This window comes from Lates calcarifer, linkage group LG3 (assembly GCF_001640805.2).
Source record: "Lates calcarifer isolate ASB-BC8 linkage group LG3, TLL_Latcal_v3, whole genome shotgun sequence".
Taxonomy (NCBI): Eukaryota; Metazoa; Chordata; class Actinopteri; family Centropomidae; genus Lates; species Lates calcarifer.
In genome coordinates, this window is record NC_066835.1 from 7,811,626 (window position 1) to 7,955,804 (window position 144,179).

Below are 144,179 nucleotides of genomic sequence, written 5' to 3' on the forward strand. Positions count from 1 at the left end.
AGTTTTGCATGCATCTGGTCATAAACCAAAGTAATGAATGACTTAAAGATTTTACCTGATGATGGCACTATGGGTTTAGTTAAGCAATCACCAAAGCTACTGCAACTCATCCTGAAGGTTCAGTGAATGTCTGTACAAAATGCCATGGAAATTCATCCAATAGTGATGCGCTGACCGACTGACCAATCAAGAAACCGCAGTTTCCCACACACATATTTTTTTGTGGTGGCCTACCACAATCAGCACTGACTCCCACGTGCCACGAACACCTCTGCACAAATTTGTCCAAAAACGATGCATTCAAGTTCACTCTGATAAATTAGTCAATCTATGTTCTTAACACACTGCTGTAAATCTCAGAGACCCAGCTTTCGAATATTAGCAAGCATGTAAGGAGTCTCTAGTCAGGATAGCTATAAGTTAACATTTGAATACAGCTGTGTTGTCAAAGTTAGCACGATGCACACAGCTGCTAGTTAATATCGACTGCTTGTTGTTGTCTCGTACTGCTGAATGTTTGTTGCCTCAATCCAGACGTATATTGTAAAAAATATTTTCAAAGACTCAGTAGGGCTCGTCCTGAGGAGGCGTACACAGCCCAGACCAGAGGTATTAGCAAACTGAGTATCTACAAACTGAGGAATATACACAAGGGAAAGTCTGATCAGTCTGAGTAGCTATCCAATTAATTTGTTGAGAATATTTCCATGCTTCAACCAGTGCTGCTGTGGCAGCTGAAGCAGTAATAGAGGGTCAGGGAGGGATAGCTGTAGCTAATGAAAAGAGAGATGTAGAGGATGAGGACTGCAGCCAGCAACATGCTGCAGTGTGAGAGCCAGCTAGGGCAGAGGCAGCAGGTGAGACTGACAGCAAACTCAGACAGATGTAGAAGCAGGGCAGGTCAGAAAAGCAGATTTCTCAAGGGGCCTCATTTCTATTCTTCTGAGCCTTGCAGACAGGACATCAGCAAGTAGCAAGCACAGAGACACTGGATTTGATCCAGGGTGGCTGAATGTTCCGCAGTTTAAGATTTGGCTGTACCACACACAGCATGGTAAATTTAATATCTGCATAATTTGTGCTATCATAAATAAATAATCAGAAAAAAATGTTTTTATGGCTCTTTTTTTGCCACTCTCCTTTTTATTCCTTCTTTTTCTCATCATTGTGATTCTTTTTTGATCATTATGTCATGACCTGTGTATACAATTTTAAGATAAAAAAAATAATAATAATAACCAGATACATGTGTGGCATTAGGCAACCACCACTGAGTTCAAGTGTCTTTACTGGCTCATTAAAAATGAACTGGCCCGCCACACAAGCTTCTGAGCCTGGCTAAACTTCTATGGCGTTACTTCTTCAGATAATTAGAAGGTAAGGCCAGGCCACCTATCCATCATTAAAGTAAAGGTAACAGGAATTCGATACAATAGTGGTTATCTTCAGGAATTCGATACAATACTTCTGTCTACTCATAACTAATCACTGTGTCTTTAATTTCAACATTCGCAGGAAGTGAAGGACACGCGTTGGTTCTCTCTCAGCACAAGGTCATCGATACCTTAAAGAGGAACCTGAGCACAGTCCTTGGACCTTTGGCAGACAAGGTAGAGGTGAGAAGATATCCAGGTGTAAAGGGACTCCACATTCTGGGCTACCTACAGATTTGTGGTTTAACTCCAGGGCTGACTTTTTGCGCCACCTTACATGCCTGTCAAGTTTCCACATATCAAGTTTAGGTATGCCAAATGTGCACGTGTATTTATAAAAACCTGTTTGATACACTGAACACTCTGAGGAGCGTCAAAGGGGCTGGACCGACTCGACTCCCTGGATTATTCCTGTCTCGCTTCCATCCAGACCTCAGTGATCCCCAAAGACTTGAAGCCTTCAACATATAGCATGAGGAGGAGAGGTATACCAGAGGGGCGATGTCCAAGAAGTGCCACGGGAGGAGCAGTGGGTTAGATTCCAGCAAGAGGTGGATGCCAGAACTAATCAATTTTCCACTCTTCTTCAAAAAAATTTTTATTTGTATAATTATTATTATTATTATTTGTAGTCCTGAACAGACTCTATGACCTGGCCCAGAGTGACTGCATTAAAGGTCTGTTCACTATAGGTCATTCACACTTACATAACTGGCCTGGAAACAACTGGACAGGGGATTCCATGATCTGGACATCTGTGGAGCCTTCAACATCTTGGGACCAATCAGCTGCTCTACATGATGATACAATCAACATCTCTCATCTGCAGAAGCTAATCATAGCTACAATCAACTATGGTCCACAACACAGACACAGCAATGCCACAGTAAATGATGGTTTTGATCACATTAGGTAGGCTCTGATCACAATAACTGTTAAAAAACTGACCTTCACATGCCTGTGCTCTTGCTTTTCAAAAGAATGAATTCAATCTTCACTCACTGTCAAGCTCTCATATTTAGCCTTGAACACAAAGCACTTGAATCCTGACACAACAGCATTTTCATTTCCACATAGCAGCAGTATGATACTACTAATCCCATGATGAATCCATCATGTTGTCATTTGTCATTCTATTGATAATAACAACATTTTAGTGAGCCTGACCTCCATTTTTTTCCCCATTTCCTTTGACTTCCAGTGAAGAAAACCCCTCTCATCTCAGACTATTCATGTTGGGTGTTTAGGTGAGCAATTCATCTCAACCTTTCCAGAGGAGCAAACATGACACCATCTCTTTTGCTCTTTGAGTATATTGTACACAGTAGTCTTAGTGAATGACACAGCTCTGCTGACCTCCTACCCTCTCCAGCAGAGACAGAAAAAGATTGAGCAGAAAATATTCGACCTCTGGCTAGAAACTCCCTGCAGAGCTCGATACGACTTTTTGCTGACTGTTCAGAGTGTGGATCCAGCAGTTTCTTCCTCCTCTAGTCAGGCTGAGGGAAAGCACGAGACCAGTTGAGTAAAAATAAAGGATTATAGACAAAGCAAGCTAGGCTTCACGAATTGAGAACTGTCAATTCAGTCACTAAAGGTTTTATTTCGTCTTATCAGAGGGAATAGAGGCTCTGGCTCTGTGCACCTTTTGGGAAAATCTCTTTTCAACGGACTACCATTCAACCGTCTCTTGGCGATTTATAGTTTTTTTGGTAAAAAAAAAAAAAAAAAAAAAAAAAAAAGCTGCTGGATGAGAATATCATACCTTCACAAAGCATTTCTACCAATTAAGTGTTCAAACCATTTAGCTTTTTTAAAGCAGCATTTTACAGCGTGTACTGTGTCCAAGGCATGCCCCAGCTGGGTTATTTCAGGTGCATAAACAGACAATTGCTTGTGAAGGAAGCAATCAAATCCTTTTCACAGAATGATTACATAAATCAAGAATACAATAGACTGGTGCCATTACATGTGATGGGACATGGAACAGCAAATAGGTCAGTGAGGTGGTATTCAACCATTGGAAAAGCAAGGATTAAATGAGCCAGAAAAAAGGGGAAATGAATCAATTTTTCTGCTGTTCCATTCATTTCCTTGTCTGTGTTTGTGTGTGCAGTACATGTGTCGACTGTGTGGTGTGTCATATAAATTGTCTTAATTGCACTACACCAAAGTGTTATAATGATCTGTAATGGGTCAATCAAAGTGCTGACTCTACCATAGATGATGAAAGATATAATGTAACTATGCACATATTTCAAAAAGATCAAAGACACACCCAAGTGATGTTGACTGAGCCATTAGCTGCCCCTATTAACTCGTTGTAATTTGTACACATATCACATTCTCACTGTGCCTTACACACTGAAACACTACATTTCAGAGTACTTGCTCAACTGTGTAGATGCAAATACCCGCACAGATAGTTGCAGGCTGATTCTTCCTGTCTGACAGTGTCTGTATTTGAGATGTCTCTGCTTGTGTGAAATCCTCCACACACTGCAGGAATAGGAGCATTTGTAGCTGTGCAGATGCATTTTCATTTTAAGAAAAACAAAATACTTTGGCGGAGAGATGGTGGGTAGAAAGAAGGAGCTAAAGAGAGAGAAACCAAGATAGAAAATAGCATACTTTTAAAGGGTTTTCATAGTGAATACATAAATTATCAACCAAATACATATAATTATGAATAATTAACAAATTACGTGCCATTTGTAAAACCTGCCATATACCATTTGTACACTGGTTACAGTTACAGCAGAGGATATAGATAGTGGTGATGAGCTTGCTATACAGTGTAGTAGTGCAATATGAGAAAATGAAAGAATTAATAATTTATCACACCACGCTGATGGTTACATATAGTAACCCGAGATCCTATTTCAACCTTATTGATCAAAAGGTATTAGCTTTCTAACCAAGCTCTATTGGTTTCCAGTAAGCTGATGTGGCAGCTCTCCTCTGGAGTCTACATTTCATCTGCTGAGCTCATTGTGCAGGTTCATCGGTCAGGAAGGTGTCTATGAATATTGGTCGAGAGTCCTCCTCAGCAGTGTTCCATCCAATCAAGACTCTGACAGGCTCCAACAGCAGAACATGTCTCTATTGGATCGTGGGGCAGCTCGAATAATCCACTATTTATGACATCTTGAGTCAAGTCCAAGTCTTGAGGATGATTTGTGCTTGAAATTGAGCAGCAATCCCCACTAAACTACAACAGGAGCCTCAAACAGGACAGAAGGTAATTACAACCTCCATACAATGTTACACACATAACACCACATCCACAACAGCTGCCTATCAAGACTGCAAGTGCTGGATTTTCAGTATGGTGAGGTCCAGCTCAGTTGCTTGAAGTACTTTTTTTTTAAGATCTGAAGTGATTGGTCTGTTAATTGACTGGGCAGCTCACTCAGCTTGATAAATTATCCATTGTTGCAGTCGTCGTTTTGAGGAAAAATGACAAGCATTCCCTATTCTCTAATTCACAGTTTCTGCATTTCTTTGTCTTATGTGATAGTTCACTGAAAATGTACGAGTCTTTAACTGCTTGTGAGACAAAACAAGCAATTTTCTGTCATTTTAAAGACCAATCAATTAATCATTTAATTGAGAAAATAATTGGCAGATAATGAAAATAATTGCTGATTAACTCACAAACAACAGAATTCAGGTAGAAGACTCTCTACTAGAGCATCACAATGCTTTGGATGCCGTGTCTTGGTATTTGAATGATGAGCAAGGCATCAAAGAGTATCTTAACAGTGAACAGTTTTATTTTCATTTCATTTTAAAAACTGATTTTTCTGAGGGGCAAAAGAAAGAATAAATAAAAGAAGGAATATGGTAGACATCATCGTCAAAGCCTCACAGAGCAGTTTGAGTAATGTGAAAATTAAACCACAGCCCACAGTAATACCAGGAGCTTTGACAGACGTAAAAGGGTATTTGGTACATCACATAACAGATAATAGTTCTGTATACTTTGCCTTGAAAATGGCTGAGAAGGCCAACGAGAGAAAGCAAACAAAACCACTAATAATGTTGTGATTTTAAACTACAGTGTATACAGTAACATTTACAGAAAAGCTGATCACTGCTTTTAAGTGCTTTATATGCCCAGTACTGGAGTAGCTACTGGTTCCAAAGAAAGGTTAAGGATGGTATGTCCTGAATACATGCAAATGAGTGTGTCTTTTATGCTCTGATACCAGTTGGTAATTACAGTCCACAAGGTGATTAGCATACTTCTTTTCAACACCTGGGTAGCAAATGAAATATCAGATGTGTGCTCACATACATATATACAGCCACAAACCTACTGGTGCATACACAAATAAACCACTGAGCACAGGATCTGAGATATTCACCACCATCTGCTGCACTACCCATGCGTCAAATTGACTATATTGATGACACTTAACAGCTACAACAGCCGTGCAAAATATGTAATTTCTCCAGTGAACATTTGCACATACATACTTTTCAGCACATTGACATGAATGCCACTGGTTGCTAAGAATCACAGTCACAAGATGTTATCAGAGAAAGTGACAGTTCCATCAACACTTGTCACACGTGGGCTCAGACTGCCATCATCTCCTTAAAGAATATAGTAGATTTCAAATGTTCCTTCTGAAATATTCACCTGGAAAAAATTTTTCTTGCAAGTTTGATAACAGGGTGAAAAATACATTTGCTGACCATTGGAATTGTTGCTAGATATTGATTCAGCTGTGTATACCAATTCATTCTACCATCATTACCCTATGTCCTCACCATGGCACACTTTGACACTGGCAAATGAAATGACTGGACTTTTCTTACTAAGTATAAATCATCACCTTAGTTTTTTTTCCATTCCAAAGTTCATACATTGTCACCCCCACAAAGAACAATGCAACATGTTTGACAAGGTGATAATTAGACTGATTTGGGGCAAGGAGAGGTCAGGTTAGGTTATGTTCAATCAGATTGTCTCTTGTAATTTGGGGGGGAAAAAACATGTCAACATGTTGTCATAATCCTGTGAAAAACTGGGAACTGTCCTTATTCTTAACAACTACAGAAGTTGTTAAGAGAAAATTGAAATACACCCATCCCAGCAATGACATGACAAGAATGCAATGTAAATGTGTCCTTAATTGGACAGCAAGAGTCGCAGTGACAAATCCTCTGTCTCTTTTCTTTTCCCTGCAGTATGTGGATGACAGCGCCAAAGAAACTGACAGTTCACAATATTTGAAGTCGCTGACCAAAATACATAATTATTTTTTCAATGATACACCAACATTTCAGAGGAGAAAACCATTTTTACCCTACTGACCAAAATCAGACGGGAACAGTTAACAGAGCTACTGCTAGATTATTCATGATTTCACGCTTGCTTTGCCCTTTATCAGTGGATAGTGCAACAGCCAGATATCCACCTTCCTGAGGCAAAAAAATTGTATGGAAGGTTTTGTAAATGACACCTGTGCCGTACGGGCTGAGAAAATGTCAAAACAATTATGGAAATTAAGAATAAGCAGCAAACAGTATTGGGCTGAATGTCAGATAATGAACCCGTGGGTAAGATTCAGCGGTTTTCTTTGCAGTCACATCCGTTACGTAAAAAGATGTGGGTCCTAAAATAAACAACAGGTACATGGTTTTAGAAACACAATGACACTTTTAGTAAATGACTGATTTTCATAGAGAGGGTTGTGGGATACAGTCAAAAAGCTAGTAAGTGAACTCAAAGAATACTATATATTATTATATATTTTAACAAATCATCTTTTGTGTGTTCAGATCAGATCAGATCGATAGTGGGAAATAATTGAAATCTTGTTAATATTTCCATTTCATTGCAACAATACCAGGAATTCTGAATTCAAGATTTCAGGATATAGATTGATTAATTTTTATCATTAATTTTGTGAATAGCTGCAGCTATTGCACAATGATCCTTTGAGGATTTTGATTTGCTAAATCAATGCATACAGTGTATTTGCAATTTAGCCAGAATTACAGTTAGCTTATGCAAAAAACTCTCACCTCTCAACAGCATTATGACATTACATCAGTAAAACAACAATATAAACGGTTTCAAAAATTAACTACACTAGATTACAGGTTTATTGACTTAACTAATTTCCTACATGAAGATCAGCAGCAGGCAGTCTGCCCAGTTGATAAAATGGTGATATGATTGAAAGCTCCGCGGTAGGCTACTAAATGTGTGAGACTGTTTTGTAAACTAATATTGTCATATACAAGAATTAACTGTCTATCACAAGGTCAGAGATACAGAGGTTAAATAAATGTTTTGATTAAATATTGAAGGCATCCGTTTTAACATACAAATATTGCTGTCTGCTGCTTAGACTGTTGTCTGCCACATAGATTATTCAGTCTATAATTGTAGAAGACCGGTGAGAACTACCAGCCAAATACAGGAGCGATGAAGTCCACAATTTTGATGAAATCCATTTCCAAGAACATTTTCACATTGAAAATGCAGTGAAGTCAATTTTACTGCTTAGACTCAGACTTGCACTGAGAAAAGCCTGTACTTTGTTTTCCCAAAGTGCTGATTACTTTCATGGATTTTTGGCAAAGTATTCATGAACATGTTCTCATTTTTTGCTACTCTTTTGCCTGCTCTTTAAATTTTTGACCAAACTATGTCATCTCTTCCAGGATTTATGTAAACTGTCAGACCAGCACAATGTGTAAATACTCTGACTATGTACTGCCAAAGTTGAAATTAATCTTGTTCAAATCAGTCCAGGAATCCATAAGTTTAGCAGTAACTAATCTCAATTTAAAATGCATTGCAGAAAATCACATTTTTTAAACAGGATTAACTTTTCCAGATGAACATCCAACCCTGGTTTAATTCCCGATTTAACGTGCAGGGAAAAAAGAAAAATGCTAACTGTTTTTTTAAAAGCTGATATAATCTTACATTTTACAATTATGTTGGGAGCAGAAAATGGAATAAAACTATGAATATACAAAACCCAGGTGGGTTTATTATGATACTACTTCCACTAAAATAAAATATTTATACACACTCACACATGCACAATTACACGCAAACAACATTTTCATGCAGGCTGCAAGTGCGTAGCTTACGGTTTTTGACAGGTACTCTATGATGCAGAGATGAGTAGCAGAATCACTAATGACATCTGTGAAGGTGTGTTGATATTCATGTTTGCCTGATCTCAGAGATGCTGCTTGCTGCTGATTGCATGATGAAAGTGTGATACTGCCTTAGTGGTGAAAACCCCCAACAACAAATAAATAAATAAAACACATCAGCAAAAAGCAGGAATGATGTACTTGTTTTTTGATCATTGCTGTAATGTATTCACTCACATTCACATGCTCAAGTGCCATGTCTCTCCTGCTCTGCTTTCTGAGAAGTGCTTGCTTTTATTATCATATTAGTCTACATTATGATGAAAGAGTATGTGAGCCTTCCTCGCTACAGACCACCTGCTGCAATCTCATCGTAATACAGGAAATGCATGCTGCCTCACACCCTGATAAAACTCACAAACACAAACACACACACACACACACAGATACACAGACACAGGCATCTGCCCAAGCACCTGTAGAGGTTTTTAAGCTTTGCCAGCTGCCCAGGCAGCCTAAACTCACAGTGCCAGTGACCTGTCATAATCTGCAATGCCGCCTCACAGAGACACTTTTAAAGCTGGTCGAATGTATGTGTGTGGGTATACAGGACCAGTTTCATAAGAATGGCTACATACTTGTGCTTTGGAAAATCCTGTTCATTATGCAGCACCTCCTTTGAGGTACAAAGCAAGTAATTACTTTTCCTTTAAAAACCAGGGATTGAATCTTGCTTCCCCTATAGAAGCTAAGAGTAAACACTTAATCTAAGAGGCTTTGGTGAGAGAGAAAAAATAAAGAGTTATTCCCATAACTCTTCTTTGAAAGGGAGTCTATCCTTTTACTTGTGCACTTGTATCCCCCTCCTTTTGCTCTGTTATCACAAAAAGACACACAGACAGAGGGGGATCCTGTTCCGTATTCTCTGTCTTCTACTGACACTTTTCCCCCCAACCCCACACCTCACTATCTGCACCTCTTTATTATTCCTTGTTCTGTCCTCCTCTTATTTCAGTCCAGAAACTTTTCTCATCTGTCTGAGCCCCTCCTGTTATTCTTCCTTCCGTTTCTCTGTCACCTCTCTGCCTCTCTGTTTGGTCCCCAGTCCAAGCAATGTTTCACTTTCTATTTAGATCTTGAGCATCTCCTTTCTCCTTCTCTCATTTCCACTTTCCCCTTGGAGAAACCAGAGAGTCAGCAGTTCTATTACATAATACAAATTAGAAATTCCACTAGTTTGTTAAGAGAAAATAAATATTTACCACAGGTTCATCGGAGCTGACAGATATCTGATGGAAGACCTTATATTTGCCTCAAAGTCGAACTTCACATTCAATCCTTTTCTGATTTTTAATCAAGCCCAAGGCATAAAATTCAGAGAAATTCTATTGTGATCTCTTATCAGCTTTAGATGAGAAAAAATGCAATGATTCTGAAAAGCACAAATAATGATCAAAAGCTGGAGCTACAATATGCCTCAAAGTCATTTATAAATGAACTTCACATTCAATCCTTTTCTGATTTTTAATCAAGCCCAAGGCATAAAATTCAGAGAAATTCTATTGTGATCTCTTATCAGCTTTAGAGAACTGAGAAAAAATGCAATGATTCTGAAAAGCACAAATAATGATCAAAAGCTGGAGCTACAATATGAGATTGAGGAGAAAAAAAGATTAAGAAAAAATATATTAGAAGAAGCTCAGGCACCTACATTTCCATAACTGGGGCAACTCCTGAGGAAGATTCTGCCGTATGATAAAAAGCTCCAGAACAACTGGGTGGTCCTTGTTATGAGGTTTTATTTGTCAGTTCACAAGCAAGTCATGAAATCAGCCGTGTGCTTACTGTTACAAAAATAAATTAAAAATAAGTGGTGTATTTTGTGACTATATTTTAAACAAGAAACTTGTCATTGGTAGCCTAGGTTTAAGGACAAATAAATACATTTACAAATGTAATTGTAGAAAATAAATTGTGAAAAACCCAAGGGGTGTGTAAAGGATGTACTTAACTCTGACTGAGATTCTGAAACTGATTCCCCCATGAAAACATTTGTTATTGTACAATTATAGAGCTGTGGTTAGCTTCAGAGACTCAACTAATAATACCCAAATTCTGGTGTTCCTTATTTGACAGCTCCTGGGTTAATTAAGCTGAAAAACCTGTTATAGCACAATAAAAATAAAAAAAAATGACTGAAAGATTCCAAATACGACCTGTTTTCTGTCTGTGTAATTTAGTCTAAACTACCACTGTATCTTAACCTTCCAAGGCCATCCAGGGATATCTTGCCACTGCTACCTGAAAAGGATGTGACACCATCAGTTTTAAGTGCACTGCCAATTTAAGTTGACAACGAGATCACTGCCCTACAAGAGACAGCACAACTCTTTGTCTATGTGAACAGCCAAAAGACAGTTCTCTCCCTATCTTTCAAATACCAAAAAGAGATACTTGTTTGTGTCTTTCTCAGGGTATCAGCCAAGAGTTTAACTTTCGAATGGCCAATGGTCATCAGTTTTAATTAATAGGCTGATAAAACCACTACCTGCCATCCTTTCTCTCACTAAAACTCCCTCTCTTATTTTCTTTATGCTTTTCCCTCTCTCTCTCTCTCTCCCCCCACATCTCAGCAAGCTCACACAACCATGACAGCCCAAACTCTCTCTGCCAATGGCTCCATTTCAAACACACTCACCTACCTCCCTTTGAATAGCATCGTTCACATTTTCCCTATGATTAGTATATGCACTTCTCCTCCACCACCGTGCCTTTCCTCATCATCAATCCATCATTTTCTTACACCACCCCCCCTTCCGGCCCCCCTGCTCCCCATCTGTCCTCTTGACCCCTCCATCCACCACTGCGTCACCGTGCCGTCTAGTAGAGGCATGGTTCCAGCAGAGTGGGCCTCATGATTGGAGCAGGGAGCTAGCCAAGAGCACTGGCCCAGGACCAGAGCAGCAATCCTGGGCGGCCCGTGCTCAGATTAGCCCCTCCTCAGAGTGGCACTGGAGCTCCCCTGTTCCCTGGGCTCCAGCTGGAGGAGAGGAGATTAGAGCGAGAGGGAGGAGCAGATTGAGACACTGGAGATTCCAAGAGCCGTTTTTAGACTGCCTGTGAAATTGGATAACAGATTACTCTCAAATGTGCTCCTAACACTTTATATTAAGTAGAACTAATAACATTAATCTAATAAATTGCCAAATACTTCAGTGGTGCTTTGAAGGGAGTGCAGGAAACTGGGTGTGTTCTTCTTCTTGTCACTACAACACAAGTACAGTCATGGTTGAGAGTAGCTGTAGCAGCTTAGGTTGTTGTGGATGTGGCCGTTTCTGTTCCTCTTTTTGTTTTTGTTGGGATAAGTAATAAAACAGTCAGCATACAACATAAAGTAAATCAAAGCAGCAAAGTAGACACAGTAAAAGCAGCAATAATCTCACATTATGACATATTTAGCAGAAAACACCTATTCATAGAGATTTTCAACTAATGTGAGTCCACTGTCACCTGAGACTTTAATCTCTATTTAGTACAGTATTAACAGCTTGAAGCCAAAAACACCTACTGCACTCAAACATATCAAGTTCAGGCTGTTGTGCTGCTGGTGATAGGTTGCATAAAAGGCAGAAGCTGCTAACATGAGATATCAAGCTTTCCTGGCCCTCAGTTTATTTTTTATTTCATTTCATTTATATATTATTTTTTTCTGTCACAGTTCTACAGTGAGACATAAGTTGCATCAGGCCAAGAAAAGTAAGACTGACATCCATCAGCTCAGGCAACCACTCACACCATCAATCTTATGTCAGGCCAAAACACATAGCTTGCACCACACGTCTCGCATCCCACGGGAGCAGCATCACCTCATCCACAGTCATCTTCCACTTCCACATAAAACTAATAGAAAGTGTCAGAAGGAACGCCTCCTCGTTTTCTGTGAGTAATAATCACATATTGAAGTGATCCTGTCATGCTATAAAATTGGATTCTGCTTGGGTGTATGTGTGGATGGAGCATCCCGTGATTGTTTACAGAAAAAAAAAAGAGTCACAGATTCCAAGAGGTTCAGGGGCCAAATCAATACAGATTCTTTGGTGGGGTGAATCAATAGGGAGAAGCAAAGGTTAACCTGCCTCAGACTCAGTGATGGCTCTCTGCAAGTGTCTAGTACCCCTTAACCTTTAGTATGGCATCATTCACTACAGCTCCACAGTGGTGTGCCCTGGTTTAACCAATCGCAAAAGCCTCTCCCCCGAGGTGAGACTAACCGAGCTAGCTTTTACCATCTGCACCACTGCAGTTACACCATCATCTACCCTCTGACACACACTTACACTTTCTTATTTATAAATTTGGCACCATCTCTCACAAATGTTTTATCATCACTGCATTGCCAGGGCTGTGTGGCTCTACTGTTGACTGCTGGTAATATTGGGGATGTAGGAATTTAATTGCTGCAGTAGCTCACCCGTGATTAGAGCATCAGATAGATGGCTAAAATGCGAAATCTTAATGTCCAAATCTACTTGATGGATCTCATAATGTGGGAGATTATTTTACGCCATCCATCACAAGATGTGCTTATGACAAAAAAAAAAAAACTTTCTTTCATTACAAACACACAAGGAGGAGGAAGGAAGAGAGAGATGAGAGAGACTGCAATGGAAGAAACAAGTCCTGAATCATGCTCTTAAGTTGACTTAAGTGCCACACTTCTAATAACTAGCAAGATCCTTGTCATTGTGTAGGTTCTTATAGAGAAACCACTTGGGGATTGGTATAGTGTGTAGTTTCAACCAAGCTATCTGATGAAACCACACAATTCTCCTTGATTTGTTGTCGTGTCCACCCTTGGTGGTGGTGGTTGAGTTACTACAGGTCTTGACTTGTATGTGAATGTGTTGATAATAGGTTGTTATAATCATCATTATTACACTATTCACTGTCACAATGTACCATGATCAGCCACAACATTAAAACCACCAACAGATGTTGATCATCTCATTACAATGTCCTGTTACAATGTCCTGCTGGGAAACCTTGGCTCCTAACATTCATCTGGATTTTACTTAACACGTACCACCCACCTAAACATTGTTGAAGACCACCACCCCCCACCCCCATGGCAACAGTACTCCCCGATGACAGGGGCCTCTCTGAGCAACTGCTCAGAAATAGCTTAAAGAATACAACAAACTTGTGAAGAACACTGTGCATCTGGGGAAACACAAATTTTACTGAATGATAGCTAAGATGATTAGTGACCTATGTATCTTCAAAATCACTATCAGGGATACAAGCACAGAACCACAGAACACAACTGACGGTTTTATGCAAACTGGAAAACTGGTGAGAGATTATGTGGTTTCTGCACCAGTAACTCCTTTTGGTCAGTTAGGGTGGTTAGATTCTCAGGTGACACTTAAAACCCTAATTAAATCTTAACATTAATGTTGTCACATCATACAGCAGATTTATTTTTCAACAGTGATTTGCATTGGTTTTGGAAAGCACAGACAAATGAAAAGCACCATCTGTCGCTCTAGCGGACATGGTCAATTTATTTTATTGTTAGATTTGACTTGATGGACAGTCTAGCCTCAAGGTGTATTTGGCTGTTCCCTATCAACTTAAAATGTTATAAAATTCCAATTCTTTCTCTAGAAAGTTGCTTTCAAAAGACACAAAGTGTATGTCAACAAACTGGATTATGGATTATGGGATGCTTTTGGCCATAAGGATACATCCTTTGTGTAAAATTCAAGTAAATCAAATCTGACATCCCAGCATTACATTTCCAACAAAATAAATTTTGCTAATGCATAATAGGGAATGGACATATGAAACATTTAAATGCAAGTCTTAGTAAAAAAGACTGGATAAAACAAAATGTTTTGAATGATGAACAGAGTGACACTGATCTGAGGTCCTGTCTGAGAGTTCGGGAAAGCTTTGAAGTTCAGTTTCAAAGGATCAGAGGACTGCTGCACTCATGGCCAAACCTAAAGTACTACTACAAAATCTGATACTGGGTGACAGCACAAAATGATCAATTTATGACCTGTTGTTATACACTGTTACATTTTTTTTTTATTTCATGTTTTCTTTATCCAGCCATCATTGATTTGATTCCTGCTGGGCTTTACTTTCAAATTGCCTCACTTAAATACCAAAGTTTACATTTAGGCAGAAGTCTTGTATAATTCATGACATGCAGAGACTCCTGTGATAACACATTTCTACTCACTGCTGAAACTAAATAAGGATGCTGACAGCAATACCGGAAATTCTGTCAGCAGCGCTGCACACTGGTGGTGGAAAAAACCGACCATAGTCTATGCTCAAGGAATGCAGCTGTTCCTGTGCATCAAAGTTAGTTCAGTTACAGCACTTTCCATCTTCTTCCAGTGTGAATGTCACAAGGTCTGCAGAGCACACTCGCAGGAACACAGAGGTCCCCCAGTCATAGCAGCTCCACATCCTGATCAGATGTTTGTCCTCAATATTGTCAAATATGAAGACAAACAGTGCATTTAGCCGTTTAATAATAATAATCTTTCACTCCTTTTGAAACCTTTTGAATACATCTGAATGTCACCCTTTACCTTCTTTGAAAGCATGAGCACAAATCTCTCAAGTGACTACAAACATAACATTTTTGCTTGGATTCACGCTAGGTTTATTTATTAAAACTCAAGAACCTTCCATATGTCTTCTCTTCACTGCTGAGTTTGCCAAAGAACTCAATAATATAACAGAGGCTAAACCTGGAACTGTGATGTCTTAATCACAGGCTGCTGGAAAAGCACATTTGCCTCAATATTTCTTTACTGATCTAAGGAGAAAAGAAGGAACAAAAAAATGGATTGGTCCATTGTTTTTAAGGTACAGGTTACAGTGCTAGCTGTCAAGGTTAGAAAGAAGAAAAAAAAGGCATTTAAAGGGGCAGGGCTGCACGGGAATAATTCTTTGGCTCATGGCTTAGGTTTTACTGATGCAATTGATGATTCTGAAAAGGTTTCAGCAGTAAAGTTTACATGGTTAGCAGCCTTTAAAAAGAGCTGTGACGCACTACACAATCCCTTTCCTTGACTTTTAAACAGCCATTTATTTAAAAGGTAATATGTACGTCTGTTTCTGTGTGTGGGAGAGAGAGAGAGACAGACAGATGTTGAGAATATGTGCAGAAAAGCAAAAGGAGCTCCAGCCATGCAATCACAGAAAATGACACCTGACATTTCGAACACACTTTGTTCCATATAGCAATCCTTACTGTAAATTACTAAACCAATCACCCGTGACCACTTCTTTCTCCTCCCTTCCTCTCTGCAGGAAACACGTGCAAGCAAAGGGACAAACCGTCTCAGCATGACCTATCTGTAAAATTGGTTACATATTTCAAGGGCAAATGCCACATGTGACCTTGGGATGCACTCCATGCATGAGAGGTGAAATGAAATCAATGGGTTGCTGGCTAATGGAGCCAGTAAGAAGATTCCAGAGAAGTGTCGTTAATATAGCTGGCCTTTCCCTTGACACCTTTTATCTTCAGTGGCACCATTCTCAGTTCATTTCTACCATCTACAATTCTTAACCAAGCCTTCTATAGATTAAATTAAACTATTAATTTCAATTTCAATTATCTCAGCCCATAGCCATTTGTTTTTGCCTGTTTTACAAATTATTGGATTTTAATGCCAGGATCAGACTGTATAAACACAATATTTACCCTCATCTGAGATATCTGGATCAAAAATGAGCATTGGGCATCCAGGTCACAATTATTATGCCAAATTAATCATAAATACAGGTGTGACATCACTCTCTGTACACTGTGCGTATGGTGCTCACCCACACACTCACCCTATTTCTACCACAAAAATGGCAGTGACTCTGAAAATTACATCATAGCAACCAAGCTATCTCAGTGTTCACAAAAAGGTTATTTTCAGTCACAAAGATGATTTACTTCCGTGAGCCAATAGAGTCTCAAACTGTACAGATTTTATTAGTTACAATATACTAGGGATGAGGTTAGATTAGGAGGTCACAGGAGCCGATACAATGACAGTCAATGACAAAATTCTGAAAGCATTTACTGTTTTTCTACAGTATCACAGATGTTGCAGTTACTGGTGATGTGATTCTTCCACAACTTACGAGAGCAGCATAATAACCCTGTGAGTGTTCTAGTCTGACGTGAAACAGAAAGGTAAGGAGATGAAGACAGACAAATAATAACAACAACATATAGAATGGCAGCGGCAAGTGCAGATGGAGTAACAGACCACAGCTTGTGCAAACAGAAGCACTGAGAGTCACTGCACTTGAGGCAGATCATCAGGAACAAGTTATAGACAGCCAGTAAGCAAATGATATTTAACATGCTATTTATGAATCTAATCCTCTTCTAATCACTTTAAGAACACTGACAATTGGTCATTTTAATTGTGATGACACTAATATAAAAGTATGGTAATAAACATTCAAACCTAAACTATGGACGGTCTCTTGAAGGGCTGTAGGGCTTTTGTAAGCCGATCCGCCATGGCCGAATCAAAGACATTAAAACTCCGCAAGTTGAAAAGATAATTGGCCATATCAATCCACCTTAATTCATTCAAAGCAGATATCTATGGAGAGCTGCTGTACAACATAAGAGGTAAAAGGTCTCATCTGAACCCATATGCTATGGCTGAGTTCCATACTTTCCTCTACATGACTGTGTTGATGGTGATATCAAAGTTAGAGTCACGCTTTGCCCTGTCCTTGATCTCTCTTTGCCAAGCGGATTGAGTCATCCCTTGTGACACGTAAGAGACTATAAAATGTTGGGACATCTGTGTCAATAATTAATCAATGTGTCCATGTAGTGCAAGAGTGATAAGATGTTGTAACCACTTTCATCTTTCATGTTTGCTCTGCATCTCCCTCTCATACAGCTTTTCTTTAAATCACAGAGGTTTGATTTTGTTAGAAGAATTAGCTGAAAGCAAACGGGAGTCTTGCCTCGCTATGGCTGAAAACAACCAGTATCTGACAGTAAGACTCAATATTTAACGGCTCGACAGTCATCTGAGGGATGCGTCGTGTCAAACTGAAGTGGGAGACAGAGTGGGAGAGCAACAGAAAAAGAAATGAGAAAAAACTAAGCCCAGAGAAGTTGACACTTGCCTGCTGGGATTTTAAAACCTGAGCTGCTAATGAATCGAGTCAAAACACACCCAAGATGGGTTAGCGAACATGAACCTGCATGTTTGAGGCACAAGGTGAAAACTGTACAACCATATGTGAGCATGCAAAAGTCAACATCAACCACTGTCTTCACATGACTAAATTGCGGCGCAGCTCATGTATGTAAGCGAGGTGAAGCTGCGGATGAAGCCAGCCGTGAAATTGATCTGAACACAGGGGCCTTAAGAGCTCTTACAGACGCAGCAGCTGCTCCTGCATGCACGTACGCACACAAACACATTCAGAGGGACAAGAGGATGCCTTTGAAGATGAAAAGAGGACCTGAGGATATTAGTAAAGCAATGAGAGCTGACCTTCCACGGTCAGGAAAGCAATATCCAACTGACACTGAGCAGAATGCACCGCAGCCTCAGTAATAACTAGGCTGCTTCAGCTGTGCTTACATGTACATTCCCATTTATTCAAGCATCTGTTGTATGACTGATTTGGCTGAACTTTACTGCTGTGTGCAAGCTGCTGATGGCTGACAGACATATTTAGGAGCTAATGCAAATGCGATAAATCCAATGACAGAGTCCATATATGCACATATTCTTCATATAATTTAAATTAAAATGTGAGATATGATTTCACTGTAGAGATATCATTTGCAAGATGTCGCATTAAATTGAAGGAAAGCATTTACACTTTTCTGTCAATCAATTTCTTTTTGTTTCCTGCTGCAACCCATCACTCTAAATATCTTTACTTGTGCTTGGAGACCTGCTGCATTTAGCGAATCAATATTTTCTATTGATTGGAATCACTCACAAAACATATCAGCCGTCAAAGTCAATTAATGTTGAGTATGTAGTCCACAGGAATGAAAATGATTTATATGCACATCCTTGCACAAAGCACTTACAGCTCATGTGAATGCATTTAGATTAGTCTAAAATATGAGAATTTCTATGCATATACTGTGTGTGTGTGTGTGTGTAGTCATGCAGTAGATTTTCATGTGTGTATATTTCTGTTTTCTTTCCCTCAGTTGATCAGCATTCTTCCCCCCTTCTAGTCCGTAGCAGCCTTCGACCAAGCCCTCCCCGCCCAGAATAACACGGCAAATTTGCAAGAATACATTATTAATTTCCCGTCAGAAATGGCAGCCGCCTCCTATGACAAGTGCTCCTCGTATTCCTTTTTTTTTTTCTTTTTCATTTTCATTTTTCATTTCCTGTAGTGCACCTGAGACACAAATACTCGCTCACTGCTCCCCCTCTGTGCTCCCGACCCTCTTTCCTTCCACCTATGTGGCCACGCTGACATGTCAACCACACACACACACACACGCCGCACCACACACACACGCGCGCACACGCACGCGCGCACACACACACACACAGAGGTTATATATGCACTGTCACACACAGAGACATGAACTCAATATCATAGCTTGTCATGCTGAAAGGCTGCAAACATGTATAGGAACACTAACACAAATACACCCTAAGCTACTACAATGACAATGCCATCAGCCTCAGGATCATTCTGCAACTGAGACATACTGGTCATCTTCCCTGCAGATCGCAGAGAAGGAAAAAATCTCTCTGTGCTCTCTCTCCTCTCTTCAATCCTGAGCCCCCGTCGCCTTTAGCTTTTTATCTGAGAGGCAGTTTTCAGGGCCTGAATCCCTGCTCCATCCAGGTGCACTCAGGGCTTTGTGTTATTTTGGTGATAGAGAGGTAGAAGTGACAAAGGTCTCCAAACACACCCAGTGCCACAGAAACTCAGTGTACTACAGCCCATTTAGAAAATATTGAATACTTCAGATATATTTCACTCAAGCACCTTTTTCTGTTCAGTTTTTTTTACTATATTGTTATAACTACCAAAATGTCACACGGACTGGACTGTGAAGTTCTCTTTTTTCCTCTGTTATATAACCACTTCACACTGGACAAGTGGCCCAAGAAATATGTGGGTCAACTGTCAGCATGAAATGGTCAACCCAAGTTGTCGAACAAGCTCAGTCAAGCTCAGGACTGATTGACAGGTCAAACTCTGCTTCACTTACTGAAAGAGTTCAGTGTCTCACATCACGATTGAGAGACCATCCCTTTTTGGGATTGTTCAGAGAAAGCTGGGTTTTTTTTTTTTTTTTTTTTTTTTTTTTGCAGCACTGACAACAGAAGCCAAAGAACATAAAAGTCCCTCCAGGGTCACAAAACAGCATGTGTCTTCCTGTTCATGCCGCTGAATAAAGGACTAAAACAACTGAGGTTTTTCTGATGTCATTCAGTGGCTTGAGAGTTTTTGGGTGTTTGGTTTGTTACCTTACCTACTATGCACATAGACGATTGCCTATAAATTAGCTCTATGTGTTGCATGTGTGCTTGTCATTTACAAAACACTTCATGTATTTGTGTTATCCTTGCTGGCAAAGTTGAAGAAAGGCAAAAAGCTAAATAAATGGGTTTGCCTGACACAATGAGTATATCTACACCCACTGAAGCACTTAACACCTGAACACCTGCTTATTCATGCAGTTATCCAGTCAGCCAAGGCAGCAGTGCAGTACTTAACTGGTCAGAAGCTTCAGTTAATGTACACATAAAAAAAAACATCCAGTGAGTACCAGTTCCATGTGCCTTTTATATCTTGTATGTGTATGTAAAGCACTTTCAATTACCTTCTTGTTGAAATGTGCTTCACAAATAATCTTGACCTGCTGATTTTGGGCAAAGGGAGGAATTACTCAGTATTAATATACTGTTCCTAATAAAGTGCTCACTTATTTCTTGACAATAATTAGTGGCAAATTACTTATCACAATTTGTTTATGACTCTTAGCGCACCATTTCACCAGCCATTACACTTCCTTTACTTTCTTGTGTGTCACTGGACTGAAATTCACAACATGACTAAAGCAGGAATTAGATGTATCCAGCTTGTTGCTCATTAGCATTGTGACTGTGTGATGAATGATTAATTGAGGGCGTCCACTGGCTTTGCATACAGCTGCAAAAACTTTTAAAAATAATTCAGTGAAAGTTGTTTGCCTGAATATTGAATATTAATTGCCATAACCCGCTGTCTCCCTTCAACCCACAGTCTCCCTTCAATCAAATTAGTCCTGACTAATCAAGCTGTTAAAAATATTTTTTTCTCCACAGAAGGATCTTTTTAATGCATTTATATTAATTCATTATTTCTATCTCATTCAATTATTCTGTCACTGGCCCCAGTGGCACTGTTGTGGCAAATTAAAGGCAGTTTGCAAAAAGACACATACACACTTTAGCAACATTGACAACAGTGACAGATCTTCATTAAAATAATAACGCAAGTGTTTATGCACAAACTCATTGACATGCACACATGCTCTGTTTATCAGAGGGTGTCTTTGGCAATAATGTGATTATTTGCAAGTGTAATGCAGCATTGAATACGATGTGTTGAGGGTGGGGGGGGGGGGTGTAAGAGGACGCGATGGAGGAAGGCATGTGAACGCTGTTTGAAAAAGGATGAAAAGAGGATAAAAACAGACAGAGGAGGGGTAAAGTGCTGATGGGATAATTGAGCATTTCTTTCTGGAGCTATGCCATAACAATAACTGTTCAAACACACTGCGCAAGGTCCAACCCTCCTAAGGGACGAGACAATGATTGTTTACGGGCGATTAGGCAAATTGCTAACTAAAAATATGTGTGTTTAGGAACAAACAAAAAGTGGAAGACTAATGGAGTTGTTAGGGCACACTTTCCAATGGCACGCTCCCATTAACGATCCAAGAGCATTAAATGGACCTGAGGACAAATGTTTTAAAGATAACGGGTCAGCCCACAACTCTGCCCTCCACATCCCTCTTGCCAGCACTCACTTAATGATGAGGTTAGCAATATTTAAAACAAAGTTCACGAAGTTCTCTGTTCAGCCTCAAGGCTATTTTGGTGGGGAAAACTGCTTAACAGTTATTGGCTAAAAAGGCTACAGACTGAATCCCAAGGTCATTTTCATTAGCTGGGCATCACTGTGATGCGTTCACACCTCCATAGAGAAGGTCAAAAACATTCAACACAGATGTTTTTTCCAGCAAGTTTTAGTACTTAAAACACAAAAGCTGGTGCATCAACTGTCATTTGTGTCTCACATTATAAGTGTCAGTCTAAAAATCTCACAGACTAGGTAGACTTATTAAATATGCAGGCCATATCATGTCATTTATAAATATTATTTTAAACAGAATTTATCCACATTATAATTGAGATGGAGAAACAAGGTGTTGTGACAACAGTGTTAAAAAAAAAAAAAAATCACAAGCGGTGCATGGCCACATATCACCTTTAAGTCAGGATACAAGGCTAAAATATTCTGCAATAAAAGTCGAAGCTCTACTTGCAAAGACCCAAAGGAGCCCCAAAGTGATAAAATGGAATCTCAGATGAAGTTTGTAACAAAGTTCTGACACAAACCTAAAAGAGCAGTGAGCATATTAATCATGTAGGGTCGTCCAGTTTGCATAGGTGAATTCCTCACTGGGAAATCTCTGATGTCAGGGCTCGTGGTACTCCAGGGACTTGTTATGGTCACTAATTATGCAACTTATTGGGCAGCTCATTTGCATATATTTAAAATGCCTATATTTAAACTTTCTCTGGAATGAAATGGATTTGGAGCAGACAAGTTTTTTTTTGTTTTTTTTTCCTTTTTTTTTTGCCAAGCTCTAGCTTCAATGTTTTTTTTCCTTCTTCAACCTGCAAGTTATGTTTGATGATACTTCAAACAAATGCCACTTGAAAATAAAACATACCTCAAGCCTGGAGATAATGTCCAGAAATAGTCCCTAAGATCATAGAAATCAAACAAAGGACACGCTCAAGGCTCGAGAAAATGTAGGGGAAGTCATTCTGATTTTATCAGTCTTTTAAAAGGAAGGGAGACGTCCATTGTGTTACCTTGGGCACTGTACACCAGGTGTATTTTTTTTCTGCTGCTCAAACTCGAGGTGCAGCTGTGTGCAGAAACAGCAAGAGCTCAAAGGTTGCAGAGTGTTACACTATTGAGGTTGCCATGAAACTAACTGAGTTAGGTAACCCTGAGTAAAAACAGAATTGTTGAACAGGAAATGGACAAGAGAAAGAGGCGTACGGTAGTTGCCAGTAGCTCTTTCCAGTCTTTGCTCTAAGATAAGCCAACTATCTGCTGATGGGAGCTTCATATTTACCATACAGATGTGACAGAATGCACCTAATAACATACTGTACATTAAAACACATATTGCAGTAGAGCACAGGAGGGACACCTGCTTGCCCCCAGTTACTTTATATAAGTCAACACTGAAAGCAGTAAGAGAGAAAAGCTGAAGACACATTCAAAAACAATACTTTTGTGATCATGGTTTTAGTTTGTCTTTCTAAAGGTTTGTGTAAAGGCTATTCTAAGGGCTGGCCTTTATATTATCCAGAGCATGAGCATAGAGTAAGGTGGGGTAATGTTATAAAAATGCCATGCAATATTAATGGATGTGGGTGGCAGGATGTGTTATATCTGAGGTGGCTGTAGATGGTAAAGTCAGAGCAGCATGAGTCTGTGAGCCTTCACACAACTTTTTTTTTTCCTTCCTGTGAGGGAAGTAAATCTTTTCACTGAATCCTCAAACAAGACACAGAGTGCTCTGTGTAAGCATGACACAGACATACACAGCGCTAGAACTTAAGAATAACACAAAAAGCATAAGAACAGACAAAGCAGAAACATGCAGTCGCACTCATAAATCTGACAGACTAATCCATGAGCAGTGCAGTCTTGACAGTAATGACGAGCCACTCAGTTTGGGTGAACACATTCTTATAGGCACACTCAATATTGTGGCATTTTGACAAACAGCCTGCCAGAATTGTTCTGTCCACAGAGGGGGGACATGAGCCAGCAGAAAGTGCTTGGAGGCAGTGCTCTCGTCTGGGGATGAAATCTGCTCACTGTCCTGGAAGGCAGCACAACTTCAAGGACAAGCCTCCGTCTGAACACAATGGGTACTTGGGCTGCTCCTGTCAAGCCGAACTTTCAACACTGTTGTGGACAAATCCGTAACCCAAAATTAGAGCTTTCTGTCGGGGGAGAGGGTGTGATAAGCTGATGAGGCAGTTATCAGAAAATGGACTTGAATTAGGGCTTTTCACTGGGGCTGTAATTTTACATCAACTGCTAATCGAAATTTTGGGAAGGCTGCAGTGTTTTGTGGAGTCTTGTCCAATTCTCTGATGATGTGAATGTACTGTGTATGTGTTGTGTGTGTTTGTGTGACAGTGTAAATACCTAACCTAACATAACAATTATTTTCAAATTTTCCTTGATTGTGAAAATGAAAGGGCACTCTGGTTGCAGTGATGAAACAGTAGAGACATGTAACGTGTAGATGGGAAAACAAAACAGTTATTTTAGGTACAACTCTCAACTGGGCTGCAGGGTTTGTTAAAATGGACTACCAGAGGTTGAAAGCTTTTTTTTTTTTTTTTTCATTTTAATACTTTTTAGCCAATTTATTTGACAGTCTGCTTAGTTTATCATTCCTTTTTCAAAAAAACTTCTTGCTTCAACAGCAGTAGTGATTTTCAGACTTTCAGTCTAACTCAGTAAAACATTTGAATATTCTTTATTGCTCTGGAAAAATATGATGAAAATTCCTCCCATCAAACTGAGGATTAATCTAAATATCAAAAGTTGTGATGAAACAGGAAAAAGTTGCTTTTTGACAGTCAAAAAGAAAAATTTTGGTAAACACATTTTTATCCCCAGCTCGCTCTCTCCCTTCTCAGCCACTGCCGATGCAGATCATTCCTGCTGAGAGCAGATATTTGGGCTTGTTTGTTATGGTTGAAGTGTATCACTCACTGAGGCTCTGCTGCGCTGCATCGCATGAATTAATGATGAATGGAAGAAGAGATGGGAAGAGAGAGGGGGAGAGAGAGAGCGCAAGGGCAGAGAGATGCAGAGAGACGACAAAGAGATGGACAGAAGCGAGGAACACGAGTCCGAGATTAGCCCGATACGTTAGGAGAGGCTGATTTTGAGAGGCAAAATGAGAAAAAGGATTGGAGAGAGAGTGAGACAGATAGGGAGGGAAACTGGTGAACGAGAGGGAATGGGAGAGTGTGAGGAAAAGAGAGAGAGCAGCCACTCCATAGATTAGACACATGGTCTTATCTTCCCTGGTTGTTTTGTGGCGGAATAATCATGGAACTCATTTGATTACAAGTGTCTCATTGAAAAACATGGGTTTTCATAAGTGTGCAGCCAAATGCTTCAATCACAACCGCATGGCATTTTGTAACCAGGGTTTTGTAATGAGGACTAACTTCACGTCTGGATGATTCATCTTGTCTGACGCAGTGCTGGGCAGTCTGACGCTGCTGGTGATTCGTTCTTTTGGGAGTCTGTTCCAAGGAATGAATCAAACTTTTGAGTGCTTAGCCAGCATGGTTCTGGGGATGGCAATGTCAGTCTGTCCATGTCGTGTCAGTGTCAGTCACTGTCATTCTTTTGTGTAGACTGACTCAGTAACTGCTTGATGGATTGCCATGACATTTTGTATGAAAATTCATGGTTTCCAGAGCATGAATCATATGACTTTGGCGACCCCATGACTCTTCCTCTGACCTCACCATAATGCTGACACTTGTGATTATGAGTGAAATGTTTTTACACCTATTAAATGGATTGCCACAAAATCTGCCTAACTCAGCTTCCACTTTGTGTTTGAACGTGTTCTAATTATAAAATGTTAGCATGCCAACAGGGTTGACATTTTACCTGCTAAATCTCTGTAGGGATTGTACTTGCAGCTTGTCTGAGCAGAGTAGCACCTGCAGCTTTCAGCACTACCATCATGTTGAGTCAAAATCTCAATCTCAGTACCCAACTGTACTCATTTTTATGAAACATGACTATTGTCCTCACCCTTTCCCATTACTGAGACTGCCTCTGAGAGACATGAAGATTTCCAGATAGTGCCTCGATCGTTCTATCTGTTGAAGTACTGCTGTTACTGAGCAGGTTGATGTTAGAAATTTAAGATGACATTCCACTAAGATAGAGTGAGAATAAAGGTAAGATTTGTAGTCAGATTTAGAGTTCAGAGCTGGATCCAAAAGTTTAGGCGTTATGTACCACTGTCTGTATCAAATCCACTCTTAAAAACTGCAAGGCACTCTGAAACACTGTTTTGAGGCGAGCAACTGTATTACTATGATCTTTGCAATATCTTAAAGTAAACCCTTGGAAATCTTGAGTGACATGACATTTCCAGAATGTCATTCAGTGTAAATGTTTTTAAACTCCAGTTAGAACATAACTAATGAGAAAGCACTTGTGGTAAAGGTCACTCATGTTGGTTATACTGCAGAGGTTTCAGTTTGAGGATCACACATGCCACTAATCTCTGCCCACGGATTTTACACCCAGTTGTCCCAAGTCCCAATCCAATTTTACAGAATGCAGTGTTTTTATATTAGTTTGTATTTTTCTGTCAAAGGATATTAACATATGAATAAAAACATACAAAAGAAAGTAAGGAGAGAGAGTTATAGAGGGTTCTTCTATTTATATTTATTCCTAACAAACATCCACAACTGTAGATAATTGGAGCCAATGTGAGTGCTTTTTAGCATTACTGTGTAAATATTTGTTATAAAACTGTTCCAGCAGACTAGAAGCTGAGTGAATGATCTATGACTGGCAAAATCATCCATTAAGAACATCATGAAAAATACATAATTTGCTATTTAAAAGTGAAGGTTCATTCTTGGCCTTGGTAACTGTAGTCTGGCAAAAATAATCTTAACTCAAGATCCGCTCTTCCTGAAGAGGTGAGCTGCTAAGTCTGAAAAGCTTGTCACTCTCGTCCGCGACGTCTTTACAATATGTCTTCATAGTTTTGGGTGATGTCTAAGTTTGTGTGCGTGGATTACTGTGAACGTTGCCATAAGGCCTGGTCCTTTCCACTAATCACTTCAGCAGGGATCTATTACCTCAAAGCCTGCTGGGAAAAACATTCTGCTCAGGACGCGCTGCTCATCTGCCAACATATTTTACTCTCTTCCTCTAGAGATGTCTCATAAGATGAAAATGAAATATGAGAGTAATCAATATCAAAGTGTTTTTTTCTGTCTCATGAAGAGTAATTACCATAGGCACATCTAGAGGAGAGTGTGATTTTTATTACCAAGGAAACATGCTGTAGTCATTAATGTCTCTATTCACTGTCAAACTTACCTATAAAACAGGTTTTTATATCTCAGTAGGAGAGAAAGTGAAACAGTGCTCACATGTGTATTTGATTCCAACTTGTTGAACATGTGTGTTTGTACATTTCCCTAAAGGCTGTGCTTATGGAGGATGCTGCTTAGACTTATTACAAGGTATGTAATCATACATACATGCAGGATTTCTGCACTCCCAAGTCTTTTTAAAATTCAGTACTTGCAACCACAGGCTTTCCCCAGGCAAAAATAAACCTTTAAAAATAAATAAATTTTAAATGCACAGTTTTAGTGCAGAAAACACACAATTAACAAATTTGATCCCTGAATGATAATCATTTTAGAGTTGAAACAATTAGTCAATTAGCTGATTAGTTGACTGACAGAAAATTTATTTGAAACTATTTTGATGATTAACCGTTCAAGTAATTTTTCAAGCAAAATGCCAAACATTCCCCAGTTCCAGCTTTTCAATTAGGAGGATCTACTTGTTATATGTTGTAGAAAACTAAACATCTTTAGGTTTTGGGCTGTTGGTCAGACAAGGTAAGAAATGAAAAGATGCCATTTGGCATTTAGGAAATTGTGTTGGGTGCTGTTCACTATTTTTTAACATTTTATGGGCCAAATGATTTAGAAATTAATCAATTAAAGTAAGCAGGCAATTTATTTACAATAAAATAACCATTAGTTACAGTCACAAATCATTAAAAGAATAGTTAAACATTTTGGTAAATAAACTTATTTGCTTTTCCTATCATGAGTTAAGAATGATGCCACTCAGATGTCTGCACGGTAAATGAAGTTACAGCCAGCAGTGGGTTAGCTCAGCTTGGCACAATGACTGGGAAAAGTGGGAGGCAGCTGGCCTAGTTCTGTCTAAAGCTAATGAAGTCGACCTACCAACACCAAATACCAACATGTTATGTTTAATCAATACAAAGATCAAGGCGTAAAAATGCAGTACAACATTGTGGTCTAAAAGTGGTTTAGGCGCCAGACTATGTCTTTGCTTCTTCGGTTGCCAGGCAACCAGCATTTGGCTAAGAAATAGTGTACATGTTGATTACTTTTGGGTTTTGGACTGTTGGTTGGAAAAAATAAAAACTTAAAATACATTACCTTGGGCTCTGAGAACTTGTGACAGGCCTTTTATTTTTTTTAGATTATAGGTTAATTTAGATTTTACAAGCTGCTCAATAATCTCCCTCATTATATATACAATGCATAATGGTAAAAGCTGTATTTCTGAACCTGTGAAATACCATGTCTTTCCTCAGCAAGCCTCAGTGTCACTCCTGTTGAGTACATCCCTGTCAGTGAACTCTCCCCAGCTTCATTCCAATAACACTGTCTTGTGAATCTCTAACAATTCACATCCTCTCTTTCATTTGGCTGTCCGGCCGTCCCGTGTCTACAGCAAGTGAGCAAGCAATCCTTTTAAGAGCCTGTACCAGAACTATACACGGGGCCAATGGAGCAGGGATGATTAAACGCTGTCTGTCTGTGTGTCCATGTCTGTCATCATCCCCCACAGTATCCTTCATTCTGAACATTAAATCCTTCCTGTCCTCCACAAGACAACCTCGAGTTCTCCTCTCTGCCCCCTCTCTCCATCCTCTTTCCATCACTCTCTCTCCAACAAGTAAGAATGGAATAACATGAGCAATGTCAGACCCACTGAGGAAATGCTTACCATTTGCAAAGTAATGAAGAGAGAGACAATGAGTAGGAGTAAGCAACAGAAGAACAAGAGCGATGGTGAAAACACACAAAGGCTTCAGGCAATGTTAGGAGCTCTCAACATAATCAAAAGTGACGGCACAACACCGGCATTATGGATATTTGATCATGGCCAGAGATGCAATATGCACACGCTCACGGGAACACACACACAAATAAATTTAAATAAACAAATACATGCGGACGCACATGTTCATACACACACACTCAACTTTTTCTGCAACGCACTTCAGAAAGTGTTGATTTACCATAAATTCTATTTCTGGCACTGCGTACCTACACCACCACACAGCTTCCGAAAAAAAGGAAAAAAACGTGAGGATAAAAATAAAAAAAAACTCCAGGCACATTTTGAAACATTTTGATTCACATTTTTGCACAGTGTCAGCAGTATTCCATCTCCTTCTAATCAAAATATGTCAAACCTAACTTCTCTCCATGCTCTGCCGCCGTGTGAGAAGCCTGACATTGTATTCTTCCTGCTGGAAAATAGCAACCAAAAAAAAAAAAAAAATCCTATGACATTTTTCTCCTGCATGCCATCAGGTCTTTGTCGCCCTAAAAATAACAGCTAGGTGTAGAGAATTCACAGACGGTAAAGTACATTTTCTCCCATATCTAGCGCCAGGAAAAGAACCTGAAAACAAAATTCAATATGGTCGCTTGTGCCAGCATCAAATCAGAGAAGGGAGGTAATGCTGGTGATACATCATCATTACAGAATAAGGGGGGAAAAAAAGAAAAAAAGTTAGAATAATGAAACTTCTCTTTTGCACTTTGCGCTGGAGCACCTTATTATAAATCACACCTAACTCATCACAAGATCACTCATTTCACTCCCTACTCTAATTCTCTGTGTCTCTCTGGAGAGTGAAGAAAGAGTAATATATATGAAATCCAATAAATGCCAAAGGTGTTGTTTTGACAGTGTGAAGGAGCAAGAGAGTACGATGGGGAGGGAAAAAAAACTCCTGACATGGGATGATAAATGTATGGCAGAGGTGGAAATGGCTTCCACCTGATTTGATATGGAACGCACTGCCTGTCCCTCTTAATCTCACAGACTCGGTAACATATTCATTGGCACTGTCAGACAGACTGCGTTATGGGCTAAAGGTGGGGAGTGTTGCCACATGCTCTTATCTGAATAAACCCACGTGCAACTTTTGGCATTTCCATACAACACACACAGAGAACTGGAAGAAGATGTTCATACAGAGGCTTTCAGGTCATGGAGGAGTTGAGATGTTATTTGTATAGTCAAACAATATCAACATTTTCGAAGCAGACTCAGACACAAACGTACATAAAGGTTGTTTAAAGTTAACATTATGACTGAAATAACCAAGTGTTAAAGCTTCAGACTATCTAGCTGCAGGCATAAACGGATTCTCATCTGACAATCTGTATCTTTCTGTCCGTCTCGGTCTGTCAGTCTATACTTTTCAGACACACACACACACACACACACACACATATACACACATTTCCTCTCTCTGCATGGAGAGCTGGATAAGCTGCTGCTGGTGATACAGAGAGGCTACATAGGGCCCCAGCTGACCTGGGATCTGCTGCGCTATGAATCTTTTATCACATCACCTCTGCAACCGTTGCTCTCTACACTCTGCCCTCCCTCCTTATTCCCCTCCTCTGCTTCCTGTTCATCATCATACTGCAAAAATAACCATATGAAAGGCTGAAACAGTAGAGAACACTTGACATTAATAAATCATTACCATATTAATGATTAAGCATTAGTGTCATTTCCATAAACAACTAACACTATTGCCAGGAAGACCGTCACCCTCTATCAGCCCCTTGAACTCAACGAGCAAGCACTCACATTGCCTTGACTCTGCCGGCACTGTGATGGGATCTTAATATGCAAATTCATCTTAAATCACTTTTAGCAAAGCAAAGACTTGCTAGCTGCTACTACTTGTAGCTTTTGAGAGTTAGGTGACCTTTCAGTTTACTAGGTAGATTTTCTTTTCTTTCTTCTTCTCTGCTCATGCTGGCGGCGTCCACATGTGGTCTGGCTGATCAGATCACATTTCCAGTCACAATGTATTCTGCATGAATTTATGCCTTACATCACCATACACTCTTCCTTTTCCAACCAGGATATCCCGATACAGATCACATGTTAATGCCAGGTGTAAATGAAGTCAGATGGGTATCCCTGAAACAAGTTCAAGTCCATTTTCTTACGACTTACACACATACAGTAACTACATCAGTTGTGCATTGATTTTACTGCCAAAAAACACTACTGAGCCCACAAAGGTGTTCTGGCTAAATGCAATTTGTGTGGACTCTGAAACTGAAGCTGGTGCTACACCTGTCACAATTATAATTTCCTGATCATTATTATTATTATAATTATTTGAGCTGACCGCAATCAGTCTGCATGATCATTAGAATTGTTTCAATTCATCTGTATAAAAACAGCTGGATGAAAATAACAAAAATGTCATAATTTCCAAGACATTTTCCACTACTTGAGGTTCAACTCTTTTTGCAGCTCTTTTAAAGATGTAATCTTGTTGTGCCCTCCTTCTTCTGCTATAGTTTAATATCACAAGTGGACGATCTAGCATCACTGGCTGTTTATTTCGAGGCGCTTAACCTCTGTTATTCGATGGACTGCATTTCAATGAGCATCTATTAACATCACAGATTTAGTTCCAAAGCTAAACACCACAGCACCACAGTGGGCACATTTTGGTTTTAAGCCAAATGAAAAAGGAGAGCCCAATGACTGGAAAGAGGCGATTTGTTGGATTTGCAGCAAAAAGGTGGCAGTCAAAGGCACTAATATCACAATAAATACCACTGTCATTGTCCGTAATTTCTTTGTATATTAATGTCATTTATGTCTTTGTTTACAGAGTCTAAAAGGCAGAACATAAGAAATGTAAATGTAAATGTAATTTTTATATTTATTTTAGTTTTTATATTTTATTTATATTCCAATTTGTGTTCAATGACAGTAAATGTAGCTGTATGTGTATTAAACTCTGACAGCTTACACTATAATAGTGCATAAATAACAGAAAAAAACAATTAAATCTTTAATCACATTTATTTATGTAACAATGAATAATGAATTAACTTTTCATAGTCGTTACATCTCTAGCTGCGGCAAGTTCCACTACCAAGCCAGACAAAGAACAAGCCAGAAGCCTTCAAAATCAGGAAAGCTACTAAAATTGTGAGACAGCAAAATATCCCTGGAATAAGAAAATGTAGCCCCACCTGTAAAGTTCGGTAATGGGAAAACTTAATGATGGTAAATGACATTTTTCATGAGCATGGACTTAAATAAAACATGCCCAGTTGAAAAATCTATCAGTGAATGACTTCAAGGTATGATATATCATTTCAGGATATGAAAATACACATATTCCTTAATGACTCAATTTTTATTCACATAGTCCTATAGCAGGTCTTTCTGCAAGTGTGGCTCTATGACACGCCGCATGTCAAATACTTAAAATTTAATGGACAATATGTTTGGTATTATTAATTATTTATTCATTTCATTTTCATGTCTCTCATGTTCAGGTGGAGGAGATGAATCAGAAATAAGTGTGTCTGAAAGTTCATAGGGATACACTGGGATGTAGGGATATAGGGACATACGGATATACTATCGCTGCAAGATACAATCTTACCAAAACCAAGCTCAGACTCAACAAAACAACTACAAATATTGCAGGGACCCCAGTGACAGGGGATACAGCTGTGTGCTTGAGCATTTGATGCCACTTCAAAATTACATGATGACATTTCTAGGGTTATGGATAAAGCAGATCAAGACAAAGAGAGGCATTGGCCCAAAGAAGAAAAAAGAAGATATGGATTTCCTCCCATGAGAAATGGTAAATTCTCTGTTAAACTGAGAGGAACGGGTTCAAAATCCCCCACTTGTTTTTGTTTTCCCCTGTTAGCAGGGCTGGATAGGAAGAGGAGGCAAGATGAGGGACTGAGAAAGAGCGTTAGAGAAAATGACAAGCAGCATAAAAAGTCACCCATGACTGTGTAAACACTCCCGCAACACCAACTCATCTCACAAGCTATATTCAAATTCAAATGCCTCTCTTCTTAACCTCCAGTCATTCTTGACACTGCTGTCACTCCATCCTGTGGCAGTCCAGAGAGAAGGTGTGGTGTTCAATTATCCCTCTCTTTACAGGACGAGTGCGGTGACCTTGGCCACCCCAGCTAAACTTTAAATGAATAACAGAGGGGTTTTATGTGAAATGTGAAACAGTACGGCACATGACAGGCAATTACTCTTGGTGATGTCAGTCTGTCAAGGGGTCACTCTCACCGCCATTGTTGTTATGCGCTGCTCCTCCCGTTCGGGCGACTTTTGATAGACATTTCTTTAGAGTTTAGGCCGAGTATTGCTGGCAGTTTGTGGCTGCGCCTGGACAGAAACTCAATACAGGCCAGTACTTGTATGAATGAACTGGGAGAGAGAGACGAAGAGAGGAGGAAAGAAAGCAATGGAGGGTGAGGGAGTGAGACAACAGCTTTAGTGACACAGAGGGGGAGAGAGATTTTAAAAAATTACTCCTAAAGACTTGAAGAAAATTCTTTGTTCTGGGGTTGTAGTGAAATTCATCTATGGTTTATTCATGGCATTGTCTTTTAATTTCTATTTACATGCATAACATATTATTCCAGTTAGCCCCATCCAAGTCCTCCGAGACATCTCTGACTGGGTGAAGAAATCTTGAGTGACAGTGGAACACCACAGCTGATTTCAAAAACACTACATCATTTACAGAGAGAGAGAAAGCCCTGCTATTTAATAAATATAAACACAAGCAGGCATCTTATGAACGTGCAAAGCGACATCCTTTTTTGAATTCTTGTCAACGTAACTATATCGCATGTCCCTACTGGGCATCAGATTGCTGCTCATCTCTTCCATAAAGAGCAGAGAGAATTTGCAAAAACGGAAAGAGCTCTTTTCCCCTGGGCCCCAATTAAAACTTCCTTTGGCAAGCTTTTTATCCCTCGCTGTCTCGATGTTTTTTTGCCACATCTCTTAACAAACTGCAGGAAAGAAGCAGTGAAAGAAGGCTATTAGAAACTGAGAGCCAAGTGAGGGAGGAAGGAGGGGACGAGATACGCGGGAAGACGGAAAGAGCAAGAAAGCTATTAGTCACGCATTAGTCAGAAATTATGGAATAATTTCAAATGTTAAAACTCCATATCTGGTATTCAGAGTCATTATTATATGGTTTGCTTGAACCTTAGGGAATGGGTGGACTGCTTATGTAGAACAAGAACAACTAGTGAACATAGTTGAGTTTATTATGCCAAGAAACCAAGAAGCAGCATCCATCTGTCTTTTAAGTTGAGCTGCTATAAGTGGTATGAATATACAGTGTCTGTGTTAAAGAAAAGTGATTTCTAGCTCAACATACACATTACAGTGTTTGAAATCTGACATACTGTCAAAGATTTTGATCCAGATGTGAGCTCACCGCTAATGATGACAGACAGGCACATCCATAGATGTTTATATTCACAGTGTGATGCTCCAGCTCAGACTGGAACTGATATTTTAGCTGATTGATTTATTGTGGGTATATGTGGCCATGTACAGAGACGCTTACACATTTCACAGAGTTAACTCTTCAAGTGCAGTCAACTTAAAAAATCCTACATGTTACTGCTGCTTTGATGAGAGGCAGTAAGCTGTGCAATGATTAGTTATGCTTGTGGGGTTGGGATGGCTGGCTAGATGTCTGTGCTTTCTTTTCACTATCTCCATAAGCCAACAGCTCAGCTTGTTGTTCCTCAGAATACAAAGTTTCCATCTGGACCAGACCATCAGATTCAATTACTGAGCACAAAGCCCACAGCAGCACAAAACCCACTGCGTTCAATAACAGATGGAAATAAAAAATGAATTCATAAGGAAGAAAAGAAAGTTCTAAGATAGTGAAAATGGCTCATGAAGTATTTTGATTGAAAAATGTCCACTGATTACTTTCTATCTATCCATCTTTCTACCCTATTTTATTTTTGTGTATTTTGAAGCAATCTAAAGATTTGAAAGATAAAGGCAGGTGCTTCCTCACGGCTAGAGTCAAATATCATTTTCTTCCCATTGAAGTTGTTGGAATTGGACATAACTTTAATCAGGGGAAGTAAAAATTGGCTTGAAAAGGACAAGCAGAAGTTAGTTTTTATTGTGAATCAACATGGAAATGGAACACAAATTGAAACACACCACATTTTAAGAGCACCTTCACAAACGGAATTAAATCTTTGTGAGATTCCTATAAACTTGTTAAACACTCGTATTTTTTGACAAAATAATGTTGAAATCAAAAAGTGCCAACCTTACATTTTCCCACAGAATAGAGCAAATACCAGAGAGAAAATATTCACTGAATTCAGGGAGATTCAGGTGTCTAGCCTTTGACGCTTATTTAAGGTTACTTTTATCACACATTTGGAAACACAATCATTAAACTCATCAGTCAACACACTACAAAGGTGACTGTCAAGGAGAGCGTAAATGGACTTCTACAAGTAATGTGATAATTCAATCACTGATTAAATTCTCTCACACAGTCTTAGTTTAATATCAAGACATCAAAACAACAAGTCGCAGATTCAGACTAAATTCAGAGTGAATGGCACATAAAAACAAAGAAATAATGACATTTGTCTGAACTTTCCAGTATCGTCACAGCTTCCAAATGCTTTACTGTAGCTCTCTATGGCATGTAAACACTCAATCAGCTTGAGACTGACATATTAACGACATTGATGCATAGCTATTTCACTCTGGCACAGATAAGAGAGCCACCATTGCTCCACATAAATGAAATCAGGGTCCATATCTCACACTGGTACATGACGCATTATGAAATATAGAGGCAACCATGCAAGCTGGGTAGGTACTGTGTTGGCACTGAGATGTGCGTGAGTGTGTTGCCGGGAATGTGACAGCAGGGATCAGATAGCAGTGAATGCAACCCAGACTGGATTTAGAGTCTTCCTGATATAAAGGTGGAAGGGGGAGATTGTCTCAGATATTTATTGACTGCAGCAATTGTGGAAGCACTGGTGGCAATGCGAGCAGCAAAGGAAACATTTGCGCTTTGTGTTTCTGCGATTCCCAACTTGTACTGTACCGGAATTCTTTCACACAGCTTGATGAAATGAAGATAGCCCTCATGTGATGTCCCTCTCCGCTGTACTGAATCTCTTTGCCAAACATGCAATCATATCCTAAGCTTGAATTGAACATTCCCCTCAAAATTCTGTCCCTTAAAGCCACTGATTTGCAACTTGTCAGTGGATAATTACAGTTGTCAGAGCCACACTTAATCAAGTCAACATGCACACTATGCTACCCATTTATGAAGGTTCTGCAAAGGGCATTTCAGGACATAAGGCTCTGAATCCTGTCACTTAACATTAATCCATGCCACTCCAGCTACACTAGCGATAGGGCAACGAGGACAGACTGCAGCCTCAGGGAGAAAGACTGGTAAAGAGAATGGTGAATGTAGTCTTTGCAGGGGGAGTTAGGAATGCTGCAAAGGTAGGTAAGAAGAAAAGGTAGTATGAGAAAAAAGAAGTCCACTTTCTGCTTGAGTGTACTGTGTGCAAACTAATCACGACCCTCCATGTGTGCTTGCCCAGGGTAACGACACAGTTTGTCACCAGGAGTTTATGTCCGAGTAAGTCCTTGTCTGTAGTCAGATTGAGGCAAAGGTCTTGAATGGACAAGCCGCCTGGAGAGAGAGTCTGATTAGCTACGAGAGGCCAAGTCCTCGTCAGACCTTTCCTAAGACCTTTTCCTGTCCTCCTTTCGAAAAAGCCTTAGGTGCCTGACCCTGAATGTAGAATAATCTTCTAAGAGTAAACACTGTGGGACTACGGAGCTTTTTTTTAGCAAACACATTGCGCCACGTTTTCCATATACACTTATATACATGCATACAAACAGCCCCACAGGCACGCATTTCCTGATTTGCCCTCCCTCTTCAGTTTATTTCTACATCCTGACGCTTGTTTGCTGGGAAAATTGCCTCTAAGACTGGCAAGGCCTGCACATATTACCATCAAGGTGGTGCTCCACAAACACATTTGAGGAAACACACACAAATTAGTGCACTAGTGCATATGCATGAAGACAAGTTCATCAATTCCTCAACCTCTCGTCACCCTCTGATTTCCTCCCCGGCCACTCCTATTACCTCCATCAACAGGAAACCTGTTATGCATCTTGACAGTGACGAGTGTTTGCCTGTGTGCTGGCAAAGAAAATGGTTGGAATACTAAATAGGTTTGTACTATTTTTCTATACAGTCTCTGCCTCAGAAACAAGGTTGAATTATACATGCATTCACTATGAATATGTGCTTGGAGAAGGAGAGAGGGAGAGAAAAACAAAGCAGAATAGGTTGGAGGTCCGCTATATAGAATCAGCTGTCAATTACACTGGCCTCCAATTCACCCATTCCTCTCTCTGTCTCTGGTGCCCTCTGTCAACTGCACTTGTTGAATTTGGATGTATATTGTTTGTTCCCTTCTACCACCTCCCTTGCTCAGTCCCTCTGATTGCAATCGGAATTCCAGCCTTCTGGCATTAAGTATGCAAGTCCTACTGCATGTGGTGCATTCGCTATCAGCAATCAGCAAATGCCACCGTCTCTTGCCTTTTTCCTACAGGAAAAAAAACGAACACATGCAAACGGCGGAAAACTGAACACAGCCAAGGGGGAGAGAAAACATAAAGCAATGAATGTCGACAAATGCAGATATGAATGCATGCAATTAAATGCACACAAACCTGCAGTTGTGCAACATTGTCTAATTTTTTTTACTTGATTTTAGCATGAACTTAAAACCCAAAAGTGTAAGACACTTTTGTATCTCAAATTGCAGGTGGTCTGCACCCATGAAACTTTGATTTTGCCAAACCTGACATACAAAGTTTTAAGAGTTATGAGCAATGCTTAATTATTGAAATTTAACAATCTTGTGGACATGTTCTCTGTGAAACATTGCAGAAAAGGTGTGTATCTTGACAGGTTCACCAAGTTGCTGTCTACACCTCTTTTAAGGAAGTGTAATGCAACCAAGAAAGAGATTCTGGTGGTTTTGCAGAGATTAAAGGTATTTTTCAGACAGATGCATGTTGTCTGTCTCTTAATGAAAACATTCATGCCTGCACTTTTATCTCATGAAAAAGGCAGACATCACCAATGATCACAGCTACCACAAAAAGCTGTGGTGCTCCAACAGAAGTCTCAATCTCACACAGTGATGAGCTCAACATGCACCCCCAACTGTGCAGGCTACAGTTGAGTCTCCATTTAGACAACTTTGCTTCAAAGTTTCTAAGTTGAGTAGGTTGGTGTAGTGTACTGTTTATTAAGTTATCAAGTATGTTTCTCCTGCCTTCGAAACATGCTGAAAAAGAACATCCTGGTGATGCACATATGATTTCAGTCAAGAAACCTGGGCAAAGCAAGATCTGAAAAGACTAACTGGACATTTTGTGTAGTATGAAGTGAGTATATTTCCTTTCTTTCCTCAGATTTACTTGAGAAGACTGACACCACGCTCAGGTTTGTACAGTAAATATGAAGCAACCTCCAGCAGTTGGTTAGCTCAGTGACTTAAAGCATCACAAACATGTTTTATTTGTTTCTAATGGAGTTATGTACAGGACTATTTCTTGGCCAAGAGTAGTAATTTTCTGCAGCTTTGTCACCATTACGTTAATTAACTAACATTGTGCAACAGTCTAGCACGTAGCCCCTGTAAAACCACAACTTGTCATATTTACACTTCAGTTTTTGTACAGATTAAACAAACAAGATGTAACACTCAGAGAGCCAAGCATGCCAAGTTTCCAACATCTATGCTAAGCTAATTTAAAAAGCTACATAACGCAGCAATGGGCAATCCAAAACCCAAAGATTATCAGCATATGTATTTCTTGGTGATATGCTCATTGCCTGGCAACCAAAGAAGTCAAGACATATTCCAGTACCTAAACCCATGTTAAACCTTGATTTCTGTGACATAACGTGTTAGTTAGTGAGCTTCAGGGGTGTCTGTGGATCGATTTTGTTACCTTTGGACCATATTGCCGGTGCTAAGCTACATAAACCTGCTGCTGGCTGCTGCTTCATTTACCGCACAGGCATGGTATCAATTTTCTCATTTAACCTTCAGCAACAAGAGATACTGGCATCCTAAAATGTCAAACTATTCCTTTAAAACGGGACATCCTTCTGTTTCTGACACTCTGTAAAAATAACATTTCACTACATTGCTCAGGGCCTGATTAGCTCTTTTGATTTTCCATCAGCTGATGGAGGCCAACAACCTTTCATCCGTTCATGGAGAAGCTTTGATACTACATATGAGTATTCTTCTTCACAGTAATGTGGCACACATATATCCACAGGCCTAGCATGGATACCGCTTTGATCTGCCCACAATAAAAGAGTAGCTTATGCTGAGATAATGTTGAGTTCACCTCTCCAACCCCCTCTCATCCACTCCCTGGAATATCACTCTGGCAGTAGTCAATGAGCAAAGCATTATACTATGAGTCAATAGTGGAAAAGGGCAGCACTGAAAAGAAGGCATTATTGAGTCAATGATTTAACATTAACTTAAATTACGTGGTTCAATGCAGAGCCTAAACAAGGCCTATCCTGAAGACACACTCTTGTGAAGCTACTTTGTAAGTCAGCGGGAGAGGCGTTTGTTGTAAGCAGCAAAAGAATAACTAATGCCTTTGTTTTGATTAGCAGTTTGACCCCAGAGATGGGCTTGGCTCGCTCTTTGTCAGTGAGAGACTGGAGGGGAGGGTTGGCATTCAGACCGGATTCCTTGGCAGCCGTTTCACTCAGTAGGGATCAGCTGTCTGCCAGAACAGATTACACCGGGGATACTGACGCTGTCTCCGAAGAGTGTTTTGACAGCTGACCCTGAAAAGGTGATCTCTCATGGAAACACCAGTGTACCATAGAGAAGTAGAGTTAATACATATTAGGTTTAGCACCGGTTGAAGTGTGAGGATTGCATATGAATGCATCCAAATGGATTTAAGCCTGGGACCCACCCTTGAATATTTACTGAGCAGTAACAGCAAATCCTGGTGGTACTTCAAAGAGTGTGTGCCCAAACTTTATATTACTGCATTCTCAAATGTGATTATTAATTAACATTTTTAACATAGCTTTCATCAAATTAATTGTTTTACCTCATAGAGTCTGACCAATCAAAAAAGGTTGTTTTCTTGGCATATAAGAAAATGGGTAAAGAAAATTGGAGTTAAAGAAAATCCACATTACATTACATTAAATCCACCACTAGATATATTAGAGTTGCAACAGTTAGTTGATCAGTGATCAATGATTTCAACTGTTGGTCAGACAAAGCGAAGCTTTAAAGACATAATCTTGTGCTCTACATTATTGTCACACATTTATTTTTACTGTTTTTATTGACTGATTGGATTGAGTAATGATGAAAATATGTTAATTGGGGACCTAAAACGTACACTTCAATTTGTCATGTTAGATTAGCACATATATTGTCAGTGCAGAATATGTGTGGTGTGGGTGCCTGCTTATTACAAGAAGTCAGACCATGTTTCCATTGTCTTATTTTTTTCACAGGTGAGAAAGGAATAAAGGCTGCTAATTAGACAGCACATTTAATGTGTGTGTATGTGTACGGCCACATGACACCTTTTTCACTTTGTTTCCAAGGCTAATCAAGTATGTGCTGAAGTATCAGAGGACATGCTCAGGCAGCACAAGACACCTCCTGCTAATCACAGAGTGCGACAGAGCTAAAGTTAGTAACAGAAAAAAAAGAGACAGGGAGAGATAAGAGAGATTAAAAACAAAAGAAATGCACACACCTGCCTGCTGGAATGGCATGACCCTAGCTGCTAATGAATAGAGAACTCAAACACAGCCAATTAGTAGTGGTGCTTGTTAAACCGGCCACTTAGCGCATGCTGTGTCAGGATAGATTGGCCTTTCATGGCTGCTTTGGGGCTATTGATATGGCTGCTGACGAGTGCATTAAAAGACGAAAAATGCTTTGGGTCCAACCAAGCTCCTTTCTCATTCATTTTTAGTGGGCAACTATATGAAGGTCAGCCAGCTAAACAGCAACCACAAACCACTCATCTGTTGTTTACTTGCTGCTTCACTTTTCGTCTTTTACCAGCTCTGAGAGACAGGGAACGAATGAAGAGGGGAGGGAGGTTGTAGAGATGGTGCTCGAGGGGTAGAAATTGAACAGTGAATGAGAGATAAACAGGGTTAGAGGGTGATGGTGTGAGGCACTGCAGAGCAGCAAATCCACAGGAAAAGGGGAAGATGGGTAGAAGCAGCTGGAGCTGAAGATGAGAGCTCAGCTGATAAGCAAACAGGTGACTAAAGAAGGGGAGAAGAGAAGAGAAGAGAAGAGAAGACACTTCTACAGAGATACACCAAAAGGAATGAATAGTGTAGACAAACTAGCAGAGCAGGTGGGAGGACTTGGCACAGTAGAGGGAGGATGGAGGCAGCGCCATGGTGAGATGCCTCATGGGAAGATGACACATATCTTATCCCCTAGAGAGTGACGGAGAGGGTCCAGACAACCCTGCTGATTGACTGGCAGTGTCTCGGCCTGTCATTCACCATCCACTCACACTCATCAACGCTGGCTGAGCTCCCTGCGATGGAGCCAAGGGCAGAAAGCAGCACAACACAATAAGATTCACCCACATAAAGCCGTTCTATGCCAAACGGCTGCACCGCATAAAAGGAGCTTTTAAAATATGCAATTCCCCATCCTCAGCTCTTTTTCAATAAGCATCCATGTTATTCTGGCAAGACATCTGAGAGCTGTGTCAACCATTTCTGATATAAACAAACAACACAAAATTTGCTGTCATCTTAGGAAAGGCGTTGCAAGAGATGCACAGTTTTCATAACTTGTAAAAAATGATAAATACTTTCATGTGCCAAGTCAACCTGCAATCAGCTTCTATTCCTACAATCAGAGGCACGTTTTCCTTGTTGCAGTCTCCCCTCTGAGTTGAGTGAGGGTGAGTCACAGATAAGTTAAACATGCTCCATTTTCCCCCTCTTCCTTGATCCACAGACAGTAAATATGTGGTTATTAATTACTGCACGGCCTCTGCTGCTGAATCCAAGCATCCTGAATACAGTGGCAGAATGACTCACCAGATTGGCGCTGTCCAAGGTGCTGCCAGAGAGAATACATCACACTTCTCAACACTGCAGCCCACCAGTGGCATCTCAGGGATTGATGTATTAGTAGTGCTCTCTAGTGGTCAGCACATGCATTACTGTGCCGTTCATACAGGCCTCCATCACCATCTGGTGGGGAGGGGAGATCTTACACTTTCTGATCTCACAGACCTTTTATGCTTGACTGCAGAAACAGAAAGGTGATTGGTGCCTATGCACACAGACATTGTACTGCAAAATTGTGTTTACTGGGGTAAGTAAATCCATCCATTCGGCTGCTACTAACAACTGATATAACTACTTTGATTATCTTTAGAAATGGCATTCACATGCGCTTGCAGTTGAAAATTTTCACTTGAAATATGTGAAGTAGATGAAATATTAAAATCGAAAGTTGCAGTTGAAATGCCCATGTAAATAAAACTCAAAGAAGTTTAATTGGCGGTTAAAATGGAAGTGCTGAAGCAAGCTGAAGATTCAGTTTAAGTCTAAGCACGGGAAAGTAGTTGAAGCAAAGGTGGTAAACTGAGCACTGAAAGCAGTAACTGTGAACCGTGGAAATTGCGGGAGCTGAGTGCCGAGAGGGTGAGAGTTTGCATCAGTAAAGGAGAGCACACCTATAATTTTTTCACCACATGTTCCAATATGTTCACAGTCCGTATGAAAAAAAGCAGACGGAGCCAGAACTTGAAGGAGTGTGCTGAGGTTGTGAATCTGAGTCCTACAATATCACACATCCCACTGAAGAAACTATTTGGATTTTTCTCATTTGAGCAACTTCATAAAGAGATTAGTTACACTTTATATTTTTCCCCCAGTGTGAAGGTCTGAATGATATTAGTATTTGTTGGCCTCAAAAGTGGTCAAATCTAAATATACTGAGTCTGCAATAGGCCCAGAAAATACCCAGCCTATGTTAGTTTTTTTAAAATGTATAATATAAACTCCCCTCTGGTTGTAAAGACCCCAAATTCCCTGACTTCAGTAACATCAATTTACGTCACAGCTCTGTTTCTGTGCCTCTGAGGTAAAATCGTTACTCAGATGTCACAGTTACTATCTGCAATGCCACATTTGTGATTTTTACATCCCTATTCATTCATCCTTCAAGCAACACATTCTAATATGACAAACATCCATTTCACAAATCTGCCTCACTAGCTGAGCGAAAATTGATAATTTTGTTGAGTGTTCAAAGTCTTAAAAGATGCTAAATCCCACTTTGAAAATTAAATGGTTTTGCTCTGAAGCACCAGAGAATGATATGCACCAGTGTAGCCTGTGGGGAGTTACTGTGCGGAAATATTCGGTCTGCATTAGACAGAGACAATTGATCAAAACAGACTAATTAATGTATGTGTTTTACATATATTCATTTCCGTATCAAATATTAATGAAAATAAACGTATTTGTTTTTCAAATGAGCACAAGGCTATCAAATATTTCAGACACACCTCATTAAAGATACAGAGCCAAGAGCGAACATGCATTTTTAAAGGGCCACGATTCACAATGGCATATCACAGAGTTGGCTGCTTGGTAGTGTGGCCTAGATCAGCTATGCAGAGGGCTGAGTGTTGCATGAGATCAAGGTCTCTTGTAGAGGAATCTAAACCTCTTGGCCTTTTCCCTTGCATTCTCTGGAGCAAAACATAAAAGCAGTTCTTGGGCACTTGATGTCAAGTTAGGGGGCTAGGGTTAGGATTAACATAGCTATATAAGAGATTTATGAGAACCCTTGGCCCAGAGTAAATCTAAACTACCAAGCACTGTCACAATGAGACTTCAGCAGAGAATATCCTCAGGTTAATGAATATGCTGTACAATATAAACACGTTACTTGCTCACATTAGACACAGAGGAGGCGGACATGCAAATGCTGTAATGATCTAAACAAATGCCGGTTAGACTCTCTACACTTGCCAGTTTGTTAGGGACACCTAGTTAAGACCTCTGTAAGTCAGCTAGGTGTACCTCATAAATTAGAAGGTGAGAGTATATCAGACTCAGGTTTTGAAGTTAGGCTACATAACACTACGGATAATTTTAACCAGACTTACCTCATGAGAGAGAGAGAGAGAGAGAGAGAACAGAATACTGAGCAATCAAACTAGCAAGTGATACCAAACATACAAACAAAGGCAAATGCAAATGCCTCAAGCCCGATACATACCACATGACACCAAAAATAACCCATGTCCAGATGTTTGTGATCGCACAAGCCGAATTGGCCGGAACAAAGCAATTAACAAGAACAGACTAAACTGACAACCAAGCTCAAAAAGACACTAATTCAAGAAACAGGCTTACACGGCGGCCGACACGTGCAAATAAAGTAAAAATGGGCTTTGCACTTACTGTGTGTTGGTTAACCTCTCTTGCAGACCAGACCGTCCATGCGCCGAACTTTATCTCTCGTGGTGTTACCTACGTCGTCCTCCTCCTCGGACTTCATAGAAGTTATGTCCAGAGCTGGTGTCCACCTCTCCACTGGTCACAGTATCCGATTTTCGTTCACAGAGAGTTGCTGGTGTCAGACGCCATTGCTAGCAGTGTGTCCGGTCACAGGAGACTGAGCTGATGCTGTCCTTGATCCTCAAAACGTCAATTTCCATATTTCCATGTTAGCACCAGAACAGGTGACTATCGTAAAGAGTTCTGCTGCTGCCTCTTTTAATTCGAGGTGGAAACGCATTAAATAGATGGTTGTAGATAAAGTTCAAATTAATTTCTGCCTATCATTCCTTGTTGTTAAATTTATTAATTGTTTTATTCTTTTTCTTATATGTTTTAAGATAAATTTGAACCAAAGTTGCTATCTGTCAAGCTACCACAAAAGACGCTCGTTGGAGTAGCGCGGACGAAATTTTCCCAAGATGGCTGCCGGAAGTGACATGCTTACGGATCACAGCAGAAGTGTAATTATTACATTCTAGCTCTTTGTCTAGTCTTTAGCGAATGTAAAAAATGTTGAAAATAACAGAAGGCTTGAGTGTTATACAGCAACATGTAGGGCTAATCAAAGTGTTATTAGTATTTAGAAGTATATATTTAAATACATGTATGTATCAATGCAAACTTCTTATATTTAGAAAACGTGATAACATTGGTAAGAAGTGATTAATAATTCCAACAAGCTATTGTGTATCTTGTCTCATGTCCTCTGTGACAGTACCCATTAAACAAGCTTCTCTTTTTGCATAAATGTTATTTCTATCTGTATAGGGCCTTATTTACGACAAACATTTTCAAGTCAATGGTTCCCCATCTACAAAACCAGAATCCCAAAATGGAAGCAGCAAAATGAAATGCAGCCATTGTTAATGTCATTAATTACACCTGTACTTCTTCTATTGTCATTGTGATAAAGGAATATGATCATTGTTTAAGATTTAATGCCCTGTATTTACCTAGAGGAAACAAATATGTGTATCATAGTCCTTTATAAAAACTTTACATACAGATTATGTAGTACATTAATTCACTGTTATACATTATATAAGTTACATTGTACTTAATTTTATGTGGTAATATGTACAGTGACGATTGACACTGTCACATCTTGGGTTCAGTAGCTACATGCAGTTTGTGCATCTGTGTGGGTGTCTCTCAGATGTCACCTGCTTCAAGTCAAGGTAACCTGAATGTATTATTATTTTTGCACAGTTAAGATGTGTTGGTTACAGTGTTTAATGGTATCCATAGCAACCAGCATCACTGGGTCATAAGTGTCAGTGAATGCAAAAGTGTGGTGCCTAAGATCTATCTTTACACTTATCAACCTAAATATCCCCCCCCTTCTCTCAGATAGGAGTAATTCTAAGGCAGATTGGTCCACAGGTCAAGATTGTTCCCAGTCAAATGGTCAACACGGTGAACAATCTGTGGTGAAAACATCAAGTCTTCCTGAACCTGCAAAGGAAGAAACTCAGCAGGACCACTGTCTTGTGCTTACAACCCATTGCACAACTGGATTATGGCTTTGATCATGAATCTTACCCAGCAATGACAATATACTGAGTTTATCTAACCAGGCTATGTCAATTACAGCACCTCTGGGATCCTATAAACTCTTAGTGACACCTGTTGGCGGAAAGCATGGCACAGAGTAACTAGTCTGCGATGTTCTATAAAGTGTATCTGTTGTTCATACACTGTATTTCAGCAAATACATCTCCCCTTGTACATAAAGACATATTCCCATCTATTGAAACCAGCAGGTAGTTTACTCCCATTGTGTAACATAACCTGAAAAGCAATGTAATTTGCTTCTCCAATAACTCAAGGCACCACAATTATTACCCAAAAGACATTAACTTGATCACTTTAAGGCTTCTCTAAGGGTAACTGGGAGAAAGTCTGCTTCCTGTTCCCTTGTTCAGCACCTTCTTATGCTGTTATGCTGTAACTTTGCCTGTCACACTACAAGGAAACTTTTCAACTGGAACACTGAAGAAAAAGTTGAATTTAAATCAGAGGCTTCAATTGTCATAGATTTCAAAGTAGATGACATTCATATTCAAAGCAGGCTGCGCAGCATTTGTTTGTGGTTCTGCTGCATTGTTATAGGCAGTGACAGGAACTGACATACTGTTTCAGTGTCAGGGCTTATTCAGTCAAAAAAGCCAAACGTCATTATCACGTTAATTTATTAAATTCCAAATTTTTTTTTTCAATTAAATTCTCTAAATGGGTGGATACTTCTTTTTTTTTCTTTCAGATATTTAAATCTCAAACACAGATGCTTTTGGCTGCAGAGACATTTTGTTGCACCTTCCAATGACCTATTGTCCCTGATAACAATTTCTACATAACTGCGCTGTTAATGTTACCTTATTGGTGCATCTTAGTATCCACTGTCCAGCATCTTCTGACCTGCCTCCGCAATGACAGGATTTGAACAGCAGAGGGGGCGCTTTCACTTGGTTCAGGTAGCAGCTGGAGTCGTGATCACCAGCTGAGGGTGTGAGTCATTTCTCAGAACCACGGTGTCCTGTGCATTCCACGTGGTGCTGACTCACCCTCCACTGGGGACAGGACATGTAGGGCAGTCTTTGACTGACATGTCTAATGAGCACACGGTGTCTGGGAAACACTGAGCACATTTATCACCATCTGTTAGGTGTAAGGCATTGTAGCTCAGTTTCAAAAAACTTAATGAAAATGACATTTTGTTATGACTTTTAAATTTCTAGGAATATAATACTGACTAAAGGCGTGAATAGGAAGACCAACAAAACATTTCTACTCAAATATGACAAAGCACCTGCTAGTACAGACAAACAAGGCTAATATATATATATATATACACATATACACACACATATATATATATATATATATATACACATATATATACACACACACATATATATATATATATATGTGTGTGTGTGTGTGTGTGTGTGTGTGTGTGTGTATGTATACATATATTTTTGCTGTCCTCAATTCCAACTACTTGTGTACATAAGGGACAAACATTCACACTCATCAAAACCATCCCCTCTTTGAAAAAATAAACTACAAAATAACCTAATAACCTAATAACATTCAAACTTTCAAAGCAATAAAACTAAAATGTGTGCAAACAAGGCAGAAGAAAAAGACATGCATGCTTTTTATTTCAATTTATTTGTCTTGTAAGAACCAATACGAATTGGGGATGTTTTCAAAATGGGTACAATGATAAAAAACTGACCATTTCATTCTTCTCCACCTTGTCTTGCAGATTGGATCTTAGGCTCTGTGTGTATGAGTTTAAATATGCATACTTAGGGAAATCCTATTGTAGCTCCATTAGGGAGAATGAATAAAAGCAGGAGAAGTACCTGTTGTAGGAGTTAAGTTTTGTTTTTCCTGTTTAACTGCTTAGATGAGTGTCTGAAATGTGTGTGTATGTGTGTGGGATGTTCAGCAGGGTTTGGTGGGCTTATCTGAGGTGGACTGATTATTGCACTCCAACAAGATTTAAAAAAAAAAAAACAACAACATGGCTCTCGAAGGCAAAAAAAACCCCAAAAAACTATTGGATAACAAAGTGTCCTTGCCCCTGCCAAACTCATAACTGCCACACATAGCATATCTTGTGAATAAATATTGCAGACATATTCAAACTCAGTGAACTCCTAAACTGAAAGTGACTTTAAGCAAGTGAAGGGTAAAAGGAAAACATTACTGCATGTTCAGGTGAACCTTTGAGTTTTTGTGCAAAAAAAAAAAGAAAAACAAAACGAAAACACCCAATACCAAAATGGACAATCACAATATGTGTTCAAAGTTTAAAAATGTTTTTTTAAAAGGTACATTATTCTGGCCTAATCATAATATCAATAATTAGTGGAAATAAAAATCAGAATATCATTTAACTTTACATCTTTTCATCACCACTGTTTGTGTAAAAATAAAAAAACAAAATGGAAAATGGTATCCCATGATTACAACTGAAAACAAAAAAAAAAAAAAAAGGACACAGGATGGACTCAAGTTGAAAAAAAATCTGGCCCGTGGTTGTACAGTATAACCGGGAGGCGGGCCTATCTGTGTGCTTTGACCTTCCATTCATTGGTTCAGCTGGTGGATCCCCAGATCTGGATTCATTCAGTCGATCACTCGCTTGCTCTCGGATCAATTAACCATGACTCAGTGTTAACAAATCATCACAATAATTACTGATAGCACTCTCTTCATTTTTTTTTTTTTTAAATCTCTCCGTATTGGAAGATTCCCCACTATATGCGGCATAAGAACGATGCACTGACAGACAACCTACTGCACACAGCAGTTGTGGCCGTTGGTATCCTTGAACCGCAGACGCATTTTGGGTCTGTATTTCTCGAGGTAAAGAAGCTGTTTGGAGTTGAAGGCTCCACGTCTCTTCCTATGAACAGCAGAGGAAAAAGATTAAAACAATGCTCACAAGAAAACACTATACTCAACATACTCCTGTTATTGGTGTGGTGACTAAAATACTCTCTGTCATATTCACTTGCAGAGGGTTAGAAGAGAAAATCAATGCCACTCCTATCATTCTTTTAATTATAAGGCTACAGTTAGCAGTCAGTTAGCTTAGCTTAAAACAAAGATTGGCAATGGTGGGGAACAGTTAGCATGGCTCTGTCCAAAGGTAACAAAAGCCAGTACCTTTAAAGCTCACTAAATATCACATTTTTATTGTTTCTTTACTCAGTACAAAAACGTAATGTAAAAATGGAAATTTGCTGTTTTACAGAGGTTAATGTGCTGGACTGTTTCTTGGGAACAGCCACTTCCTGGAGTCTCTGCAAGGCAGAAACCAGGCAAGCAAATTTCCCACAATGTTGCAAAATGTCTAGCAGGGTACGGCTTTATTCTAGTGTTAGTACCAAACCTCTAAAGGCTCTAAAGAATCAGATAAGAATTACAGTCAACTGTTCCCAGTATTATGCAGACTAAAGACGGATAAATGTCAACAAACCAGAGAAACAAAAAGGTGTAATTTATGTACCTCAAACTATCTCTACAGTTAGCTAATGATCATAAGGGACAGATGCTTTTTCCATACTCATCCTGTTTCTATTTACACATTTTACTGACATAAGGCTACATTTCCATTAAACCCACACAGAAAAGTTGGGAGGGTACTTACTGCCTTATGAACTGCACAGCATCTTCATACTTCATCCCACACTCAATGAGGGCTAAGGCCACCAAGACTGGAGCTCTGAGAGGTGAAGAAATCCAGCAAACCAGTTCAAGGAGACAGTGAGACAATCAAAGAAGGAGAGAAGGAGAAAAGAAGATTAAATGCCAAGGTTCACATGGTTCCATAGTACTATGGTGGAGGAGGGTGAGTGGAGGGTGGGGTAGGGGGGCACTTAAACCTGGGAAACAGGCCTGGGAAATCAACAGGGGTGCACAAGTTCACTGTTGCCCTGCTGGGGCACTGCGCTCACACCCGGAGCCTCACACTCATAACTCTGATAAGTTACAGTAAGACAACCTTCTCCTTTATCACCAGAAGAGATAGAGTGACTGAAAAAAATAAATAAATATAAAAACTTTGTGGACAACTTGGCAGGTCAAACCCAGTGCTGACAGAGCATTTCCTTGAGTGGCTTTTCTCACATGAAATTCATGAGGGGACAGAATGTGAGCAAGAAAGGATAGAAAGAAAATGGGGAGAAAAGAAAACTGTGCAATAGTGTGAAGGGAGGGGTGAGAATATTGTTAAAGAATGGACAAACAACAACAACAAGGCAAATAGCTGCAGCCTCCCACACTGAGGGCCTTAAGAGAATGTTGGCTGGTGTAAAGCAGATCGGACCATAACGCTATGGAAAAACCAGATGACTGCAGTAAACACAGGACAAGGAAGAAGAGAAGATGAATTCAGAAAATGCCAGTCTAACCAATACTGGTAATTATACAACCTCCTGAATGCCACAGCAATGCAAAAGGCTGGAGGTCATTGAGAACTGATTGGCTTATTGTGTGTCTGTGGTCAGGAAAGACGTTTTCACACTAGCTCGCCCACGTCATGTGCTTCTGCTGTCTTTGTTTTCACACTTGCACTGTTTATTCAGCATAACTCGTTTGTAAATTCACTGTCACACTGGCCTGCGAATATGACTGTGCATATCTGCACATCCCCTGTGCACCCTCATGACCAACAGGACAGATCACATGCAAATGTAATTGCCTTTTCCTTGTTGAGTTGGTGGAGGCAACAGTAGCAGACTGTTGTTGCTAATGACAGACAACTTAAGCAGCTGATTGTCTGCTTACAGAGCAATAACAGGGGCAGGAAGAGAGGACAACCATTCAAGATATTCAATGAATCACTGTTGTGTATTTAAGATTAGACACAGAGAAAACAGGAAATGCAGGTACAGTGCAGCACATTTAGTCAAGCCAGCCTAAGCTGTGTGACCAATGATGAAGAAGCAACAAGTGTTAAAGAGAGAAGGACAGTTCAGAGGAGGGCTAGAAGACTGGCAGATTAGTAGAAGAAAGACTTACGCAGACACCTGTAACATTCAATTAATAAATGCTTTCTTGTGTGTGCCAACTATTACAGGTGGCCCACATCTTTTTGGAATCACTGTGTTGCCATGGAGATGAACTGACCCTGGTCTACCTGCATTTAAACATAAGATATCTGCCACTGCATTTGCCGTGTCCAATCATGTATTTTACATCCCTATTTGAGCCATAGTACAGCGTATGTTGCTTTTACAACTTGAAACGGTAGGTAGGGTAAGTAGCAGAGGGGGTTTTAGCAACAGTAGCCCAACAATCCAAAGAAGAGAAACTAAATAGTCAGCTTTGCCTTCTGAGTTATTGTCACATCCATACACAAGCAAACACAGCTAGCCACTCACCGGCCAAGCCCTGCCACACAATGCACAGCGATGCAGCAGCCAGGCTCCTCTCGAAACTTGGTGTTGAGCAGCTTGAGCCAGTTGTCCACGATCTGGGTTGGAGGAGGGGCACCATCATCGAATGGCCAGTCCTGGAGGAGAAGAAAAAGAGGAGAGAGTATGGAGAGAGTGTATAAGTTGGACAGGGTAAACTTAGGGTAATAGAGGCTGCCACAAATGTGCCTGTGTGTCAACTCTTACCAAGACCTGTATCCCCTCCTTCTCTACAGGGGCCTTATCATAGGTGGCATCACAAACTCTCACCAGTGTGTTCACCTCAAACTTTTTCAGTTCCTGGCAGACATCAACAGAGAAAGGACTTTAGCCAGAGGACTTACAAATGGACAGACGCACAGATATAAACATAGACAGATGTGGGCATACCTCGGTGAACTTGTTAAGCGTGGCATTGGTGGGGTTGTGGGTGATGAGGAACCTCATGCACTCGTAGGCAATCTCGACTGCAGCGGGGCGGTTCATGTTGGCGAGACGGCTTAAAAAACAATTACAATACAATATTCTTACAAAACAAAAGCGACTTTTGGCTCAGAAGTCAGCAAAGACTGCTAGGAGATTTATGTATTCAGGAAAGGGTAGAATAAATTAAAAATGACAACACGTGGAGAAGGATGGGTCAGGAGGACAATAAGTGTTCAACTATGGGATGATGTACACAGAGAAGGGTAACAAAAAGGATAAACTAGTCCACAGTACTCCGGGATGTAAAAAAAAAAAAATGAATTAATACAAAACCAAAAAATGTAAAAGAATAAAAAAAAAAAGAAAAAGAAAAAAGATGGAGAGACTATCCAGGAGTCATCCAATCAGTTTACCCCATTCAGGAGAGCTGTTTGTGATTGGCTGTTCGAGGAGAAAGTAGAAAGCAAAGATTTTTCGTATTGGTTGGGACAGGGCAGGGCAGTCAGGCCAAGGACTACGCAATATCCCGGGGGAGCCTTTGGAAGAGCCTGCAGTTCCTAGTGTGCTGGCAGTCAGGGGGGTTTCTGGGTAGCGTAGTCCCTCGGGGGGCGGCCGATTCACTTCTCCACAGAGGTGAGGTGCTGTGCCTGGCAAAATTCTCCGCTCACACACGCCATATAGGTACGGCTCAAGTAAACACAGAAACCCTGTGGAGAGAGGAGAAAGAACAGACTGAAGTTAAGCATTTATAATTTTATTGACATCACACACACCTAGGGCTGAATGATTATGCTTTTTATATCAAAATTATGATGTGAATAAGTACTTTCAAATTGGAAGAGCCATTACTTTAATTACATAATAACCAGCTAAAATGACAACTGGTAAATTGTAGTTTAAAAGTAAACAAATAAAAACAAAAAAGAAGACATCTTGGCTGTTGTCTCGTCTGCTTGCTGGTGTCTGTGCATTTATTATCACGCAACAATAGTATAGTCAAACTCCAATGATTTTGATGTTTGAAAAAATAACATCAGCTTTGTCTTTTTGCTGTTCATGAAAAACCCAACAGATCAAGAAGCCTTCTTCTACATGATGCAACTTTCAATTAGGTAGTTAGCAGGTCACTTGGTAGTCGTCAAAAGTTTAGTTAGACCGCTCTACTTCTGAAATTTCAGCCTTCTGAATATGTAAAACAATTCCCAGAAACTTGACAGTTACTACCTTGCAGCCATAGTTATTAGTCTGCTGTGAACTAACTACACCTTTGGATTACATCACTCTGTCAATTCACCAGCTGTCACCAAAATGGAAACTAATGATATGCAGAGTATGGAGAGCACACACAAGCACACAGCGGTGTCTTACAGAACAGGTAATGTCTGGTCTGTAACTAACCAGGGAGCAGCCAGTCAAACTGCGCCAAGTCCTTGACAGTCTAAACCCAGCCGCCACAGACTGGCTGGAACCATCTCAGAGCAACACAGGAGAGAGGAGGAGGAAGGGGGGAGTAGAGGGAAAGTGGCTGACGAGAGCTGGCTGTCACTACACCGATAACGTACACAAGGTAGTGGGAGGGAAACGGCAGAGAAAGGGCTTGGACTTTAGCACCGTGTCACAGGCAGTAGTCACAAGGTGAGGATTACGGGGTGGGCAACACTTCAAACAGCCAAAGTATTTCAGTCCCATGCTCCCTCTTTTCACCTCCTTGAGACTGACACAAGACTCTCTGTACTCTCTCCATTCCTATTTCACTCAGTCACAATTCGCTAAGGATATTTAATTTGTATTTAACTGACTTTAACGTAAATGAAACTGACAGTTTACACCAGTTTTTTAATTTTTTTATCTCGCCTCCAAATGGAACATTTCTGAAGCAGCTTAAATATTTTTTTAAAGCCAGCTAAACATCTAATTTTTTACAATCCAAGGTCATTCTTTAAAAACACACCAAACCTCTTTTTTTTTTTTTGCTCCCACTCACTACCCCCTCTGTCACTTATCCTCTCAGTTAACTGCCAACTACAGAGCCACTGTCAAAGAGATGCATCAGCCCACTCTCCTCTCTAAATTTCTTTCCTCCCCTCCATCTTTTATACTTGGCAACAGCCACAAGGGCATTCTTAAAAGAGCCTTGATATTTTTTTTCCTTGTGTGATGGCTGAGATCCTCCGTGACGCCTTTAATTACCACCTTTGAGCAGTACTGAACACAATGTGGCATTGCTGCATGCACGCAACTGAAGCTTGGACAAAGGGTAACCAGACTTTAAAAGGTTTGTGTCAATCAGCCTCAAATTCTGCAGAGATGAAAAGGACGGACAAAGGAGCAAGACGAAGAAGTCAACATGTGCTTCTCACCTGTGGAACCAGACGGTGGAAAGGAGAGCAGACCTTTAGGACAGACTGAAACATGGAAGAAGCGCTGAGGAACAAAAGAGCCAACAGACACACCAAGGACACCACAATGACAGCTTATGCTTGAAGATGAAAAGCAACTGGATTGTGAAGGGCTGCCCAGATGCACAGTGACTTCATACAGTCTGCGTTTTAAATGCGGCCAATTGCAGGGCTACAGAGAGGCGAAATGGGAGACAGGAATATTCCATTTAAAAGCAACATTGGCATATATGACCTGAGCATATTAGGGTTAGGTGGGAAGTACATGCAGCGGCTGTGAGACACTACAATTATACTGCACGCAGTGGGCACTGGACTTAACTAAACAGGTAGATTGAGGTAATGTAACTCAAAAATCGACTGACAACTGAAAGCTAAGTCTACTGGTTCTGAGTACGCTTGTCAACAGAGAAGTGAGCAAACTGCGGTAACATCAAGCCTGCCAGCCTACCATCACAGCATTGCCGGGAACACATGCAAATCACTCTCAAATTTGCAAACTGGTTCTGCAGTTACACACACTACACAGATGCAGGAAGGACAAAATAAACACACACACACGTTCACCAAAATGTGTTTGTAGAAGCAAAACCACCACACAGGAAACAAGAAGCAGTGTATACAAAAGACTTGAGACCTGTAGATTTAGAAAAAGTTGACAACCTTTAGTGTAGTAAAACATGAATGGGTGATATGGCATTGCTTTGTTTCAACACTATGAACATTACAAGTAAGCCAAATCATACAGCAACTCAGTTATATCTATTATATCTTGTATTAAATGTCCAAAAACTAGTGAGAGATAGTGGTCTCTCATAATTTTTGAAGCCCAAACCCATATTTTTAAATGACAAATCTCAATGATAGTTGGTTTACTATGATAGAAGACTCAGAAACGTATTAAACAATCACAACTGAGAGGATGGAACTGCACAACTTTTGTCATTTTTTCCTTTCAAAATACTTAATGACTTAATATAATTAGCGTTTATCAAAACTGTTATTAAGACTAATCTTTTTTTTCTGTCACTGTACTGATTATCCTGGCACAAAGCAAATTTCCCAACGCCTCAAATTTCTTAAATAACTAATTCCATTGTTTGTATAACTCAACACTTTAACCAAATGAGATTCCATTACACCGCCACTATTATTGGGACAAATGCAAGTATAAAATGTGAACATCCAATCCAAAATCAGTGTACAACGTCCTATCATCACAACCCAACACACTGTAGTTGAAGGTGGTGGAGTTACAGTGACAGGTGCCAATATGTTGTGGGATCAGGTCCCCAGCTCTGGCAAATACACCTCAACTATACAAATGTCAAAAGAAAACTATTGCACTTTACTGTACTAATGTACTTCTGTTAAAGTATATTGGAGTTACATCCGGCCTTTTGTGTATGCCTGTCTATGTATATATAATAAACTGGGAGAAAGGTCAGAGTAAAGGCAGAGGCCCACGCAGTGGCCCAGAGTATGCTCCCTTGGTGCCCTGCTCCTCATCACGTGCTTAAATGCTGGAGTGGAGCTGTAAGTGGAAGGAGGGAGAAAGGGAGAGAGGGAGAGAGAAAGTGAGGACCAACTGAGAGTTGATAGGAAGAACTTCCCAAATCAGCTGGCCTCTCCCAGAGGTCTCCTACAGTGACTAAAGAGAAAGAACAGAAGTAGAGAGAGAGAGAGAGAGAGAAGAGAAGTGTGCGTGTGAGAGACAGAAAGTAGTAGTACCAGCTGATAAGGACCACGGTATCTCAGAACAGTAAAGGACACACAAACCTAAACAGGTGATAAAGACGCAAAAGAATGGGAACCGGGGCATAGGTATCCTGCAACTGCTAACTCATCGTTTTAGGATGATTCAACAATGTGTCCTACATAGTACAGAGACATGTCAGGTTTAATAGTGAAGAAAGTATTCAATTGTAGTGTGATTTAAATATGAGATGAGGCAGCTGTTTAATATCAGGTTTTCAGTAACAGATTATTTCATATTTTCTACTGACAAAGCTCATGATATCACACAGAAGACTGGAACACTGCCAGTGGAAGCTGTTAAGTTATTATGGCTAAAGTGCACAGAGAGAGACTGAACTGCTACAGTAGGAGTGCTAATTGAAAGCCTTTCACTGTGTTAAGGATTTTACTGCCATGGGACTCCATAATTGTAGAGTTAAGACTGCAGGCAGCCTGTGTGGACACCTGATAGCAGTCAGGTGCCGTATCTCCATCATTCTCCCACCCCCACTAGAATATACAGCACATACACGAGTGTAAATAGCCACGCGATGGCTGAAGCAATACATTTGCCACAAAGGCAGTGGCGGTGGTGGCAGTGGTGGTGGTGGCAGCCGGGGGGGGTTAAAATTAGAGAGAAAAAGACAGACACGCAGAAGTGAATGAGCTCAAATGTCTGGACATGGTGTATACAGACCGGAAGGGCATGGTGGCAAAATGTCAGACCTTTACACAAATTGTGGAATGTCTTAGTCCACCGTCTTCCCCCCTTGTGAAAGATGTTAGTATTATATCCAGCCCTGTCTGGTGGTCTGAGGTTGTGCCTGAGTCTCGCTGATGTTTTGTCTGGAGCCAGACTGGGCATGACCAGACTGGACTGCCTTGAAGCAGCTGGAGGGCTAATTTGCTGTGTGGGAGCCGAGTCAAGGAGCAGGGGGAGCGCCTGTCATCCGTGGCAGGATGGACAGCAGGAGGAGGAGGGAGAGCAGCAGGGAGGAAGCCCCCTGTTCTCCTTGGAGTGAGAGTAGCATGGACGCACAAGAAAGATAAAGGCCCTGATACGGCTGCCCCAAATACCACCTGCTTGCTACACCCACTGCACACACTTCTCCTTTTAGTGACTCATTCAGACTATTTACTCAGGCTACATGCTTTCATACACAAAATCACACACACATAAATACAAGGTGTCTGAGAAGTATTTTCCTATTAGTTGCCTGATCTCAAACTCACCAAGGCGGGTTAAGGGGAAACACTGACAGTCGCATTCAGGCTTAGAGAAACCATAAATCAGTGGGAACAAAAATGGGGCCAAGTGTCACAGAAGCATGTCTTCATTCCTGTGGCCTCTGTGAGCGCCAAATAAGAGATAACTGATATGCTTAGAAATGTCAAGGAGGTTAGGGACAAAAGCGTATTAACATGAAGAGAGCCAGGAAGATGTGAAGAAAAATCTTCAAGCGGAGATAACACAGGATCAAGCAAAGTTAAACAAGAGAAAGGGAGGGCAAAAAAGTAAAAGACAAGCAAAACAGAAGTCAAGCATAGAGCTTGGCAGTGACTACATCGGACATAAAACAGGGGATCACACCGGCCCAACGGTCCAGCTGGTTCTGTGTAGTGACGTCTGTGCTGTTGATTGGCTGGGTGGGTCGATGACGCCTCACCTCAAATTGGAGCTATCAACATAACTCTCACAGCAACAAGAGATGAAACCTCTACTTATTCAATTCAAACAAGTGCTAAGATGCGAGGAGAAAAAGCTGGTTGGTGACAGAGAAAAGCTGAGCAAGGGCCAACTTTATGATTGAAAAGCCCTGTTGATACCTAAGTTTTGGGTGTTTTTCACACATGAGTCAAGTGGGGATGTTATTGTGGAACTGAAAGCATTTGTGCAAACCTAAATACATTTAGTTAAGCATGAAATTCAGTGCCAAACTTGGCTGTTGGCCAGACACATTCTCTGTGCTCCACTCCAAAATGGTGGCATGGGATGACGTACAGCAAGGTCCACTGGTGTCAATTCTCAAATATGAAGGACAACTGTTGTTGTGTTGTGGTAATTAATTATTGGTTTAAAGTGTCACACTACACTTATCCACAATAGAGTATTGATACAGCATCAAACTGTTAGGATAACCATGATCACAATGATCACTGAAATGACTTTACTGTCAGTCTGTATTCATGTGTTAAGACCACAGAACAAAATATAACAGGTTCAAGCTTGCAGTTATGATAAACAAGAAATTAGCCTAGTGGAAGGTGCAGCTGCGCTGTGAAATGTCACACACCCAGCACACACTGGTTTTCATCTATGTTTGCATGTCAGTAGGCCCCAAGTAACAGCATTACAATGAAAAGTGTCTTAAGTTTTCAGTGTTCACCAGCGTGACGTTCTTGGAATACTCTGTTACTATGAATGCCTGTTGCACCATCAATCCACAGGTCATTTATGAAAGCAAACCTCTGGAAGTATCACCCCGACAAATTTTCATTTTAACTCAAGTATTTGCATCTCAAAAGCCTGCAAATGCTCTTAATGGAACATTCAAAGCCACAAGATAAGAAAATGAACTTCATGCTCAATAAAGACAAAAGTGTGCTGCAGATTCCCGGGACACAGTCCAAGACTGAAGGGGCCTGTCAATGCAGGGTATGGTGACAGGTCACCACAGCATTCAGCAAACAGTACACACATAAAGGAAGTACTGTGCACAGCTCTCACTCGCCATCAGTCATACTTGAAAACACACAAAGACAAACACACAGACCAGTGAGCTGGTGAGATGTGAAGAAAAAAACAGGAAAACACACACACACACCCCAACAACAACAACAACAACAATATACTACACAAGTTAAGCTTCAAATCCTTATTCTGAGCCACAGCAGTTTATCTAGTATAACAAGCAAGACACCAAAATCCCTAAGCATGCCTGGACAAGACAGCATTGAGAGATGAAGAGAAGGCTTATATGCAAAACTGAACTCCAGCAGCGATCCCAAACTGTTGCTGTGCCTCCCATGAGCTGCACTCTCCTGGGATTTGCAAACAGGAGCCTCAGGCAGAAAGTGATACTTCAGGTCAATAGATTCTGTGTGACCTCATGCTTTGTTGACTGAATTCTGATAACGTGCCCGCCCATGGGTTTCTGAGAATAGAAGAACTGGTACACATTTATTCAAAACTTTTCTGAGAAGAGCATCTTCACTTCACCTGCAGCGCAGGTGGGGGAAGAGAAATGGTGCAGCAAAGCTTAATTATAGCTGTGTGGGGAGTGCTGCCACTACTACCAACACAATGACCAAACCTCTACAGGCTACTGTCTGTCCAGTGACAAACAGCTGGAGGTTGCAACACAGTGCTCTTTTTTCTCTACTCTTAAAGCAGAAAATAAGATTTACATTAAACAGTCGTTTTCTAATAAAGGTCTTGGCTGGCTTCACAGCCAAATGTTCTTCAAGGTTCGATAGTGTCTGACTTTGAATTTATATGGTTTTAAAATTTAGACCCCATTCTGTGGAACTTCTATATGCTATTTTAGCTATGACTGGACTACGTTACAGAGCCGTAACAATAATCATTGCAGCCATTTTCAAGCAAAAATGCCAGACATTCTCTGGTTCAAGCTTCTCATGTGTGAGAATTTGCAGCTTTTCTCTCGTAAATGTAATCTCTTTAGATTTTAGACTGTTGATTGAACTAGCAAACTGGAGGCATCACCACAGGGCTGGAGGAACTGTAAATGGCATTTATAGACTAAACAATCATTGCCAGATTAACTGTAATGGAAATCATTGTCAGTTGCAGGGCTATTTCCCTGTATTTTTCATTTTTGTAAACTTTTGTGACATAAGATTTTAAAAGGTGACAAAGAAAAAAAATGTAATGCTTAAAGAATGATTTTAGAAAATGTACACATCTTGACATTAAAAATAAAAGGATGACTTTCAACACATCATTTAGAAAGTGTCCTCTATCTCTTCAAAATGATTACATAAAATACTACATTAAACATTAAGGAAAATCTTTAGTGAGAAGTTACAGTAAGGCATTTTTGTTTTATATTTTACCAGGTCAATTCATATATTTCAAAGCCAATGTCAGTCATTTCTGTCCAGGTCTAAATATCACGTATGATGAATGTGGAAATTCTGTGAATTTATATGGGGAGGCAGTTGTAGTATGTTTGTGCAAGCAAAAAAGAATCAGAGAATATGAGCAAAAATAATAGACTACCAGTCTTTTGGATTGGGTCACCAAATCAGAGCCTTATAATTGGGACATGAGTCACTACTGGTCATGTCTGTGTTTACCTGTGACAAGGTAGAACCATGTACAGACAGTCTGACTCAGGCTTGTGGCTGTCTCGGTCTGAAATATAATAAACCCGTGTTTTTCACAGAGCTATTAGTGCAGACCCTTAAGATATACAGGCTCCCCACTGTGGGCAGTGGTACTTTGAAATGGACTCAAAAGAAAAACCACAGGACAAGACATCTCTGTGGTGGAAGAGAGATGAGTACTCACAGTCCAAAATTCAAATGTGGTGATAGAGCCACAAACATTTAACAGTGTGCTTGGGAAATATCTTTCAAACTCAGTAAGCCAAAGGCTTTTGGTGACAGACTCACAGTTAATAACACAGCGATCTTGCCTTGCTGACAAAATGTAAACTGAAATGGAGTATATATATATATATAAAAAACTTTATAAAGACTTGCCTTTGCACTTGCTTGTAAAGAAAAAAACATTCCTCCTGTTATAGCCTGTGTGTGGGTGGACTGTGTTTGATCAAGTCTAGAAATATGCTGGGGGGTACAGAATGACCCTCTCTATAAATGCAACAGTCCAACCCAACAGATGCACAAAAATCCTCAGAGCTGTCTACAAGTTGAACTCCTCCAGCCACAGCAGACTTCTTTGAAGGGTTTCTAGATGCACCATAATGTCTCACCTAACCCCGCTCATAGGCTTTTAATCTGTTCAAAACAACAGTGGAAGTCTATAAAGTTGGCATGCAGTAAAGGATAGAAACATCAAAGGTAATTGTACTGACAAATGGCTTAGTGCTAGAGTGCCCACTGACATGACAGGAATGCTGTACTGAGGTGTGAGTGAGTCTTTGAAGAAGAATGCTGTTGTAGGGCAAAAATGATCAGTGCTCCATTTCCAATTTGAGTTTGCTGCTCTGGGATAAACCCCAAAGAAAACAGAAAGCTAATTTAAGTTTAAAATAGCAAATATTTTAGAAGCCAACTGGGTAAAATACAGGTTGAAAGAGCATGAACAGCTGACACATGATGCCCTGGTGAGGATAACCTGACTGATTAAGAGCCTTTAAAGTGATGAGCTCAAAATATTAATTTGCTTCAAGTTACTAACAGTTTAACTGCTAGAGTTTTTGCCAAAAAAGACTCGTGACTCCACTAGCTTTCATTCAAAGTAGCAAGAAGAGTAGAGGATGGTGTTTGTTTCTCTGGAAACCATTTGGTCAAGTATAGATACTGTAGAACAGACACCGCCTTGCAGAGAGCACACCAACCAGACCTCAGAATAACTTTCTTTTTGGGAACTAACAATTAATTAGCTTCATTTGGTAAAATTTGACAGTAAAAGCAACTGCTGGCTAAAAATTACAATCCTGCTTCTCTCCGCCAAAATCAGATTAAAGATTTTTGAGATATCCTGCTGTCTAACAGCTGAGCTACCAGCCAATAACACAAGTCACACAACTGCAAAACAGAGAAGATATGTATATTAAAAGCAACTTAATAACTTAAACATGTCTGTTAGGTCAGTCAATTCTGTTTCTTTCAGATCAATTTTAAACTGTTATTAAGGTTCAAAGGCCCACAAACATTTCTGCAACACTTCTTCTCAAGTCCCAAACCTTGCCATCTGCATGTGACACTTCTGTGGTTTGTCAGAACTGAGACAGCAAAACCATGTCTACAAGACAGAGGATGTTACTGCTACTGTACTGTCAGCTCATTTTTGCATCTTCTTGATTAGATCCGCTTAACATTTGATGTATTGCTCGTCAATGGTAGTGCAGTGCGTGATGTTCTAAGTGTCAACCTTAACAGTGCACATTATATTTGTTGTGTTATCAGCTTTTAGTGCTTCTTGTATTGCTGTGCCATGCCTATTTTTTAGTCATTAAACTATTTGTAGTATCAAGTTACTGTGCAAATTGAAGAAAACACCAATTATATAGCTGAAAATATTAAAAGTTCAAAATGGTCCATATATATATATATATATATGTATATATATATATATATACACATATATATACATATATATATCAAGGCAACTGTCAGCATTGTTTAGAATTGCCCAGCTCAGTGTTGTTGACATCCTGATAAATGATAATATCCTCATTCTATCCCCTATTCAGCACAACAGGTTACCTCTCTCTGCTCCCAGAGGACAGAAGCTAATCTTCCTGTGGAGTACTTGTTGTTCTGGCCTCTTATGTCCGTGTAAACCTGGCTGGAGAAGGGAGGTGAGAGAATATGTACCCCCCTCCCCCTTTATTTCCATGAACAAACACCCCCTACACACGCACTCGCACATGGCGAAGCCCACTTATCACACTGCTTTGCAGCCTCTGAGTGAGCACAGATAAACAGTGTGACGATCAAAGGCCTCTGATAGCGCTTAGGGGGAGGGCGAGGGGGGAGGGAAAGGACTGATCCGTCTCTGGAAAGGACTGAAAGAGACCAGGGCTCAGTACCTTAGAAATGGGAATGAAAAGGGAAAAACATAACCAAACAAAGGCCTATTCTCTCCTCACTGTGGCCTAATTGCACTTTTAATCACACTTTACACAAAATTAAACACCAGCACCTGAAAAATTACATTTGAAAGGGAAACAAAGCTAGACCTAACACTGATATTTGACTATAATTTGAATGAGGATTGAGAGTGAGAACGCAAACGAAAGCTGATTATCTGCTGACAATTGGAGTGAAAGGAGGTTAAATAGACTATCAACAAACAAGTGCTCTCGCCAAAAACATGCTTCAACAAGGGATAAACAAACAAATCAAACACTAACTAAATCAACTGTAATTTTGTTCAAGACAGAAAATGCAAGAGTCTCAATATATTTTATATTTGGTTTACAGATTTTTTTAAGCCAATGCAGTCTCTGGAAAACTGGACAGGTTGTTGTAGTCTTGTCTCAAAACTGCAGACTACATGTTCGGGAGTAATTTCCGCCTGGAAATTGCTGGTCACTAATAATAATTTGCCAACAACTCAAAGACACAGAAAAGGACGAGTTTGCACTGTAATATGAAGGTAGTTAAATGCAGCTATAGAGTTGAAGTAGTAGGAAACAACTTGTTTACATTGGGGATTACATATTAAAAAAAGAAACTTGATTGGGACATCCCTAGTTAGACCCTAATTGACTGAAACATTAACTTGTTTCAAACCAAGTCATTTGAACAGTTTCCTAATCTTTCAATGGATCACTAAATGACTACTGAAACTCATCCATTCAGAACAACCACGGATGTGACATCTCAATAAATTCACAGTTTAAGGCAACGGGCGGAAGATGCTGCTCCTTAGGTGTAACTTTTCACCAGCCTACAAGTGCTGTGTTTTAATATGCAATCAACATATCTGTCTGTATAATGTGCATCAAGACTATTGAGCATTCTTCCAATACCACTGCATCTCCTCAGGACTGCAGGACAGTAAAGTTTTCCACTTTGATTTGGAATATGGGTCGAGGAACTATATTCAGCCATGTCTGAGCTCCTTCGATAAGTCATAATCTCATGTCAAAATCCTCAAATCGCCTTCAGGACGACGTCTCCCAGTCAGGACAGACGCGTACAGACACATACATCATAGCAGTGAGCCACACCTCTTCCTGTCAGCCAACACATCAATAATGCAGGACTAAAACTGAGTTTTAACAACAAATTAGCAGGTAGAGCAAGGATCTGTACAGCTATAGGGCTGATTAGTCAATCACAATACAAGGTGTTCCTTCCACATTCCAGCTCACAATTACTGCCATTCTGTTAAACAACTGACAGCCACTTCCTCTGAGGCCAAACTAGTTCTATATAGACAAAAGGCAAATGAAGGTGTGTCTGGACTGTGACTTAAACTAATTCCTCAAATGCCACAAATATATACTCAAGTCAATTTAGAACATGTTCACCAACACAGAAAACAACCAGAGAAAATATGTAAATTTCCCTGAGAAGGAAACTGAAAGTTTCAATACAAGAGGCTGACGCTCCTCAACAGACAGGAGAATGCTTGCTCACATTTTTGCCGAGAGGTGCAGAGTCCCACTGCGACATCAATTCTTCTGACATTTGGAAACTAGCATGGCCCTCTGACAGCAGCATCAGGGGATGCCTGTTGCCATATCAACAATTCTCTCAGCGGTAGCAACAAGTGCCCCTGTAGGGAATTTTTGGTGTTTCTTGTGAAGAGATCAGAGAAGAGCAATGGTGCTCTCTTTAAACATTCACAGAGCTTAAGGGAAGGAGCAGTAGGAGGTGTAGCATTGAAGAGGGTCAGGGTTCAGAGTGGATGGCTGCATGTATACACTGATCTGGGAACTTTTTAACTTATGAAATCCAACTCCCTTACCAGAAGCATAAAATATACCCTGTGGTCTTAGATTAGCTCCTGCAAGCAAATCAATCTTTTTAAGATTATGGCCACAGTGAACACACTAGTTTGAGGAAATTAAGAAAAAGTCAAGCTCTACTGAGAAACAACACAATGCATAGGCAGTAGAACAACACAGCAAGCTTGTTTATGTGCATTTACCCAGCATTTTCTAGAATGTAGTTGCTTCAAAACTTTCTGGATCAGCAAAGGTGAGCAGCTACACACACCAACAAACAACAGCTCTAATAACAATAACAACACCCTCCACTATAACATGTTTTGGCAAAGTACTGTGTTTTCCCCTGCTAACTGCCACTCTGGCAGCTGTAGCTGGACATGATAGCTGAAACACTAATAACAAAGGAAGATCCTATTCCTACCTGTTGCTATAGTTTCAGTAGGCAGCCTTGCAGCAGCATCCAGAAGAGGCGTCAATCTGTCAGACACTGCCAGTGCCACAGAGCTTGTGCCTTTGCTTTATCCCAGCGCTGTGGCAACAACAGTAAACGAACACCGTGCCGACCAGCACATGATTCATTAACCAACACACAGCACAAGAAACACAAAAGGTGGCCATGGCGACTAATGCATAATTATATATGGGTTTTCACTTAATGGCTTGAAATGAGAAGAAAAAAGTGTGGGCATCTAACTCTAGCTTTCCACTTTTCAAAACAAAAAAAATGCTTTGGAGCCAGGGATCTTATCAAGCTCACACATAGTAAAACCAAAACTTGTGTTCCATTCTCACCATAGCCAGACACCCAGGGGCATAACTGGATTTTAAATTGGCCAAATCTGTTAAGCCACTCACTGTGGAACAGACCTCTTCAACCTTACCTTTCAACACTCACAGCCACCCTGTGGCTAGATGGGCTGGATGCCAGCAGGCTACAACATAGGTGTTCCTCTCCCCCAGTAACCCTCCTTGGTAAACTGGCGTCATGTTACTGTACACTGGGCTCACCTTTCACAGTTACGGTAACCAAGGCTGAGAACTTCCTTTCTTGTCACACTGCCTTTTTTATGCTGGCTGCAGACAGAGGAACTACCCTTGTGTTGGTGTAAAAATATCATGTAGGCGCCCAGCTATATTTATGTCTACTATCCCACTTCAATGCTATCAAAGAGCAATGTATTCATAAGCAGAGTGAAACAATGTGTATTTGGATGTAGCAGATGCCATCAGCCAGATCTTTAAGAAGGTTCTTTACTGCTTGGGGAAAACACACAGCATACAAAGCCAAAATTAAAATCGGACACATATTACTTATTATTTTCTTCAAACAAAAATATTACCAAGCAATGTGTGTTCATGCTTTTTTAGTTTTATTGCAGACATAAATTGTGGAATAGCCTTGCAGTTTGTATTTTACAAAAATGTACAAAAATGCACACTAGTCATAGAAACTGGGCCCACAAGTAATAGGAGTTTGACTTGAGGTGTGGTATCTCATGAATGAGTGCCTCCCACAGTATAGGCCTGCATTTCGCTGCGGGCTCTGCTCAAAGTGGACTGAGTGGTGCTAAGCTATTTCTAGATTGGACTGTGCATCATGTGTCAATTAGCTATAATATAAAGCAGGTCACCAGTACCAGTGACCTACTTCCACAATAAAATGTGAATAGAGCATAAACACTCAGTGCAGTCTTCTGTAAGCATTGTGAAATCCTAGGCTTACATGAAGCAAGTATGCGTTGTTGTCATTTGCATTGCCCAAAGCGGTGGAATGATGATGATTTGCATAAAATATATGAGTTACCACAACAATTTCTTGTGTCACTTTTACTTTACATTGTCATGGCCTCAGTTTGTTTTGATAACTGATCCCATTAATGCATCTCATCTTCAATACTCTCTGCAAGCAAATTAGGTCACCTTGTAGTGACTCATAAGCAGGAATGTATAATTAGCTTACCTGTTACACCAGTTAATCATTGACTCATTCAACCCATGTTGGTAGAGTGTTCAACGGTATCCTTTTGTATTAGCTACCCACCAGAATTTACTACCAGAGAGGAGACTGAAACCATTGGAAGGTCATAAATTGAAAACTGAGAGGCATGGGAATGTGCTGCGGCCTTTAGTGTCACAGCTGCTCTAGTCAACTTCCTCCCCAAGTGCATTTCCTCATTTCACTTCAGCCCACATGGCTAAATGGCTGGGTGCTTTCTGTTTTAGGAAACCAGACGAGGCTAAATTATAGACCCACCTAACTCCAGTGTTAGCTACATTTCCACATGGAAGCATATCGAATTTACTGAGTCAACCCGGCTAGTTAACAATAGAGGCAGCAGTTTGGCAATACTAAAACGGGGCATCTAAGACAGCAAAACCAGTCAACACACAGGAAATGTCGGGTTGTCGACCACTTTGTTTTGTTGTTAAAATGTTAGCCCGGCATACGGCTTGAAATAAGTGGGTCAAACACGCTGTGGGTCAAGATTTGTCACAAAGGGCGGAAGGCAGTTTGCTCAGTCGCCATCTACCTTTAGCCAAGCTTTTCCCAGCTACCGACGTCTGTCAAGACCACACCGCTTTACATCAAAATAAGCTGAAAACACTGGAAATCACAAACACTAGTTATATTTTAAACACCCCAATGATGCCACTGTTGTGAACCTTAGCCAAGACAGCTGTTAAAACGTTAACCAAAGTATTCGTTAACGTTAAGCTAGATGTGGTCCAAGAGAAAAGCCACCTTTACTGCTATACCCAGAGCTCATTGTACAGCTAAGGGTAGCGTTAGCTCTCAGTTTATGAAATTGCGGTCGACGTTCAGTTTGGACAATAACATGGGGGTTTTCGACACCTAACGTGCTGTGTTTCGAAATAACAATAAAAGCCAATAAGAGCATGCCTGATATAACTTAATGGTCGCAGTGTTAGACATTTTCCTAATGCTTCTTCTGCCTCTAGGAAATAGCCTTAGCCATGATTGCATGCTAACGTAGCTACATTAGCTGCTGGCTAGCTCTGCTCCGTACTTTGCATTTTCCAGCAACATTTAATAGTAAGCAGTCCAGACGTCAACAAACGTTAAATTGGAGTCCACGAACCTGACGGTGGGTGACAGGAATTGGCAAAACAAACAGGATTAATATTAATAAACATAAACACTATTTTGAACAGTGTTACGTAGCCAACACTGTGGCCATCCAAGCTTTGCTTGGCGAGCTAACGTTAACGTGGCTACACACTTGTCCGTCTACTCAGACAACCACTCATCTAAATTACTTGAAATGCCTTGTGTTATACTTTATCATCATACATCCAACAGTATGTAACCCAACTTTTAAGCGGGCTCCAGTGGGTCTGTGGTACTGCTGTCGTGTGCGATCATATCCGAGACAAGTTCCGACAGGTCTGTCTTTAGTTAGTTGGGTAATTGGGTACTTACAAAGCGCAGGCTGAACATTGAAATCCCGTGACTACCCCGGAGAAAGCGGAGGGAGTGCAAAAACCGCTGTCAGGTCGCCTTTTTGTTCCTCTTCAATGTGGCAGCTGTGAGTTCTCGTCGGAGGTCGGGAACTGTTGTTGAGGAGGAGCCTCCTCAGTTTGTCGACACCTTCAGGAACTGTCGGAAATGTGACTTTCAAGGCGGCTCAAGTTGTTGGCAAGTAAACACAGTTGGAAACGGGGGATGTTAAACTGGGAAATTTTCATTTGTAAAAAGATGTTGAAGTGAACTTTTTAATTTAGAATTGTGACAAAGCATACACAGCGAGATGTGGGTTTGTATGACCAGAGGGCGCAAGCAATGTATTTCTAAGAGAACAACGATATGAATAAATATTCTCTACACGTTTCTTGATCAAAATGTGCTTTGGGTTGTTTAAACATTTGGGGAATATGCATGTATATTGGAGAAGAGTTATAGGATATTTTGTATTCGTTTGACACCAATTTAATCAGAGGGAAGCACAACAACTGGAATAATTAAGAAATAAAGTGACATTCTTGGCAACATTTGTTTGTTTCCCTGCTGTAGCACAGTGTGGTTCATTTCCACTCAATTTATTCATTATAACAACATGAATAAACAGCAGCTGTTATTCTGTCTACAAAAGCACATGTAGCCTACGCACGTCAACTCGTATTCTCCAGAGGTTTGACGAGGTAAGTTCGAGTTTATCGGGATCACCCGAATGCAGCATGGAGGGTCTGGCGTCAGTACGACGTAAGAAGAATCCGTGTGCATGATGACAGCTCACCATGGTGACGACAGTTCCAGAAAATAAGTGCAGAATTATATCCCTGCGCTCTGTTGCTTTAAAATAAATAAATACATATATGTACATACATTTTTTTATTTGATGTTTTCATCCAATCAAATATCAAACAGCTCTAAAAACCAATTAAGGCATGCATAATAAACCACTGGGTGTATAATCTGGTATGTAGAGCCTATACCAGAGTGGGTCACAGTACAGTACTTGTAGAGTGTTAATTAAAAGTTTATTTATTTATCCAGTTACTTAACTATTTAAATCAAATTAGGCACACATTTTACTGTTTCCCACCTAAGTAAATTGCCATTAGTAGTCTGTGAGCTTGCTTCTTTAAGGATGGCATAACACATAGACAAACTGACACAAAGATTTATATTGTCTGTCCTGTGTTTTCACTTATTCACGTGATATTATCTGCAATGAATTGACATTCCAAGTGACTCACTAACACACATTTATTATGTAAGTGATAAGAACTGATAAGCAAAAGCCTATCAATGCAGCTTACTGGCAGATCAGACAGTGATCTATGGAAATGTATCAGAGGCCTCAAACAGTTTTTCCTGTAATTATATATCTCCCTCTAGTGTCCATTTCTTTACCTGCAGCAGATTTCTACACCAAATGTGCCACGCAGATATCTTTGCTTTGAAAATGAAGATCAATTATTAATCCTACCACGATAAAGGTTTTGTAGCAGTGATTGTAGCAGTGGTTCCAGTGATTTTTTCTTCATAATATCCACAAGTACATACAGCAGACAGAGATGGGAGCCTGACACCAACATACAAGAATTTTTTTATTGATGTGGTATCAATACAATCAAGTACTGTAGATTTTGTATAAGCAGACAAACATTTTCAATCAAAAAGAGTGCATTTTATACCCAAATTCTATTGCATAGAGTGCACGCAATAGCCTTGTATGACAAAAAAATCCTATACGTTGATACATTGTACATTACACAAATAGAAAATAAAAGTCCACAAATAATCCTTCACAAACAACACTAGAATGCTAACTACATGTTGTAAATGCTCTTAACTCATCAATGCTGTTAAATACCATTTATACGTTCTAGGCTTCGGTGGTCGGTTTTGGCATCCCTATTAAATTATCATAAATGTATAAATACATCTTCATTAATTTCATGTGCAAATGGGAATGGCCGTTTGTATCTATTGAAACTAAAACAAACAAATATCCCTTAAGAAACCGAAGCAATGCTGTTTTTTTACTTTTTTATTATTTTTTTTGTTCAATTTTTATAAAGAAAAACAGAAAACACTTCAAAGCAATTTGTGATTGAGACGGTACATGGATCTTACTGACACTTGTTAAATGATTTGCACAGTAGGCAAACTCCGCAAGCAAGTGACATTGTCTATGAAAACATAAGGACAGCGAGTATTAGCCACATGTAACTCACATCACCATTTCATATGTTCAACAAAAAAGAAGGCAAAAAAAAGGCAACATACAGTACATAACGAGCCTTGGACTGTCTTGTAGACTCACGTAATAATAATGATACATAGCAGTTGTAGGTGTATTTGTGTTATTGAACAGAAAAGGGCAAGAGCAAGTGCACTGTTTGCATTACATAGGTGTAAAATACTGATTAGGCCTTGTCCTATAGCACTTCTTGTCCAGAGCAACTTAAAAAGTTACTGTTTATGTATAGTGACACAGCATGGATTGTAGAGAGTGTTGAAAATCAGTCAAACAGTATACATTCATTCTGACTGCAAAGCTCAATATTTGGCACAATCCTCCTGTACACTGACATTCCTCCATCAGGGTGTAAGGTAGTCGTAATTCAGTGTAATGATAAGTGTTTGGGTGGCACAAGTTAGATTGGACTCCTGTCTGAGCTGAGGCATGTAAAGACACAGAGATGGTAATATAGGCATTGACTTTTCATTGTTAAATCACATCAATTTTGCCCAAACTTTTTTATCGTCTATCTTCTTTAACTGCAACCATTGAGTAATGACACTTCCCAGAATGTCTTTTTTTGTTCATGACTTGGTACAACACAGAATTATTGCACACCATTATGCCACTCATTGGAGCAATACGCAAAAAAAAAAAAAAAAAAACATTTACCACTCAGTGTTAACCAGAAATGTTATCTTCTCATTTCATTATGTCGATTTCAGGTTTTTCTCTCTCCCATAATCTATCCATTACATTCATCACCTGTTCCCTTACTTTGCAAAGGCACCATTAGAGTGTGTGGAACTTTCTTGAAAACGCAAGAGATGCTACAACATTTTAAAGTCAGATTTCTTGTGGAACATTGACAGGACTATAAGCGCTTCCTAACATTTTGTCACTTCATTCAAGTTTATTATTATCTTCGCTGAAGTGTTCACGACCTGAATGCCAGGGGGATAATGTGACACAACTACACAGACATGCGCACCCACACACACATATTGACACAGTGACAGACAGGAAGGTACACCTACTAGGACATACAAACACATACATGCGCACATGCCACACACACACACACACAGCATGTATCTTTAATGCCTTATCCAACAGAAATGAGTAAATACACAGCTCTCACCTCTGGCCCACCACCTCTCCCAGAAATCTGGCAGGGATTTGTTAAAAGTTACACAACCTGTGTTTCACAACCTGTGGGTCTCAGTCAAGTCCCTTTACTTATTCATAGAGTGAATGCAGATCGATTCTCATTTCCAGCTGTATGCTTTGACATTATTCAGTTCTGAAACATCCTGTCCTTGTAGCCGCAGATGTTCCATTACGCTAAATAATAATTCAGCTATTTTTGACACAATGGTTTGGAAAGTCTTTTCATTCAGAACAACACATGATTCAGAATTGCTCTCATTTGCCCAGCAACAAGTCACAGAGAGACTTGCATTGAAGGAAGATGTGGATCTATTTGATTTGTTATCCATTTGTCTTCTTATTTGTAAGCAGAAATGAGTACAGCATCTTCACATCTTTGCATTATGTGGTCAGCATGGGGCTTTCATAGTATGGCAGTACAGATTATTGACTTGGAATGTTAATATGATACTGATTTATTAATAGGTAGTATACTGACAGAAAGTAGTGATGTCATGGTCAGAGCATTCGAAGAGGATGCCTGTGACACAGTGATGGGATTTGCAGTGCAAATGGGGAAAATGAGATCAATACAAGGTAACGGGCAATCGATCAGCCTTAGTTGTGTCCTTACCATCCATTTGCAGTTGCTCTCAGTATCTATTCTATGGCATGTAAACACTGACTGTATACATATACATCATCCTCAATTAATATTCTCTTGATAGTTTAAAAAGGCATCGTCCTTGCATGATATTGTTGATCCTCTTTAAAAGGGCAATTTAGATTAATAATTCTAATACTGTGAGGTCATTTTCTTGGATTGTATTTCTGGACAGTTAAATGTTAAATTATAGGAAAGACAAAGACCCATCATTTTAAATGGCCAGCTACTAAATTCAGAAAGATGCAAAGAAATAGGCACCCAAGAGATGCTTATGCCAAATGTCAAAATATATATCTCAAAATAAAAACAAAAACTTAATGTCATTGAGATTTCAAAGAGGCAATTGTTTAGAGTACCAAAAAGGTCAAACAAAAAATGACAGGTAATTGTTTTACAGCACCAAATGTGTTTTTTGCTATTATTTGTCTATATTTTCTATGTTGTATTGTTGCTCTTTATGTCAGTATTCACGGTTTAAATAAGAACACAAGGGGGACGTGACTGCAGCCAGAGGAACCAATCACCTCCCGGGGTCTGGTGATGTCGTCCTTATGATGTCAGAGCATGTGGGCAGGATGTGCAGTCACATGGGAAGGTCTGTTACTAGCACATTACAAAGTAAGGCACTTAATAGTCTGAATCCAATAAACAACAACAACAATGATGACAAGGACCAAATAACAATAAAATTATGACAATATAATAATTAAAATAATATAAGCTAAAAAACACCGACATAAAATACAACCCAAAACACACATTTGAAGGACATTGAAACAAAGAACACAGTATGAAATTCCATCCCCTGCTTTTTTTGAAAACTTTCCGTATTTCATTCACAAAGTTTGTTTTCTCTTTCACTCATGTTGTTGTGGGTGAGACATTTAAAGATGATAGCAATGATATTGAGAATTTTATGGGTTTTGTGTTTCTATTATGGCTGCAGGTATTTTAGGTTTAGGGCTGCTCTGAGGTGCCAATACAGGAACATGTTTGAAGGAGAGGACAGGGTTATGTGGGACAGAGCAGGAATCCTGAGAAGGAGGAATGGATGTACTCGGTAGAATAGAGGCCATTTGCCTGATCCGAGGGCATCTGGACCCATACCTGGTCACCCTCCTTCAGCTCCAGGACAGCACTGCCAGACGCCTGGTCCATGTAGCCTTTCTTGTATTCATCATAGGTGTAGGTGGCTGGTACATTGTTCTTGTACAGTGCCACCCACAGACTGGTTCCCTTTACATGCATGTGGTACGCAAAGTAGTAGACACCAGATAAAGGAGCAGTGAACATGCCAGTAGCAGAGCTGTAGGCATTTTGCCCATTGTATAGGGTCCTGTCAAATTTGATTGGCATACCAGAGGGAGGGAAGGGTGTGGTGAGGATGGCTGTGAAGGCTGGTGCTACAGAGGCAGAGAGTGGAACTTGACTGAACACAGACCCCTTTCTGTCTCCTGGCACTTCATCCCCTTCCAACTGTGAATCTGTTGGCCCTGCAACAACTGTTTGGCCATTTCCTGGAGGACCAGGGGGCCCTGGAGGCCCAGGAGGGCCAGGGTTACCATTAAGCCCAGCAGGACCTGGTTTCCCTGGAGGACCTTGGGGACCTATAGTTCCCTTCTCTCCCAACTTACCCAGTCCTGGAGGCCCTGGAAGTCCAGGTTCACCCTTTGGGCCAGGAGCGCCCTGTGGCCCCATAGGACCCATGGGCCCCTGAAGACCAGGAATGCCTGACTGGCCCCTGGGGCCTGGAGTCCCAATAAACCCTGTCTCACCCTTAACCCCTGGAGCACCTGTCAGTCCTGGATTCCCAGGTAAGCCAATATGCCCTGGTTCACCTTTGGGTCCAGGTTTTCCAATCTGACCATTAAGCCCAGGGATGCCTTTTTCTCCAGGGATGCCAGGTTTTCCAGGTTGTCCACTGAGGCCTTGGTCACCTCTGAGGCCAGGCAGTCCTGGAGGTCCCTGGGGCCCCAGCTCTCCCTTCTGCCCTGGCATTCCATGTTTTCCTGGGAGTCCCATTGGGCCTTGAAGTCCTTGGGGTCCTGGTTGTCCATCAAGACCTGGCTCCCCAATTGGGCCTACCATTCCTTGTTCACCTTTGTCACCTGGAAGACCAGGTAACCCACTATGGCCCTTTTCTCCTTTTGGCCCACTCAGACCAGGTTTTCCATAGCCAGGAGTGCCAGGAAATCCAGGATGACCTTTGGGTCCTGGCTCACCTTTTGGTCCAAGAGGACCTGGTGCTCCTGGCAGTCCATCTAGCCCAGGCTTCCCTAACCCAACTGGCCCTGGGAGACCTTGTAGACCTGGAGCCCCAGCCTCTCCTGGCTCTCCACGATCCCCAGGGAGTCCCTGATCACCTTTAAGACCAGGCAGTCCAGGCAAACCTTTTGCTCCTGGTTTGCCTATACCTGGAAGACCAGGCGGTCCTGGACTGCCTTTCAGCCCAGGGGGACCCCTTATACCTGGAGGCCCTGTCTTCCCATTTCCATTCTCACCCTTAAGCCCACGCTCACCTGGTGGGCCAGCATTACCCTTTAGTCCTGGTTCTCCTCGAGACCCAGGGGGGCCTCTGATGCCTGGAAGCCCAGGTTTCCCATTTAGAGACAGGCCAGCTGGGCCAGGGAGGCCAGGCTGCCCTGGAGGACCTCTAGGACCTGGTTCACCACGAGGGCCAACCTCACCATTAAGCCCTGGCATCCCCTTTGGCCCAATTTTTCCTGGGAGACCTGGTAGACCAGGTTTGCCAATTCCTGGAAAGCCAGAAGGCCCCTGAGGGCCTGGCTGGCCATTGAGACCTGGCTTCCCCAGTCCAGGTTTTCCTGGAAGTCCTGGTGGCCCAGGTGGGCCTCTTGGTCCAGGTTTTCCTTGGGGGCCTGGTTCCCCCTTCACTTCCATCATGGGTGGCATATCTAGAAAAAGAGATGATCCTGTTTTTAGTAAAAATAATGTATTTCAAAACAACAAAGAAGGATAAAACATGCGAATGAGATCAGTAGTTGTATGTGTCTAGTTTACTATATGCATTTTGAGAAAAATAAAAAAAATCAAGTCTTTAAATTGCTGTAGGTCAAAGAGATTACAAAAAAGTTGAAGATGCAATTCCTTACTACACAGCGCGAAACTCACATCTGTTGTACAGGCAACAACCAATTTTCTACTCAGAGGGAAACATGGTTTCACTCTCACGTAACAATAAAAAGTGGTTATAACACTGGACAAGCACATCAGCCACTTAGTAGTAAGAGTGTCAGGCTTTCAAAAGGGTCAAAAACAAAAAACAAAAAAAAGAAAAGAAAACATATTGTAGAATATCATTTGACGCAAAAGGCGGCATTTGGAAATGAAAGGGATATTTTATTAGTGTATACATTTCTCTGCTGTAGATACATTTGGGAGGACACACCACCATTGTTTTAGCTCCACCTTCTTTGATAATTTACAATAAGTGCCTCAGGGTTCTCTTAATCAGCCAAATTATTTTCCACACATTCCAATTCATAATGAAATCAGCAGAGAAATGTGTGTGATATCGAGAAAATTCTGACATATTTTCAGACTTCCTTTTGACCAACAAAGATGGCTGAAATCATTCATCAATATAGTTACCAAAGTTACTCTTTAATAAATTAAAAACCTTTCTTTATATGATATGAATAAATTAAGCTTATAAACTTATATTTTTGAACCATGACCTGCAGTATTTGGATTTAGATGCTCATTAAAAATAAGGTATGTAAGATTAAGTACCCTACATTATTCAAGTGTATATAAGTGTCAATCTTGAAAATCAAAACATAATATCAGAAAGCAGTCTGTTGGAGAGAGTCCTCTGAATTCACTTTTATATCTTTTTGTTTCTTTCCAACCTTTTCCCATCGAAAGCATTATAATTTTTTGACAATTCAACTATTCCATTTATTTTTTATAACTGCTTGTTCAGGATTCACACAGGATTGTGTGGGGCTAAAGGCTATCTCAGCACAGACAGTATATTTTGGATGGGTAGTGAATCCATTTACAGGTCAAGACAGTATTCTATGAGTCCCCATGTTAAGCAGTTGTTATGTAATAGTACAACTGTAAAGGAGTTATTATTTCTGTTTCCAGCTGAATGATATGGTGGTCATACTGGGTTTGGGAGTATTTGTAAAATGTAAATTTTTTGATTGAGTAACAGAGGGAGAACTAGACCGAGGAAGTATGCCACATGTCATAAACTGTCTCATTATTCTTTCCTAGCACAGCAGAGCCAGAACACAGCCAAGCCAGAAAGGGCAGGAACATAAGCTTGGTCTGCAGAAGACAACAATAACCCCTAGTCAATTTCTGATGACTTGTTGTTCCACTGCCCCATCTCAGAAACACTGTGCCCAAATATTACTCTTCAAGACATGTCATATGGCCAGAGGACAGCTCATCCGTTATTCTGTTCATCAAGGAACAACCACTTCTTTAGCCAGCCTATCCCACTAAAGAGATTCAGAAGATTCAGTTTTAAAGACAATCCAAGCCAGTTTCTTCTCTTAGTTGTGTGAATAATTTCTCTGCATTTTTAAACCATATCCTAAGAAACACATTGAAGTATGTGGTACGTGGCCCCCCTTAACCTGTGAGCTGCCAATATAACCACAGGATTGTATTATTTCTAATTGATCACTGGAATGCCACAGGTGTCTTTTTCAAGAGCACATCAGCAGCAATAAATGAGATAACAATCTTTCAAGGAAATTCAAGTTGCAATTCCCATTACATTGGATAATGTAACCGAGGACCACTACTTCCTCCTAGTGGCAAGTAATGAGAATGCAGCCTTTTAAAGATAAAATACAACACAATGCTGAGAAAGGTTTAATGATCCCTCACAGCATATAGGTAATAGGATTCCAGTAATGCTCTAACAATCATCTATGGGCTTATGTTGTGTAGACCTGCATCATGTTGTCTGAAACCTGAAAAATATTATGGAAAGCTCAAGAGGACACATACATTTTATATCAAGTGATCATATGATCTCACACACTGGATCTTTTTTTTGGGGTTGAGGGCTAGGGCCATTGTTCCTATTGTTTGTGCTTACATTTTACCCACCAACTTTATTGCTAAAATATGTGGATGCAGCAAAGACAGAAAAGACAATCAGGGTGAGGAAAACAAGATGATCAGGCAGAAAGTAAAGTGTACTTTCTAGGATGAGAAACTTTGGCAGGCATTAAAATAAAAATCTTGTCTGTGCATTGTCAGTGTGTAGGATTTTACCTCCACTTCCACACCTAGGTTTTGTGCGAGGTAATGAGGTTTTGGTTGTGCTCATTCTAGGTTTCTAGGGCTTTCTAGGGTCCTACTAATGCCTGTCTTAACTTGTGATTTGCCCACGAGTAAGAGTGCCACCCTCTGGCCAAACTACATTCTTGCACCACTAGGGGTTATAAGAATAGAGATTATGCTTTTTCATTTTTCCATCCATCCAACAAAAACATTGTTTTAAAATGAACAATGAAGATTATAGCCCCAGTTTTAAGTCTCTAGACAGAGAAATATCTTCAAATTATTGCGCTAGTAAAGTCCTATGTGTGGGGCATCAAATATCAATACCCTGTGTACCATTTTGTAACCGTGGTCTGTTTGATAGTAAAATACTAATGCTATATGTATTTAGCTATTTTGTGTAATAGCACACAAAAAATGTTCTGACATATCTGTAAAAGCTGATAAAAGACCACTGCAGCATACTGGTTCCACACCTAATACAGTAGATATTATGAAAGTTGTAGCCTTTATTTAAAGACACAGATGTGTATGGTTATTTCTTCAAATCAAAAGCTGAAGTTATACATTAAATACCTGTTTTCATACAGCTGTATTCTAGTGGGCTGTGACTAACAGTCACCTACATACTATAATAAAAATGTTTGATAGATTATTTCAATTGTGATGCAATGTGGACATGTGACCACTGAGTGGTAGTAAAAGCACTGCATTCACGTGAACCAAATGAAGTTTCACTCATCCAAGTCTAAGTCTTGACCCAGCCACATACAGAAAGCATAACTTAAGACTGTTTAAATAGTTCTAACAGGTTTTTGATGTTTCTGTGAGGGATTTAAAGCTTAAATGTCAACACTGAATTTGATTTGAATCCAACTTCTGGAGTTTTTCATTGTCAAACATCATTTTATGATGCTGAATTAAAAATGTGCCCCTCATTTGCTTTGAATTTTACTTTGAAGAAGGGCCCTCTGATAAAACAAGGCACATTTTATATGATCCAGAATTCCTATTTGTAGCTTGAGGCAAATTTGATAATGATGGCGATGACAATGTGCACATTTTTTCAGGATGATTATTGCCACCCCACCCCCCACCCCCTCTTTTCCCAGTTCCCTTGCCTGGATGTTCTGTTTAATCTTTTTTTCTATTTCCTTCACACTCTCTCCTCCATCTTACAGCTGAAGAACATGTGATAAACAGTGGAGTAACACCATCCAGATGGCAGGAGCAACAACTGGCTCAGTGGGCACTCAGGCCTCCATTAGAATCTGCCAAATGCTTCTGAACCACAGCGCAAGGAAAGGCACACTTGAAGTGAGCCATTTAACTGCCTGAAGAGAAACACTAAACCGGTGGCTTTAATGCACAAGTGTGTCCTGGATTTGGGGTGGTCTCAATATCAGTTACATTTTTAACTGTGATGGTGGCAAACATGGAAGGTTGTTTTTCTGTTAATGGCCATTTTATACCTGTATTATACTTGTAAATAGCTGGAAAAATACAATGTATTTGTGAATGCTCAACCTTAGTGCAACACAGAGACATAGAGTTAAATCTCGCTGAATCAGTTCAAAGTATCAATGCTTCCACTGATCCGGTGGACTGTCTCTTATGTGTGTAAGTAGCTCTCTGACTTGCAGAGTTGCTGAGTGAGACATTAAAGTAAAAGAGATACACATATACTACACTACACAGAGATTACTCACCAACATAATGTCCTTTGCCCTCTCGGAATGGCGGTCCGATAGGCCCTTTCATCATGGGTTGCATGTACTTCATGTGGGGTATGGGGGGATAGCCTCCAGCGAGAGCACGCCCCCCCAGCATCAGTAGCACACAGACAGGAGCCAACAGCATGGTCACCAGCATCCCAGGCTTCAGGTGTCACGCACAAAGAACTAGACATAACAGAAAAAGAGGGCAGGGGATATTTGTTAGCATGGGCTTCACTGTAGATTTTGGAAATCACTTACACATACACCCACAGAGATAAAGAGTTATGGAACCACTATGATGTAAGTTTGAAACCTTGCTATTATCCTTTACTGCACCTATGTAACACCATACAATACCTCACATTTGTGGAAAAACGCTTCGTTTGAAATGCTTGATAGATACAAGGCACATAGTAATTTACCCTGTTGAAACACGCATTTACTGTTTGTCGGCTGAAATTACTGTATTAAATTACATAAAGCATTTTGAAAGCATGCAGTGATATTAAATCTTTTTTGATGTGAAGATTTGGTCTTAGATTTTCTCTGCACCAAGCATAGTATGTCTATGTTCCATCCAAGCCAGCCACAGACAGCTGGCCAAACCAATGAAGCCAATGAAGCCAAGGAAACAGGTTTCTTGCACAAAAGCATGGGTAGTGCTTTATACATATGCCCAACAATAAAGGGATAAAAGATTGGCTGGTATCTACAAAAGCAGATACAACCGTATGTCCTGATATGCACTTATTGTTGAAGACAGACACTCCACATCTACAGCATGGGTGAAGGAGAAATTAGAATGATCCCTAAAGTTTTATATGTGCAAACACAACATGCAAATACTCCTCCACATGTACAGTATGTGGTAAGTACTTGGCTGGGGCAGTGTTTGGTCTAGATTGCCCTCAGAAACTTTGACAGGTAGACCTGTTGACTTTAATTTACTTCAGGAAGAAATGACCACATCGCTCTCTGCCAAATATTTTCACAACCGTGGTCAGGTGCGAACAGGAAACCACCAGTGGACAGTTAGTGTGTTTGTGTATCGTAAGTGAGCAAATGTAAGTGTTCCACGACTGGCTTGGTGAAATGGTGTGAGAAAATGGAAAAATTTCCACTCCAACTTGCCCTTTTCCTCAGCTCTCTGTGGACTGATGACTGTTAGAAGTTAATGCCAAAAATGTCACACTCACATTAGGCATGGAAATTGTCTGAAGATGAGTGAAAATGGTGCATAGCTGAGAAAAACTGTACACTGCAAGTTTCTTTCCATTAACCTGCCAGGAATGTAGGGATTTAATTGACACAGAATATCGTCTGCAGGACTGGATTAAGCGTCATTTTGCTAACCAGATAAGACACAACATAGATATACTTCATCATTCTTAATTACTTTGGGTCATCTGATCAGATAAAATAATCACTTACATCCTTAACCTTGTTTTTATGTGTGTGACATAGGCTTGCTTGTTTCTGCAAAGATGGACTCAGTTTGAATTGCATTAGGTAGAGGAGAGTTCTCTCTGAAAGTTTATTTTGAAGCACAGGTGTTACACGATCATGAGTTGACATTTTATAACTTGAAAATGATCTGACATCTTCTAATTTGAAAATTGACATAAAATTACACACTGCAGTTATTTGGAAGCAGGGATTGGGAGTAATCTGGGAGTTCACAGCAGACTTCAAATTGCAACTACTGAGAAAAACGGTGTGCTCATTGCCACCATGTGTGCTGAGATCAGGTCTGTTTTACAGCTTTTCTCTCACTGTCGTCCATGATTGCTTAGCAACTACATAGCTAGGCAGTCAAATTCTTGTTTTACAGCCATTTACCAAAGTGTTTCTCTAGGTTTCTGAGCTAGCTTTTTTGTAATTAGTCATAAGTGTATGTGTGTTTGTGTCTGCGGTGTCTGTTTATGCTTGTTTATGTTGCTGTGTTGCTGGAGTCTTTTCCACAATGAAGCAAAAAGTCACCTCTAAACTTTTCACACTAAAGCTTAATTTCTGAAAAATGAAGAAAGCAAAGACAAAGACGTTCAGGGAAATAAACAGGAGAAAGAGAGAGACCATTATTGGTAGGGTAATGTTTGGTCTTTGGCCGACTTGCTGGCTGGCTGGCAGGGAGTCTCGTCTGGTATGGGGGTCTGTGGTTTTGGTGCAGATGTAATTTAACAGGCGGCTCTGGATGCCCACCATTCTGCAGGCGTCAAACTCTCTGAAGAACCAGAGCAACACACACTAAAACACAGAAGCTGTGCATGAACAGGGATCAGACGCAAACAGGCAGTTCAGAGACCTCCAAAATCTGTTTATCAAATGTTTTTGTTGAAAAGCTCTGCAGACATTGTTAAAAAATCTCACGCAATCCTCTCTGGCTGGCCACCATGGGCCACTGCTGGACCGAGACTCGTACATGCTCTCACACACAAGAACACCCACATAACAAGACACATACTCTCAGTATGCATGAGAACACAATATACCTCTGGTAAGTGGTTGCACAGGGTGTCTTGAAAATAGTCAAACTTGTTAATTTTCCTGCATTTTCTCATAAAATCAGTCCATTCAAAACAAAGCATAACAAAACCCTGGGTCTGAGAAGAGAGAGGAGCTAATGGTGAATCAAAGCCTCCCTCAGTCATTAAACGTGAGCAGCATCCAAAGTTACAGCGAAAAAGCCACGTCTGGCAGGCTGAATGACACTTTATATAAAACAGATTTTACTGAGAAAAGAATCACCACACACATAACAGTAACAGATCCAAAAATACACAAAGAAAGAAACAGCAGAAGAGAAAGTAGCTTTAATGAGGAAATAACAGAGAGTCTGACCCTCAGGTGTGAAAGGGCGCCACCAACTCCACTATTGCATTCTTACAGTCAGCACTTTGCTGTTCCCATTTCAGACAGCTGTCAAATGAAATGCTATGTTGATACCCACACCCATGGACAGACTATGAGAAAATAGGCCTTTGGTCACAGGCATGTAAAAGGCCTCTCACCCACACGGTAGCAAGACACTCAGACAAGCAGCAAATGATGCAGGGATTTGTGTCTCTTTGTAGTCATTGTACCTCTAGTTGAAATTATCTTATGTCTCTTTGTAGTTATTTTGTGTCTCTCTATAGTCATATTGTGTCTTTTTAAAGTTGTTTTGCTTCTCTTTGTGGTCATTTAGCATCTAATTGAAATGTTTTGGCTCTTGGAGGACATTTCTTGTCTCTCTGTAATTGTTTTGTATCTTTTTCAGTGACATTTTACCAGTGAACCATACTCTCAAAACAACTTACTACAAAATACTACATATAAATATTATACATAACCATCAAGGACAGCCTGAAAGACAGATTCTATTTTCTTAAGTAGACTACTCTGCTGCTCCAAGTTTAATTGTTTTCAGTAATTTAACTGTAGTCTAATTAAACATTATCATAGCTTCAGTATGTCATGCAGCTGCAATATGAAGGAAAAAAAATAAACAAATTGGATTGTTATTGGTTGCCAGATAATATTAAAAGGGCCTCTTCAGTCCTTGGGCCTGTGCCTGGAAGGCCTGTTCAGTAATTCATCCATGCCCACATCAAACGCAAAGACACATGTTGGCAAGTGTACATAAAGAACATAGACAGACATCCCACTTTCCCACACATAGTATACCTCACAGATCTGTCTCCAAAACCACCTGGTAATATGAGTCATGAACACAGACCAAACTTGAAACTTGCAGTCATCGCCTTTCTTGAACATGTGTTGGATGCCATTTTAACAGAGCCCAAACTCTAATCTGCGAAGGCTTCGGGACGCCAAAGCAGACTCAACAGTCTCCAAACCCATACTCAGCAGCATCTCAAGTGGCCTGCTCAGACAGGCAGAAGAGACACAGACACCGCAGCTGAGCTCAAGCCAAGCACACACTTCCCTAACTGCTCCGTCTACCCGCTAATGAAATCAACAGCGTTGGGGAGGCGAGGTTGAAGGTGCTCTGCCTCCACTTCCCTTAAGCGGTACATATGTGGATCCAGACTGCCAAGCATTTCCTAAACCACGTGCCACAGAGAGATTATAGGTACACCGAGTGTGAGGATTCAGTGACATGGAGGGAAGAGGAGGTGGTTGTTTTTGTGGTGAATACTTGAGCCGCTCCTTGAGTGGAGGAATCATCACCTGAACATCATGTACTGCATAATGCCAGCTTTTATAAAAACACCAAATGGTTCAACAACAACCAAGGTCCATAATGGGTAGATAGTTTGGTTACGACCACAGGTCTTGCAGAGAAGTGCACTTAAAATCCCAACCACATATTTTAGCTGACTCATCCAATCCTGACAAACCTTAGCCACAGCCATGACCATAACCATTCCTAACTGCAACCATGAACCCACATGAGCGGTCATGTGGTTATTCAACCACAGCCATCTTCCTTCACCAAACTCTCTTCTTGTAAATTCAAGAGGCAAATGTCGGAAACTTCCCTTTCACAGCACAAATGACTTTCCAGCACCAGAGGGGAAGAAAGGCACACTTAAAGTAAATTCAATTTATACATCTGTGGTTTATTATTCAATCTGTAGTCTAGACATATGAGTATTAACGGATTTTACAGATTTGTAGTGAAAAGACATGCACCTGCACACGCCAGGCAAACTCTTTAAACATACACAAGCAGGTCCAAACACTACTAAGGTGTCACTTCCAGACAACACAGAGCTCCATTGACCATTGACCTGTGTGTAGGCCTTGTTCTATACATACACAAGAGAGTGAGGGAAAGACAGAGAGGAGAGAAAGTGAGCGCAGCAGTTACACAACATGCTGGAAGCCAGAGCCATACAGCTCTTATTGAGTCTGAGGGTGGGTGTGTGTTTGAGGGGGAGAGGAAATTGAGCATGTGGGGTTTTATTTAGAGAATCACCTTCTTTTGAATGAGGTAATCCCTCTTTCAGCCTGAGTGGCACTTGGACCATTACACCTTTCTGGTGTCAGCTCACCGCATAATATTTGAATAGTGGTCACAGCTTTTGGTTTGCTTTGAACACAGCCTGTATTACTCAACGCTGTGCAAATAAGCGCTGGAGAAACAGTATGGCTCTTAACATAATGTGTCCATGTGTGTGTATATAGAAGTGACCGCAAAGCTAATGCATATATGATGAGCCATTGACGTGTTACTTCAGTTGCCACCAGCTGGAAAGTGTATTGAAGGTTTTGTTTGGTTGCTTCTCAGGAAAAGTCCCATCTGCACTGCCACAATAAAAGCTCCTATGTTCTGTTATTAGTGTTTCCAAGTCGTTAGAAGTACTGTAACTAATTCTTTTTAATGTCGAGACATGATGTATACTGTAATATGATGATTCACACGTACGTGACCACACATTTACTCACATACAATTACACCATACAGTACACAGTACAACTCTCTAATATACAGACACGCCAAAATTTCCATCTTTTACTGAAATTGGCTCATAATTATACTATTAAACATATGTGGACACCCCCGTCCACTACATTAGTATACTTTGGTAAGGGACTGTTCATGGTTGGGCTAGGCCCTCTAGTTCTAATTAAAGCAAAACTTAATGCAACAACTTATTGACTTATTTTCTCAATTGTTGGAAACACTTGTTTAATAAAATGTCAGATTATAGTGAAAAATGCCCATCACAAGTTCCTAAAACCCAAGGTTTGCTTGTTTTGTCCAACAAGCAGCTCAGAAAGCAAATGTTTTAGTTTACTATCAGATAAGATAAAAGTGACTGAAACAATTAATTGACTTAAACAGAAATTTCTTCTCTGTCAACTGACCAAACAGATAAGCCACAAATCACTTCAGCTTTACCTAAAATATACAATGATATTTTAGGCATAGTGGGCTTGGGGAAGGCCCTTTGCTGTTTCAACGTGATGCTGTTCACATGCACAAAGTGAGGTCCATGAGGGCAAACCCTTGCAGCAAGTTTCCAAAATCTTATGGAAATCCTTTGCAGAAGATAAAGGACCATTATGGCATGTGACATGTTCATTTATCAGAAGAGAGAGCCTGAAAATGATGGAGAGTCAAAGAGAGAGAGGGTGTGTTTGCGCAATGTCTCTTCATCCAGCCCACCCTGCGCTCAGGAGGTCACTGGCACACAGACACACATCCATCTCTCTCTCTCTCTCCCTCTCCTCTCTCTGGGTAGCAATAATGATGATATATATCTGCACTGCAGATGACACAAGGGGCACTCTTCAACTTTACACATGCAGTGCTTGCCTGCTCAAGTGCAGGAGCACACGCCTTCAATCACATCCTCATTTTTTGTGAATCCGTCGTGCCTGCCTGTGTCTGTCATCTGTCTTGCTTGTTGTTGCTTGCTTTGTCAAAACAAAGGATAACAGTCAAAAATTTACCAAGGGTGAACTGAAGATAGGATTGAAAGAGGCCTAACTGTGCCTCAGGAGAGAAAAAAACACATAAAATGCAGAAGAGATGAAGGAAAAGAGAGTCATCAATCCAATGGTAGCATTGGAGCTGGGCTGTGTTTTCCTAACATCCCTGAAGGTCAGAGCGGGCGTGAAAAGGACTGTGAGATGTTAGAGGGGTGAGTTCATGCTGGTGAAATGGTTAAAGAGGGAACAAGGAAGGCAGTGGAGAGTGAAGGTGGTGGCAGGTGTGGGGAGCGAGACAGGTTAGGGGGTGTGAGGAGAACATGGGGAGGGGAAAGGAGTAAAAAGGTCAGATAGAGCGTTTTCATTTCTTGATGACTTCATTCAGAGGAACATGTTTAATACCCCTGGGCACTTATCTAAGTGCAGAAGCAGATGTGCTAATCGAAAGATGGAGGGGGAGATGGATTGTGCATATGAAAGTGCAGGTATTCAAGACAAGGGTGAAGCAGTCAAAGTGAGGCTAATTAGTCACAGAATTATTAACCTATAGGACCTCACACATGTAAAACTGCATGCGTGTTTAAAGGTGACCCTCAGTTGCTCTTTAGCCCCAAGCTGGAGCTGTTTCAGGCCAGTGAAAAGGTATTAATTACAATATATTAACAAGACTGCCCCCCTACTGCTTCACTGATTCATGCTCTATCACCTCATCTTTCTGTGAAGCATTTATGTTCAGAATGAAGCCAAGGGAGACAGACTGAAAGTCTGCAAAACATCCAGACTAACCCCTGACCTGTCAAGAAGCCAGTTACAGTACAGTATGGGAGAGCTGAGAGTGGGAGAAAGCAAGAGTCTGTAGGCAGACAGACACAGCTATACCTTTCCATCTGACCCGTCGGTGCACCCAAACTCAATATGAGTGCCTGATTAGGTAATTGAGAGGAAAGAGTAAAAAAAATAATCTCATAAAGGCCAATCTGCTTCCACCTTTCCACAGCAATAAATGTTCTACTTTTCAGTGCAGAAAGACAGGCCACTGAAAGCAAACGTCCACACAAAAACTGACATTACTGGCTTCATATCATTCTCTCATCATGTGAAAAGTTTTAAAATAACACAAACACAGAGATTTGTGTATTGGAATATATAACCGTACAGGATATTTTGTGTTAGAGGGCACTGTGGAGATGACCTCACCTCAAAAGGGAAAACTTCGAGGACCCATGGTAATATAATCTCCTGTAAATCAGAAAAGACCACTCTGTCTCGACTGGCAACCCCGGCTCTTTCCTCCCCCTCTCCGATTCCTCTTATTCTCTCCTCCTTAAGCCTCCTGCTCTCTGCGCCGCTCATTGCTGGTGTGAATACTTTTATTGTTTGCTGCCAAGACCTGACCAAGCATGGTGTTTTTTTTTCCCTCTCTGTAAGTCCACTGGTACTGACATATACTCAACTCTCTGTTATTCTTAATTGAACATAACAGTGAAGGTCTGAAGAGAAGAAAAGAAAAGAGCAAACAGGAGAAAGAGGGAGTGCAAGGGGACAGCAAAGGCCACAGGAAGTAAAACTGACTCTGCCCACTCTTGCACAGTACATATGCAGTTTGCAAAGGTAATAGTTCATCACTTAAAAGTCATATTCATTTTTGAAAAAAGTTTCAAAGAATTAAACAAAAGCAACCTCTGATTTTTAGCTGACAAACATGAATATTGTAGGCTGAAACAATGACTGACGCTTTATCAGCTGCAGTTAGCATGAGCTAACGCTAATGCTAAAACCCGCAGACTCTAGCACCAGCTAACATTATAATGTTTCCAGCTGAGTCGTTTAAAAAGGAGTACTCGTGATGATGCAGTTGATGGTTATATATGGTATATCATGCTAAGAGACTGAAGCTAAAGGTTACAGGTCCTCAGCAAAAAGTAACCATCAACTCACCAGTTGCAGATCCATGAAGAAGACATGGAAATAAAGCAGCAGCATTGTTCTTGTTTTGCAGGCTAGTGCTACTTATCATTAGTATTATGGCACATTAATGACAAAAATGCTATTAAAATGTCAGTCATTCTAATATAACCTTGGATGATTCAAATGCTTGCAACAGAAAAACATACATGGACAGGCAACACGGTGGTTAGATTTATGTTTTAATGTTCAACTGTAAGAGAAGTGTATTGCTATCTAATGGGGGTTTTGCAGGGTTTTCTTAAGTGTATACTTCCCAAACCAAATAAAATAAACTAAACTAGCATCACACAGTAGATGTTCTAGTCCCTATTTGGGATTTCACTACCATGTTCTGTAACCCCACGAAAAACATGTTGGCTACTGACAAGCCCCAAATGTAGGCAGGAAGTTTAAGATTTGCAGTTTATGTTAGATTAGATAAACACACAGTTTAGTCCATTCCTTACACATTATTATAAAACACTTGTATTTTTGATTGAAAAACAGACAACTCTTGTATTTTGGTCTTATTAGAGCCCCATGCTGTTTTGGGGTAGGATTAAGTGAACAGTCAGTTGCTCAGTGGATGTATAGGACGGCGTTGTGCATGATCAGGAACTGGACGCAGTACTGTGGCGCTCTAATGTACTGGGTTGGGTTTGGTCTGCATTATGTCTTGCATTTCTGTGCCTTGTTCCCCTCTCTGGGTGGGTGGCTTTGTGTCCGCCAGGATGGGGCCTCTAAAATGCGCAGTAGACACCCAGGCCAGGGAAAAACACAGAAAACTGACAAAACTGAGACAAAGAAAAGAGCTCAAAACAAGCAACCGCAATTTTCTCCATAACAAGTTTTGCACTGGGCTCTCTGCAACACAGCTTTGTTATTTCCTGACTGTGTGTCAAAATATTCATGGTGGCAGTTCATCCTAAGGCAAAGCTGGCTATGGCAAGGAGTCAAAGCCCATGTGGAGAGGGAGTGCATGGGTCTATTTAAGATTCAGAGCTCTAAAGGTGAGAAATGTTCTGGGGAGCTGAAATAAGGGGGCTAAACCGGGAACAATCGCACACCATCAATTGTTCCATTCTTTTTTGCCAGGACTGGAAAAAGTCCCAAGCTGCACGTAGCTGGGGCTAACTTCCAGGAGGGAAAAGCCCAGAAAAGTCCTCTGGTAGTCTGTTTCTATCAAAGGATCCCACAATTTGACACTCCATGAAAACACTAAGCTATTACAGATCACATTGTCAAAGGCTACCACTGGTGGTGATGGAGGGAGATGGAAACTTGTGTCAAGGGACAGGGAGAGGAAGAAGAAAAAGAGATGAGCACCTTATAACCATAAACAAGATTGAAGCAACAGAGGGGGAGGAGAAAGCAAGAGGCCACGAAGAAGACATGAAGTCATTACGACAGGCAGAAAGAAAAACAGGGAGATGGACGAGAGAAATGAAAGGGAGAAGAAAGTAAAAGCTTTAGCTCTTGAGCTCCCTGTTGACCCACTTCAGATGCGTGCCCCGCCAATCATCTCAGCACACTCTTTCCGCTGGCAGCCGAAACAGCTTCACACGTACACGCACGCGTCACGCACGCACAAAGACACACATCAGTTGGCAGCAAAACAGAAAGGGAGGCCTATTTTTCTGTCCGAAATGGAGAGAAGGAGAGAAAGGAGGAGAGGTAGAAGGGAGATTATAATTTAATAAGGGGCAGGAAATCTTGGTCAAATCCCCCTGAAGGAGCTGAAATGCCTCCGTGCTGGAGGCTACTGGACTATAGACTGACTGGGCTCCATCTGAATGGGCTTCTCTGGCACAGGCAGCAGGGCGGACAACCAAAAAAGCAGACAACAGACCAGGAAAAGAGGAATCCCACTCTACCATGGTTTGGAGCCATATTCCTGAATATCCTGATATGAAATATTGAACCAACAGTTTTTAAATCCGTAGTATCAGCTGCATGATTTCTGATAGATCCACACCGGTGAATTTTGTGTGTAGGACGTAACCAGTTTTGCTGCTAAGTTAACTTAAATCTTTCCAGTGACCTGAGGGTCAATACATCCACTTTAACCATACCTTGCTTTATGGAATATCAACACTTTTTTTGGTAAACTCTTTTTGTTCATTCAACAAAACTTATCAAACTTATCAAACCTAGCAGTGTTAAATGTTTTATTGATGCAAGTGGCCAAAAATAAACAGTATTTGTTTAGAGTACATGTTAAAAGGACATGGTTTGAGACTGTGGGAAGTGCAGTACAAAAACGGTGATGTAGTTACCACTTAACGCCAGGGATGCCACCACTAAATTTCCATTTGAAAAATGAGGCCATGTAACAGCTGAAAAGTTGCCACTGTGACCACAAGTAAGTGGCAATTGCAAGTTAATAGCGCACTGAATTTCCATTCATTTTCAAAGATTTTCTTGAATCAGCTCCATTAAAAACATTGCAATTAGTCAACCTGACTGAGAGCGAGTTGAGCAAGAGCACAAACATGTCTCCTGGTGTGGTACAGTGTGTTTGCCTGTGATAAAATTATTGAAATGTTAATCTGTGACATGCAAAAATTTAATGTTGTGCATATACAGAAGACTCAGTGAGTCAGTGAAGTGACTAATGCAAACAAGACAGAGACGTTAGCCACCATAAGCTAATGGTCATACCAGACCAAGTGAGGCTGTAGCTGCAAAACCATTAAGTGTATCAAAATGAGTAAGAGTGTGTCTTATTACTTATGAATTCACCTTTTCATTTGTAAGAAGAGGTGCCTGTGTATGTGTCTTTAAAAGCTTTTTTTCTGTATTTCTGTCTGGTTACTTCAAAACCAGACAGAAAAAAATACACATCAGGGAAATGACTTAATAAAACCACTAAATTTGAGTAACTGTAGATTCTCCAATTTCTCTCAGGCCTCATCAAGTGTGAACTCCTCTTGAGAATCAACAATAAAAGGGATTGACTAAATGCATTGTGAGCTTTTAAAAAAAACCCAAAGCAACTACCAGGAAATGAGCTTGCAAGTAACCTGCTGTTGTTGCTCCAGGGCTCAGACAGTGTGACACAGAGCCATCAGAGGATAAAGGGATGTGCTGTGAGTTCTTGGACACCATTGCAATTATCTTGCTGTCTTTCCAATAGTGTGAGGGAGCAGGGATTAATATAGTGTTTGTGTAGTGTGTTAGCACTTGGGAGTCTTTATATAAGACCTATTATAACATGGTTTAGGGATTGGATCAAACAGGCAAGGCAGTCAGCTAACTGCTTGTGTATATGTAACACATTAAAGGGTATTTTGAACTAAACTGTGACACTTTTTCCTGTATTTCTTTATCCCTCTCTCAGCTCTAAAGGGCAAAAAGAAATGTGCTGAATCCCTCTCTGTCCAGAAATCACTTGTTCCCTCCTTCCTCCTCACACTAAGTTTTAAATGGAAATTCACTGGATGGTTTGAATCCCAGTTGAGGACCATTAACTGTTCATTGGCCTCTGCTTGATTGATCACTCACTTAAAACACCGCTAACCCCAGCTGGGTGTTTCAGTCTCCAGGGTTAGCCAGCAGAAAAGAACCTACAAAGTGCCTCTCTCTCTCTCTCTCTCACTCTCACACACACACACACACACACACACACACACACACACACACACACAGAGAGTAACCAGACCACCAGCATACAGTGCATGGCCCCCTCTGACTGTGGTCCTCGTTGAAGCCCACCCCACCCATCAGGATCAATGCAAGTCTTTATTAGCTGCTGGCTAAGAGTGCTGGTTGTATAAAAGGACCCTGCCAGTTCTGGCCTCACACCTCCAAAAATCCACCGCTGGGCTGTATAAACACGCGCTCTGTATGTGTGTGTGTATAAGTGTGTATGTGTGTGTGTGTGTGTGTGTGTGCATACAGATTCTATCTATACAGTTGTAATGATGGTGCCAGGCTGCAAGATTCAGGACAAAATGAAAGATCTAAATGGCAAGAGTGCAGGGAGGAATGGACATTAGAAAATGAGAATAAATTGTTAGGTAGGTGTCAAAATTACAGTTGATGGCATCAAACAAAGAGTGAGAGGATATTTTTTAGAAAGCCACTGACACAAATGTGGAGTACAGCACTGGAAACATCTGCCAATATCTTGTCAATTTCAGTGCAGGGAAAAAATCTAGCAAGGTAGTTAAAACAGAGAAGTGTCAGTGGTGCAAGCATGTGATAAGTGAGATTTTTACTGTGGCTACAACTGCGCAGTCATAATCAGTCTGCTTTTCTAGTATGAAACACATAAAAGAAGCTGTTTGGCTGCTGACGTGCACCCACGGGGTCATGTAAAAACTGTGAGAAAGCCGAGTGATACGTCCTGTCGGAGTAGTAGACGCCTGGCCCACGCCAGGCCATATGAAGGCTATAGGAGCCACCAGAGAGAAGCACAGGTCAGACAGTATTAGCAGCTCTGGGAGGTGTCAGACACTCTGAGGAGGAGGGGGACAAGTGAGGAACTGGGATTATGCCTGGCCTTGTTTTACACTACTGTATATTACTGGATGTCTGATGTACTTTGTGAGTTCACACTGAGATACTATCTAAAGTGAGTGTGTGTTTTCTTCAGACTCACCAGACAGCTTTATGGCACAGAGGAATTGGCTATGTCAGGGACAATACTTAATACTGATACTTAGTACTCTCAATTCCCTAGTTTTGGTCTTTCCATGGGATTTGTTGATAATGAGATATAGAATATCACCAGACTTAGCTTAGAGCTGTGGATGTATGAATCATTTGCTTAAAAGATGATATTATATTATAAAAGTGGTATTATGTACAAGTGGATGACAAATTAAAGGAAAAAACTGAAAAATGAGTGGTGAAACATTATACAATGCCCCCATCCACAGGGCATAAGAGGTCACTGAATGATTTGATGAGTATAAAAATGATGTGAATCATATGCTATGGCCACTAGATCTCAACCCAGTTGAACGCTTATGGGAGATTTAGGTTTGACAGCACTCTCCATCACCATCATCAAAACACAAAATGAGGGAATATCTTTTGGAGGAATGTTCCAGATACTTGTAGAATCAATGCCAAAGAGCATTAAAGTTGTTCTGTCGGCTTGTGGTGGCCCAACATCTTACTATGACACTTTATGTTTTTCCTTTACTTTGTCACTCTTCCGTATATTGTCGTCTATAACTTTTTGAAAATCACATAATTAAGAAATAATCCCTCAACACTAAAAATGTCACAAGTAGCTACCTCACAAAGGTAATAAAGATGTTTCCTTGTGGAAGTACACAGTGTTCTCCAAGCCAGTCAATTAGAAACAGGCCAACATGTAAATCTGGCAATACCATGACAGTAAAGTTTCCAGAAGAAAATAAAAGAAAAAAATCTTTGGCCTGCTACAGCTTGCAACAGCCAGCATATTCATTAAAGTATCTGAAATCATATTCTGCTTATTTATACTCATTAGCTAAGATAGTCCTGATTTTAGACAGAAGACAAATTGGACGTGCTGTTTGTTAATTTGCTTGAGATGAAGTTCGGCTCCACAGACGTGTTTGTGAAATATCAAGGAAGGAAGGGAGACAGAGACGTGCTGGTTTGCCAGAAGCACTGCGCCTTGTTTCAATAATCACACTTTGTACACTGAAGAGGAGGAAGCAAAAATTGGCTAAACGAGACGCCGCAGATCTGCAGCCAGGCCAAGACAACAGAAAAACCACAGCCAATATAATCGGCTCGCTTTCAAAAATAAAGCCAGTGATAAACGTTCACATTGGCAAACATAGGCCATAATGTACTTTTACCTCACAACAACACCACTCGGTTTTATCAACTCCACACAACAACTACTACAGCAACGCCACTGCATAACTTTATCTCATTTACCACTGCAACTGTCCTGGCTGTCCCTCTCATCTATCATGTCCTGCGCATCATCCTGTCTGTTAAGCTGAACCCTGGTGAACGAGGGACAGAAAAAGTGCAGATGTTGGAGTGTGGAGCGTGGGAGTTGAGCCAGAGAAGGAGAGGAGAGATGAGTCAGTCCACGCTTGCAGCAGGTCAGAGGAAGAGTGCCTTGTAGATACAGGCGTTAGAGGTTAACTCAATATTATGATACCATGCGAAATGATACACGTTTTTTCTTGGGCTCATGTCTCTGCATTTAACAAATGTCATGTGACAAATCAACCACATACGTATTTGTACCTATATATACATAAATGCAAGTGCTGTTAAAACAACATTTGGCTAATACTATGTCCTTAATGTTTAATATTACACAGTAAGGAATATTGTGTATCACCTGCCACAGAGTAAAAGTTGGCACTCAGAGTGGACGACATGGGATGATCAGCCAGTATTCTCTGTGCGCTGAGACTGCTTGTATATAGATTGCAGGAGCTGGAGTTCTGTCTTCCCTATTTCCTCCCTAAAACCTAGGATGCAGACAGAGAGAAGGACATCTTTTTTTCCTTCATCTCTCTGTCTCTCTGACACTGTCTCCCTCTGACTTTCCCTGCCTTCCTGTCAGCACTCCTCTGCTCTCTTGACACTAATCGCGATTGGGGTGACTCCCTGTTCAGTTCCCGTTTGTGTGATTGATTTCATCAGTGCTCCTTTTTATATTAAAAACAGATCTCCTCATTTTTCCTCTCTTATCTCTTAGGCCCAGTCATCAGGAGGTGATCAGAGACCCACAATGGAATGTTCCAGTTGCTACGAGACAAGATATAATGACGAAGATCAAAGGCGGCGTCAGTCGATGTTGTCAGTCTGGGACAGTTTAGGGAGACAGAGAGCTTGCTGCATAACAATAATGCAAACTTATATAATCTGGATATGACTTTTAAAGTCCTCTGAAATGTCTGCAAGCTATCTGGGGGATTGTACATATCAGAGTATGATTTTAATTGAGTGAAACTGAATTATTTGCACATCTGTTACTGCCGTAAACACACCAAAAAATCAGGACCAATCTATGTTTAATGGGCTGTAAAAGTGTCTGGTCTGCTCCCCACAATGTCAAGTTTAAGTGCGGTTCATCAGGAAGGAGGGGAAAAAAACAAAAGAGCATTTAATGACAACAAACATTCAGATAATTGTGTAGTGTTGAATGAACTCCATTTCCTTGTTCACCTGCCTCATGGAATTCCTGCAGGGCTGCCAAGAGCCAATAAAACAGCACATTCAACCTCTGCGAGGCTAGACTCAGTAATAACCTTCTCATTATGCATTATATAGCAAATGGTTGAAATTAGGTGGAAATAAGGAAACACTGCATAAGTATTTTTCCTGTTTTTGAACAGTGGGATCTGTGCTCAGTGCTTCAGTCAGATTATATCAGTGCATCTAGCATGACGGCGTACAGTTTGGGCGGTTATGATAAGGCTGGGGGGGGGCTACATCAGTCCGCATGCATCTAATGGTTCATTAAGGGCTGATTCTCGAGATCAGATATGTGTTTATCTCCAACCTGGCAGCCAGAAGAAGGGGACATTCTTGAGAGTCTGGAGTTAGTTTAGATTGATGGGCCCTCGCTTAGATAATCACCAGACCAAAGGAGGGCTGAAGCAGCTTCTTTGTCTCCACTTGGCAGCTGGAGGGGACGGGAGGATTGGTGGGAGGAATATGAGAGTTAGAGAGGAATAAAACTTACACCACAGACACGAGAATGAGACACATCCTTGGACACTGGAGGAGGAGTGGGGGAGGATGGAGAGATGCTGAGAGGTGGCTGAGGCCAGGCTCCTTAAACAGAGCCTATCCAGGGCAAATAAATCAAAACAGACACAGACTGGTCCTGTTGTCTTCACAGGAAGCTCAAGGTGCACGTGTTCTTCCAAAAAAAAAAAAAAAAGTTTGTAAGTTTGAAACATCTGGGTGATGCAGCTGTTGTTATGTCTGAACTTCACAAGTTTTTCTATTTAAAGCTGCTGTGGTCATTATTTTTATATCAACATTGGATCAAATTACTACTTGTTTATGGAAGGTCACTTGCAGAGAATTATCACCCAGCTCTGGAGTTACTCAGTTCTGCTGAGTTTTATGGCGATTTTCAGCTTGCTGTTTTTGTCTTCTGGCTCTCAACTTTCTTAAACATCTTCCATTGGAGACTAACTGGTGAATTTAGTGGAACAGTTAGCAGCTAAAAAGCCAGATATTTCACCCATACTTACATGGCCAGATTCCAAATGAATCAAAGTGGGAATATGAGTGTTTGCTAACAAACTGGCTATATTTAAACAGTGATTTTAAAAAAGTCAGTGTGCTCACAGCTTGTTTCTGCTGCCCCCAAGTGGCAAAAAAAAAAAGATTTAAGAAGTCACAAAAAGTTAAATTACTGTACATTCACTCTAGCACAATAACTCCTCTGTGCAGTGTGACACACAAAGGGTCAAATCAGGAGCATTAATAAGGAAGACAGAGTGAAAGGTATACTTTCATGAAGTCATATTCAGTCCTTCCAGTGAACTAAATCCCTCCAAGGGTGGGAGTCTCGGTGTTATTACTCCAAACAAACCTAAATGATCGACCCACCAAAATAAGGAATGACAAGGATGAAGAGGGGATTTGAGGGAGAAGTGGGTGTTGAGCGGCCACTTTCACCAAGTTTGTTTACGAGTTGTCAGTTGTCGGCAAATAAGTGCAAAGTGGAGCAACGGGGCACCCGGGCCAAGTGCGGTCGGAATACCGTGGGTCGGCAACAGTGAGTCAGATTAGGGTGACTATGTGATCTTGCCCTGCCCAGGCAGATGGCTCCAACCTACGTGCAAGTGTGTGTGTGTGGCTGAAATCGCTGATGAGAAAATTTGCCATTTCCTCTGGGATACACCCTTGTTAATGATCTGTCAAATTTTACACAGCAGACTTTATGTTGTGTTAAACACCTGATACTTTAACAGCTACAGAAAATGAGTCAGTCAGTTCTTCAGTGATTTATCTAATGCTTTGTAAAGGTAGTCTTTCTGCTTTATACTGAAATAAAAGGCAATAGTGCAGACGTAACAGTGTGCCATTTTAGCTGTCAGAACAAAAGATATAATCGCCAGACTGATTAAGGTACTTGAATGGCTTCCATTGAACCAAGCAAAGTCCAGACTGACTTCCAACAACTGACACAGCAGTTTAATGGCAAGAACTGGACAGACAGTGGAGAGAGAAAGTAGGAAAGAGAGGTAGACAGGGAAGGGGAGAGCTGCTCGAGTTCCTCGGATGACACAGAGCAGGCCGCTGCGGGAAACCTCAGCTCCTTCATTCACTGTGGTCTGAGAACATAAAAAGCACCACACCGTTTGATCTCCAGACTTGAATACGTCTCTCAGCTTCATAAAAAAATAACACAGCTTTGGAAACCATATTCCTCAATTATTCCCCCATTACTCCCCCTCTTTCTACCCCCCCCCTTTCCATTCCTCCCACATTAGTGATTCTGTCTTTGATATCAAAGTGGGATGAAGATTAAAGTCTGGGTGAGGTGAAGAGTTGTGTGGTATGGGGCAGCCCGCCTCTTTGCCACAGCTTTTAGACAGGGCTTGATCCTTGGAGTTATTCGCCCTCTGTCTGCCCACTGTTAGCTCTTTTCTAGTGACCGAAGATGGCTGGGAAATGAAGGAGGGCTTTTGTTTCCTCTCAACCAAGCTGACACACTCAACACACTCTGACAGCTCTATATTGGTTTTCCACTCCAGACATATTCACTTGAGCAAAAAACCTCCATTATCCATTCACACCTCATGCTCTAACATCTCTGGAAGGATTTAAAAGTCTGTGTCTGGGTGGAATGTGACCCTATAGCACTGTAAAAGCAAGCAACGGCTAAGCTTCCCTTTGAACCTCCTGCTTTCTCTCCATTTTTTTAACATTTATCAACCGGCATCTGCCGACCAGCTAAGCACCTGTCAGTCAAAAGCCACCAGACCATCACCGCTCCCTTGCTTCCAACTGCGCACACAGTGTGACCCACTATGGCCTAGGAAATGTCACCAATTATGAAGCAGCTGAAAGAGTCATAGGGTCAAATCTCATGTCAGTCACTTTGAAGGATCATGTTTGTTACCCACGTCACTCTATGTTCGCCTGTACAGGCTCTTTACCACATACAGAAGAGACAGTAATTCAGTAGTATCTGGTATGAGGTATTAAATACTTTTCTTCTTTGAGTAGCTTTGTACAAATATGCAGAAGACTTCTTTGTTTTCTTTGTTTTTAAGTTATTTACTTATATATCATAATTTTATTATCATAGACAATGTACATAAAATTGTGTCTCTTACTACTGCAAGACCTTCTCTTAATCATAGAGTTTGAGTGTCTGTCACTCAAATGAATGTAGATAGCTCCCCCACTCTCATGTATGGTATGGTTTCATTGGCCTTACCCTAATTGGGGACAGGAATTTTGAGAGCGGGCTCATAAACATACCACCACTCCTTAAAGCAGACATCCAAAAACTACACTAACATGTGCTAATGGTTGTCCATTATAGTAGAAAAGTCTTTACTTCGTCTTTACACTGTCAGCAAATTAGTCAGATTTCTCTTTCCACAGTAGTTTTCCTCAATGCCAGGGCTGGTGGATGCAAAAGGGATCAAGAAAACCCATACAAATTGCAAAAACCTCAACACATTTTAGCTTTTATTTACTCATACATCATTTTGGAGGGCAGACATTCTAACGTCAGTTAATGATGTGATCAAAGAGCATCACATAAAACATGTATTCACATTCAAACAAGACCATGAAAAGAGCCATACTTACAAGCTCCATGAACTCAATAAAACTAGCATACTAACATGCTCACAATGTTTAATATTCATGGCTGTACCATGGATATCTGTACTAAATTGAATAGCAATCCATCCCATTGTTGTTGTGATATTTCACTTCTGACCAAAGTGGTGAACTGACTGACATTGCTATCCCTTGAGCCATGTCGCCAGATTGACTTAAAACGCAGACTATCTAACATTACTGGCTTCAATAAAATGATCAAAGAATCTTTTTCAAAATAAGCAGAATTGAACTTGAAAAATATCAAGCCCCATTGGCAGATATTTAGAAAAATAAGTAACTAATAAATAACACACATATTTTGAACTGGACAAGAGCCAGTGAAAGGCTTACCGCAACTCACTCTAAAGTTGTAAAAAGGACTTGGGAACATCATCATTTGAGATAACTATTGCCATCGTTGACTTCAAAGGAAGACAGACGGAGCAACAGGGGGAGTGTTTGCATCAGTGGAAAGCCTCAACCAATCCCCTAATGCTACCAGGCCCATTTCCATACCACATTCTGGCTTCTTATCCCCACTGACCTCATAAAACCTTTGTAGGCATATCACTGTTGTCGGGTGAAAACAAAAAGAAAAGAAGAAGTGTTTTTCGCTTGAAAGCCGTGCATTTTTTAAGTAATTTAATAAAAGCAATAAAACGGTTTCATGCACACATGTTGCTCAATCAATGAAAGAGATTTGAAATCTTCAGTCTAATTCTAGATATCCAAATGTTCTAAGATCTAAATGGCTAGTGGTGTGGTTTCCACAAACATACATGTACTGTCAAAATGACTGTATTGAGTATTCACTGATTTTAATCAATTAGAAAAAAAACAACAACAAACAACATAAACAGTGTGTTTTCTTCTGAGTGACTCTTCAGCACATGGATCAGAGTGCTTCTATGAGAAACAGGGATAGAGGAGGAGATAGGGTTCAGGCTGGAGACTCTGCTAGAGCAATTATCTTGTTCCTCAAACCTGCCGTTTAATGGAAATCCTAAGCTGTAGCCAAACTACACGCCTGTCTTTAGGTATGAACCTCCGAACTGATCCACGCCCCCTTCTCCCCCTCTCTCATTCCACCAAATATTTTCATAGGACATCTGACTTCAGTGGCTCGCTATTAGTTCCACAGGTGTGGAGAGACAAACTCCATTAAAACACCCCAGGACATTCCACCACTGCACTTGTCATGGGCCCAATACATGTCATACTTTCTCTCCCTCTGTCTCATCATACAATTCATAATTTTAATGTCATTTCAATACCTGTCCATTCTGCCATTCCCCTGAACGCAATCAGTCACCAGATTTTCAAATTATATCAATTTAATAGTTACGTGCCTGAGTCTCTCTATGTATGAACATGTGTCTGTGTGTGTATGTGTGTGTGTGTGTGTGTGTGTGTGAGTGTGTGTTTATTGCTACAGTAGCTGGAAATATGCAACGAGTCTTCTCGACTGTGAACTGTTGTTGTTTCAAGCCCCTCGGAGGTCTCTCTATCACTCCCACTCAAACTGGCACGGGATACAAACTACAACCAGATGGAGGACTTCTGCCATTGTTTTTCCAGTTGAGCAATATCATACTAGAGGGCAACGCAGAGAGGAGGGAGGTGGGTAAAAGAATCATTAACCAAATCAGAAGTCTGTGCTCTAAGGGCATGCGGTACACAATGGAAACAGATTGTATGTCTAGTATTTCTGTCTTTTGTCTCCCTTGTTTACTTATTTGTGCTCCCACTTTTTTATCTCTTTACAGATGCAAACATCTTTCCCTCATTTTTCCTAGTGAAGTGTGCAGTCATGATTGAGTAGTGAAAGGGCACGTGTGAATGATGGCTATCAAACAGAGATATGATGGTCTGTCCAAAGCCAAGGGCTGCCTACAGCCCGCAAACGACCCCGAAATGACTCAAAGTCCCGCGTATGTAAATTGCCCACAAAACCTCTCCTTCCTTTCAAATCATTCATCCACTGCTGAGAAAGCATAACCCCGGGCCCCGTCTGACGTGTCTCTTTAGCACGACTCTGTATGGTTTGGAAGCCAGCGTATTTACTTAGGTCTGGAGAGGTAGGAGTGAAAACCCCAACACTCTGCGCACGTGTGTGTGTGTGTATGTATGTTTTTTTTATATGCAAAGCAAAACTAGATGGGGACAGGAGACATCGACTCATGCTCAAACCATAAGTTTAAGAAAACTTTACATTTGCTGGAGGTGGAGGTGGCGCATGTCGAGGGTGAGGTTTGTGGTAGGTGGGTTAGAAGGAGAATAAGCTAATGCGTGTTCTGCAAATCAGGGGTAATGGATTTTGAATGGTGTGTAAAAATGTTCAGAGCCTTCAGCATATCAGCATGACTGAGGGTGTGCATACATATGCATCACAGACATGCGAGTCTAAGTAAAAATAGAGAAGAATGAATTGAGGTGGTCAGCCAAACCATTGATTCAGGGTGCAAAGAACAGCCAGAGTCCATTGTGATATAAAAGCACTAACTTGGCGTTGGTGTTTTAACGGTCAGTCACTCAAATTACTGTTATATTATTACATTAAAAACAATTTGCTGTGGTATCTAGCTGGATAGAAACTTTTGGTTTTATGTGCCAGTGTTTTGAGATATTTGTCTGTGAGATTTCTCCTGCCACCAAATACAATGAAGGTAAATGAAATTTCATTTGCGGTCTTGCACAATTGAAAAATTACATTTAAAAAATTCAACATCAACGTCCCTCTCCAGACTCATGGACCTTATTATGCTGCTATGATGGTCAGTAGAAGTTGCTGTGAGCAGTTTTCATTGGAACCACTTTCTACCAAAGAAATGGTCCCAATGGAAACCTCTGATATGGAGTTCTTGGAATTATCCAGATTAACAGGTTCATGGGACAGAGTCATTGTTTTGCAGGTCACAAATACGTTCCAAGTCTTGGTTATGAATTACCAAATCAAGTTCCACGTCAGGACAAACAAGTCCCAAGTCAAGCTGAAGTCCTAAACGTTGTATCTCATATCCTTGTGAGTCTTTTGTTTGTCTGCTGGTCTGCAGAGGAAAAACTTGTATACCCCCTACTTGTGCAACCTGATTGGCTGCTGTTTGATTCAGAAGAAGTATATATCTTTTTTAAATTTTGTAAAGTCAAGAATAAAATCACCAGATTTGTGACTCAAGTCTTGCATGAGTCATGTTGCTGTTGTATTTTTTAGAAGTTATGTTATTGCTGCAAATACAGCAGATAAAATTATATCCACCAGCATTGTATTAGAGTAAGATGGAAATCTCAAAATCTGAACAAGTGACACCAAAATTACCTCCATGACTGGAGGGATGTAAGAAAATGATTTTTGGTAGGATGATTTTAATGCTTAAGATTCTGACTAAAGAGGTGGATAAAAGAAGATTTGGTTTAAAAAAAAAGTATCAAGACACTAAAGAAAATGAAGAACACGGCCAATGAAGTCAAGGAGTAGCGATTATATGACATCTCTATTGCCCTGCTCCATATTTGCACTTAGTCGGCTATGCTAATACTGGCCAGGATCGCGCGGTATGAGAGATCTGTGTTTAGACGGCTTCTCACAGCCCCTCAGTTGAGAACAGTGCAAATAGACATAATGCCGAAATAACAGTCGTCGGAATGCAATGCTGCATATGCGGTTGTTGGCCTTGGATGGAGATTTAAGGTCGTGAGGCAGACAGATAACTTGCCCCACTTTCCTGCTACATGTTGGTCTGGTTGGTCACATGTTTGGAGGAGGTTGTTGTCTGCAGGTAGTCTGGGTTCTTAATGGTGGGGTGGCAACAGTGGCATACTGGTAAGGGGTTACACATCTGGGTAAATAAATAGGTATTAGCAACAAGCAGAAGATAGCAGAGTGCACCGCAGGGTCAGACATCCTGTGAAATGTTTCCAGACAGAAGTTGCCAACATGGGGTCAGTATTTGGGTACTGTGTGGACAAATCACTGCACTGAAGCCAACAGAACTACACCAGTGGTAGATATCAAACATTCACCACACAGGAGAACTAATCTGATTATTGATAAGACTGGCAGGAATATAACACCTTCCTGCTATTACTAAATCATTTTCCCAGACTGGAGAGCTTGGCCTCCCTCTCACTGAGAAAAGCAGGGAGGGAAGAATGACATGAAAAAGACTCAAAGTGCAGACTTGAAAACAAACATTGTCTGACTTACTTTTCCTGCATTTTCTTTCGACTACCCCTTACCCGTAGCCTGCCCATGCCATAACTTTCCCTCCCTCTGGCTCCCCTGGACAACATATTATAACGGCTGCGGTTTTTATTGGAATGACTTAAATGGCCCTTAAAATGCCGTTTGAATGATGGGTGCTGGTGTCTGTCCTCTGAGAGCTCGTATGTATGTGTTTATGTGTGAGTGTGCGCCGGCTCCAGACCCTGTTTCCATCAGCAATGCCAAATTTCTTTCACCCGCCCACCCCCCACCCCTCCAGACCCTCTCCACCTCCACCCCCACTTCTTGATGTTCACCACATCTCCCACAGTGGTCACACTCATTTTTGCTTGTGTGCGTCCCCCACCAGCCCCCTTCTGCCTCTGCTTCTTTATCCACATCATGGGGAAAAACACAATTGCCCTCTCACACTCATAAGGTAATGACTACAATTTGCTTATCGCATGAGCACAGATGTGTAAATAAATGGAGTCTAGACTGATAGTGGAGACAAAACCCTACCATCTGGGTTGAAAACTGTGTTTCCCAAACCATCATAAGTCAACAGAACAAAGATGTTTTTTGTTCTTGGACAGTTTTGAGATCCAGTCCGGTCCAGTCCTGGCCAGTCTTAATTTCTGTATCGGCAGATCAGATGATTTTCTCAGCTAACAAACATCACCATCCATTACTCTGTCTGCCTGTCTGTGCTGTCTGCATCTCTGCGTATGCTCACGCCCACCCAACACTTTGTGTTACTGTCTTGAGCTTCTCTCTTGTTGCAGAAAAATGCACTGAAAATGATTACAGATGCATTCCTCACGCCCTCTGGGGAGCGAATGATGGACCAGTAGAGAAACCTAGAGAGAAAAGATGCAGGGAGGATATAGGATGAAGAGCATCTGAGGTTACTGATGAGGCACTGACAAGACTCCTTCCTCCCTGGAGCCTAGAATATGTAGACGGCTGGGAAGACACAGAGTTTGAGTCTCTGCATGGGAACATGACTTTATGCTTATGCACAAGAACAGCACTGTAATGCCATTTCTTGACAATAGACAGACAAGACATGTAGGCAGTATCTTAGCTAAATGCCAAAACTGCAAAAGGACACAACAGAGGACAGAATCAAAATGTGCCAAACGGAATTGAATCCACAGACGGGCCGAGACTGTGAATATGCTGTTGTGTCTGGCAGGCCTGAGAACTATTTGGACAATTTTGGACCCTGGCAGCATTACAACTAATGCTTTTCTTTTTCCCTCTCCTCTCTGAATAATCGTATTGAGAGCAGTGTAATGGGCAGGGACGAAGGCAGGAGGAGCGTCACATGGAGTAGATTAGCAGATTAATCGATGCAGACTCCACAGAGTGCATACCTCAACATTGTTCTCCCATTTGTTTGATATGCATCGCTGATCAAGAAGGAAAGCAGCAGTGAGAAACCCCCGCACCTCAGCTTCTGTTTCGTGAAGTTTCGGTCCCTCTGGTTTCCTCGCACAGTAGTTTTTTGACAACCATTGTCGTGTATAGTATGTGCCTCTAGCAGTGTGTGTGAGTCTAACAATGAGTTTAAAATAATCCCTGTAACAATGGCGGCCATATTACTAACAACGCTGCCACTCTTGGACTGTAATTGCTATTTTCTTTCCAACCCATCACCAGACAAGAACATTGATTAGACAATTCTGCACAATTCTGGATTAGATTAAGTGACAATGTTATTTTACAGACATATTTAGGGAAATATTATGTTCGTAGTGATGTAAAAAGGGAAAAATTATTGCAGGTTGAACACAAAGTGTGGTCTCTTGCATAAAAGTGACTGTTCTCCCTTACAGTCAGGAGCAAATGGACCAGAGTGATATGGCCCTGTGCAACAGAAGCATTATCTGTCTTGGAGAGGAGCTCTGTGTTAAGCCTATCTGACTATCATCACTCTCTGCTCACTGGGAGATGCCTTTCGACAAGCAAAACTCCAGAGAAAACAGCAAGACATGTGTTATCAACAGAATTATGCTTGGGAACAGGAAAAGACACAAGACAGAGAGAAATGTCAGGGAACCTGGTTTTTGGATCACACACACACACACACACACACCACACACACACACACACACACACACACTGTGTACAGCCCTCCGGGGGACAGGACCACAATTCATTAGGGCACTGTTAGTGTGTACTGCGTTGACTTGGAGGGGGTCTGCACACATTCCCCACAAGTGTTGAAGGAGTCTGGATTTGTCATTGTCTCCAAGTGAGAGTGGATGGCTGTTTGTGTGCTTCCCTACTTCGTTGCGCCTGGCTTGTCTCAGCTGGCCTTCCTCAGCATCCCTGAAGACTAGATGTCCTGGCTGATCCACTCCCAGAGAGGGAGGATTAAGTACACAGATATGTGGTTCTCCTCATGTCTATGATATTTTAACCATTTTCACACGACACAGATGTCTGTTTTTATACTGACAATTATGAACATCCTAGAACCAAAGACTCAAACCTGAAACTTGAATTTATGCATATCTGCATGCCTTCTTATTTTCACAGAATAACACAATCAGAGGAGGTAATTTGTAAGAAATTTAAGTAATTTTCATATTTCTTTGTCCTTTCCAATTCAAATAAAATAAGATCCGGCTTTGGAGATGACAACTTGCTACGTTTATGTATAGTATTACATTGTAAAATTTTAGTCCTTTCTGTAGGTAAAGCTCCAAAAACATTGGATCCTACACTTCCCATAATGCCAACTTGATAACATATCTTAGTTTTTCTCTTAGAATTTTGTACTTTGCAAGCTTGAGCCAATATAACAACGATGACATCACTTGGGATAATGTCAAAGACTTAAGATAGATCTGTCCAAAGGCTAAGTTTTGCGCCATAAATCCAAAACAATGAGCTGAAAGATGCCAAAAAGGTCTGTAGAGCTGAGTGCCACTACAGAGTCAGGTGATAACTCTTTGTGGGTTCAGATAGCGATCCCTCTCACACTGCATACAATCATTTGTTTGTGTTAAAATATTGATTTGTGCAGCTTTAAAAACAAAATAACTTCTCTGGATACTGTTTGCAGTCTAACCATGAGCAAGCCTCTAACTGTACTGTCGTTTTTCTGTCTCTCTGCTCCCAACATGAGGTTTGAATCAGCAGGCTGTTATATGGCAGGGACACAGCATTCAGGACACATCCTCTCGCTATAACGATCTGGCGGACATGTCTGCATCCTCGTCTTCCTCCTCCGCCTCCTTGTTATCCCTCCCTCTTCCTTCCAGACTACGAGGCATACAGAACATGCTTCGTCCCTATGATGGAAGACAGTGACTGGAGTATAATGAATGGATCCTGTATTACAGGACTAAATGAGAAATGACTCTGTTGCTGAGTAAACTACAGAATATAAAGGCAGCACTGTTTGACTCAAATGTATCTTTTAAATCTTCAAAACTACCCAGATTTCTGCTTCCCCCAAGAGATTAACAGCATAGAAAGTTTAGCTGATTGCAGGAGTTCTGGGGTATTACTGAGCTTGTTGCTCAACTTGAGGAATGGGCCGGGTGTTCCCGACAGGGTAAACAAACATTGGAGTAGTAAAGAGGTTGCGGCGAACTGAAGCAGAGTAATTCATGGAGGAATGATCTGTGTCTGGGAGCAAACAGACGGCCCCTGCATGTTTCTGTTGACACTGGTTCAAATCCTCGGCCAGATCAAAGACGCCACATGGCTGCTACAAACTGAGTGCTCCTCAGACCAAGCTTATTTTCTCTTTTCTGCTTCTCCTACCTTCAAATCTTTTCCTGTACTTTCACCTCTCTTTGCCTCTTTCCCACAATCACCACCAATTCCACTTTCTCATATCCCCATTTTCATCATGTCCCACTTCGATCTTTTCCTTTCTCTTCCAAATGGATCCATCGCCATCCCTTTTTCCTAACCCTCCCTGATGTTTCCCATATCCCTATCACACTTTCACCACATGTCAGGAAGACTTGGGTTTGTGTGGTTTCTGCCCAGCTTTGGGAGTACTCCAGCTCAGACTCCATTGGGCTGGTTGTCGGTTCGACTTGCGGAGCAGACCGAGGCCCACTGTTAGGAAATGACCACTTCTCTGGTTCAAATTAGCAATGAGGCAACGCAACAGGGTTTTTTTTTTTTTTTTTTTTGCTGGCGACTCACACAGGAAAGAGAAAAAAAAAAGTCGGGTAGAGAGAATGTGTAGCCATCTGCAAACCACATGAAAGTGAGTGGTAATTGATTCAAAGCCCTCTCTAATTAAGTATTATGTTGGTTGGCCAAAGAACATCCTCCCAGAAGTGGTTGTACTTCTGTAGCGTTCACTGTCCAAACAACTGCAGACTTGCATGGTTAATGTCAGGTAGAGGATCTTTTTATTCTGCAAACTATCATCCTTAGAACATCCAAGTTTAAGCTCAGCTCATGTAAATCTTTGACCTTTCTTGATTTTTAACAAGACAGTTCACTTCTATGGTGTTTTATGCAACTACAGCTGTGTTCTTACAGCCAACAGCAGCTTCTGAAACCCCTCTAATCTTGCTCTCATATGCGGAAAAGGGTAAAGACATTGTACAATATTGTATTTGATCTGCAGAAATGTACTTAACGTCATCATTATATATGGTGAACAAGGCACCACTAGCTTAAATGCCAGGTTTTATTACAAAAAAGCTTTCCGTACTTGCTTGCATGCTTACTACTGTTACCTACTTAAGTTCACATTGACAGACAAAACCGAACAAATTCGCAATGGTGAGGCAAACAGTGAGGCTGTCATCCAATTAGTCTTGTGTTTGTTTATCTTAGTCTTCACTGTACAGCAACTCAAATGTTCTTCATGAAACTCTATTCCTCTTGTATCCCTCCTAAATTGTTACTGGAGGCAAAGCAATAACCCTCCCTGTCTTGTGAGCATGAAACAAAATAATTCTTCTTCAACAGCTTCTTTAAGCACATAGGAATGCTGCCAGACTTCATGGCCTCTCCTGTCTAACTTCAGGAAGCATTACATATATTGCAGGGATAAACAGAAACAAGAGAACTGCAGTTAAGACCACGTATACACACACACACACACACACACACACACACAACGCAGAACACAGTCAGAAAAGTGACGCTCACACTGCGCTCACCTAAAACGAGCTGGAATGAGCACAAAGTCGCTTTTTCATTTCACCGTTTCACTGCTTTGCTGCTGATTACAGGAAATGATTAGGACAAAAGCCTTGAAGGACTGGTTGTGTTGTATGCTGCCTAATGCCTCTGAGCATTGCATTATGAAACACATGTTGCTCAATGAGCTCAAAGTCTGTACAGAAAAGATTAAGTCTCTAAGCCAAGGCCATTTAAACATAAAGTCTGGGCGAACCAGCACCCTGCATTAAACAACTATGGGATACTGTAATGGCTCGAGCAAAATTTGTGTGTTTTGTCTAATAAGTTGTTTTGATTTGCAGTCTTCACATGGGATTGAAGCCATGGTAAATATATATAAGAGTACACAAAGACTGTATGAACTACTAGAGGGGTAATTTATGCTCTTGAGATGCATAATACAGTGTGACATAACATAATTTTCAAAAGAAACAACCAAAAAGCCCAGGGGTGGTCCACTGTGGGGGATAAGTTCTCTTAAATACATCTTTTTGAGGGACACTGTGAGCCAAGTTAAATTTCAGGTGTTTATCTGGGCAGTAACTGGCAACCCCTGTTTGTTTAAGGCTTGAAGAGTGAGGGCTTACAGATGTCTGTGGCCATGTGGTGGGAACCTGTAGTCACCTGCTAGTGAAAGACAGCAGAGTGAGTAAGATGTGAGAGGATGTCAGACAGACACACTGACAGTCTTAAATGTTTCCATTTCATATCACAATGAGCAGCATTTACTTCATCATGATAAGCTCAATGCAGATGCTGAAATGTCACAACTGCCTCTCTCTTAACTTTCCTCTGTTGTTTGTGCCATAACCTCCCACTGTTTCAAAGCATATCTTGAATTACATTCCAGCAACTGCACCATAGCATAACACTGATCAATACTGTACTATACTAAATGTCCACATAGTGGACGCAGTTAGCAGCTAAAGAATGAGATCTTTCCCTCAGAAGTTGGTGAAGATCAAAACAGAGCTAAAAGGAGAGTGAATACTAGACGAATATTCTTCTGCTGGCCAAAAAAATAGATGCTAATAAACATACTCACCATCAGCGCTATATAATGTGTATAAGGCAGTATATCACTAGTGTTTTTATGACTTGCTCTGCTGCTCCCAAGTGGCCAAAAAGAGAATTCAATGTTGCTTTAAATGTGCTATGGATAATATCATAATTTAAAATTCTGTTCTTTTTTTATGTTACATTAACTAACTTTGATTTTCTGCTAAATATGAAGCTACAAATGGTAGTTGGTTGGCTTAGCTTAGCATAAAGACTGGAAATGAGTGAAAACATCTAGTGTGGGTCTACTTTTTATTTATGGATGAGCTTTAGAGGTACTGGTAGCCTGGTACAGATCTTCCCGGTAAGAAAGCAAGTAAGTGTATTTGTCAAAATGTTGAACTATTCCTTTGACTGTTGCAAGCTTAACTATGAGGTAATTGGTGGAAGAAAACTTGTAGATGCATAGTAGATATGAGGCTCCTGTCTGCTACCGCAGATTAGGAAAAAAAAATCCAGTGTGTGTGAGCACACAATACATGTGTCACTTAGTAAGTATCCATTTCCTACTCCAGAATCTGGCTCTGTGAAATGAAATGCTTTTTATTATCCCGCTCCGAGGGGACCATAACACCACAATAACCCCGGTCTCTTTTCTCGTTTTACGAACACCTACGCAAACGTCTAAATCAAGCTCAGACTGAACAAAAACAAAGTCTGGAGATTTTCAAACGGTCTCAGAAGAGCTGTTTCCAACCCCTTACTCAGTATTGACCCATCAGAGAGAGATATATCCATCCTGCATCTGAAGTGAAATAATAAAAATAAACAGTTGGCTTGGGAAGCACGTCTGTAACAAGATGAAAAGAGGGATAATGCAAGTTTTATACTGGGGAGTTGACCCCTGTTAAGAGTTGGCTCAACGACCTGCTTTTGGAAGCCCCAAACAAAATTCTTGCCAGACGGTGAACTGAGGGGCAATGAATGAGAGGTAGCAGAGTCAAAACCCAAAGGCAAATAAACCTACCCACATGCACTGTACACACATGCTCATTTGTACTAGCTACTTGAACATACAAAGGCTTGCGCATCGAGCAATCTTCACTTGGCTTCGCTCAGTCTTATGGATCCCTTTTTTTCCCATAAGTGAGAGTGGTAAGTGGGCAGGTCACACGCATCCTCCTCCAACAGTCATGGGGAAACTCGTGCTCTCTTGCATCCAGAGTTGAACGAGGGAAAACTCAGCCTCAGCGGAAGAGCGCAAGATGTCACATCCCATTAACTAAGAACAGCACTGTAGCTGGATGAGCGCTCAGGCTCTCAGTCCTGTTTGTTCCTGTTGGATTCTATTTGAAAACACGAGCCGCCGTCCCAAAAAACTCCACACACACCATTGGAAAAATATAGATTTGACTCCAGGAAGCATTGCTTAATACGTGTGTTGTCGGTGGCTTAGTTACTGCGCCTTGTTCAGGCCTCACTGACTAAAAGCAATGTCTGGCATTGGAGAGCAAGGTTGCTTTACCACAGGGGTTTTAGTTTGAGCCCCGTAAAGAGCGAAGGTTTGATTCGAGAGGATTTGTAGTCTACACCAGTAAAAAATGATGAAGGAGGATGGAAGGAAGGGAACAAGCAGGGGCAACTGGAATGAAATCAAGACGGAAGGGGGAATGTTAAAAGGGGAAAAAGCGACAAAGTGGCGATGAAAGTCCCCTCTTACCCCTGCTACTGTCTCGTAAGCATGCCTGTGATAAGTTCCCCCTGACAGACTAAGAGGGCATGTTGTCAAGCCCCTCTGAGCCTGCAGGCTCTTCTAAGACTGACCCACTGCTGACAGAGTCAATGGGAGGTGGAGGAAAAATAACAAGGGGCGTCTGCCAAGCCTCCCCACTGCTTGGTCTCCCTGTCTCTCCTTCTCTGTCCCCCTGTTGCTGCTAGCCCAGTGGAAAAACTCCCTTTGGTCCAGACACAGTTATAAGAGACTGAAAGTGCAACTGGGAGACAGATAAACACAGATAAAGGGAGACAGACAAATGAATCAGAGAATGACAGAGAGAGAGAACAAAATAAGTTGAGTTGCCAAAATTTTAATACAAATAAAGCAGAATTAGAATCATAGAAAACTCTCCACATTTTTTTTTGTTTCTCTCCACCTCCTTCTGTCCTTTGCTCTGCTTCTTCAGAGCTCATACAGAGCTAAGAGCCAAAACAATGTCCTTCAATACAAGGTCCTGATTAACAACATGCTCCTCCATCCACTCTGGAGGGCCATATGTTTGTGCAGATTCACTATCTGCCATAGAGCTGACTGACTTCCACATATATCAGCTGTGTGTCCAGGCCAAGATGGCTACTGTTGATGTGTAAACAAGCTTAGAGACTATAAACATACGAGGTAAAAGGAAGTAAAGGGAGACAAGATGCAAATCTTCATGCAACTGCACGCAAAAATATGTTTCAGTCTTTTACTGTCTCTCTCTCTCCCTTTTTCTTCTCCCTCTTTTTAGCTGAAAAACAAATCCGGCCTATTAATCTTGAATGTTATGGTCCAGGCAATGATTAAGACCAGGGCCTGTATTCTGTTTCCACCGCCCTTCACGGCCATTCCTCATTCAGAATATCAGCAGCACTAGTTAGCAAAGTTTTATAATACGTGCTGAAGAGTGTGTGCATGTACAGTATGTGCGTGTGTGTAATTACAGGCACGGCCTTACAGCAGAAAAGGGCACTTGAAGAAAACAAACAAATACACTCTTTGTTGGAGAGATCCTTAAAGGAGTGCCCTGTTTTCACTCTGTTTCCTCTTAAAGTACATATGAAACAAAAGGAAAACGTGTGTGTGTGTGTGTGTGTGTGTGTGTGTGTGTGTGTTCTGAAGGTGTTTGGGTTTGGGAATAAATGGGCGTTTACTGTTCCTTGAGAATGAGTGGCATTCTTCTTCATTTCCTGCTAGCACGGCATTAAGACTGACCCACACACATGCAAAAGCATATACAAACACGACCTGTAGGACTTTTAGGGAGTACAATGTAGTACATGCAAGTGATGTATAAAGGTTTTGAGACAATTTTAAAAGTAATTTGGCATCTTTAAGGAAGACTACAGACAAGAGTGAGACTGAGAGCTCCGGTAACTCGAAGGTAAATGCTAAGCAGAGACAATGGATGAATCATGACTGGTAACTGAGGAATGAGAAACTAGATTATATATTATCAGTGTTATATGTAGAATTACATTTGTGACATGTAATAACACACATAAAGTCACAATAAGATTCACTAAGCATTCACAAATGTAACAGCAGGCCCTGTAAACTAAAGGACACTATGTGTTTCTATCTGTTTGACAGTAAATTGCCTATTCTGCCTCCCTGTGGCCACAAAGTGTAGACTATTTTACAGACCACAGACAGGGTGATACAGAAAAGGGTGTTAAAGCTGGGCTCTAATGTAATCCATAAATGGTTTCTAAATTTTCTCTCTGAGGAGCCACGTATCACGATTCTCAATTTTTCAAATTTGATGCTTCACCCCCCTCAGCTACTGTGTCCAATTCGGTGGATGAGGAGTCTTCCACTAAAGAGGGATCGATATCCGTGCTGACACAGTGACAAATTTTGTTATTTAAAGTTTTGTTCCAGAAGGATTATTATTGTTCTCTCGCACTACGCCAGAAATAGCTATCATTGGATCAGGCTGAATTACCATTGTAGAAATGTTGGACAGTGTTTTGAGGATTAAACTCCAATAAGTGGATATGGCTAGAGTGAGTGTGCCAGGGAGGCAGGTGAGGGTCTTGCTCAAAGGTAGGAAATATTTTATCTATAAAAAGGACCTTCATGTTGCCCATGCCAATACCAAAGGAGTCGTCTATACTGAGAGAAGAGGCAGGGACAAACAGGGGCAAGCAGAGAGGAATTTTACCATCCACTGTTTTTCCTAATCGTAGACCATATTTTCAAAGACTGTTGTTACAATGGCCTTGTTCTTAACACAGTGTAATGATGAGGCATTGGAGAAAACAAGGGGGCAGTCAGGGATGTCAGATGCCACAAATTGTGTTCCATTTGTACCCAAATTGGATTTTCAACATGCTTATCGGATTTAGCCCAAAAGGAGAGAGCACGTATGTCAAACATCCAATACTACTGGATACACCCCCACCTGGCCTCTTCTAGTTCCAAATGAAACAGAGCGAGAGATTTTAAAGCAAGAATGAGAAGTACAGTAAGGTGCCCAACTGAAAAAGGAGACATTCATAATGCCTTATATCAGAGCCATCCAATCTTTCCTTTCTGTCTCTCTTGCTGATCTAATGAGGATGAAAGCTCACCAAAAAGCTTACAGATCGGCAGAGAAGACCTTGTTCTTTCGCAGTGACATCAGAATAGGAACTATCTTCAAAGATTTTCACTAAAATGGAGTCTTAAAAGTCCCAATTTCAACACGTTCTGGCCTATAAAGTAACTGCAGTGGGGCGTGAGAAGCTCAGCGCTATATGAGCAGGCGGTTTGGCAACGGACAGTGTGAGTGTGCTCATGTGTTTGAAATGTGTGTGTATGTGTTAAATCCATGTACATGTTTGTTTTGCACAGGGCATAAAGTTTGCATGTGTGCGCCGCTGTGTATCCTAGCGTGACTGTTGTTTGTGTATGGTCGGTCACGCTTTGGCAGTCAGTATCAAAAGACTGGAATGGGCAGCTGGTTGGAGGCTGTTAGTTGTGGCAGCTCAAGTGTGTGTTTGTGTATGTACCCCACATACACAAACACACACTTGAGCTGTTTGTAACCACCAGTAAACCAATTGCTGACCAGTTGCCACCCACTGGAGAACACAGAGTCCCAGTCAGTGGCATGGGGTTGCTGTGGTTACAGCACAATGTTGCTATCACCCCTGTGCCAGGCATAGAAACACATGCCATGAAAAAGGGGTGTGATCCTGGCAGAGGCTTAGAGGAGCATAAATCTTCTCACCTACAGTTACTTCAACAGAAATGAAGAGAGGCTGGGAAGCTGGCTTGAAACCACTAAATCTATATGAGAGGGCCTGAACTTTATGAGCGACTTTAAACAGTAAAGCAGAGATACTGCTGCGCACCAACAGCTCTGCAGACCATGGAACTCCTGTCATACCTCACTGCCAGGGGGGAGAGTTCACACTTTAGTGTGTATCCATTCACCCACTCCCCCTGAAGATTGTGTAACACACTTTGATGCTCACACAGATTCAGGAGCATCCATGTATGGCTGCACACACACACACACACACACACACACACACACACAGGTACATATCCAGTCGACTTTTCTTGCCGTAAGCCAGTGAAATAGAGGGATGCTGCCAAATGTTTTTGGGTTTCAGAACTCCAGCCCACTGTCTTTTCCAGACTCGCCCCCCACCCCCTCTTTCTCTTACTCTCAAGCTACACCTCTCTCTCTCTCTCTCTCTCTCCCTTCGTCTCCTCTCCACCTCTCTCCTGCCTAAGAAAGCCTTCTGCTGGTGCACTCAAACACATGTGATCGATAAATGTACCATCTCATCAAAGCATGCATTTTGCATTCTTCCCTTTATTTTTGGACATGTTTTCTTAACTTTGCTAATGTGTTCCTGTTGCTCTTCTCCCCTTTCATTTTTGCTCAGCTCTTATTATCCGTCTAAGTTTCTGTTATTTTGCAGGATACCTGAGGACTTGCAGTCTCTCTCTATCGCTCCTCTTTCTGTTTTGCGATGGAGGGATGTCGTTACAATGGAATGCAGCGTCGCTTGCCAGAGGCGTCACAGTGGATGGACAGAGTGAAGCAACAGGGGAACGAAGAGAAGAGAAGAGAAGAAGAAAGTTGAAAAACAAGAGGACGCAGTATTCCTTCACCTTGGTACATTCCATTTCCAGTATAATAAGATTGTTTACCAAGTCTATTAGAAACTATACAACAATGTTGTGTTGGCAGTCCATGCCAACACAACATGTGACAGTGAGTCATGACTGTGATCACTCATGAGTAGCAATTACATTCACAGATACAAACACAAGACCTATCCACATGGAGGACACTCCTCTTAAGAGGATAATCAGAATATCTGCTATCGAGCCAAGCCCGCTGTACATATCCAACTACCACACCGCCCCACCTCGATACACACTCCAAATATACACCACGCCCACTTAAACATCATCAGTAAAAGTCCCAGATGTATGTGGGGATACAGATGCATCAACAATGTCTGAAAACACCTGAAAATTCATATACACAAGCAGAATCTGTGATCAATACCATCACTTACTGAGGACACTCAAAGCAGATAAATACAGGTTGCTTGGCTACGACTTAAATATTATCATCAGTGTCCATATGGTGTCTCGGCTGGAGCTGGGTGAACAAACTGTAACAGTTCTCTTTAATCTGCAAGTTGTTACTCTGTGCACTAGCTTAAGACTGAGGAGAATTATGCAGGTCCCATGACTAAGATATTGCGCCGTCTGTTTTTTATTTATTTTTTATTTTTTCTTCCTTTCCTGTTCTCTCCTTCTGTTTCTTTTGGCCGCGCTCACTGCCGCCACATGTGATAAAAGTGAAAAAAACAAGAGATGACAGGACACGAGGATGCTGACACATCCAGTGGAAATGTGAGGGCAGGTAGGGCTTACCTTTCTCTCCTCTGAGCGTTAAAAGGGCAGGGGGATGCACTGGGGTAAGGGAAGCGGTAGGTGTGAGCTTCAGGTGGATCTCTCTTCTACCTCCCTCCTTGCTTCAGCCACGCGTGTCTCCCATGGGATGCAATGGCATCAGATATTCAGTGAACATGCAGCCAAAAAAGAGGAGTGGTGTCCTCCCGGGCAAAGAGCTGGCACCCTGAATTGGTCCAGTGCTGCTCACAAGTGCAGGGAAGAGAAAAAAAACAACGAAAAACAAAAGTTAAAAATATGATATTTTCAACTGCAGGTGGAGCAAACTGTCTGTCTAACTTTTATTTTTCAGCCTCCGACAAAAAGCAAAAAAGTTCATCCATGTGCTTTTTGGCAGAGATGGTGAAAGTGAGGAAGAAGATGTGAGAAGAGGGGGGAAAAATCCTCTCTGTGCTGTCTTCAAGCTGTCCAGACGCAGGTCTGAGGAGCACCTTCCCCAATCTGTGCGCTCTCGCTCTCCAGGGTGGAAAGTAGGAGGGAAGGAGCGAGGGAGCAGGACAGAGAGGGAGAGAGAGTGAGTAACAGTGGAGTGAGACTCAGTCAGTCAGTCAAGTCAGTCAGGCAGTCAGGCAGGCAGCAAGGCAGTGTATATGTGGGTCCAAGTAGGCTGCACTCCCACTCCCAAGACTTATAACCAGGGGCTGTGCACCTCGCTGCTCCAATCTCCCTGGCTTACTCGCCGATCCCTCTCCCACTGGCTTATTTTGGGAAAGACAGACAGGATTGTTCATTGGGTTAACCCCCTTCATACAAAAAGCAAGTGTCTGAGGTTGGCTGCACTGAGGAAGGAGGGGAGTGAGCAGGAAGGGGTGGGGTAGCAGCTGCACTGAGAGGGGTGGGGTAGGATGAAGAGGAGGGAAGGGAACGCAAAAAAGAGATGAGAGGGGAATTGGGAGGCGTCTTTCGCTCTCGTTCTGCCTCCCTCCACTCTCCTCTCCCTCCCAAACTCACCTTCCAAGAAATCACCCTGCCCTTTATCCTTATGCTTTTCAAACATGCTCGCAAACCAAATTGAATTGAACCTGTAGATACTGGCATGAAACACTTTAGAGGCTTTAATCCTAGTGTCTCCCCGAAAAAAAATTCTCTCCTCCCTGGCTTTGTAGTTCCAATGGCCAATTAATAATCTCTGTGCATGGCATAACACTGGAAAAGCGTAATACATAAAGGAGCATTGTGTTGTCGCCTAAAACCTGCAGTGGTTTGCATGTAATCGTTACACGATAGCACTCTCTTGGGGTTAATCACCAAAGCACAGCGGTAAATGACATCAGTTCACATTTCGCTGCTACAGCCCGGCTATTCATTGCTACAAGATGTATTATAAGTATCGAATAGACCTTACATTTAAAACGTGCCAAGCATTTGCCGGGAAAATGCATGAATTCTCATCAACATGGATAATTGGAAATCATGTTTTGGATATTAGCTAACAACCTGGACGAACTACAGTTGTTTCTTATCGTTCACCAGGTAACTTCCAACAGAGCAGAGGTTTAGAAAGACCAGTACAGGCTTAGCATTCAGTGTTTAATTGGCAGAGTGCTAGCTGGCCCTGTGCTATGGTAGTGGACCTTGAAGAGCAAGCTGTTCCGTGCCTGTGATTGGACGAGCCGGAGGAAAGCTGGCCTAGCCTTTTCCTGAAAGACCTACTGGGACTAAGCCATTGGCTGAGTTAGAGATCAGATAGAGACTGTGATTCCAAGTAGATCTTGAAAGGCTACAGCAAGAGGAGAGAGAGGTAGAAGGAATTAAGCAAAAGCTCAGTGTCCGACGTTTGTCCAAGTTTTTTGTGGCTTTGTTGATCATCACTTTTTGCCAGTTGGGACTGATTTTACAAAAGGTCTGTCATTTCAGTAACATCCACTGATTCATTACTTCAATCACTGCATAAATTCCAGCTGGTTATCAGGAGCTGGCAGTCCTGCTGCGCTCCTCTCATTCATGTTTTGCTCATGAAGACTAATAAAAGTCCCCAGACTGCGTAAGCTACCAACCATTAGAAGCAAAGTCAGGCTAACTTAGCTTTTCCTTGCATGAGAACTATAGGCTGTGTCTCAATAAGGACATATTTGGATAATGTCCATTATATTTAATGGGACCTGCTGTTTGAAGGGTGTCATTACAGCAAAATTTACGATGCAGATGGGGTTTTATGTGGTTCTTTTGCTCTCTTTTGGCAAATCCCATCAATATCAAGATAGCAGAGTGATTAAATGTGCATTACAGGAATAAAGCATGGAACTGATTTAACCTCTCTCTACTCACAGATGTCCTTACTGTACTGATGGAGGGTCATAAACTTGGCTGATTGTTGATTCTGCCATCACAGTCAACAGAAAAGTACTTTGTTCATGACTTGCGTCTGTTTAATTAAATAATCTCCAAAAAATAAGCAATAGGCGTCATGTCTGTGAAAGAGCCATGGTGCAGTTGAAGTCGACTGAATGGCTCTCTGAACATGGAAAGGGTGGAGTGACCAGATGCCCAGCAATGATGTCATCAATAGGAGCCCTGTGTGGTACTCAGGCCTGCCATTCATACACCCCCCCCCACCCCCCCCACCAGGTGTGTGTTTCTGTGTGCATGTGTGTGTGTGTGTGTGTTGTTGATCACACCCTTACCACAAAAAGCAATAGCTTTCCATAGCTCAATGAGGCAAAAAATTGGTTGGTGGAAGCTCGCACACAAATACGAGAAAGCCCCAACCTCTCCCAGTCATGGCTATGCTACAGTTCCACTGAAGAATTCTGCCTCTGGCTGCTCAGAAAAAATCTCAGCTCAACCTCTAATAGTCTCACACAACACACATTCATTCTCACTTAGACATACCCTTTTGGTCAGCACACACCCCTTGAAAAATCCCCAAACCATTCACCTCAGAACAGTACACAAGTCCCCTCCCACTCGCTTGCTTTTACAAGGTGAAACATTCCCGAGAAGAGGGAAAAAACACCTGGTCGTCATAAGTTTCTCTTTTTTCACCCCACTTTTCCCCTTCGCTCCATTCCATTAGTAAGAGTAAAAACAAACAGCGGCCATTTACTGACTGGAAAACCGTTGCATTGCATCACACAGACTTTGCCCTTGATGTTCACCAAAAGCCCAAAAATAAGCTGTGAAGGGAAGGTTGGCGTCATCGATACACTCCACCCTACGCCACACCTGGCGTCACCAAACATAGACCCACTATATGTTAACGTATAGGGGTCTGTTCTAGTCAAAGGTGATGGTGTGCTTAGGGTGGGGTGAATTTGTTTGGGGGTACATTGAGCGTGTATGTTCCTTGAGTGGGTCTTGTGAATGGTTGGAGTGTGTTGAGGGGTGGAGTTGTTTGTGTTTGTGAGCTTGATTTGTAATTAACTTTTGGGTTGTAATATGACCTTGTTTATTCAAGTCAGTGGTCACTCTCTGAGTAAAGTATTGTATGGTACTAATTACACTGATAGCATGAGTTAATATGGTTTTGACAGTGTTTAATCTCATCGCTCTGATGCACAAAACCCCCCTTTAAAAGCTCCCAAACACCTTGCTTTTCAGTATTGGATTGGGAGTTTGCACCGACACCTAAAGCATTTTCTTTCAGCTAAGCCCCTTTTATTCAAACAAGGCGTCGATATCACATAACAGAGGTCAGAGTTGAAGGTTCACATGAGGACAGCAGAGGACAGGTGTTCCTCTCTTCCATCTCTCTCTCTTTTCTCCTCTGCTTTTATACTCCCTCTTTTTCTTCACTATCAGCCTCACTTTCCCTCGGGCAACGATTCAAAAGGGCCGTTTTCTCTCAGGTGATGTGGTCCACCTTTGTCTGTTCTAACCTTACAAAGGAATGCCTGGCATTCACCAGCCTGTGCCTACACAGGGCCGTTAAGGAGAGAGAAAAAAGGTGGTGAGGGAGAAAGGGAAAGAAAAAGTGGGGGGTGGGAGCGAAAGGAAAGTGAATTTAAAGAGATAAATAGTTGAGAAGCAGAAAAGGAAAGAAAGAAACATTTAAAGAAGGCAGCAGACTGAGGAGAGGAGGGAATGGAAAGTGAATACTAGAGGGAGAAGGGAGTTTCAGTTTTTCACACGCTGTGGATAAAACTTGAGGCCTCTGAAATTGATATAAATTTCAACAGGGAAATTCCTCCGAGATGGGCTGGCAAATGGGTGGAGAGGGTGGGTGGGGTGACAGGAGGGCACGGGGGGGGGGGGGGTCAGAGGGATGGATCGTTGGATGGATGGACAGATGGATGAATGGAGGGAGGGGAGCACATACAGGAGGAGATGTTTTTGGCCGGACTCCCCCTGGCTCACCTGATGCATATTGTTGCCGAGCTCAGTTTCCCCCATGGGTAATCATTTGACACTGATAAAAGGGGGGAAGAGGGAGACAGTGGAGAGAAAAAAGGATGGCAGTGTTTCCACCCTGGGAAAAAAGCTCTCTGGAGAGATTAGAGGACAGCCAGGGCGATTCTTCCGTCTGTCGAAACGGGCAAGAGAAGACGGGGGAAAGAGAAAGGAGAAAAGGGGGGAAAATGAAGAGGAGGTTGCACAGTTTGAAAGGTGTTAGCAAAGTAATTCCCACTTGCCTCTTTCACAAACACCACATACGCAAATGATTGAAGACAGGAGCAAGGGAAGCACATTTTTCAGTGTTTCTACAGCAACTTCTCTGCCATTCGTGCTCTGGCACAAGCGCACCTGTGTGCACACACCCAGCCTTCACACGCTAGATGCCGCAGCACGTGCAAATAGAAGAGTGGCGACTGAATGGTAATTTACTGCTTCTGTATTTATGGCAAGTTATTTTGACCCTGGGTGGTCCCTGCTGAAAGACTTCTAGGGTCATTAATCATCTGTCGGGAATCAGATGTCAGGTGTGTGTGAGAAAGAGAAGAGGGCTGGTCAGTAACCAAAGGAGGGAGTGAGAGCACCTACTGTACTGCACTGTACCGTAGAAACAGTAAATGTGTGAGTGTGTGTGAGCATGTTTGAGGTTAGCCTTGCGTACCAGTGAATATCCCAATCAGCTGAGCTGGTGGTGGGGATGAAAGAATGTGAAGATTATTCCTGGGTAATTGTTTCCAGAGTGCAACACTGCTGCTATATCTCAAACAGAGGAACTTTCATTGCAGTGTGTGTGCATACACTACTGTACCACAAGTCAAGGTTATGAGATACGTGCATTAGCAGAACGCCCAGTGATGGGAATCCAAAAGGAGTGTCAGTGCTTTGAGTTAAAGCCAACCTATCAGATTATGAAGCTATTGTGAGATTTTAGGGAGTCCCAAAACCTTACTTTATTTTTCTTCTTTGTCTTTCATTTATCAGTCTCAAAGGTGCATACCAACACAAACACACTTTGTAATATCCTACCAGTCCTCTGCTAACACACTTTCATGCAAATAGTAAAAAACAACACACCCAGAGTTCTGTACTCAACTGATAAGCTCATCATTCTACCAGCTACTCAACAATATAAATTCTTTTTTTTTTCTCCCTCTGGTTGACAGATTCGTCTCAGACTAGCCGGTCCTGACAGGGCGAGTCCTGAGGCCGATGATCTTTCACAAAACACAGAAAGAGAGAGACAGGGAAATGTTAAGGTTTGTTTTGTTACAGTTTTTAAAATCATTTTCCGTTTCAGGACCAGCAGGGAAGACAGCTATTTCCCTCGCAGCAGGAGCAACAGAATCCCCAAACCCAAACAATCAGGTCAGAATAAATAAAGTCAACTGCCGGAGTTTAGAGATCTCAGCAGCACATCCAAAAACCCCGCCCTAGTTAGATATGAGGAGCTGGCACTGTGGTCCAAGGATGGGCAAAGTTCATTCACAAGTGTCTTAACCCTCAAGAATTATTATTAAGACAGGAAAATGTTGAGCCCTCTGAGTAGAGAACAGGAAGTTTGTTATTTGAGATAAAATGTAGTGAACCTCAGAGTGACAAGGTTGCCTCTGAATGTTTTTAGGTCCTTTATCCCAAGATCACATCTTAATTATATCATTTGCTCTCATAACAAACTGGTTCTCATAATCATGACCTAATTATCTCATTATCTTGATATAATAGATTGCAGTGTTGCTGTTGCCAATTGTTACATTTTTTTAAAAACCCATTAATTAACACACATGATTTTAATTATAGAGAGATGTCAAACATGTTGACAGGATGTTTTCTTGTGATAACTTGAGCAAACTATTGTGACATATTGTTGTAGTGACAAAATGAATTTAATTGCCAGCAAACCTATTAAGTTGCACGTCAGCTATTTTTCATTCAACAGAGGCTTGACATAGATGTATTGCCTAAAAACAACAGAAAGACCCAAGGTCATTTCTGCTAGTGTAAGACCAAGATTAAATTGGTTGGTATTAAATGATCTGTGATGTTAGCGTTCCCTCTGACAGAGTCGATTTCATCAGTCTGATGGATAGACTCCAGTAAGACACATTAATGGGGGCAATCTAGCTTATTTCAAGTTAATAAGATATTCAGGCCATAATCATGAGACAACACATTTTGATATCTCAAGATAACAATTTGAACTCCTTTCTCAGACAAGTGACAGCACACATATATATATATATATATATATATATAATATATATATATATATAGATAGATAGATAGATATAGATATAGATATAGATAGATAGATAGATAGAGAAAGAGACAGACATTAAAATGACAAGTTAATTAAGCTGTGATCTTGAGATAATAGGCCAAACAAACATCACACACAGCTGACTTCCCATTTTGAAAACAAAAGCAGGGTAGGCACAATGAGAGGATGTTACTATAAACTGTGAGAGAGTTTAGGAAAGGTGAGGCATGCTCAAAATGTGTGTCACTTCTTATGACACTGTCACTTACATAGTAGATGACATACAGTAGATTTGAATGAAAACCAGTTTAGAGCAGAATATATCTCTGTCTTCTGCAATTTAAAGAGTACAGTGCATTTTTATAGCTCAACAAGACTTGAATAGTGGTGAGCCTCCTAGGGCGAAACAATATATATTGTGTCATTTTCAGTGGTTGGAATTTCTCAGTTAAACTTTCCCGAAGGGCTGCAACTATCTGTCTATTATTTTTTCATTTTCCCAAAGAATGGTTTTGGTCTGTGAAATGTCAAAAAGTGAAAAATGCTTATTACACATGTTGAGAGGTGACGGCTACTTCTCAACAACACAAACTTACAACTTATAACACGGCAAAACTGCACATTCTTCACATTTTAGAAGCTGGAACCAAAGAACATTTCCTATTTTTCCTTGAATAAACAACTGATATTAGTAATCATTCACCAAAAATGTTGATTAATCGAGTCTACATCCAAAGTAGAGAGGTTCAGCTCTACTTCTAATGCATATCATATTAATAATTCAAGTTTATCAACTTAATCATTCTAAACTGAAACACAATTTGGAGCAAGTGTCTCATGAAAAACAAGGTGTACAAACTGGCAATACCTGTTATTTTAATGCATCCAATGCATAATAATGTAACATTTCCTATCTGTTTATCTTATTTTCAGACTGTACTACAGACATGAATTAGGTTACAGGCTCAAACTTGCAGTTGCTAATTTTTCTGTCAACAAAAAGTACAGACCTCAAATGAGTGTATCTATATGGTAATTATCAAATGTTTAGAGCTAGATACATTCTATGATGGATTCAGATTTGATAAGCATATCTGACACTGGATTCAGATTCAATATATTTCACGTTGCATCCCACTGTGATAAGTTTCCCGGCTGTATTACACTTGTAGGTCCTGCTCTCCCTGGCACTACAACAACCTGGGTTATGACCTTTTGAGGGGCAGCAATCTTTTCCCCTACCTATACCCTCTGTGTTCACACTAAGTAGCTTCTGCGTTCCCACTGCAAATGCCTCAGGAGGTCAACCAGGGTCCTCTCAAAGCCACTGTTGAAAGCGTAGTCCTATTATAACAAACTCATTTACTCACTTGACCACTTGCTGACCCCTGGAGAACCTTCTAGGATTGTTTGTTTTGTGTTACAGCCCCTTTATAGCCAAATATCCCCAATGAGCTTTAACTGTGAAGCTGTCAGTAGTGCTGTCTGTGAGGGGGCACATGCACGTACACACACGCATCCTGCTAAACACACACACACACACACACACACACACACTCACACTCATATACAGTATATTAGCATCCTGTCCCACCTGGCTTCCCGTCTAGCTTTGTGAATGTGTCCTGACCTCGATGCTCACAGGAACCTCCTCCCTAAACAGCTGTTTCCACGTATCCCACCGCCCACCATCCTACAAACACAAGGAAACAGAGAAATTACACCGTGGTCACCATCTCAGAGCTCGGGTCACACACAGTCTGCGGATATCACATCATGAATTTCAAATTCTGAATGGGTAATATGTCCTGATAAATGCATCTTGGAAAACAGTTTGAATAACACAAAATTGGCTCTCAGGGAGACATTCAGAAATATTAAGTGTCGGAAGGGATCATTTTTCACCTTTGATCATTCTGGGAGTATAAACAGGGAACAATATGACCTTGTTCAGAGTGGGGGGAATTAGCCGTAAAGCGCTGGTGACTGAGTGACTGTTTGATCCATAACACACCCTTTGGGGAAACACTGCTTTTTCATACAAAATTCATTACGTTGACTTATTCCTGTGAAACTGAGAAGACAGGGCAGGCACGAGGATGGAAATACATGTGTGTATATTACACAAAACAAGCTGTCAAATTGGAGTATAAATAATGAGGCTGTCAACATGTGTGCCAGGCCTTTGCCAACAAACCGCAGTTTATGTCAGCGGAGCGAGTCTAACACTAACTCTCACATATACCTACTGGGATACAGGAACAACTTGGTTTTGAAGGCAAAGCACTCGTGTTTCTCTGCCTCTCTGCCCCCCCGCCCTTCTGTTTTTCTGCTTTTTGCCCAGTTTCTCCTCGAAAGCCTGCAGATATGTAGCTTTGCAAAAGAAAACAGGCAGCAGGCCTCCGGCTTTGGTTAGCATGGAGAGACATGCCAGAAAAACAAAGACCTGTGAACTGTACAAACACCACAGCAGGAAAACTGCAGCGAGGACCACCCATGGAGGTGGCAAGTGAGTAACCAAGACCAAAACCACCTTCTTGGATCAGGGTGCTACTAGATAAAGAGCATGACATGCATGAACTGATAAAGAGTCAGATACAGATGTGCCACAAAAACTGCTCAAAGTATGGAAAACCAAAGGAGTCATAAAAGGGAGTAAATGGAGATGTGGCTATGTCATAATGCAGCCCATTAGTCCTAGGAATTACCACAGGTTAATGTGGTAACAATAAGTGCAGTTTGATACTACAGCAAAGACTCGTTGAGGAGGTACTCTGTCAGAAATACAACAGAAGAGCAACAGTGAATCTGTTTACAGCGCAGCCAAACAAACTCACATTGTTTTAATAAAGAAGTCAGTCAAATAAAATTTCAGCTATGATCTGATTTTCTGCAGCATACGGCGCGAGTATTCTTCTACACAGTAGGACGCAGCAGTAGGCGTGCAACCTGTCACCTCTTCATCTAACAGCTCACTGTGGCTGTTTCTTGTTTATTTGCCTGCAATGTTAAACCGATTCACAGTCCAAAAGTGCAGAAAATGACTGTTGCCGTGACCTGTTGATGCATATTAATATATGATGAATAATTGCTGTTGGTGCTAGCCTCGGTAACAAATACATTGCATTCCCTCTGACTGTTTCACAGACTAAACAGTAAACAGCAAGGCTCACATAAATGAGAAAGAATTACAGTAATGCTGGATTACATATATGCATCATTCCCTGTGAATCCCTTGTGGATATAAAGGCAATCTGAATCTAGAGTGGAGGTGGCAGGCTGCACTACTACCAATAAATCTGCCATACAGTGAGATAATTACTGGATGTAAATACATTGAATACCATAACTAATATCAAAAATGTGGTTTGATTTCATAAAATGCTAATGGATAGATTTAATCATAGTTTATTTGCCAGCAGCATAATCTTCTCCTCAGTGCAACCACACTTCAGGTTTCGTGCACTGGTATGGCAAGAGCGCTGACATTGAACCCAAGGTCCATGGTTTTGACAGAATCGGTGTCTGGTGATAGGGTTGCATACTGAAGCTGATCCTCTGCAGTCTTTTCCACAAACATGCCTCCAAATCCTCCACATGGCCAAGCAACTCACTGGCACTTCAACCAACCAATTAGCACCTTCCTCGGTTACCAATTACAACTGCCCGCCACAGGCTTGGGGCTACAGCCCGTCTCTCTGTATCCTTGAGTCTGCCTGTTTGCAAACCTACAAGTGTTTATGTACATGAGATGTAGGCTTGGACATGTGCAGGACATCTACATTTTCTCTCATAGATTTCCTGCTTTGACTAGCTGCTAGCAGCAGGCGTGTCTTTTCTTTCCTGAGACAGACAAATAAACATTATTGTTGGAGCTAAGGCCAGTAACTTGTATAGGACAAGGTCGTGACTTCTGTCAATTTGTGTGTGTGTTTGTTCAGGAAAGACACCGAGAGGGTTGGCTGTATTAATGCACAGAATAAAAGGCAAGAGAAAATAAGTAAGAGGGAATACAAGAGACACATCAAATCAGGCTTTACATTAGCAGAGCCTGTAAAGGTGTGTCTGCGGTTGTGCCTTTGTTTTTGGTGGCACATTATTGTTCATGTAAGTTGCCAAATAAATGTTCTTTACAACAGTTTCACTCAGTGAAGCTTTTTCCTGCTGTTCACTGCTGCCTTTTCCTGCTCAGAGACTGCTGCCGGTCCCAAATAAACCACTGTTATCATTATGCTACACGTGGCCAAAATCACCAGGAGAGTAATGCCAGTCCAGTAAAAATTCCAGGACAAACAAACGTTCACACTTTGCATCCAACACTGTGCTACGCTCGGGCTGTAAAATGCAAATAACTTGCGGAGGGGACGAGAGCAGGGCATGCGCTCTCTCTCCAGGCCATTTTCTCGTGGGAAGAGAAGCAGAATGTGAACTGCAGGGCAAAAGCACTTTTAAAAACATAATAACGATTTGTTAGTGTTGCAATTACAATTCGATTGCGTTAAAATGGTCACAAATGCAGTTGGTGGAATTTATGAAGTCTCACGTTTAAACACAGACAGGCAGGGCTGTTATGATGTCGTTTGAAGTCTGAGTATGTTTTAGTGTCTAGATGTCTGTGTGATAAAAGGTCAGAACAGAACAATGAAAATTCAAATAAAATTTCTCAATATGTGCTGCATGACCTTTGGTTCTGATTTATACAGATGTGGCAGTAAATTATGCCTCATCCACTACCATTTTAATAAATAGTATGTACATACACGTTATATTCGATGAGCTCATCTATAAAAAGCCAACAAATTTCACATAAACACGCTTTCTTTTCTTGCTTAAGGCTAATCTCTCTCCCCCTCCCTCTATTTGCCTTATAAAGCTGAGGTCATGCTATCCTGGAAAAGATATTAGCCTGTGTTTTGTATGAAACCTAAAGCCACATCACTAACTTTATTTGAATCCCCACTACCATTTAATATCGTGTAATTCAGCATTCCATGTTAATTTATGTCAATAGCAGCTGGAGTGGATGGTAGTTTGGAAAAAAATCTAAGGACAAAGTTGACTGAGTACTGTAGATTCTGTGTAGATACGTATATACTGTTTGCATGTGCATGTGGTATAAAACACATTAAGCTTTCACTCGTTTCTGACCTTTTGTTTATCATCTTTCTCCCTCTATTCTCTTGTTCTCTCCTCCTCTCCAGCCTCTTGCCCTCCATCCTCTACATATTTCTCCCTTGGTGTGTGTTTTAAAGGCTGAGCCCTCAACCCAACCAGTGGGCTGTGGTTCCCTCCTAAACCATTCACATGGAACTGGTTAGGAAGACATTCCTTCCATGGAGGGAATGTCTGGCACCAAGCGCCTGTAATACAGAAATCATAAACGGGAGGTCCAGCCTAATCACATCCCATGGCACTCTCGCCCTCTCTGAGCTCCCTCTTCCTCCTTCCTCTTCCTCTCGTCCTCTCTGAGGAGTTATTAAGAAGGGCATGGGGAGACCGAGAGCATTAGTTGATCCTATCGTTTCCTTTCCTGTGTAATATAAGGGTGTAAATCACTTGTGGAAATCAAGGATCAGATTCTGTTGGTTGGCAAATATTCTTGCTTTTCTGATCCTCTAACTCCTATCCCAGAAACAAAATGTTTGAAATTTTCACAAATAAATAAATACATAAAATGTTACGGGATGTAATGCAATGCTGAACAGGCTATGGTTAAAGTTTGATTAATCAAAGTTAGCCAACTGTCTGCAACGCATTACATATGGGAGATAAATCTGTTCCTGCACTGTAAGCGCACCGAAAAGAAAAAAATCCACAAGTACTACATAAAATGAAAACACACCATCCCTTAAAACAAGTGCATATGTGATATTTCTGATAACAGTCAGGTGTTGGAAATATTGCCTTTGGTCTCCCTATTTGTTTGAGAGTGTTGGTCACAATATCAAGCTTGCAAACTAAATATTGATATTCAAATAAATTTAAGAAATACGTGATTATCGCTGGACTCTGTAGTTCCTTCACGTTTTATGGGATGTTAAAGCTTCCTCCAGCTATTTGTCTTAGTCTGTTGATCACTGATGCCATCGCACAGCTCTCTCAGTGCTTCCCCCAGGTAGACTGCTGCATTGACAACGGCAGGGCAGTGGACTCACTCGGCAGATAGTGTGGCCGGCATTTCACAAGAACAGTCTCTCGGTCATTTCAGTAGTAGGATAGCCCAACCAGCTCCATGGCCATGCTTAGAATACTGCTGTATGGCCATGTTTCAATGAAAACAAAGACACAGCAGTTCTACATTTCACCAACTGTATGATCGTTTTGTGGTGCTGTTGAACTTCACCACATTATACAGAGAGGTGTTTCTGTTTTGGATACTACCACTGGGAGTCGCCAAAGTCAGACATTTTCTAATTCTACACATAATGGCAGAAAAGGAAAAACTGTAAGAAAATTATATAAGAATCTGTCTTTTGATGTGTTACAACTCAGTGAAGTCCCTTTAACAAGAGGGCACACAGACCGAGATGCAGAGATAACAGATGTGGCTGTAGCTGCAGCTATACTACAAATCACCTCCAATAAAAAAAGAAACTTTTTTTTTCCATATTTTGTGCAGCTATTCAAATTTTTCTACATGTTTTTCCAAAAGAGGTGAACGGGCGGTTGGTCCTTGCCCTGCTTCTCTTACTTTTTCTCCCTCTTCCTGGAACTGTGCGTCCTCTCTAATAAGCTCCAACAAGTCTCCGTCAGTCTTTCTGGCTCAATTTGGGGAACCTACAGATGTCCCTGCCTCTGTTTCCTCCTCCTGTTTCTCCACTGCTGAACTTGGCCCTGATTTGTCGTCTTGGATGGAGGCGATGAGAAACGGGGCGGCAGAGGATTGCCTCTGTCCCAGTGCCTCATCCATGAGGACAAACCAGCGCCAAGTAGAAGCACTGGGTTTTCCACTTCACGTTCCCTCTCCTGACCTTTGGCAACTGAAGACCTGAAATAGAGAAAAATCAGGCCCAGGCTCATTTTTAGCTGACAGCTTTTGAATTTGCTGACTGAAATGACATCTGGCACTGTAGATGATTAACATTAATAACTGGTCAAGTTGGTGAAACTACAAACTAGCATTATTCTCTATTTATACATTAACCTATTGACTTTCATCTATTTCCCAGCAAAAGAATCTTGATTCTGACATTGATTTTGCACAGTAGTGGACCAAAACAGCAACGATTAACTTCATGTAGGAATAAATTCAAGTGACTGGGTGCATGGTCATTTGTGTTATCACACAGAACACACACATGTAGGATCAACACATGTATGAAAGTGCTATTAGAGGGTAATTGATGATTGTTCTAATTTCAAAGCCTTCACCTTTTCTGTCTCATTATTTCCCCTCCTGTCTGTCTCTGATTCTAGATCTTTCTCTTCATTTTGCTCAAATACTCTGAGTGGCACCTCTACATCTCCCCTGGTTTGGGTTTCTAAAGGAAACACTCCATCACTGGACCCCCGAAAAACTGGCCGAGGGAAACAATGGTGCCCTTGAATTTCTCCTGCTCATTTTGCATGTAATGATATCTAGATTAAACACAATATTATTGTTGGCCCATGCAAGCTAATCACGATTTTTCTCTCACCCATGCATCAGAGTATGGTGCATGTGGAAATAGTCCTTATTTCAAAACACCAGTTTTACTTACAGCTTCCTGATGGTAGTTTCAGGGAGAGGGGTAAGGAGGAGGGAGAGGGTAATTACAGTGTAGAGAGGAAAGGAATATTGAAGCTGCAAGAGAAGAAAAAATGCATCTCTGAAACCAACTGCTCCACTGGAGAGAGGAATAAAAGCCAAGAGTTTAAGTTGGTTCACCCTGAAATCAATGCAAAGTTTTTAAGGTTCAGCACCAACCGTAGCTTTGATGTCAATGACATAATTTGTGGTCAAAAGAATAGTCTTACATCTTGGGGAATACACTTATTTGCAATTACTTACTGCAATTACCTTAGCTTGACGTAAGGGAGCAGTGGGAAACAGCTAGCCTAGCTCTGTCCAGTGTTCAAAAATGAACTTACCAATACCTCTAACCCTAACTGATTAATCCACTGTATTAAAAGCAGTCTTCAGTGACTCTATGACCCCTGATGAAAACCTGCTGGAAGCCAGAGGTGTTAAAGACTGCGGCAAAAAACAAAATCAGTTTAGGAACATGGAACATACAAAACATGTATCTGACATCAAAGACAGCTCAACTTCTCAGATGAGGAAATACCTCCTTGATATAGTAGCAATAGGAAGTGTTGATGGACTGGCTCTGCACAAAAAGTAATGAGTGACAGGACTGTTTTCCTTTATTCTAATGGAGGCAGATAGCATCTAAAGGTTGTGCTGAGATCAGGCTGAGACGGACAACTCCAGGCAAAAAAAAAAAAAAAAAAAAAAAAAAAACTGGACAACCAATAAATAGCCTGGTACAGAACTATGACGGGTGCACTAGCCAAAAATAATTTAACTTTAGGGGGCTCTGCATGTTGCCAAGAATAGAGAACCACCGAGGGAGCTCATCGTGGCCTCAAGTCCCACAGGAGATCAAGAAAATTAAGGTAAGATAAGGTACATAACTCCATCTAAAACCACAAATGATGTGCAGTTTGAACAAATGAAATACAAGGTGTAAAATAGGAAGTCTTAAAGGTGCAGATATCTGAATTAGCAAAGTGACTCATTATTTCCACCTCTAACCTGGCTGAGATGTGGTCAGTCCAGGAATGTCAGTTCTATTACAACAGGAATTTCTGAATCCAGCAGAAATACCTGCTTTACCCAGAAAAGAACCGCGATCCACAAGAGCCTCATCTCCAGACAGAACATCTCAACACAATAAGCATTTAAACTCTTCCTTTCCTTCATAACAAATGTGTCCTCTCTACCACCACCAAGCTACCAACATTCTTTCCTTAATTTCTCCCCTCTCATCTATCTCTTCACCTGGGGTCCCCTGAATAACAGGAGCACACAGGAACGTAGGGTAATCTGTCTGGCCCAGTGTGCTGGGCTATGCATGGGCTCATGTTGAGGCCGGCCTAATCACCTTTCGGATCAGCATGGAGAACAGAGAAGGCTGTACCTTTTATCCCAAACCAAAGTCAACAAGGCAGGATTCCTGGGAAGCATTGCAGACATTCTTGAAAGCAGAAAGGAGGGGTAAAAAAAAAAAAAAAAGGGGGCAACTGACCCCTCTCTCCAAAATTTAAGAGGAGTAGAAAGTGAAGACGGAGAGAGGAGGACATGTGAAAAAACTTGCGTGGGTGTGTGTGTTGTTGTAGGGTAAGACAAGGTGTTCCAAATGTTCCAATGAACTTACTTTGCTTTTACTCTACTTTTCTCTTTTTGAAGTTGATTTCTTTATTGCTGCAAACAAAGAAACTGTTCTGAGGGACACCACAGAATAAAAATCAACTACATCCCTATCCTAAGCCCCCTTTTTCCTTGCCCTTTGTTATTTAACATCACCTCTCTTCCCTCCCTTGTGCTCCCACTCCTGTGCCGGGCCAAAAGTTTGGCCGGTGACCCGGGGTAATTAATAACTCCCTTAACTAGGTGCTGTTTGCACAGATGGACCTCCTCCTTCAAAACTGGCCACCCTTTTTGCCGATGCTATTTCCTCCCTCCCGTCAGCCCGAGCTATCACATGCTGTGTAAACACTGACGCTCGCTGAACATGCCAAGCACAGCAGCGCTCCTGTAAGAGTTTGAATGTGTGAGTCAGTTTGGCTAAGCGTTTGCCCACGTAGGATTTGTGCCCTCACATTCTCTATTTGTGTGTCTCTTATCCTCTTTTAAAGAGGAATATGTGCTCTCTGAGTCATAATAACAACTTCAACCACATTTTAGAAGAGAAAATAAGAGAAATTTAAAGAAAAAGAACGGAGAGAGCTGAGGGTGAGTGTTCGAGAGAAAGTGGAGAGTGGTGGCAGTAGGAGGATGGGATTGGAGACATTTTGGCCAAGGATGTCAGAGAGGAATCAGTGAATAACTTGGCTTGTTTCTTTGTGGTGAGAACAGCATGGGCTGGAGGCTGGAGCCAGAGCCCACAATGTCTAGCCTGGAAGGTTCTCTCATTAGAGAGATTGGAGCACACAACCTCCTGGGAACCGCAGCGCCAGAGTGCAGCACTCGTCAGAGCCCTGGGAACGTTCACTCTCACTCTCAAGGCCATCTCAGGTATACAGAAGATGGGAGATTTTTGTGTTTTATTTTTTTTTTCTTCTCTTAATGGGTTGTCACTCTCATCTTTTGTCTCTGCACACCATGTGTCTGAAGTTTGTGGCGATGCTTGGAATTGCCATCCCACCCCTCTGTGTTTGTCGATCGAGAATGTGTCTGAGAATATCCGACGAGACATGAGCGGAGTCTCTGTACTGTCTCCAGCGCCAGAAAAGTCGCCTTTGAAGGAGCGCAAAGGCATGCCAGTGTTTTTTGTTAAAACACTCATTTTATGGCTTTCAGGGAGCTGAGCTTTGCCGGTTGGCAGGAGAAATGACAAAATGCAGAGAAGGAGCAAGAGAGGGGAGAGGAGAAGAAAGGCAAAGGGTACAAATATTCCAGTGTGGGGTCCTCAGCGTACAGATCATCGGACCATCTGCGGCAAAGGCCTCAGAGGCGGTCCTTAATGTTCCCCCTTAAATGAGGAGAAAAAATATCTGAACCTGTGTACTCAGCCGGAAACCATAAACGGTCAGAAGTCTTAACAAGAGCCATGCACATGTAATTGTAACAATCAAAAAGTCATAGGGATACACATGTAGAAGTGTGTTGCCTCCCAAATTACCCCTGGCATGTGGATCCAATAGCAGGCCATAAAATACATGTATATTTGACTTTATAGAATCTCATTTAACCTTTTTTTTTTTACAGGGACGCCTGTTTGCTTTAGGGATAATGAGAATACTTTTTAAAGGTCATTATTGAGTTAGTGAGTTTAACTTGTGGAATGATGTGTGTGGGGGTGTGCATATGTGTGGGTGTGCGTTTGCCTGAATGAATGACTGCCTGACAGTATGATTTCTGTGAGACCCTCTGTCTGAGTTTCTCCCATGCTTGAGCATGTGTGTGGCTTTCCAGTGGCTATATCCAAAAATGTGTTCAGAAATATTTTTATATGATTAGTGCATGACTACGACCTCAACTCAAGAGCTGGTTTACGGCTCAAGCATGTTGTACCTGTAGCTATTAAAAGTATTCAAATGGAGCTGACCAAAAATCAGGCAAAAGTTTAAGAGAAACATTTCCAACTACATAAAAATGGGTAACTAAGGTGTATTCAAGTTTGTATTGTTCTTTATGATGGATTCAGAGAACTCAGTCGCTGATCTACATCTTACTGTTAGTGGGTATGAAGCCTTAGAGGTTCTGTTCTAACCTTGTTGTGACCATGCTGTGCTAATTAGGGCTAAAAAATTGCAAGTAATGAAAAAGGCATACTTAATGTGAATGTAAAGATAGGAAATTCATGTTTATTTCAAGTAGGGCTGAGTTGCAAAATACCCGGTTGAGCCTGAGAAGGAGAGAGAGAAAGAAGGGAAAATGAGACAAAATGAACTATTGTATTGTATTTGCATTTTGTGTTTTCTACCGGGACAAATCCCATTGAGTTTTAATCGCATGTTTTACATGTATATAGCGAATCCTGGACTGAAGCTTGACTTTATTATATCGCAACTCAAATCACAATTGCAATTCGATTTTTTCCCAAAATAGTTCAGCCCTAATTCCAAGTATATTGTTGGTAAAAAAAAATAAGTTGATGATGAAGATGCACACTGCCATGAGGTGGCTTCTTAGTTTGTGTATCCAGGTAAGACATTTTTTTCATGGTGTTGTTGGTGCTGGTGCTACGTTTGAGTGCAGTGAGACCAGAAAGCATTTGGCCTCAGAGTAAAAAGGACCAAAACTGTTATGGTTGAAGACAACTGTGAGAGAATTTAATGAAAAAGTATGCTGTTCTCCAACATGAAGCAGGATTCAACTTCAATTAAATCCGCATGAATAAAAAAGGCTACAATTTAAAGATTGGTACCTCGACCTGTCACCAGAAAATCTTGCCATTTTGACATTTTTCATACATTTAATACAATAATAATAATATCAGAAGCAATGATTTATTTTTTCTTTACAGCCAAGAAAACCTGCAAAAAGCACAATCTACAGTAAGTACACACTACAAGGTCTCAGAGGAGCACTCTCTCCTGAAAGCTGCAGGTGTTTCAGGAGTGGCTCTAGTCCTTAGCAAACACAGCAGGCAGCTATACATCTGGGGCTTTTAAAGGAGGTTCACTCTTTATTTTAACAAAGTTTTGTGGCTTACTGTGTGTTTTCAGGCATGTGGACAGCTGGTTGTGATTGCTGGGCGCAGGGACCCGGGTACCACAGGTGAACAACTGATTTTTACAGAGTTTCAGCCACCTCGAAGCCATGACTCAGCACTCCCACATCGCCTCCACTCTGGATGGGGAAAAACTATACTTGCTATGATGAAACTGTCAAATAGGGAACGTGTTAAGCGGTTAAAAATGTCATTGACATTAAGAGCAAACACAAGCTAATTTCGCAGAATACCACTTATGACTCCGCTCGAGCCACTTCACCCGAATGTTACTGTTTTTCAAAATAACAGCTCGGCAAAGTGCGCAGTTGCTACCCTCATCATTTTCTTCTACGTCAATCCTCAAAGGTTAAGAGCTTGTTCTTTCCCAAAATAACCAGCCAGAACCTTTTCAACATTTACCTCATGACTTCTATGAATGAGAGGGCTTCCTGTACGGAAAACTTGGTGATTAATTTTGCCCCCAGCATCATAACTGTGTTGACTGTATTCGCCTTGTAGGGACACACATCCAAGTTGGCCTGGTCTTAATGTATGGTTTGATGTTGACGCTGCCACTGCAGAGAAAGCTTTCTAATAACTGACATGCCCTCTTCAGAAAACTGTCAAAACAATACTGAAAGCTTTTCTTCAATTAAGTGGTTTTGACATCAGAGTGGCTGGGTGCAAATCGGGTTTGGTTGCACTGGTAAGTTGTTAAAAAAACAAAGAGCTACTGCTTCTATCTCCAATTCACTCATCTCTTAATTTTATTCATGACATCTCTGTCAGAGCTTAATTTCCAATGTAATGTGTTATAGAGTGTAAACCAGCGAGCATGCTTCTGGAACCACTTAACTCAAATTAACAGCATGTGGCAGAAATAATCAACTAAAATCACATATCATTACCTTGCGTATATAGTATGTTTGTGAATGGAACTATAGTAGAGAGTAATGAGGCCAGTCAAAGCCTGTAAGATTATTTTTATCAGTATTTTGTAACATATTTGGTAATGCGCCTTAATGCAGACTGTGTGAGCTGACCACACTGATTGGCTCATGTAGAGTATTTTTGGGTGGACCAATGTTTAGGCCAGAACAAAATCCTCCTGTAAATCCACAAAGGTCCAAGTGTCACATGAGCGAAAAACAGTGCTAGGTTGTCAGAGACCAAGGTATGAAAACTTCACATGGCTAGCTGCTTCACTGCAGGAATGGAGGGATTGCTTAGACCATGAAGCTTAGAAGGAGACTAAGGACTATTAACAGGTTCATGTCTCTCCATCACCATGTATGAAGTTTATTCAGCCCTGTGTTAAGAAAATGCAAGGGGCTGCGTTAGTGGGAGTGTGTTGTTTTAGGTACCGCTGAGACATGAAATACAATCTAGAAAGTTCAGTCTGAGTAACAGATCCATGGTTTGAAGGTTTATTGGACGCCAAAACACTGCACCCCGGTTTATAATATTAAGAGGAGAAATTTTACATCTCTGAAAAGTTATCAAGGCGGCAATTATTCAGTCTGGTAAGAATTAGAAATGCAGCGTTCACGTGACTGACATTGCATTGTGTTGTGGGTCTCATTCAAGTGAATGAACTGCACTGCAATTTCATTTCTTTCTTCATAGCACTAAAAACCCTGACAACCTTCAGTCCCCAACATGTAACCTCATCCAATAACACTGGGTTACTGGGGCAACAGCTCCACTGGCAAGAAAAGACACAGCTTTAAATGAAATGAGGAGAGCTGTTGTGATTTGCCACAGTTATTACTAGGCTTTAACACACCTACTGGCAATGCATGAAAACAGATTCTTCATAATTCCACTCGCCTTGTTTGCATAGGTGCCCCTTAGCACAGAGTGCACATCCAGATATAAGATTATCTCACATGCGCTGCCACTTCTTTAACCACAAATCTTACCAAATGCTAACCACACTGAACCCTGTTTTTGACACCTCATGAATCAGCGACAGAGGCTTTGCTCCAGTTCACACTTGTGCAAAAGATCTTTTCTACATTGTATGTGAGCAGGTGCGTGTATCCGAGTTTCCCTGACCGTGCACACACCTTACAGAGAGTACATCCTGATAAATCAAGGCCTCTGATCTCCCAGCCAGGAATTCCAGACTGCCTGGGCCACACCATTCAGATCCGTGAAATACGGAAACAGCAGCTCCGCGCACCAAGAATGCAAAGAATGCCATTAGACTCCATTTGTTTTCTGCAGAGGTGACAAGGAGAGGGAGGATGGGGAGGGGGTGAAGATATTTTCTGATTTTTTGAACAATTGAAATAATCCACTTTTAACCATGGCCACATGTAGCGCTTTGGGGAGACCACACACAAAGACTGAGACATGCATAAATTAGAGCTCAGCTACATGCAAAAGCACACATATAACACAGAAAGCACACAACTGAGAGGCTATAAAAGATGAATGAATCACACAAGGACGTTCAGCCAGAGGCACACACGTACACGTGACATATGAATCAATATACAAAGTGCCATGTTGACTTCCCCTCTCAAGTTAATGCTGCATCAGAACTGATTTTTCTCAAGCAGTCTCAATCCCATCATGCAGTCTTCAGCCAGCTTATTAGTGGGATTGGTGTACTGTTACATGAGAGAAGACAAAGTGGGTGGAACATGAGGAACTGCAGTGTAGGAGAAACAGCATGCAGCTGCAGCTTCAACCGTTCAACCTTCATACCTTCTTCATGTCTTCTGTGTACACATAGTTTCTGTGGAATGCTCCAGGTGTTTGATGGGTTCCCATGAGGTCAACTCACAAAGGAGATGTCAAGTGTTCATGTCAAAGATGTGCCGAAAACGTGGCCTGTAGGTTTGAGTTTATTTGGACTGGAGCCAGTAAAGGTGCACGTGCTGCAGGAGTGGTGCAGCATTTAACATCAATGTGGCGAGATTTTCCTCTTTGCATGATTTATGCGTCAGTTCTGATTAGCGGTAAAATGGACAAAAGAACCACTTAACTGATGAAATACAAAGCCGAATGTGTCCAAATATCTGCTGATGTTTGAAGTGTTTTTGAAACAGAGTGTGTGTGTGTCAGTGTGTATGGAAAAATTAAAGGAGACACCACAGCTGGTGTCACACAACTGGAATTTGCAAAGAGAGGAGCTAAAAGTATAATCTAATGCCCCTGATCAAAAGCCACCGAGAGGACACTCGACACCATAATATGAGTTAGAAGCCCACAGTTTCTGGTCGGTTCTTTGTTGTGGGGGGGGGGCCTTTCTCCTCTGCTTCCATCTATTCATATCTTCTCAGGGATAAAAACCACACTGTGAGAGGTGAGAAAAAGCCATATCATCAATTTAAAACAGGAAACAGTCTGGGTGCCAAAGACGCATTGCTGTAGGTGTTATTCTGTGTGCTGGGCGAGTTCCCTTTCTCAGAAGAAAATAGAAATCATATGTGTGACTTCCGAGAAAGACAGTTGATCTTGTTCTGAGCAGCCAGCAACCGACTTGAACTCAACGAAATGCAACAGTTTCAAACAGCAGCTTTTGTTGATCCTTCCGTAGCCAAGTCCCAATAAAGGAAAATGGGATTCTCATCATACATCCTCTTTACCCTTTCTGTACATGTCTTTCATTACAAAAGGGGAGCAACAAAATATCTGCAAATTGCATTTAAAAATCAGAGTCCAAAAGGAAAACTCCCAATCCTATTCTTATTTAAATGCTTGTCAGGTCACTGCAAAAGGCCAACACTGACTGAAAACATTCGCCATTGCACTGTATCATTCCCTCAGAACATGAGACGGGGCTGGAAGCTCATCAAACTGCAGCTCTTGGGAAAGCAGGAGAAAACATTTCCAAGCATGTCAGATTTTACTGACACACATATCACCACCTCAAACTCAGCAACAGATAAGAAGATGAATATCTGAAGGAGGCAGGAAAGAGTTTGGAGTTAAAAGTTGAAAGGTCATTTAAAGGACTGTTTACCTGAACTAAACTGAACCTCTGGCCACCTCTGTTAATCCAGTGCATGATACCATGTACCAAGACCATAAAAGCTTACCCAGTGCATACACCAAAAAAGTTCTTCAAATGTCTTTGGCCCATAAAGCATAAAAATCCTTTTCTCGTTGATCCAGCTTGACTTTCCTGATATATGAATAGCAGGAAAATATCACACTGATGCTTTAAATCTGGACAGACAATGGTACTGTGTGAAAAACAAATACAGGATATTCTGGCAAAAAAGTTGCACCTGACTCTAGTTCAAGTTCAAGTTCAACTAAACTAAACCTACAAATGAAACCATCTCTGTGACAACTGAGCAAACTCTGATAAACGACATGAGATGGGCCTGAAAGCTACTGAAGAAATCTAGTGAGTGGACCCTGAGTTAAGAATTTTTGCCAGACTAATTTTGTGTTTATGAAAATGTTCCTTATTGTGTTACAGGTATTTCTTTCTACTGTGGTCACTGGGCCAAAATTGCAGCACAGACTGCTTTTCCTGAGGGGTTGGCTGGTTTAGTCATTAATACCAATATTCAGTTTAGGAACAAAATCCCTCAGATCATGGAAGGAGGAGAGAAATGGGATATGAATGATAGGCAACAAAGATCTCTGGACACAACTTGGGGGTGTTAAAATTTCATGTAATTGTGTAGCTAAGAAAAAAAAGAGTTCCTATCTTCTCAGACCATACAAAATTGCTCTACTGAAAAGGTTAAGTTTAAACTACAGACATAAAACGACTGAGCCCTGTGAACTTCAGTAGAGTTTTGACTAGCTATTGCTTTAATGCCCTTTTAATGAAGTGTGGCTGGAAGCCTGGTCCCAGTGAGAGGTGATTAGTTTTAATGTCAAAATGTCAAAACTGAGACTAAACTGACACCATGTCTTGACTTAGCTGCACAACCAGCAGCTCAAACGCAGGCAAAATGGGAAAAGAAAAAAAAAAAATCAAAAGCACATTAACTGTACTATGCACACACAAACACACACACTCTGGCATGCACACATGCAAATGCCCAGCCAGGTGTATCCACTCAGGGGGTATAATACACCTTCGGCCACATTTTATAGGCCCGTCTAGCTAATATAAGCTGTGAACCACTCTATGGCAAATACCTGCCTACTCAGAGGCAGAAAATTACATGCTAGTTATTAGATCATTTTGAAACAATGTCTATATTTTTATACTTTTTATTTGAGGTCTGTGGCTCGTAAGTCTGAGCCTGTGCATCAGGGGTCTCGTATAACCTGTGTTTTAACACACCATTATGCTGTAATATCCAGACACCGTGCTTCTGTTGAATATCACGCTCATTGTTCCCAGCTTTGGGTGACCGCTCTTTGGCTTTTCCCCTCACTGTCTGTGTCAAAGGGACAAGTTTCATGAGGTATGCCAGTGTGGGCGAAGAATGCTGAAAATGTGGAGGAATTGCTAAGATTGGATCGGAGAGTGCAGGGGGTGAGACTGGAATTTTGTTGCCATTGATAGCATCTTGCTTGAAGCACAGTGGAGGATTACACCTAATGTAACTCAGATAGGAGGGGCAGCTGCAGTATGTACAGTATGTCAGCGCATGGGAGATCATCATATCTTTATTTATAAAACTGCAGAACAGAGAGTCCATTCAACATTTAAAGTATGGAAACTGATTATTTTTTCTCCTCTATTTTCACATGTGCACTCAGACTCATGCCCCCCTTTCGCCATCTCCATGTCCTCTGGATTACCTACGAGACTCCCTGATTGATAGCTGTAGGTCAAACATTATGGCAGCAGATCTAGCGATAAAAGATCACTGGGGGTTGCAGTTCCACCCCATTCAAATCTTTCTCCACTTCTGCCACTTCAGTGAGAACAGCTTGGGGCTACTAAAATACATATGACCCTTGCCCTGGATTTGACCTGGCAGTTAAAACAAATACACACATTGCTCCCTGGACAGCTTTCCCTTTCTGTCTCTCTGGGCTAAATAAACGAACAGATAGCACACGCGAGTTTCCTTTTCATCTTCATGTCCTCTCTCTCTGACACTTTGTTCTCCCCTTTTCTGCATTTTTTAAATTGTAAACCCCGAATAAATCCATCACACACCATTGCTTATCCAGTCCAGTCATGGAGGGATGACAAGTCCAGTTTGGATAATGACACTATTTGCCAGAGAAAAATAAAACAGATGAATTGTGGCTTATTATCTTATTGTCCCAGAATCTCATGAAGTCTCTCAATAATGCCAACTATTCCAGCCGCCTCGCTGCCCATTCCTTTCACAACAGAGCAATTCATGGTCAATCAGTGGGGTACCTTTTCCACTTCATCTAGTCCAGTGCATCTCCCCTGGATTTATTTTGACTACTATCTCTGCACAGAAGTCTAGACATGCACCTCATCACCGTTGATTCTTTTGAAAATGAAAGATGGTGGAAAAAAACAGACAAGAGAGAGAATGACGGGAGCATTCCTTCCAATTCCTAAAAAGGGAACACGCAGACACATTTTTGCCATAGTTCAGAATGGAGGAAAGAAACCTGAAAGGCTATGATGGATAGTTTTTGTAAAAGATAGGATTATGAGGTGCATGTGCGATGGCACATGAAAAGATGAGTGGAAAGAGAGACAGAAGAATGCAGTGTTTGCTTGATGATATAAACATTCATCAGCACTGATTTGGCTGCTGTCAAGTAGTTTTTAACTAGAAGAGAGAGGTTGTTGCGTCACTGTTGTCTTGCTTCCATGACGAAGCTGTCCTGAGAGAGCCATACACAGCTTATCACCGCAATAATGTCATTTCAGTTTCCTTAATGAAACTACTACTGCATGCTGGGAGTGACACAGACTGAGACTGGGGATTTTAGCCAATGTGTTTCCATGTTTGTGAGTAAGGACACAGAGCATCTCAGTGAACTCACCTGCTTTTCAACTACAGTTACACAGTTACTTTTTCACTAAATTTGTAGACAACCAAATGTTAAGACCAAAAAACACAACTCGCAGACAAGAGAATGAGAATGTGTTTCAGCTAACCAGCTAACCAGCTGTTCAATCTGCCTGCAGTCCAAAATGAGAAGATGAAGTAGTGCTGCCCATAATATTCTAACCTCTTGTCTTGTAAACACAACTATGGCAGAAGGTCTTGGTAAATAAACAGCTGTTAATGCTAACACAGACTATGTAGCAATAACAAAAGCGTACATATAGCACCTTTAAATCCACAAGTCGAAATGTGTTGGTCTCACAATAACAGTGTTCTTTACTAGTTTTAGTTTTGACAACTCACAACTCTTCCACCTGTCCTTGCACCTCCCTACTCTTCCAAAAAACACTTCCAGATATTGTATGCAATTGTGCAATGGAATATTTCTGATTATACAAAGTAGTTGTATCTAGCTGTGGATGTAGTTTTAGTTTGTTGTGCTCAGATCTGAGACACCCGCCTCTGACAGTTCTGCCGCCGTTTCAGTACAATGGAGATGAATGGAACTTTGTCAGCAGTATTTTGCAGGTAACACTAAACACACACAAAACTATGAGCTTAGTGTTTATGTATAGTTAATTTAGCTATAGCATGTTGTCCACCCCTCATGTCAGTTAAATGGTTCAGCAATCCACTATATATGTCCCCCTCTTGTGTCACCTAGTTGGGTCAGTGTTATCTCTGATGTTCACACTTAGATGTTTGTTTAGGTCAGTTTAAGTCACTAAGTTCTGTATCAGTTCAGCTTGCTGTATTTAGAGTTATGTTTTGTTAGGCTGACCTCTTTTAAGGCCTGATTTAGTCAATAATCACTTTTGCTTTGCCATTTCTTTTCTGTGATAGAAAAATCTATGTCCTGTGTCTCTGCTCAGTCCATGACAGTCCTGGTTTGTGGTGAATAGCTCAAAACCTTGGCACATGATATCAAAACTATCTCAATGGGTGGCTACCACTAGGGGTAAGAGAGAAAATAGTTTATTAGTGATTTGTGTGAGGGAAAATATTGTTTATTACAATCTGGGCTGTATTTACGTAGTTTTGGTCAATAGTGACCTCAGCGAAGAAACTGCTGCAAACTGGAAACAAGAAGACATCACTACAATTAAATCTGACAGGGTAGGAAACATTAAGTCATAAACACAACACTTTAGCCATTATTTAAACTGTATTTGGAGTTAAAACTAAAACCTCGCACACCCACAATGTTGGTAATAATCCATCATTGTACAGGAAAACTATGGGTGTGCAGATTTCAGTCTGTAAACAGTGATGAATGTTTACAGAGGTTAGAGTTTAGATAGTAATTTTACTGATGGTCTTTCATTTTCTAGATCCCAGCAGTTAACTTAGTAAAATGTTATGAATATGGACAGGAATGATGGCCAAAACTTAAAAAATAACACGCTGACTGTATGAAAGTCTGACAAATTCAGTTTTACACTTTCTCCTTTGCTGTGCCCGTTCTAACACACTTTCCCAGCCTTTTTTTCACTTGGACCAGTCAAAATATATATGGTCAGTGCCACTCCTGTCCTCTCCCAGCATGCCTGATCAAAGCCTGTTGCTGAGCAGTGTTTCACCAGACCCTTTGCAACCCATCAGCGGGTAATTCCAAAATCCTGTGCAATCCCAGACCGTGGCATCACTCCGAGCTTCTTCCGGATATATCGATCAAACCTAGTGGAGGAAAAACATTTCTAAAGCTGTGAGCGTAGCTACACACCTGTGACCACTTGCGGAAAAAAAAAGCATGTGATACAGTGGGACACCAACTTGGAACAGGGAAATACTAAATATTTATCTGAGCTCCCCGGAGAGGAGGTGGAAAAAAACTTGCTTTGTGGGGTTGAAGCAAAGATTATAAAAGAGGGATAAAAGAAAGAGAAGGCAGAGGGAAAACGCGAGCTTGTCCTTGAACGACAGAAAGGGGGGAAATGTATTTCATATTTGCAATCATTGCACAACTGAAGTGTGCAACCGAATTCACTGTTTGTTTTCTCACTTTCATTTTCCCTCCTCTATTTTGGCTTATACGAATTTTCTCATCCTTACCCAAATACACAACTGTCACTTCTCCAAATATTCAACGTCTCAGGGAGAAGAAATGTTGATAATCTGCCCGAAAGTTCTCCAACGGCAGCAACCCCATCTCTTTCATCCGTCATTTCCCATTTACACAGGAATCCACAGCTATGGGTTTAACTGGGCCTGTTTAAACATATTGGAGAACATCCTATTGTGCGATTCTTTTAAGCAAAATAAACATATTTGGTCATTTTTTCAGTCAGAAATTATCAACAACACAAAAGCCACTTTAGAAATGTTTAAAGATTCGGGGTACAAGTAATCTATAATCATGTTTCCATCTAGCTGTGCAGGCAATCTTACATAAACATGTAACAAAACAATGTAATGTGAGTTAGGTGTGCTTTGACTGGCAAGGAAAATAGAAACACTAAAAAGAACTTAGCTGCATCAGGAAACACTTTGCTATAAATGGTATGTCATTACTTATTCATGAAATGTGTTTCCATTGTTATTTAATGGAGAAATTCACATGGCTTCTCTTTCAAGGACAAACAACCCAAAATATTTTCCTACCACAATGATTTCTTCAGTTTTGGCAAAGAACAATACTGAATAACACCGTAAAATTGTGAGCTGAAATACAACGGCGACTGTAGCAACTACTATCCAACTCCATGTGCGATGTTAGTTCAATACATTAACATCAAACTTGATGAAAATATGGATATGTGTCAGAAATTAGCCAGTAACTTCTCACTGGTCAGCAGCAGTGTGTTCTGAATCACTTAGAGTGAGCCATTTATATCTAGAAAGGGAGCAGGTCCTCTTCCACAGAGTCTGCCATGTTGCTATATTTGTACATGAGCCCAGAATGGACAAACCGAACCACCACCCTTTTACATTTTTATGTCGACTCCGCAGCTTGTATACAGAAGACAAAGAACACGAAGAAAATAAAG

At 41.1% G+C, this 144,179-nt stretch overlaps 2 protein-coding genes across 3 annotated transcripts; both read right to left on the reverse strand.

Moving 5' to 3' along the window:
• Window positions 1–47,639: 47,639 nt before the first annotated feature.
• On the reverse strand, window positions 47,640–68,208 carry ptp4a2b (protein tyrosine phosphatase 4A2b). Its single transcript, XM_018666604.2, has 7 exons — window positions 68,042–68,208; window positions 52,259–52,552; window positions 51,810–51,918; window positions 51,627–51,719; window positions 51,387–51,517; window positions 49,652–49,726; window positions 47,640–48,904 (listed from the first exon to the last, which is right to left on the reverse strand). Exons 2-7 carry the CDS (start codon window positions 52,261–52,263, stop codon window positions 48,793–48,795), a joined length of 525 nt encoding a protein of 174 aa, XP_018522120.1. The 5' UTR covers window positions 52,264–52,552; window positions 68,042–68,208; the 3' UTR covers window positions 47,640–48,792.
• A 1,451-nt stretch (window positions 68,209–69,659) lies between these two features.
• On the reverse strand, window positions 69,660–116,008 carry col8a2 (collagen, type VIII, alpha 2). 2 transcript variants are annotated; one of them, XM_018666796.2, is made up of 4 exons: window positions 115,232–116,008; window positions 114,267–114,347; window positions 79,107–79,298; window positions 69,660–75,041 (listed from the first exon to the last, which is right to left on the reverse strand). In XM_018666796.2, exons 3-4 carry the CDS (start codon window positions 79,267–79,269, stop codon window positions 73,138–73,140), a joined length of 2,067 nt encoding a protein of 688 aa, XP_018522312.1. In that variant the 5' UTR covers window positions 79,270–79,298; window positions 114,267–114,347; window positions 115,232–116,008; the 3' UTR covers window positions 69,660–73,137. The 2 variants fall into 2 exon arrangements, with proteins under 2 accessions (XP_018522312.1, XP_050921813.1); XM_051065856.1 differs by lacking the exon at window positions 114,267–114,347.
• Between the last annotated feature and the right edge of the window lie 28,171 nt (window positions 116,009–144,179).

Excerpts from the sequence above, each read along its gene's own strand:
- ptp4a2b (XM_018666604.2), bottom strand. Across the intron at positions 51,720-51,809 it reads CGCTTAACAAGTTCACCGAG|GAACTGAAAAAGTTTGAGGT; the intron begins GTATGCCCACAT and ends GATGTCTGCCAG. Across the intron at positions 48,905-49,651 it reads GCTGTGCAGTTCATAAGGCA|GAAGAGACGTGGAGCCTTCA; the intron begins GTAAGTACCCTC and ends TGCTGTTCATAG.
- col8a2 (XM_051065856.1), bottom strand. The coding sequence starts at position 79,269 with ATGCTGGTGACCATGCTGTTGGCTCCTGTCTGTGTGCTACTGATGCTG. Across the intron at positions 75,042-79,106 it reads GGGCAAAGGACATTATGTTG|ATATGCCACCCATGATGGAA; the intron begins GTGAGTAATCTC and ends CTCTTTTTCTAG.